Source organism: Sphaerodactylus townsendi, linkage group LG13, assembly GCF_021028975.2.
Source record: "Sphaerodactylus townsendi isolate TG3544 linkage group LG13, MPM_Stown_v2.3, whole genome shotgun sequence".
NCBI lineage: Eukaryota > Metazoa > Chordata > Lepidosauria > Squamata > Sphaerodactylidae > Sphaerodactylus > Sphaerodactylus townsendi.
In genome coordinates, this window is record NC_059437.1 from 39,874,455 (window position 1) to 39,996,364 (window position 121,910).

The 121,910-nt window shown below is 46.2% G+C and overlaps 2 protein-coding genes across 3 annotated transcripts; one reads left to right on the forward strand and one right to left on the reverse strand.

Annotated features, from left to right (window-relative positions):
• The first annotated feature begins 812 nt into the window (after positions 1 to 812).
• On the forward strand, positions 813 to 51,616 carry DTX1 (deltex E3 ubiquitin ligase 1). The gene is made up of 10 exons (XM_048514605.1): positions 813 to 968; positions 1,432 to 2,764; positions 30,037 to 30,718; positions 38,821 to 38,882; positions 39,718 to 39,879; positions 41,322 to 41,383; positions 44,392 to 44,550; positions 46,274 to 46,435; positions 47,330 to 47,419; positions 49,012 to 51,616. The coding sequence occupies exons 2-10, from the start codon at positions 2,506 to 2,508 to the stop codon at positions 49,234 to 49,236; spliced, it is 1,863 nt and encodes a 620-aa protein (XP_048370562.1). The 5' UTR covers positions 813 to 968; positions 1,432 to 2,505; the 3' UTR covers positions 49,237 to 51,616.
• Positions 51,617 to 64,328: 12,712 nt separating this feature from the next.
• RASAL1 (RAS protein activator like 1) lies at positions 64,329 to 113,614 on the reverse strand. 2 transcript variants are annotated; one of them, XM_048515063.1, is made up of 20 exons: positions 113,564 to 113,614; positions 108,881 to 108,994; positions 101,844 to 101,905; positions 98,143 to 98,272; positions 94,194 to 94,275; positions 92,570 to 92,707; positions 91,030 to 91,118; positions 90,577 to 90,694; positions 89,925 to 90,081; positions 89,251 to 89,315; positions 87,976 to 88,088; positions 80,941 to 81,133; positions 79,849 to 79,986; positions 77,804 to 77,948; positions 76,167 to 76,339; positions 75,892 to 76,029; positions 72,538 to 72,673; positions 69,688 to 69,808; positions 67,671 to 67,735; positions 64,329 to 65,973 (listed from the first exon to the last, which is right to left on the reverse strand). In XM_048515063.1, exons 2-20 carry the CDS (start codon positions 108,928 to 108,930, stop codon positions 65,840 to 65,842), a joined length of 2,247 nt encoding a protein of 748 aa, XP_048371020.1. In that variant the 5' UTR covers positions 108,931 to 108,994; positions 113,564 to 113,614; the 3' UTR covers positions 64,329 to 65,839. The 2 variants fall into 2 exon arrangements, with proteins under 2 accessions (XP_048371020.1, XP_048371019.1); XM_048515062.1 differs by having other exon boundaries at positions 76,167 to 76,342.
• Positions 113,615 to 121,910: the final 8,296 nt, after the last annotated feature.

Below are 121,910 nucleotides of genomic sequence, written 5' to 3' on the forward strand. Positions count from 1 at the left end.
CATTAATATGAACACAACTTCCAACTTAGAGTCCTGCCAACCAGGGATCCTGGCTGCCCTTCCGTTCTATCACATTAGCTCAAAAGTTGGGAAATCCAGAACTTCATCTGCCATTTACTTCCCCAAGAGATAAGAAGAGCCAGTTTGCCGATATGTTTTCAAAAGGAGTACAATTGGCTAGTCTTCCAATTCAGTCCATTCTGAGAAGCTTTTCTTATACTGGGGCATGAGCATTGTGCAGAGATGCACGGGGGGGGGGGGAGATGGCACCCGGGGCAACACCTGCTCCGGGTGCCCCCCAGCCCTCTTCAGATATATAGATATTGATATAAAGGTTATGGGCCCAGAACGCCCCACCCCTTCTGTGCCACCCCCCTAAAGGTTATGGGCCCAGAATGAAGGTCCCTCTGGCCCCTTCCTCCACAGCTTCTGAGAGCGTGTATGTGGTCTGTGAAGTTGACTGTTTCGGCAATAAACGCTATAGTAATGTAGATGTGTAACACGGAAGAAAGGATTTCTTATTTCATCTCCATGTAACCCTCCCTTATACCCATTTATAAAAAGCAACTGAGAACCTGTCTCTTCTGTTCTACTTGCTAACATACGTCTACCCAACAATCCCCCACCCCCTCCCCGCGCCCCTTGGCGTGCTCTTAGGGCTGCGTTCGGCCTGCGCCATCCCCGGCTCCGGGGCAGCGCGCGCCATCAGGTCGGTGGGGAAGGGCCGGGAGGGATCGAACCCCTCCCCACCCGGGAAAGGCAGGAGGGGCGCTTCGGTAGCGGCCCGGGCGATCCCTCGCCCCTTCGGGGAGCTTCCCCCTTCCCCGCCCCCGATCCCCGCCCCGCCATCTCTCGGCGAGCGCAGCGCCTTGACGCTCCGGCGGGGGAGGGCGCCCGCGCTCGGAAGCGCCCCCGCTTGCCCCTGCGTGCCCGCCCGCCCGGGCGCCCGGTTGCAGAAGGCGGCGAAGGTAGGTAGGCAGGCAGGCAGGCGGGCGGGCGGGCGGGCGGGCTGCTGGGGCCCCTCCTGGGTCGGGCAGGGGAGCGCAAGGAAGGCGAGCCGTGCCTAGCCTCCCTCCCTCCTGCCCTCCGTCCGTCCGTCCATCCATCCATCCATCTCTCCTCCCTTCACCGGCGATCCCGGCGGCTCCTCCCGACCGGCTCCTTCGCGCTCTGCTTTTGTGTCTGGCTCTTGCAGCAGCAGCTGGGGGCGGGCGGGAGGCAGATCCGGGGCCCCCCTTGGGGTGCGCCTCCTTCCCTTCCCCCCCCCCCTTCCATGAGCTGCCTATGCTGGCTGGGGAGGCCAGCCCCGAAATCAGCGGGGAGCCCTTTTGGGGAGGGGGGCTGCGAGGCCGGCAGCCGGGAGGCGCAGGGGATGGGGTAGCCGTCCCTCGCCCGGCTCAGCACCCTCCTCCTCCTCCTTCACCCCTGCAGGCTCGCCGGGCTGCCCCTGCGTCGCTGGAGGACCGGACCGGACCGGGGCCAGGCTGCGGAAAACGGGCATGACGGCGCCTCGGCGGAGAGAAGGGGCGACGTCTCCGGAGCCGGCCGGGTTTCGCGGCCCCCCACGCCCGGCACGGGAGCGAGGGCCTCTTCACCTGGTCCCGTTGGCGTAGCCTTGGAGAGAGACCCCCGCCTCCCGAAACGCCCGTCCTGCCTTGGCACAGTCTGCGGGGCCCATCGGAGTTGAGGAATCTGCTTGCCCCCCCCCCCACACGGCTTTTCAAGGCGGAGGAAGCCACCCAACCCCCCCCCCCCCGCAAGAGCTTGGCCAGCTGCTCCCCGCTCTGCAGTGGGACTACAGTTGAACCTACAGAGGCCAGGCCAGTGGGGCTGCAGAGGTTTCTTTGCAAAGAGACCGGTGCTGTGGAAAAGCTGGCTAGCATTGGTGGGCCCTGGGGGAGATTTTTTTGGAGGCCTGGAATGAAATGGATGCCGTCACCCCCCTCCCCTTTTGCCCCGTTTGACAGCCAGGCAGGGAGAATTTTTGCTGAGAACTTCTCCCGGTTCCTTTTCGGCTTCTGCCTGAAATTAGAAAGATCCCGGTACACCAGCAACAGGCCTTTCCTTCTGTTTCTCCCTGGGAAAGCCTTCCGGGGCTTCTCGTTGGCATTGTTTTTGCGGGAGGCTGACAGGTGTTTTGCTCCGCATCTCGAAGGCCCAACAAGGTTATGCCTGAAAAAACCTGTTTCTGCCGCTCTGTTCTTAAAAGACGGGTTGGCCCAGCGAATGTATGAACTCTTGCATTCTGTGTTTCTTGACCCATGAGGCCGGTGGGATTCCTTGCCTCCTGACCTGATTGAGAAACTCTCTTCTCTGGCTTCCTCCATCCACAAAGCTAGAATTCCCTTGTGGGGCTCAGGATGCGGGTAAGAAACTGCCTCCTTGTCGGAGCACCCTGAAAGGGGGAACATTGTCTGAGCCCCGCAGGTGCTCCTGAGCCTATGGAGAGGATACCTGCCTGGTGACCCTTGACTCTTCCGTGCCTGATCGCCAGGAACTGGCACCATGGCACGGCATGGCACGGGGATGCTGGTCTTGGCCAACGGACTGGGCTTCCCACCCAACAATGTGGCCCGTGTGGTGGTGTGGGAGTGGCTGAATGAACACGGGCGATGGCGGCCCTACACGGCGGCCGTCTGCCACCACATCGAGAATGTTCTGAAAGAGGATGCCCGCGGGAGTGTGGTTCTGGGGCAGGTGGATGCCCAGCTGTCTCCATACATCATTGACTTGCAATCCATGCATCAGTTCCGTCAGGACACAGGTAGGGAGGGGCAGAGTACTGGCACAGTAGAGATGAAGAGGCAACCATATCCCTGTTGGGCACTGATCTCGATTCATAAAACTATGCATATACCTGGTGCGTGTGTGGGAGTGTGTGTGTGTTTGCTTGAATTCTCCCTCAAATGGAAAAAAATATCTCACAGGACATAGGAAAGTAGGACATTGTATCTTGTGTTGGGTAAATTTCCATCGCCCTTCCAGTTTCTCCATCCGGAGATCAAAGCTACCTGTCATGTTGATGTGAGCTTGCCTGTTGGAATTACAGGATGCACCTTCCTCACAGTAGAAATACTAGATTTCTGCATGCAGGGAAAGTCCTCCATGGAAATTATTTAGTATGTTCTCTCCCCCATTGGCACTCTTAAGGGATGTAGGATACAGATCAGTGGAATTTGTTGTAAGTGTAAGCCAGCTCAGACATTAAAGTCTGAAAATTGGGAACTGAGCTAGTGTGTGGGGCTGGAAGATCTCCCTATATCTGAACTGGGTGTCTGAGTAGTCTTTGAGCTGATAGATATTTGTAGGAGTTAACTCTTGAATTTGGGTTTAGTGCTAAGGCTATCTCCCCTGAAGAACACTCAAATGAGTATTTTAATTTATTGTATAATCTTTGCATCAGATAGGGGCTCATGGCTGCAAAAGAAATAATTACAAATGTCACAATAAAAATGTAAAAACATGAAAAGACGAAGACTCAAATGTAAAACTAGGGATAAGAGTCTTATGAAAAGGCTTTTTGAAATTAAAAGAAAAGTCTTCAGTTGGTATTGGAAGGGCATCATTGAGGGAACCAAATGTCACTGTTCTTCTGGGTAAGCACAGAGAACTGATCTTTCCCCATGAGGGCTAGTCTCTTTGTGTCTGAAGTTGGAGGAAAATTAGCAAATTGCTTGCATGCAAGGAAACCCATCTTCCTCCACACCTTCTGTTTTGAGAAGGCAAAGTCTATTAGGGTTATACATGGGATGGGGATCTCAGTAGGGACTTTGACTTTGCAGTGCATTTACTAGCATCTTTTCCCATTCATAAACTAAAATCTAAAATAAAAGGAAAACCAGATTTCCTTTTTAAAAAAAACAGAAAAAAAGCACTTTAAAGACTAACAGATTTATTGTGGCATCAGTTTTTGTGGAGTGGAGCCCATTTTGCCAAACACATCTGTTGTTGTTTGTGTTGAAACAGACTAACAGTGTAATCCCAGTCAGCTACACCCTTCTCTACTCATTGATTTCGGTGGATTGAGAAGGGCGTAGCTTGATTTAGGATTACACTGTAGTATTCCTCCAGAACTAATTCTTTTAAAGAGTACAATTCTAGATCTTATGACCGGTGGAAAGAAAGGCTGAGTTCAGAATTACACGCAACTTGTGTTCGGGGCAGCTGAAATTTTAGCTGTCTCTCTGCCCGTTCTTTGCCGCTCTCCTCCCAACTTGAAAAATATACAACTGTGCAGAATTTAATGTGATGTGGCACATCACCAACATTTCGCTCCACTGTCTGTTTTCCGTTCCAGCATTAACAGTCAGAGTGGCTCTAAGTACATGCAGAGTGCCTTCTGCTCGCCACTGAATGCACACATCTAGTTGGTGCGAGATCACAGTCTGGAGCCTACAGCTTTTGAATAGCCTTGAGCTCCAGCACAGTGGTGGGATTCAAATAATTTAACAACCGGTTCCGAACTTCTGGTGGTGGGACTCAGTGGTGGGATTACAACTGGTTCTTCAAACTGCACAAAAAATTAGCTACTGGTTCTACCGAATAGGTGCGAATAGGCTGAATCCCACCACTGCTCCAGCACCTAGCACTACAGAGCGGTGCCCTCTGCCCTTTTTGGCTGGGCCAGCTCAACACTGTGGTTATGTGGTGACTTTAGTCTTTTGATACTTGAGTGTGGAGGGGGTTGACTGTTTTTCAGGACACTGAAAGGGATAGGATGAAGGCATGCCTTTTCTGGGCGTGCGCCAGATTGCCCCTAGTTGTGACCAAGCAGTGCAAAATCCCTTACACTGGTGGCTCGAGACCGCCTAGATCCTTGTTGTCTGCAATGTCACTTCCGCACATGCAGAATAATGCACTTTCAGTCCACTTCCAAAGCACTTTGCAGCTGGATTTTACTGTGCAGAATAGCAAAATCCACTTGCAAACAATTGGAAAAGTGGATGGAAAGTGCAGTATTCTGCATGTGCAGAAGGGGCCTTGAGAGCAGGTCAGCAGGTTTTGCAGACTCATTCATATCATCTGCTATCCAGTTCTTTGAACTCTGGATTGAGCCTGGGGCCTTCTTCACACAAAGCCAGGGCTCTGTCCAGTGGTGGAATCCAAAAATTTTAACAACAGGTTCCGATGGTGGTGGGATTCAAACAGTGGCGCCGCCGCACACACACACCTCCAGTCCCTATTGGGCCGGGAGGTTGCTTTAGTAACCCCTTCTCAGCACTCCGAAAAAATTACTCACCACTTCTAGAGAAGTGGTGAGAACTGGTTGGATCCCACCTCTGGCTCTGTCCCACTGAGTCATGCCCCCCACCTCACCGCCTGTCAAATACTTGCAAAATCTGGTGTCCGGAGCCCCTGGCCAGCAGCACTTGGTCACAAGCTGGATATGTACACACATAGATCTTTTGTCCCAGTTTTTCAGGGCTTTAAAAGCCTTGTTAACTTGCTTAGAGAAAGTTACAAACCCTGGTGCTGCCAGGTAAAATGTTACTTCTATCCTGAAGGGCCGAGGAGTAGTAAAGTAGTAGAGAAGTTTCTGTTTTTTGCTAAGCCTTACCTGCCCCACCTGCATTGGTAGGCAAGGCCATAAGGAAAGTATTTCTTTGTTTTGAAATATCTGCATCTCGTCCCTCCATCAAAGATGTTCAAGGCAGCTCATGTTGTGTTGGATCTTGCAAATCTGTTACATTAATGGGTTGGGGGAGGGAAATTTCTCCTAGGCTCATTCCGCACATGCAGAATAATGCACTTTCAAACTTCTTTCAGTGCTCTTTGAAGCTGTGTGGAATAGCAAAATCCACTTGCAAACAGTTGTGAAAGTGGTTTGAAAATGCATTATTTTGCGTGTGTGGAAGGGGCCTTAGAAACAGCTCTTGCAATAGTGTAAGGCTCCTTGCATATGGCAAAGTACCTTTATTAGCAGAATAGATCCACATTAATAACAGTAACATCCACATTTATGCTACTGTATAATCATCACACTAAAATACCAAATCACATGAAAGGATTCTATTTTGAAATATTCTGAATGTTAATTCCAGCAATCAAGAAGTCAAGTCCCTGTTTGTTAGATTGCAGCCCAGTAGCACCTTAGCGACAAATTAGATTTTGGGGGCATGATCTTTCAAGAATCAAAACTTTCTTCATCTGATGCAAGTAGGAATGAAGATCCCTGGGTCCTTATATCCCAGGTGTCCTCCGAAACTATCACAACATTTGATGGAAATTAACTGAAGAATTCCCTTAAAAAAAACTTCTGTACGTTTTCTGTAAGTCTGTAAAAACAGATGCAGGCAAAACGTTAGGAACAAGATCCACCAGACCATGGCCACACAGCCCAAAAAACCCAGTACAACCAGTTCTGTAAGTTTATCTATGCTTTGATCTGGATGGCCCAGGCTAGCTTGATCTTGATAGATCTTAGAAGCTAAGCAGGGTTGGCCTGGTTAGTTCTTGGGTGGGAGACCACCAAGGAATAGCATTGTGCAGAGGAAGGCAATGACAAACCACCTCTGTTAGGCTTTTGCCTTGAAAACCCGACTGGGCTGCCATGTCAGCCGCATGTTGTCAACACTCTACACACACGTGAGCGTGTTTATTTAAAATATTTATTTGCTTGTCTTTCTTCTGAGCATCTCAGAACGTTTTTGTGATGTCCGATGTCTAATTGGGCCATTTTTTTACATGTAGGTATTTACAAAATTTTCCAGTATTTTGCCCCAACTACCTAGTAGTTAATAATATCTGCTGCTGATATTAAGTTGCACATCCACATAGATGTAATGCTGCAAAATATTGCTACTATAACAGCAACAACTTTGAATGAACGACTAGCTGGAAGCTGCAGTGTAAATCAAAATGTTTATTTGACATTGGTTAAGCTCCACTTTTCTCTCCAGTAGGGATCCAAAGTGACTTACAGCATTCTCTCCTTCTCCCCATTTATCCTCAAAAACAACCTTGTGGTGGTAGGTTAGGCTTAATGTGTGTGAGTAGCCCAAGATCACTCATCAATCTTCCATTACAAAACTAGTCCGACTTTCTAACCACTACGCTATGCTGGCACTTATAAGGCTTCCATCCCATGGTGGGATTCAAATAATTTAACAACTGGTTGTTCACAAGCACCATTTTAACAACCAGTTCTGCCGAAGTGGTGTGAATCCCACCACTGCTCCCATCACACACAGTCATATCAGGTGAATCCTGGCTCTCAGGGGTAGCAACAGTTTTATTTTTAACTTAAACAAAGGTCAATTGAAACAGAAATGTTTCCCCTGATATTGGAAATACCATTTCCTTTATATCCTGCCTTTTGTCCACCCTCAGATTCAAGGTGGTGACCATAGGGTTGCTAGAACATCTTTCATCCAGGATCTGACCACACCCAGATCTGGTCAGCATCAGCAAATATACTTCATCCTGTGCCATTTTTGATCCTGTTCTGGAGATGGTCAAAGATAATCAAGGCAGTGCCAAGCAGATGTCCCACGAAGGCTCATACACAGCAGAGGCCCCCTTTCCCGGTTAGGATGTCTGGAAAATCCCTGCTCTGAAAGTGTTTTTGATTCGGTTGCGTCCATCCCCCCAGGCGATCTCAATTACATGCCCTCATTAAGCAGTCCCGAGATTGCTGAGTGGTTTCCCTTCATAAAGTTCTCTGCTAAAATGATCTCCCTGCCTAGAAGCCCTAGTGGTGTTGGAGTCTGTGATCCTCGTTTGGGGTGGCGGTGCTCATTCTACAGTTTTACAACCGAGCATAAGTGCACTGCGCAATAAGAAGCTAAATTGAATGTGCTGAAAATGTCTGGTAATAATTGCATTGATATTTGGAGCTGAAAGCTCTCCAAGGGGAAGAGCCAGTTTGAAAAGGGGGGGGGGAATGCACACAATCATTATTATTTTTTCCTTTGGTGGTTTTAATGACCTCTTTCACCTCAAAGTGGACCATTCCACTGAAAAACTGTCAAGACTTGAATTCATTATAATTAATTCCTGCAGTCTCATAGGAGATTGCGGCTGTGTTATCAGGCTGTTTCTAGATGTAATCTGAGAGTAGCAGGCCAGTTTTGGGGTGGAAGATCCAAGTTCAGATTTCTCTTCAACTGCAAAACCCTGAGCGAGTCATGACCTTCTTGCTTAGCTCATACTTGGCTCCAAGCTTGCCGAGTACTTAAGTGCTGTTCTTTTCAATAAGCCCTTCCTGCGCATACCCAGTGTTATAGATATTGCACAAGGATTTCATGGGTGCACTGTTTAACTGATAACTCACTGAATTCAATACTTTAACAGTGTTTTGGTGGACTGAAATGTGAGTTTCCCTCAACTGTTTTGAGTGGCACATTCTTGTAAAACTAAACTATTTTTTGACGTAAGCATTTGAAAAACCGTTTCTGGCTGGCACCTTCTTAGAGGCATCCTTCTTTTTTCTATCTGAATTTCCCCACCTTTCCAAGGAATTCAGGACAATGTAGGTGATTTAAGTTTCATTTTATCCTCACAACAGTGTTGTGAGCTGACTGGATGAAACACAGGGCGTTGTTGGAATCTGAATTCATACCTTAATCGCATCATCTGAAAACAAAGCAGTAATAGTTTTCCACATTCAAAACAGAACATCTGTACCTGGTTGAGGGAATTAACTGACTAGAATGTCTTTCATCAAGATGCAGATCAAGGCATAGTTAACCATGAAATGGCTGTCACAGGCAGAGGTGCACCGGGGGGGGGGGGGATGGCACAGGGGGTAACACCGTCCCCATGTCCTTCAGCCCCGCTCCGCCAGGCTGCTCTTTCAGCCAGTGGAGAAGGACAACGGCGATCCCGGGCAGCCTGGCGGGCCTGGTGGAGCTGGGCCAAGGGGTGCCTAGTGGACCTACGGCAGGCTCCTGGCCTGGGCGGGGGCACCTCTCCGAGAGAGGGGTGTGGGGTGATTTTGCGCCCCCACGTGATCTAATGGGTGGCAGCTGGGGTGATAAATTGGGTGGGATATAAATTGAATAAACCAAACCAATTATCTCCCATGTCCCTCTGGCAGATACGCTACTAGTCACAGGTTTCCTGTGGGGGGTGGGAGGTCTAAAACCAGTACAATGCCTAGTTCTATGTAGATAGGCTGAACTGGGATGCTACTCATATGAAGGTGAACCTAATTTCAGAGAAAGAAAGGGACTTGGAGCAAGGCTTCTTTTGTAGACCTGAAAGTTTTGGAAAAAGTTCATAATGGAGGAGACACAGGCACCTCCCATAAATATGCTGGATCCAACCCCAGGCACGACGTATATTGTAGTCAAACGCCAGGTAGCACCTGAAGATCTTCCAGAATTACAGGGTTTCCAGGTGACAGAGATCAGGTCCCCTAGAGAAAAAGTCTACCAGTGACAATACTCCACATTTTCTGGGAGGAAAGAATAAATGCGACACACTGTAACAGAGAGGCCGTATTCGATAGATGGCATTCATAAATTAAATTACCAAAAAGATGGACATTTTAAAAGCATCCGTTGGAGTTATTTTTAATATCCTTCATAAAGAAATCATAGCTGATCATGTTGATGCAAGCTAAACAGTTGTTTGCTTGCCTTTTGCTTTGGAAAATGGATTTGGGTAGTACAGAGAGCTTGTTTAGGCAAATTCTGCATGTATACTAAAACATGATCCAGGTTACTTGGGTACTTACACATGCCGCATTGTTGTCAACTCTTCTGAGGGGAGTTGATGTTTGAAAATTGAAGGGTCTGTGCAGATACTGAATGGCTGTTTGTCAAAAACCATCCTCTCTGGTACAGTTTCTCAGCTTAGAAACGAGCTGTTGTGAGTGGGAAAAATCAGGTGTAATACGGTTGTTTAAATACCTTGATAAATCACTGTCTCTTTTTGTGTCTGTTTTTCCCTATGGAGTATGCCTAATTAAAGTGTTGTTAGAGCGAGGTGTTAGAATTGTTTCTTCTCAAGGTTCAGTCATCGCCCTTCCTTGGGTCTTTAGTAGGGTAAAATGGGAGGTGGATATCTTGAGTCTCTTTCGCTCATACATAATATAAACACTTGTGTGAACATGACGCCCCATGAGATACACTGTCTGCCACTTTGCATGCTACAACAACTGACGCTTATTTTGCACTTTTGACAAAAGATTGTAAGACGGGGTTTGTTTTGCCAACCACCACCCACCCTAGGCTTTGAAAATACTGGAGAACAGCGTATGGCAAAGTCAATGAATACAGCAGGCAGTGCATTTATTGTTTTTAAAAAATTGTATTTCACACTGTCAGCCCTTCATGAGATGGCTCACGGTCATAAAGCATAAACATACAATATAGTAAAATGGCAAGCGTATATATAATATTAAAAGACAAGAGGGAAGGGATAAAACACCTCTCAGTTAAAAGCAAAGTGGGTTGCCAGAAGAATGTCTCTAAGGAGGTACATGTTTAGAGACCAACAAGATATTTTGGACATAAGCTTTCCCCCCAAACTTACACCCCACATGGAGAGAGACCTGTCTCGAGATCATAATTGTCAGGCTGAATAATATAGGAGAAGGTGTCCCTAACGCTAATGACCGAGACCTTAAATTGAGCCTGAAGCAACGAAAGAGCCACTCCCCCAATAGTTGATGTGTTCTCTGTTGCCAGTCACGGATAGCAATGTGGCTGCATCGTTTCATACCAAATGAAGCTTGAACTTTTAAAACTATGGTGGAGTGAAAACGTCTGCCTACAGTCATTGGGGTGAGGATAAGAGTGTGAGTGACAGGTGTCTCTCACTGTTCCTCCGTGGAAATCCTTGAGGTGATTTCCTTCCCATGTCATCCTTTCCCATGACCTCTCTTTTAAGACCAGCTTTCAGTACGACTGGCAATCTCACTTTACAGCAGTAAACATCAGTTGACTCTGCCGTCTGGAAGTTTTGTTCCATTTTGCATTTTGTGTTTCATTTTAAGAGGGTTTTTTTAATTGTTTGCATTTTAGTGCTTGTATCTTCTTAAACTGTTGCAAGGTATCTTTGGGAGCTAAATACAGGGATACGGGTTTTATAAATAAAGGCATTAATTGTTAGGTCTGAGTTAATTAAAAATAGCAAAAAATGATAAGATGCTTTAAACAAAAAATCCAGCATGAAAGAACTATGTTTTCATTGTTATCAAATATAAAATAACCTTTCCTGGGAACAGCAAAAATCCTCCCCCACCCTTAAGTGGACTGAACAGCAATTGTTTTTACATACACACCTTGAGACAATATCCACCATATTTTTGACCTTTATTTCTCAGCCTTTATAGAGGAAATGTGAAAAAAGGCAGAATAATTTCAGAAGTTTAGCAAGCGGGATTTTTAAAAACATATTTTTGCTGATATTTTTAAAAAACCTACTTTGTTGAAAACTGATCATTTAGTTTATTTATTAAAGATCAGGTTGTAATGTGCTCCTCAATCCAAATGTTGTCCTGTTGGGTTCTACAAAAAAACAAACAAACCACCCAGCTTTTTGGATGTGGAATTAGTCTTGAGTTTAGTGGCCATTGCTAAACAGGTAATGGCATCAAAATGGGAAAAGTGAGAATCTTCTTTGGAGGGTGAATAATTCTAATCTACTGTATGTGGAACACTGCCTTATTCATTAAGTTAACATACTATCAAAGAGCCTAGATAGATAAATTCAAATGTTCAGAGATATATTTATTGTGTGTTGGGTATTATTTATAATGTTCTGGAATAGCAAGGTAGGATAAAGTGTTTCCTTATATATTGCATGATTATGAGTGATTATAATGCATCTTCCTGTAGTTGGGAGGATGAAAAATGTTAATATAGATGTTGTGTTTGTATTTTGTGTTTTTTTTAAATACCTAAAGTTTTGCAAGTGATGAACATGATCCACCTAGAAATCAAGCATTTAGACACATGGATAATTTCAGTAGTAAGGCTGCTATTGGAGCACAGTGACAAAGCATTTCTAATGTACATGCAGTTCAACCCTAAGAACATTTTCCTGGGAGTAACCCCCCATTGAATTGACATGAGTATGATTTGTGATTCTAAGTAGAATTGCTTAGGGTGGCATCAGCCTCTAACAGAATTTGTGGTTAAGGCTTGAAACAAAAGCCGGATTTGCATTGGGCTGAAGCAACTCCTCCAAAGCTCCTCCCCAACCCCACAAAGTATAACAGGTTGTTCGGAGTTAAAAAGCAACTATGAATGGATAAGATGGAGATATGGGTGGGGGCTGTGGTGCTGAAAGGGGAGGTAACTTATATTCCATCAAAACATGCCCTTCCTTGGTTGCTTTTCCCAAGGCAAGAAAAAGACAAGCTAAGAAGGAATGCTTGTCTTTTTCCCCTCTGCAATAGCATAGCTAAAGAGCAGCTATGAGAGAGGGAGAAGAAGAGGAGTTTGGATTTATATCCCCCCTTTCTCCCCTGTAAGGAGTCTCAAAGGGGCTTACAATCTCCTCCCCCCCCCCCGACAAGAAACACCCTGTGAGGCGGGTGGGGCTGAGAGAACTCCGAAGAACTGTGACTACCCCAAGGACACTCAGTTGGCATGTGTTGGAGTGCACAAGCTAATCTGGTTCACCAGATAAGCCTCCACAGCTCAAGTGGCAGAGCGGGGAATCAAACCCAGTTCCCCAGATTAGAGTGCACCTGCTCTTAACCACTACACCACTCTGGCTCACAGTTTTGATCAGGGGAAATGGTGACCGTGGAAAGAGTCCCTTCCCCAGCACTGTTACCATGATAAATATTGGTGCTCTGTCATTCCCCTCCCCCCTTCTGGCTCATCTCGCTGGCTCCTTTGAAAATACTTAACTATATACCTGGGGAATCTGATTACTGATCTTCATTTTAATGTGATTTGGCTTCAGAAACTGGATCAGATGGATTGGTCTCATCCACCACGGCTACTTTTATGTTACGATGATTAATTGTATGAGTTGTAGCCAATTAATTTATTGATTAAAATTTTGTGCATGAGTCAGACCAATAGCTCTGAAGCAGGAAGCAGATTTCTTTGAGTTTCAAATGATGCATGTGCCCGTTTTTGTGAAATAGTTAACTTTTCTTCCTCCAATACCTTAAAAGGATCGCCCCACATTCAAGACAGAGGGGAAAGCCTTTTGTAAGGCACCATTTGAGATTTTAAAGTGTGTTTACATTTAATTATGGCATTTATAAATGTTCCATCCTTTCTCTGAGATAACTGGAACCCAAAGTAGATTTTCTTATTAATTCTTAAAAAGAAACATTTTAAAAATCTGCTGTCTGATGAAATGGCAGCACCCTGCCCACTCAGGGCCTTAAAGGTTGACATCGAAATCTTGAAAACAATGAGGAATTCAAGCGGTAACCAGTGCTGTCTGCAGAGGACAGGTTTTATATGATCCCTCAGTGAAATTTAGATTCTCAGGTTCATGGGAATCTGGTTTGGAGGGGAGGGGGCTTAAGCCTTCCAATTTGATTTCCTTACTAACCCATTGGAAGAAACATGTGTACAGTTGGGGTTCCTATATGCCAACAATGGGCTACACCCAGTGATGGGATCCAAAAATTTTAGTAACAGGTTTCCATGGTGGTGGGATTCAAACTGTGGCGTAGCTCCAATGGGGCTGGGCAGGGCACGACGGGGACGTGGCCAGGAATTCCGGGGCAGGGCATTCCTGGGCGGGGCTGTGGCAAGTGACGCCTTGTCGGCTGCTGACCCGGTCCTTAGATGGAAATGAATGCACGCAGGCGCAGGCTGCCATGCACGCCGGTGCACCTCCTGGTAGACTGCTTCAAGTTCTGCGCGCTAGTGCTGAGAGGAGGGGTGTAACTAAGGCAAAAATCACGTGGCAAAATCACCAATTAGTAACCCCCTCTCGGCACACACAAATAATTAGTAACCTACTCTCGGGAACCTGTGAGAACTTGCTGGATCCCACCTCTGGCTTCACCTAAGTTTCTTCAGCAGGGTGAGACAGGGTATGTTTGTTTATATGTGTGTTCATATTGCTATGAAGTCACTGCTGACATGGCAACCCTTAGTGGGTTTTTCAAGGCAGGTGATTTGCCATTGCCTGCCTTTGTGTCATCATGACCTTGGATATTCCTTGGAGGTGTCCCATCCAAATATAATTCAGGGTCAGAGCTGAGAGTGTATGACTGGGGCAAGGGCATCTAGCAAGCTTTCATGATACGAGTGGGGATTTGGACCTGAATTTCCCAGGTCCTAGTCCTGCTCCTTAACCACTATGCCAGGTTGGCTCACATTATATATCTTGACTGATTTACGCACAACATGTCTGCTGCACGATGGGGGCAAATGTTCACCATGGCAAGATTTTTTGTACTGACCTATTTCCTCAAGCCCCGCTTTCACTTTGTATCCTCCCCACGGCAAGTGAGAGCACTTCTAGCATGTATTAAATTTTGCTTCAGTGCCAGAGTGGGCAGATCTGCCAGTGAGCCCTCCGTCAACAACCAGCCTCTTAGCTCCACCCTTCCTGGTTCCTTCCACTGCCGTCCATGCCTTCCCCCTTGTCCCCATTCCATGCTGCTAGCTCCTTACTGCTTCTCTAAGTGCTTTCATCTGGATTTTAAGTAGATGACCTTTAATGGCATGAGTTACAGAGTTTAAAATAAAATACAGAGATTTAAAAGATAAAATATAGAGCAAAATTAAGGTCGTTTGTTTATGACCGTGCATAAAAACCTGGCCGTTTGCTCTAGAGCATCCCTGGATTCGCTGTCTAACAGATAAACAGTCTTCTGATAATCTGTCCAGCTCTTAAACCCATCAATAAAGTGAAGAGAAACTTCATTCTGGCCCCATTATACAGAACACGATGTACAGTTTCTGCAGTTTTCAACGTGCAGATGCAGAAATGGTCACTATGGGGTGTATTGGAACTTCTTCCATCCCTCAAAGCGGAAGGAAGCACATTGCATGTCGGTGCTCCGGATCGGAAAGAGCAAACAGATATCTGGCCATGCCTCGGTGACCGTAAGAAATGCCAAGGGAGAGGGGAGAGTACAACTTTTTTTGCATGAAGTGCTTTTATCGAGATTTTGATATAAGTCAGTCTCTTTGTGGTTTCAGCTCAGTTCCCCAGGTCTGCTTCCACCCTCCCTGATGATCAGGAGGGCTTTTAAAAACTTTATTTGAAATACGCCTCTTTTTAAAAAAAATTAAGCCTCTCTTGCATCAGCAGTGAGAGAGAGAGGGGGGGGGGGAAGGGATGGGATGGGATGAGATGGGAACAGTAATCAGCGGAATAAAGAGAACTAGTGATGGGCAGAATTAAGAAAAACAGCAAAAGGAAAGCTCGGCTGAGACTAGCAAGCAGCTGTGAGGCAGGCACTTGGCTGCCTCCTCATGTGTAAACAGAGAAATGCGAGGAGACTACATTTTAGCCTCACCGCACAGCTACCAGCCCCGAGATAAGCTTTTCATGAGTAATGGGTCCTTATATATTTTATTTACTCACACATAGGAGAGGCCATAGCTTTGCATGAATATGTCTGTACAAACATAGATAACCTATTCTGATAAAGTTTGATATTCTAGGAACAGTTTTATTACAGGATCCTCCATTTATTTAGAGAACCTCCGAGAAGCAAGATAGAGTCCCGTCACTTTCCACTGCCAAGAATTAGGCTGTATAGTGAAGTTGCAGCCTGAATTAGGTCAGTTTGTCTATTTTTTCAATGAAACTGAGTTGTATTGTTGAAGGCTTTCACGGCCGGAATCACTTGGGTGCTGTGTGGTTTCTGGGCTGTATGGCCGTGTTCTAGCAGCATTCTCTCCTGACGTTTCGCCTGCATCTGTGGCGAAATATCTGCATCTGTGGCGAATATCTTCGATCCTCTGAAGATGCCAGCCACAGATGCAGGCGAAACGTCAGGAGAGAATGCTGCTAGAACACGGCCATACAGCCCGGAAACCACGCAGCACCCAAACTGAGTTGTTTTTCTATTAATATTAACACGCAGAGTCCTGTATGTTTGTGATGTTTGAACAGTGAAAAGCAGTTTATAAACAACTCTTGTTTTAAAGAGAAAACTGTTTATAGTGTGCCAAAATATTTCCGTAACCTTGGGAAGAGCTCTTGAAAACTAGAACGTACTAAAGGGATTGTGCTTGAAAAGCTAATCCCTTAGGATACTTATAAATTATACAGATAATTGTTGCAGAATTTATTCAACTTCTACTAATCAAAAGGAGGGATATACGACTATGTGGGCCTCTGATGTTCTACCCTCTGACTGCTGGAAATCTAATTCAGCAGCTCCATGTTCAGATTTCACCAGATGTTGCTTACATATTTGTAATTCTGTCTTTTCACTGATATGGGCTAGAATGAGTGTTGTGCATGTCCAGGTGGCACAAGCTATTACAGCTTTTCTCCAGACAACCAAAGATCAGTTCCCCTTGGAGAAAATGGCTGGTAGATGGACTCTATGACATTATATACCCCACTGAGTTCCCTCCCCAAACCCCACTCTCCCCAGGCTAGAGACCTCCAAATTCTCCAGGTAGATCCCAATCCAGAGTTGGCAGCTCCATCTAGAAAAGGATTTCCCAAAGTGGTGCCAGGACACCCACTAGCACTTCGGATGCCTGGCCAGTATTTCAGGATGTGTGCTGTGTCATATTAAAGCTGTGCTTACTATCTTCTGGCTTCTTTCAAATGAAAGGGTTTTCCACTGGAGGATCTGGAGAACTAGTAAGCACTCGGGCTTTCTTTGGGCAATTCCGCACATGAGTAAAATAGGTTCGACCCAGTTCCCTGAGAAGGGTTCTGACCTAGGTCAAAGCCATTGTTGTTCCCCACTGCAACCAGCTTGATCCCAGCTTGGAGGGCGGAATCATCCAGTGCCTCTCCGCAGCTCTGTTCCTATTGGCTACTGTTCTACTGTTCTACAAAAAACCTACGTAGGAGCTACGTAGAGGCGACGCGACAAAGCACCATACAGAGGAGGGCGAGATTTGCATAGCTCCCGCCTCCTGTCAGAAATTTGGTGCGCTTTTCGCTGCGGCGGTTCTCTAGCTCTATGCATGCCCGAAACACTCAACTGTGATTGACTGAACGGGGGACTCCTGGTGCCAGAGATTCCACACTTTACTGGAATTGAGATGCGTTCGAGCGTGGTTCCCCGAAAAAGTAGTAGTTCCCAACTGGAGTCGGAAATTTGACTGTTACATGGGGCGAAGCTGGGACTAAACCACGTCGATTCCAGTGGTTGTGCAGAGCTCTTAGGTCAAACGCAGCTCGAACTTAGGTTGATAATGCAAGTGCAGACTCGACCATAGTGTGGTTTCATACCATTCCCCCTTCAGGCTTCCCATCTTCCTCAGAGGTCTGAAGAAGGAAATATTCTATCTATCTATCTATCTATCTATCTATCTATCTATCTATCTATCTATCTATCTATCTATCTATCTATCTATCTATCTATCTATCTATCTATCTATCTATCTATCTATCTATCTATCTATCTATCTATCTATCTATCTATCTATCTATCTATCTATCTATCTATCTATCTATCTATCTATCTATCTATCTATTTATTGTTTCGTTTTCTATACCTCCCTCTTCCCAGAGGACTCAGGGCGGTGTATAACATAAGACCTACTACAACCAAACAGGGAGCATGATTAATCAGTTACAAATATACAGGGTTCTGGCTCTTCTTCTTGTGGCAGCCATTTTGGCTCTTCTTCCTGTGGCAGCCATTTTGGGGTTTGGCTTCAGCTCCGGCTGGCAGCCCTTTTGGATAGCACTCGTTAGTCTCCTCAGAATTACAAAGGTGCCCACAGTCTTAAAAAACATTGGGGAACCCATGGCTAAAAGGCTGATTTAAAAAACTTATTAGCACGGTAAATTCTGCTGACTTATCAATGTCACAGCACCTTGGTTTTTAGCTAAGGTTCCTAACCCCCAAGTGGTGGCTGCAGATCTTCTGGGATTACAGTGGATTTCCAGGCAACATAAATCCATTTAAGATGTCTTCTTTGGAAGGTGAACTGCGTTGCCCTATACCCCATACCCTACCCCCCAAAGTCCAGATGTTTCCCAACTCTGGAGCTGACAACTCTGTCCTAAGTCTCTGGTGGGCTTAGGAATTGCCTGAAGAAACCTGCTGACAGAATATTTGGTGTCTGTCATGGCTGCTTAGGTCAGAAGAACTGCATCCGAGCAGAAACATCTCTCTTGGCACTGGTGCAAGAGCATTTGCCAAGGAGGAGGGGTTGGGTTAATGCGCGGCCTCCCGCTGCCTTCCGCCTCCCCAGGCCTCCTTTCTCCAGGGGAGCAGAATCGCTGTCTCAGCAAAAGCTCCCAGATTTAATTCAGTTCCTTCCCTTCTGCCAGGCCTCTCAGAAGGCAGTTGATTAATTACCATAATTATGGCAATTAATCGGGTTGGACAAACAGACACAGAGCGGTTTTTATGGGAATGGTTCCACCAGGCCATGGGAGGGCAAAGCTCTGTACAGTTTGGGAAGGGAATGGAGCTAGGTGGACGGGCTCAACTCTGTGAGAAGAATCCTTCCTTACAAAGCAATGCCAACGGATGAGGCGATGGTGCAGTAGCTGAACATTCGCTTGGCGTTCAGAAAGTCCCATGTTCAGTCCTTGGCATCTCCAGTTAACAGAACCAGTTCAATGGTGATGTGAAAGGTCTCTGCAGGAGAGATGGAAAAGCTTCTGCCCCCCCCCCCCCCCCCAGACCAGAAAAGACTAACCAAGATAGCCCAGTCTTGCTTATAAGGTAGCTTCATGTGAAGCCTCCGTTTCCCCACCTGTCAGCCCTTGTCCATATCATGCATACAGAGCTAAAATAAAGTTGTTTTAGGTCAGGACCATGATACAGGGTGAAAGGTCTAAGTGGCTTCTCCCGAACTTGGGAACCCTAAAAACCCTAGTCCTCATTTGAATTGGGTCTGACTCCCTGTGAACCTGAGAATTAGGCCCTGAGGGGGATAGCGGTGGGGAGAGGCTCAGAATCCCTACCATAAAATTCACTGTTGTGACCTTGAGCTGTTCTGAGCCTAATCTGCCTTACAGGGTTGTTGTTAGGGCAGCCAGCCTCCACGTGGAGCCTAGCTCTGCCAAAACGACAGCCAATTTCCAGACAACAGAAATTACTTCCCCAGAGAAAACTGGGGTGGTGTAATGGTTAAGAGCTGGGGCACTCTAATCTGGAGAACCGGGTTTAGTTCCCTGCTCTGCCACCTGAGCTGTGGAGGCTTATCTGGTGAACCAGATTAGCTTGGGCACTCCAACACATGCCAGCTGGGTGACCTTGGGCTCGTCACAGTTCTTTGGAGCTCTCTCAGCCCCACCCACCTCACAGGGTGTTTGTTGTGGGGTGGGGGTGGGGGAGGGAAAGGAGATTGTAAGCCCCTTTGAGTCTTTTTGCAGGAGAGAAAGGGGGGATATAGATCCGAACTCCTCCTCCTCCTCTTCTTGTTTTTTTTGTTACTTTTGTGAGTGGACTCAATGGCACTATGTACCAATAAGATTCTTCCTCCCCCAAACCACACACCCCAGGTTTCATTCCTTAAATCTCCAGGATTTTCACAATCTGGAGTTGGCAACCCCAAGCTTAAGTTTGACTGCTTTTTAAAAACAAAACACATCATCTTTGTGCACAAAAGTGAACTCTCACAGTCGAGCATTGTTAGGTATCTGCCTGGGCTATTGTTTCAGCCAGCCAATTGCAACCCATGGAGAAAACCCCTCATTTGCATAGCTGCCACTATATAAGCTTGGTGAGAGTGAAGTCACCTTCATTTGCAGTGGGGCAGCTGAAAGGAAGAGAGACACCATGGCAGATGTCCCAAAAGACCAGAAGTACCTCGTTCAGAAAAAGAGGGGGAGGCAAAGTAGACCTCAGAAGAACCTGACCATGGCTGCTGTCCCAAAAAACCATGTTCAGCAGAAAAGGAGACAGAAGAACCTGGCCAAACAAAGCAAGCTTGCTTATGCGTCAAGGAGAAACATTTGCCTCTTTAGGCTTCCAAAGGGCAGAACTCTCCAGAACTGCCTGCTCATGTCCTGGTGTTTCAATCAGCAGATGTTGGATAATGTCTTCTCTTTGCACATGGCCAAATACCTCCTGGGCTCCTTTGGGGCCATCGGCTATCGTCAGATGACTATGCAAACAAGTGTGCGGAGGCAGCACTGCACTTACGTTCACCTGGATTTCCTGAAAGCCACGATCAAGGCCTTGGATAAGAGACCCACCAAGCGAAAGGGGACCCCTGTGGCGAAAACAGCCAAGCTGAGAAGGGGCTACTCCAATGAGAATCTCTACAGGTTGGCCAAACCCTCCACATCGATTGACGAGTGTACCAGCCCTTCTGGCGCAGACGCTATGTCCCTGGACGCGGCTGAAAGCTTTCCTTCCATCTCACCGGCTCCGGCAGAAGCCCTGCAGCCAACGCTCAGCTAAAGGAAGACCCCTCTCTCTTCTCTCTGCAGCAAGTTGAAGGCCTGTGGGAAGACCAGGGAGAAGGGAGGAGAACAGAAGTCACTGGCCTACTTGAAAGATTCACCAGCCCAAAGGAGAGTATCGGCACCCAGAAATCAACCCTGAGCAGGAGCTATTTTGCCAAGCCAAGGAACTGAATTTTATTTAAAGAAAGCGTTAGATGTGTTGTGTGCTGAAAGAATAGAACAATCTCTGAACCCACCCACCATCATGAGGGAAAATGTTTATTTCCTGGTAATAAACGACAACAAGAAACTAAATGAGTAAACAGCAAGAAGAAACCAACACCCTAATTCGAACTGAAGATTGTTAACTCTTGGGTGTCTACTCTCCAAGGAAATTTGTCTCAAAATACTAATAAAGCTGGATCTTTTACGCCACATATATTGTGTTGTGGAATTCTTTCTGCCATTAAGACGCATATGGGGGGAGTTGTGCAGGAGAAACAAGGAGGGTGGGGTATAAATGTAAAATAATAAATAAATCTCTGCAAGTCAGGGTCTGCCGATTTCTTTTAAGAGGGGGAGAGATTTGTTTGAAATCTAATTGTTTTCCTTCTAAATTAATCCCACCTAAAACTAAGTTGTTGCAGTTTCATGTCTTTTGTTCCCTCTTTTCATTTGAGAACCCATGTTCTCTCTAAAGGGAGTTCCACAACTTGGGATAATGTTGCATCTGTGTGAGCGCCTCTCTCTTTAATTTTATTAAAAGCAGCTGCAGGGAGGAACTAGTTTGTCTCAGCTTTGTAGTGTTAGGACATTTTGGAGACAGAAATCAACTCCAGCTATTAACACTGAAGGGGAAAATACAGGTGCCTGTCTTATTTTCCCATCTTTTGGGGCTAAGGGCAACAAAAGGAGATCATAGAGTGGCATGAAGAAAATGGTTACATTCCTCCTGCTCTTATCCTGTTTAAATAAAATAAAAATGTCAGAAGATCCAATAATACCTCTCAGATGTCTTAGCTAGACATACACTCCAGAAGAGTACTGTGACGTTCAATAGCAGCCATTTGGGAACTGAGCACTGAAGAAGAACGGAAGACATTTGACTTTGATGCGCCCTCTTTTGTCATGTCACATATACTGTGAGTAGTTTTCAAGTCTCTTATTTGACAAGACTGCTTTTTATCAGTCACATGGCTATTGCATGGAGTTTTATGCATTAGGAGAGCCAACTAACTCCTTAAAGAGCTGTCTGTGCCGAGGGTAGTTTGGTTAGCGGTCACGTAAGTAGTCATGGTGGTCCAAAAAATACCGGCACCCTACAAGCCATGCCATTATTTTGTTTTGTTTTATTTTTGTTTTGGTGTGTGTGTGTGAGTGTGTGAGTGTGTGAGTGAGTGAGTGAGTGAGTGAAATAACATGAGATTGTGCAAACTATGTTCTCCAGCATTCTTAATCCAGCAGGCTTGAGTTCCAGAACTTCAGAGGTCAAGTCACATTTTGTGTTCCTGTTTCTTTTAATTTACAAATATTTATGTCCTACCCTTCCTTTCAAGAAACTCAGGGGTGAATATATCTGGATGAGGCAATCCCATTTTTTTCTCAAAACAAACCTGTAAGGTGGTAGTAGTAGTAGTAGTAGTACTAGAAGAAGAAGAGGAAGAGGAGGAGGAGGAGTTTGGATGAATACACTGATTTTCTCAAGGAGTCTCAAAGCTGCTTCCCTTTCTCTCCCTACAACAGACACTTTTTGGGGTAGGTGGGGCTGAGAGAGTTCTCAGAGAACTAGCCCAAGGTCACCCAGCAGGCTTCATGGGGAGGAGTAGGGAAACAACAGACAATATAACGTGACACACACTGGGCTCTGGCAAGGCAATTTTATAAACATATAAATTCAGAAGTCATTCTGTAAATACAGGGCGACAGCACTAATAAACCACTTATGCAATCATGAATAAAGGCAATGAAAAGCAACAAATAATATTATCACAGTTGAAACACCTGACATAAACTAAATGATACTCCATAACTGAATGTATATGTTTATAAAATTGCCTTGCCAGAGCCCAGTGTGTGTCATGTTATATTGTGCATTGGCTTTTTGACACACACTTATTGCTTTGTTGGTCTCGGAGTGGGGAAACCAGACTGGTTCACCAGATTAGAGTCCATTGCTCATGTGGAGGAGTGGAGAATCAAACCTGGTTCTCCAGATTACAGTCCACTGCTTTTAACTACTATACCACGCTGACTCCCCGAGTTAGCTTGAGTGAAAGTGACTGGACCAAAGCCACCCAGTGAACATCAAATCCTGTTCTTCCCATTCCAAACGCTACACTCTAACCCTGTGGTGGCAAACCTTTGGCACTCCAGATGTTCTGGACTACAATTCCCATTAGCCCCTGCCAGCATAGCCAATTGGCCATGCTGGCAGGGGCTGATGGGAATTGTAGTCCATAACATCTGGAACGCCAAAGGTTCGCCACCACTGCACCAGTATATCACAAAAGCACACGGCCTGCGTGACTTCTAGACTGGTCTGGGAGTGTCTGATTGATGGAGTTGCTGATGAGTTGGGCTAGGCTGTAATGGGCTGGGCTTGTTGATGGGCTAGGTTGACTGGTTGGCTCTTTAAGTATTAATGTCGAAATACCTAGGCTTGGCTGAGCTGTCCTGGAGAATGGTTGATGGGCTAGGCCACCATGGGCTGACCTGGCTGATGGGCTTACTGATTGTCTGTGTACGTAATTTTAAAATATATCAGCTGTGGTAGGTTGGGCTAGGCACTGATGGGCTGGGTTTGCTGATGGGCTGAACTGACAAGCTGGCTTACTTGCTCCAAATCCATGCATTCTTATAACCTAGAAAACACAGTTTTAAGCATACGTATTTCTGTTTTGCTTTGTTTCAACCTGGACCATCAATATAGGCAGACTGGTGGTGCCCAGAGGCGTAGCAAGGGGGAAAGGTGCCCGGTGCACTGGTGCGTCCTCCGCCCCTGCCCCGCCATGCCCTGCCCTGCCACACCCCCGGAGCGCCCTCACCACGCCCCCTTGGGTGTCTCTGGTGGTGTCCTTTGGATTTTATCCTATAACTTCCCAAATAGCTTGACTGGGTATGTGGAAAGGTGGTTGGTCAGACGATGCATAATAAAATTGGTGGCAGTTCACAGCAAGGACTTCTTGCAGGCAGAGCTGAGCACAAGAAACACTGCCCTTCCTCCGAAAAGCAAGAGGAACCGTTAACATTAAAGTCTGGAGCATTTCCACTCGCACATCATTTGAAAACAGTGTTCCTTGCGGGAGAAACTGCAAGCAAAATTGCTCGCTGGTTTTCATTAAAATTGGGTGGAGCGACCAGAGACCAGACAAAATAGCTTCGCCCTGGTGGCACTGCCAGGTAACTGTCCCTGTGCAGAGGTTCAAAAGCCAGCTTTGGGTTTGTGACACGGAAAGCTCAAAGTATAATGTTAAGCACACAACGGCATTTCACTGTCTCAGGGCAGCAGTTCTAGTTTAAGACTGCAAGAACATAGGACCCGAGGAGACAGAGGCAATGAAGGAGAGCTGCTTGCGCCTCTTGCTGTGGGAATAAACCGCTAGTCCTTGATGTGTCTTACCGGCAGTTTCTTGCACAGCGGCGGTGCAACACGGCAAGGAACCAGGATGGCTGCCAAGCCAGCCCTACTGAAAACAAACACCACAGAAACCGCTGGCATCCAGCCATTTAGCTTTATGAGTCTCCAGGGAGGGATGCATAGTTAACGTAACACTTCAAACATAATTATTGATTGCATACGCAGCCTGCTGTTCCGGCTGCACCATCAGCAGGCGGAGGCAGAGATCAGAGGCTGAGCATGGCCGACTCTGTTTATTTATCTCTCTGTCCCTGGCAGGACATGCCCTGCTCTGAGGAGTCCCACTGCAGGCATGCGGTGCAGCGAGTGACCTAGAGAGGAGAGACACAGAATGCGACGTGGGTGGGCTTCTGCTTTTTTGCATTGACTGATGGTCTCTCTTTGAACACCTTGCCCATCTTTGGTACGGGACAAGTTTGAGTTAAAGATGAAACTCACTTATTTACTCCCAACATTCTGGGTAGAGACCTTTGGAAATGTTGGTTTGGACTGTCCTTGAGGTGTTCTCGGATGATTTACTGCAAACTTTTTATTGATTTCTTGCACACTTTTTAATTTCACAGTTTTAATAAGGTTGACAATAGAAATCAATTTTCCTAAATTTAGCTGCTCAGGTCTAAACACAAATATTAAAAAGAAAATTGGAGGGCAGGAAGAATTACCGGCAAGGTATTCTCTATCTATATTGCCTGCAGGGAGCTGGGGTTGGGAGATATTTCCTTGCCTAAGCCTTTTGTGGGTTTCAAGCTGAGAAGACATTTAACTGGTGACATTTTGGTTCATATCTCATTATGCTCTTAGCCTTTATTCTCTACCTCCTTGGCTAAAGAAAGATGGTTACAAAGTGCTCATACAAGATTATGTGTTATCTATGTAACATTCTATTGTTTATCTACGTAAGTTGAGAAAATGATCCATCTTTGTATGAGATTATTTTACACACAGAAAAAGAAGAGTTGGATTTATATTCCCCCTTTTCTCTCCTGTAAGGAGACTCAAAGGGGCTTACAAATTCCTTACCATTCCCCCCTCACAACAAACACCCTGTGAGGTAAGTGGGACTGAGAGAGCTCAGAAGAACTGTGACTAGCCCAAGGTCACCCAGCTGACATGTGTGGGAGTGCACAGGCTAATCTGAATTCCCCAGATAAGCCTCCACAGCTCAAGCGGCAGAGTGGGGAATCAAACCCAGTTCCCCCAGATTAGAGTACACCTGCTCTTAACCACTACGACACGGCTGCTGCATTTACCACTTCTTTTGACCTTTGTTAGCATTTTGCCCCTGTTTCTAATCAGCCACGGATACAACATATGTTTGCTTTTGACTTTGGTATTAAAAATGGGGCAGTATTTAAAAAATCACATTTGCTGATATTTTGAGATTCACAACATTTGACAGCTGATGAGATTTCCTGCGATTTCCTCTAGAACAGGGGTAGGGAACCTGCGGCTCTCCAGATGTTCAGGAACTACAATTCCCATCAGCCCCTACCAGCATGGCCAATTGGCCATGCTGACAAGCTGATGGGAATTATGGTCCTAATATCTGGAAGGCTCTGGGATACCCTGCTCTAGAAGATACTAGAGACACTGATGACAGTCAAGTTTCATGTCCAAATGATGCATTAAAAATGTGAATGAAGATTTTTTCCTGTGAGTGATGAAATAGGATATGCATGTACATTTTGCATTTTTAGAATATCTGTTGCGTTCCAGTCTACATGTTTCTAGGAGGCTGCACAGCGTTCTTCAGGCCAGGGCAGAGGGGAACGGGTACAGTTTGTGACCGCTTTTTAGATCGTGATTCCTTTTTTAAAAAACCATTTCCGATATTTCACATCTCCTTGCTTCAAGAGCATCTATAGATTTATAGCTCTGTGCATTCGAGTGGGCCAAAAGGTCTCGCAAGACTGGCTTTTAGCACCTTCGCTCGGTTTAAGCCAGCACTCTGGGAATATCTGCTGATGAGTCCCCGTGCTTTTCTAGAGGTGAGTGCTGATTAACAAGCAAGCAAGCATACCAATTGCTATGTCAGGTTCCTTTCCCATACTCCGAACACCCTCCCTCAGCACAGACCACCAGGCCAATTTGGACCAGGCCGAGGTTAGTCCATCCTTGCTTGTCCAATCCAACCATTGTTCTGACTCTGCTTCCCTTTGGAATGCCAGGAAGCCCCGTGACCGCCGTTGGTGAGTCAACGTCTTCCTGTGCACGTTCCCACAGCCACGATAGAGGGAGCAGCTTTTGCCCTCCGTGTTCGGATGTTCCCAGTTGATAGCATCCTTCCCCTTTTCCAATTCGTGCCTCTCACCTCTGAGCATATTCCATCAGAGGTCACAGCTGGTTTGATTTTTGTTTTGGAGGGAAAGGTTCTTCCCCCACCTTTTCCTCCTGCTGACAGTGTTCCAGTCCAATTATGGAAAAGAGGGTTTTCCAGTTCAGACAAAGGACACATATGGCAGCATTAATTCATTCACAGAGGTGCTGAAGCACTTGGAACCCCTGATCTTCCAGGGCAGTGGTTTTTTTCCCCCATAAAATCCTTCCCAAATGGACTTATCAGTCCAGAACCCAGTGCATACCTGCCAGCGATTCCTTTCTCAGAGCAGAGGATTGTGGAAAGCATACAGGGCTGCAGACTAGATTCTCAGGGCGGACAGGCCAGACTCAATGAGCTCCAGCATCACTCTGAATTAGCAGAGTGTACTGCAGAACACTAGAAATTCACCTGCAGCCATTCACTGCAGCAGCCACTGCTAGACAGACTGTCTTTATGTACCGCTTGGTGATCATCTCACTTTGGAAGGCAGGGTTTCCTAACAGAATGATGATAGGATTGCAAATCAGAGTTGCCATCTTTAGGGATGAACAGGCAGGACAGCTGCCCAGAAACAGTTGACTGTAAATGCTAAACTTAGGTAACAGTGGATAGGCATTAGTCATAGGTGTCAAACTCGCGCCCCTCCAGATGTTATGGACTACAGTTCCCATCATCCCCTGCCAGCACATTGCTGGCAGGGGATGATGGGAACTGTAGTCCATAACATCTGGAGGGGCGCGAGTTTGACACCTGTGCATTAGATGATGGGTGTTAAGAGCTGGTTTTAGACCAAACAGCTTTTGATTTAGGAAGGTTGGTACCTAATGAGCAGTTCTGAGTGGAAACTGGGCCATTGCCATGATGCCAGTGAGCATATGTGTGCCTATTGTGATTGTCACCATGGCCCCAGTTCATGCTAAGTGGACCCAACGTCTCAGCGACAGCTTGACTCGTCTGGTATGAGGTCTGTTTGAACCTCCCAGTGCAGGCCTGCCGTCCACAGGTTCTCTTTTTTGTTTGGTTGTTTGCGTTCTGCCCTTTCAAGTGATTGTTGCTGGGGCCAAGCCTGTAATAACAGCTCCCCTCTAAGGACAGGGCAGAGAAACCAAGACATTTGAAATGACCCATATTGACAAGTCTTTTCATTCTGGCACTTCTTGCCATTTCAAAAAGGCCCCTGGGAGATGCTTGATAAGTGCTGAACTGGTAAGATCAATAACCTGCAAACAGAATAGCAGCATGGGAAATATCTGTGTGTGTGTGTGTGTGTGTGTGTGTGTGTGTGTGTGTGTGTGTGTGTGAGAGAGAGAGAGAGAGAGAGAGAGAGAGAGAGAGAGAGAGGTGCCATCAAGTCGGTCCCAACTCATGGCATCCTGTTGTTAACAGCCCACCTCAGCTCTTGCAAAATGAGAACTGTAGCTTCCTTTACGGAAATGATACATCTCATGTGGGGTTTTCCTCTTTCCTGCCGCCTCCAAACTTTCCTAGCATTATTGTCATTTCCAGTGACTCTGGTCTTCTCGTTATGTGACCAAAGAAGACCGCCTCGGTTTAGTTATTTTAGCTTCTGGAGACAGTTCAGCTTGATTTGATCCAGCTTCAGGAAAAAAGCAATACTGTATTATTAAGAACAGGATCTGAGGCTGCATCTTCACATCTCTGGATGTCCTGGTGCACTCTAGCAATCCTTTGCAACTGGATTTTCCTGCTGTTGCAAACTGTTGTCATAACTAGGGTTATACAGCAGTGGCAACACAATTCTGAGGGCAGAGAATGACAGGGGGGAGGCCACTGGCTGCCGGGATAATTGTGGCACTGCTGGATTATTTATTTTTTTAAAAAAACTGGATGGAAGCTGGGCAGCTGGGGGCTTGCTGAGATGGAGCAATTTATGAACCCAACTAACTCTGGCCATACTCCCAGACCTTCCCATTCCACTGGTGTAGGGAGTTGTGCCAGCGATGCTTTGGTAGAAGGGCATAGCATTACTGCCCTGGCACTTGGCAATGGTGCATTAGTATCAGGTCACTTTGCTGGTATATCTTGGGCTACGTCACCACAGTAGCTAGCTGCCTTCCTGAGCATTTTTGTTCAAGAGCCAGCATGGTGTAGTGGTTAAGAGCAGGTGGATTCTAATCTGGAGAACCGGGTTTGATTCCCCACTCCTCTACATGAGTGACAAAAACTTATCTGGTGAACCAGATGCGTTTCTGCATTCCTACACTCCTGCTGGGTGACCTTGGGCTAGTCACAGTTCTTTGGAACTCTCTTAGCCTCACCGACCTCACAAGGTGTCTGTTGTGGGGAGAGGAAGGGAAAGGAGATTGTAAGCCACCTTGAGTCTCCTTACAGGAGAGAAAGGTGAGATATAAATCCAAACTCTTCTCTGTCCTCTTACTCTCTTGCCCTCCAGTTAGATGATATGCATTCATTTAGCGTTTCCATATTTTATTGAATTATTAAATCATATATGCTGTTCAGGACAGTCTGCCTTATGCAGACTGCCCCCTTCTCTAGCTGTTCCCTGAGCATCTAGACATGAATCTTCAGTCGCCTACAACCCATGTGATAAACAGACATTTGCAACCCTAGATGGGGGAGGTTTGGAAGAGACTGTTAGAGTCCTTCTCTTTTGAAAACTACAGCTCCCATGGTTCCTTGGGGGGGAAAGATGATTGTTAAACCAGCAAAAGCCTTTAACGTCATTGCTATTTTTTTAAAAAAAATCCTGTCTTTCCACCATATACGGCTTTCAAAATCCATTAAAATGCAACTAACTAGATTTTTCACATATAGAAAAGCTAGTGGATAGATGTAGTTTTAGTTTCCTTGACCCACTCACTAAAGTCTTTTTGACAGTCTGGGTATTGTTCTGTCTTTGTGTCATGGTAACTTTATGGTATGAAAACCTCTGAAGCAGATTGCTGAGTTTGCTTTTGGCCAGATGCTGTCATTCTCTGAAGGGACAAGACCACTCCTGCTCCATTACCCATCTTCTATATAACTCAGCTGTTCTTTGCCAGGAGCAGTTGTAGGCAAAGAGGTGTTCGAAAGCTGATATTGTTTAAATGACCCGAAACAACAACTCTGGGTTTTTTCCTTCTTGTAAATTCTTGCGGGGGTGGCCTTTTTCTTCCTTTATAGCAGTGGTTCTCAACCTTCCTATTGCCGCTATTCCAGAAGTAAAGAAGGGTCAACTCTGGCAAGTATTTAAATGGGAGGCCTCCAAGGAATACCAGGGATATGATGTGGAGGCAGGGGTACTCAGTTCCTCATGTTGTGGTGACCCCCAACCCTAACATTTATCCATTTTACAGATGGAGAACACTGATTCAGAGAGTCTTAGGCAACCCCTGTGAAAGGGTCATTTGACCCCCAAAGGGGTCGCGACCCACAGGCTAAGAACCACTGCTTTATAGCAACATAAAACAGAAGTCCAGTGTCAACTTAAAAAGACAAATAACATTTATTCCAGCATCAGCTTTTGTGAGTCAGAACTCACTTCTTCAGATGCAATGAAGATAAAATCATTATCCTCATATTTAGCCTGAAAGTTGTAAAAAGGGAAATGGGGGTGATTGGGGGCAGAGAAAAACCTGGCCTCGTAGTTTTGCTACATTGACTAATCCTTTCTTTACCTTTATTCTTTCTCCAGGGACGATGCGTCCCGTGCGAAGGAACTTTTATGACCCTTCCTCCGCTCCTGGGAAGGGGATCGTATGGGAATGGGAAAACGATAACAACTCGTGGACGCCATACGACATGGACATCTGCATCACCATCCAGAATGCCTATGAGAAGCAGCACCCTTGGCTGGATCTGTCCTCTCTGGGATTTTGCTACTTGATTTACTTCAATAGCATGTCTCAGGTGAATCGTCAGACACAACGGAAGCGGCGGCTCCGGCGACGCATGGACTTGGCTTATCCACTGACCATGGGCTCCATCCCCAAGTCCCAGTCCTGGCCTGTGGGTACCAACTCCGGGCATCCTTGTTCATGCCAGCAGTGCCTGCTGGTCAACAGCACCCGAGCAGCCTCTAATGCCATCCTTGCCTCACAGCGGAGGAAGGTGTATTCGGGCAACAACAATGGGACACTGGCTGTCCATCAGAGCAATACGTTCAACGGCACTGCGCTGTGGTCTTTGGGCACTACTCCGGGAGGTGGGACAGCCAAGATCGAACAGGTCCGGTCAGCAAATGGTGTGCAAGTGACCACCTTCTCACGCAGTCAAAGTGCTCCGAGCCACACTCAGCTCCCTGGTCAGAACAACCTGAACCGGCCTGGTACACAACGCGTGGCCATCCTGAGTACCCGGGCATCCATCCCTCCAGGGTAGGCATTTTTAATTTCCTTTGAAACACCCTGCTCCATCACAAAATGTTAATCCACAGTTGTTCCGCACTAGATTTCTGGAAGTGGGTTTGTAGATCAGCATGGTTCAGAATGTTAGAGTTTTAGCATAGGATTAGGGAGGTCTAGGTTAAAATCTCATCAGCCATGAATCCCATTGGATGACACTGAGGTCACCAGCTCACCTTACATAATTGTTGTATAGATGAAATGGAGGAAGTGAGAATCATGTGTGCTGCCCTGATCTTCTATAAGGAAGGCAACATTAAAATGGAATAGATTTTGATCTTGAAGAGGAAGGCTTTTTAAAAGCCCGGAATGTTTACTGAATCTCCCCCAAGCCTGGTTCATAATTTTCTTCCTCATTTTTGCACTTCCCAGAGGCTAGTCTACTGAGCCTCATAGCGCAGAGTGGTAAGATGTACTACTGCAGTCAAACCGCTGCTCATAATCTGAATTTGATTCCAATGAAAGTGGGTTCCAGGCAGCCAGCTCAAGGTTGACTCAGCTTTCCGTCCTTTCGAGGTTGATATAATGTATACCCAACTTGCTGGAGTAAAGTGTAGATGGCTGGGGAAGGTAATGGCAAACCACACCGTAAACATAGTCTGCCTAGTGAATGTTGTGATGTGATACCACCCCATGGGTCAATAATGTGCAGGTGCTTGCAAAGGGGACTATCTTTACCTTTAGTGGATGGTTCAACATCATGCTTTTGTTTTTCCCTTACTCGGCTATTCCGAGTGGCCACATTGGTGTTGATAGTTGTCCACAAACATGAACAGGATCAAAAAATGTCCACAGCATGTTATCAAATGTGTATGCCACTATGCAAGTTCCCTTTGGTAGCCAACTTTTTTTTAAAAAAAAATTGATTAAATGATACAAAATATAGACATGAGTTGTTTATATCATATCTTGCTGCCAACTGCTCCTTTTTTCTTTTAATTTCACACATTTTTCCCCTCCATTTGGTTCCAGAAATGTTTTGTCTTCATTTTTCCTCTGTTGTTTTCCTAAGCACTTTTGCTGTAATGTTTTTTCAATCTGTTTTCAAGCCAGCTTCCTTTAAACATGTAATTATGTTGAAATGGTCTTTATTTCTCCACCCCACTAATGGCGCCTAGGTCAAATGACCCCCCCCCCCACAATGCTCTCTAGGTATGCCAGTGGAGGGCTGGTGCCAGGTCCAATAGGTCAGAGGGTGACTTGCTGCTGCTGCCCCATGAGGAATATTTTCCCAACAAAGGTCTAAGTGTGGCTGGGAATATTTTCTACGGCGGAAACACACTACTTGTGCCTAATTACTTTTGATGAGATAGAGATAGCAATATAATGTTTAGGCAGAGTTGGCTGGATCAGTTTTGTTAATTTCAGATAGAACTTGCACTGGAATGTTCAGGCAGAGATACAAACAAGCAGGATCACTTTGGGGGTGGGCTGGTCTATGATGTAATGTTAGGCACAAACACAAACCATGTCCATTGTATCAGCTGTGACAATTTTATCTCAAATTAGTGATGCAACTTTAAGTTGAAGATATGCTGGTTTGCAGTTAGAAGTGAGTGAAATTGACAAGGGAAGTTGCTTTTGCAGGGAGGATTTGACAAGAGATTGCCATAGTAACAATCATGTGTTGCTGCAGCTCTAATTTGGCTGAACAATGTGCTACTTTGTGTGTGTGGGGGGGGGGGTGCTATGCCTTTCTATTCCTTCAGGTAATGGTGCCTGCTCCAGTAGGGTTTTTTGTCTTACATTTTCTGGAAATACCTACCGGTAGGTTTTATTCATGCCTTGTTTGGTTGCCCTTCAGCAATTTTTTCCTTCACCTTCCTCCGTTTCAAGAGAATTAAAAAAAAATGTTATAGTGAACTAGCAATGTAACACTGAGGCAGAGATAAACTAGCATGGTTGATTGGATTAGTTTTGTCCATTTCATATGAAAGTACTGTTGAAACTTTGGGCAGAAAACATCATCAGGAACAATAAATTTTCAGCAGTAGCACGTTGAAGAATTTTTTACAAATATTATTTTATTGGGTTTTTATGTCGCCCTGCTCTTTCTGAACTCAAAGCAGCTTACAACCAATAAGTATACAAATAATTTAAAACCATCAATGAATACAGTTTAAATAGATTAAAAGACTTTATCCCAGTATTAGACTTCTTAAACATTCCTAAAACAGATGGCGATAACAAAACTAATGGGTGTTGATTGCAAGAGGGGAAGATGATGGAGAAAAAGAGAGATCAGATTATTTTGGAAGTCCACTTCAGATCTTAGTTTGGCCTCAACCATAAACCTGGTGCAACAGTTCTGTCTTGCAGACCATGCAGAATTGCATTAGGTTCCCCAGGGCCCTGGTATCCTCAGACAGAGCATCCCAACAGGCTAGGGCCACAGCCCAAAATGCCCTGGCCCTGTTTGTGGCTAAATATACCTCTATTTGGGCCAAGGATCACCAGTCAATTGCTATTTGCAGTTCAAAGCGCTCTGGGGGGGGGGGCATAATGGGAGAGAGGGTCTCTTAAGATGGGCATGGGTCCAACAGACATTTTGTAGGCTTCACAGCTTTCTGGATCCTGTCGACATTGTCTAGGGCATAGGTGTCAAACTCGCGGCCCTCCAGATGTTATGGACTACAATTCCCATCATCCCTTGCCAGCATGGTGCTGGCAGGGGATGATGGGAAGTGTAGTCCATAACATCTGGAGGGCCACAAGTTTGACACCTGTGGTCTAGGGAGACCAGCTGAATTGGTCCAACACAGACCCTGAAGATGGCCAAGGGGTCTCTAGTTCACTTACTGCATTTAAATTGGTGGGAAGGTCCTTGCGGAGTGATAAGATTTTATCCACAGAAAGGCTCATAAAAGCCTCTCATCTAATGGCCGAATTTCTACTAATTTGGGGGCTCTTTGATAGAGCCATTAATGATCGAATTATTCTTGTGGATGCAATGTTGGCTGCGAAGTAGTCTTTCTTTACAGTCTTCACCACCATCTCATAGGCTTCCAAAAGTGTCCTATAAGATGCTTTTACCACTTTGTCACGAGTTCTCCACCAAACTCACTCCAGGCATCTCAGTTCCCACTTTTTTTCTCCTTAACTTCTCAGTGTACCAGAGAGCTAGTTTGGTGGGGGAACAAAGAGGGTATTGGAGAGTGAGGCCATCGATGGTTTCGGAAAACCATCTCTGCCATTAGACTCCAGGCTAACTTTCCTTTGCAAGATGGCCTGTGTTATGTTTGAGGGCTCTCACAGATTGTGTGGGGAGGGAATCCATTACGGAAACAGTGTGTGGGCTGCCTAAAATATGGCTTGATGATAGCGGAGTTGCTGGGTTGTATCAGCCCTTTTGCCCAGGAAGGAGCCTTAAGCTAGCTATGAATTTGGCTGCTGCCCCAGAGAGCAGGCCTTGTGTTTCCATAGCAACCAGGTGCCAGTACTATAAAACACTGAGGAATAATTAGAGTTTTCAGCAGCAGCTCTCTCCTACCATTCGGTCCCTCCCGCTTTGCTTCCCCTACTCTGATTTCCAGCATTCCTTCTTTTTAAAGGTGTCTGTCTGCTGGGAAGGTGGTTTCTTATATTGTGTTTGGTATTTGGGTTCAGATTTCTGGGGGAAATGATCTGCCAGTTCATGAAGATTGTGTGTGGTTTATAAACTTCTGTTTTCCCCTTTAAAGTACCTGGAAGATTGCAAACTTTTAATAATTGCCGTGTCTATTTTGAACACCTCCAGCAGTTTACATAGAAATATATTCATTATAACAAGCATGATATACATATATTTTTAATCTGAGCATCTGTTAAATTAGGGAATGCATCTAGCCAATATTTTACTGGTTCAACCCGAATTTATTCTCTTTGCTGCCACTCTTGTTGCTTGCTAACGTTATAGGATACAAAGCCAGAGAGAAATTTTCGCAGTCACAGGTCATGTATATTCCTTCAAAACAATATAATGTGGGGAAACTGTGCCTTGTAATGTCAGGCAGTGAAATTAGTCGGCAAGCTTTTCAGGGGATGTGAGTCAATGGTGGAGCATGTGCTTTGCACACAGGAAGCTCCAGGTTCAATCTGTGACATCTCCAGTTAAAGTAGCAGTTTTAGGAAATGTTCTGTCCAGGATCTAAGGCTCATTCCGCACATGCAAAATAATGCACTTTCAAACTGCTTTCAGTGCTCTTTGAAGCTGTGCGGAATAGCAAAATTCACCTGCAAACAGTTGGGAAAGTGGTTTGAAAACGCATTATTTTGTGTGTGCGGAAGGGGCCTTAGAGAGCTGCAGCCGGTCAGATTACTGGGCAATAGTGAGCCAAGTGTACCTATTGCCTGATTTGTTGTAAAGCAGCATTCCATGGGCAACACTGGACCCGCAGTAGTTGCTCACAATGTGTCCTGATAAATATATTTTGCTACTCTCGGGTATGTACTGACCTGAATGGCCCAGCTAGCCCAGTCTCATCAGATCTTGGAAGTTAACCAGGGTCAGCCCTACGGTAGTTAACACTTGAATGGGAGTCCACCAAGGAAGTTCTGGGGCACTACACAGAGGAAGAAGAAGAGTTGTCTTTATATCCCCCCTTTCCTATAGGAGACTCAACGGGGCTCGCAAACTCCTTTCCCTTCCCCTCTCCCTCACAACAAACACCCCATGAGGTAGGTGGGGCTGAGAGAGCTCAGAAGAACTGTGACTAGCCCAAGGTCACCCAGCTGGCATGTGTTGGTGTGCACAGGCTAATCTGAATCCCCCAGATAAGCCTCCACAGCTCAAGCGGCAGAGTGGGGAATCAAATCCGGTACATCCAGATTAGAGTACACCTGCTCTTAACCACTACGCCACTATGCCGTGGCCAACCACCTCTGCTTATCTCTTGTCTTGGAATCCTACATGATAGCCATAAATCAGTTGAGTCTTGATGGCGTGTATATTTCCTGCATGCACCTGCCTATTGTGGGTTACAGATGGCCTGCCACTCAGAATGAAAGAGGAAGGCATCTGGCTGGCAGTACTGACCCTAATCACGCCCAGGAACCAGCACTGAGCCATGACCACCATTTGCTAGAGTTTCCTTCCTCCATATCACTTTGTGTGTTAACTTTCTGGTTACTACCAGGGTTCGCTATAGCTGTCTGTCAAACAAGGTCTGCCTTTACATGCAGAGACTGTGGCACTCATGAACAGGTAAGACCACTGGTCCAGAGACCAGGTAGGTTGATATTATATTAGAGATCTCCGTCTAGAAATCAGGTTAATTTCCGAAGAGAGATGCCCAGGGTCCAACTGTGTCAGAACTGCTGCCTTGGAAGTCTGCTTTCTAATCCCAGATATCTGCACTGGACTTCCTCAGTGTTGGTGGGAGATACATTCTCCATATGCTCTGAGCTATATAGTATGGCAAAGCAACTGACAACTGTTGGATAATCTGGCTTCCAGAGGGGCACTGGTTGTCAATGCAGAGATGAAATCAGGTTGTTGAAATAGCACCAACTGCTGAAATGGGCGTTGCTGGAAGATAGCGTTTCAGAATTGCGTGGAATCTGGGGCCAGTGCTCTCTATACATTTCTCAGAATTGGTTCACTGTTGAAAGGAGTGGCTGGGTAGAGCTCTGCTTGGACGACTAGTTGCAGATGCTGCCAAGGGCCACACTGAGAAGAAGAGGAGATTCTGTAGGATGCAGCTTGTCATTCAGGAGTGCAAACAGTTGCATTTGCTGCAGTTCCTTTTTTCTATATTACAGATGTCGGTATTAAGTGCCCACAGCAGCTAGATGCCACTGGAACAAGTAACTAGCTATGGTTCCTGTGCCCCTCACCTGCAGGTTTTCAGTTTGTAATGCGACACATGAGGAAAATAAAACTGGGAGGAAATTACAGATGGGGCATACAGTGGAATTCTAAGCATGCGTTTTTTGCCATCGTCACTGATGTATGGCGACCAATAGGCTTTCCAAGGCAAGAGACATTCAGAGTTTGCTGTTGCCTTCCTCTGTGTCATGATCCTGGTATTCCCATCCACCTCACAAGATCAGGCTATCCAGGTCTGTCCAGGTCAGGGCAATCAACAGCAAATCCCACTGAATTTGATGGTATTTATTCCCTAATGAGTGTGCAGAGGTTAAAGAACAGGGTTGCCACTAACCTGGCGGAAAAAAATATCCTGTCACTTCAGGAAAGATTTGTGTTGCACTCTTTGCTCTTCTGGATCTAAGCCTAAACAAATTTTAAATCAAGGTGTTTGCTCTTTTGGATAAAGATGCAGTATAAAAAGGAATTATACTACAGTATGGCAATACTTATTCCAACTTAACCACATCTATTTGTGAAATGGCAAACTGTGCATTACAACATAATACCATAGCATTCATTCATGAATTTGCACATTGGAGGTAAGAATTGTCCCCATTCTTCTCTATCATCGGATGTTATTACTATAGTACAACTATAGTATTACTATTGCTATTATTATTCTCATTTATAGTCTAGTGTTCTTACTCGAAGTCAAAGTGGATTACGAGAATGTTAAAAAAACTTCTTAGTCATCAGTAAGCAAATTATAAAAATATGACATCAGTCAATCGATAAGCCAATTACAAGGCTTAGTAAAACAAAATAAGGCAGGTGAGCTGGGATTGTAGAATTGGTATGGGACAATATTTATCTCTAATACAAATCACCTTCTGAGCAGACCCATTTCACTGCAACTTTGTTCCATCTTATTGCTGGGATCCTAAAAGAAGGTGGTTGCTCCCAGGAGCAGTATTTTGAAATGTTGCCCCAAAGGGAAAATAGGGGACCTTAAGTAGGGTGGGAAGGCTATTTTAATATTTCAATAAATAAAATCGGGGCTGTGATTTATCAGGAGCCTGTTCGAGAAAATTTGCAGTGCCTAATCAATGGACTTAGACTACTAGAGAATAACATTATACAGTTGGGTGGCCCCAAGTTAATGGGACCTTTAGTATTTGGCTCACTTTCATATTTATAGACAGGTGAGATAAATAGCCCTTATTAAGGGAATGCACCAGAAGGCAAAATATTGTGGACTGAGCCAAACCTGGCACTGAACAAAACTGATTTCGCTCCCTCAGGCTGCATGTCCTAGGAGGAACACACGTAGTGGGGAATAGAGAGCCGCATGAATTCCCAGATCTGAATTCCTTATTCACAAATGTTGTGTGAGTGACACCTCAAATGTTGAGCTAATGGCTGGAGACATCTTACTACAACATATTGAAGCCAGGGCTCTCAGAGCCAGTCACAAACAGAGTTACAGAAACTGCAGCCTACCTTTAACCTTAGTAGTGGGGGGAGGGGGGGTTTCCCGCTTTTGACTGACTGTGTTGGTTGGGCTGGGACAGATGAAAAGGTGTGATCTGTCTTTTCTGCAAAACTTTTGCAGTTTAGGCTAATATCTCATTTGCCTATCTCCAGCCATGGTATATTCTAAAATACTGTATGCAGTTGGCTGTGTCTTTGTTGACAGAAAACAGAGATTTTGCTTCCCGCAAAGCTGTTTTGCTTCTGTTCTGCCCCTTCCCACAAGTCCTAATCTCCTTGCTTGCACAGTGGGCAGGTCACTCGCTGCCCTTTCTCTGACATGTCCTTCCAGCTGTGCGAATGCCAATGCTGCTCTGTCACTTTCAGAAGGCGATAATGCTTCTCCATCAAGCCAGTTAATCTGCTAATCTATACCTAAAGCAGTACCCTAGCCCTTAGCCCTCTTATCTGACACTCAGGGTTTTTTTTTTCCAGGAGGGTAGGAGACAGGACAAGCCAGCAACATATATTATGAGCTTCAATCAAAAGTGCATTGGCCAAGTCAGAGCATGTCTTTCTCATCACAGAAAAGATGGTATATTTAAACCTCTGAGAAAAATATAGCATAGTATCACAGTCATAAAGATGCCAGTAAAATGTAAGGAGCCAGGAAAATCTGCACACACTGCAAACCATGGTTTGATTAGAGTATGTCATGACATCTGAATGCATCCACAGTGTGAAATGAGGGAGTTTGCACAAGATTTTTTAAAATGTCTGATCTTAATTCAGGACCCTTCTCTGTTTTTCCTTGCAGGGTTCCTGCCCTCCCAGTCAAGAACTTGAATGGAACTGGTCCAGTCCACCCTGCCTTGGCAGGTACGGGTGATATAGCTGTTGCCATAAAGATGGCATCTGGGTATTTGAAAGTAGAGGAGTGTCTGTTCAGTAATGGGAGTGAAAGATGGGATAGGCTTGGCTTGGTGAAATCCAGTGTGATTTGGGTTTTGTAGCAAGGTAAGGACCTCAGACTCCTCCATGCTTCGGTGACATTTTGGTCAGATCACCAAACTGGTGCCAGATGTATCTGAGGTCAAAGAGGGCACTGCTGTACCTGGAGAGCCACCATTCATGGTGAGCAGGTTGCAAGGACACTTTCTTGGATACTAGACACTTATCTAGCCTTGTTTCTGAAGCACGCTAGTCTTGGAGCTTCCAAACAATTTTGTAAAAATGAACAAATATCGTAATCCTTGACTAGTCATTCAACATAATGAGGCTGTGCCAAGAGGTGGTCTAGATTTAAGTCCAAATTCTGGCGATTCAAATTCTACTCAGTAAAATAAACTGGATTCTATGACGAATGTATATGGTACACATCATTTACATATTTCCTATTTGCATAATTCATTCTGTTTTGCCAAGAATGCTGAAATATCTCCCCCTGGGGCCACTAAAAACTTTAACCTCCCATTTGGATTCTAGTATTTTAAGCGGTTGTTGTCTCCATAATTTCAAACATTTTTTTTACATGCATGTGGATGACAAACTTCCCTTTAAAAAATGATGTGGAGGCTAACACTTTCAGAGAGCTGAATTCTACAGCCAGTGGGAAAAAAAATCAGCATCGTTTCTGAGTTTCATGCATGGTCTTGTGAATTTCATGTTGACCTTCACTCTTGTTTCAATGGCTGTTTCCTTTTCCTGGCCCTAGGAATGACAGGAATCTTGATGTGCGCTGCAGGTCTGCCTGTTTGCCTCACCCGAGCTCCAAAGCCCATCCTGCACCCGCCACCTGTCAATAAAAGTGACATGAAGCCGGTGCCCGGTATCAATGGCATCTGTCGGAAGACCAAAAAGAAACATCTGAAAAAGAGTAAGAGAGGCCTTTATCTGTGCTGTTCATTCCTGTGGGTTATGTCTGCCAGCAAAAGCAAAGTCTGCATTTATTTTTAGGAGTCCATAAAGTGTACCTGGGATGGTTAGCAATGCATTCTTTTCTTGATCGCGTTGTTTTGATCACAGTCAGAATAAATAGTGTGGATCGTGACAGAGCAACAGTCTGACTCAGCCGAATGCCACTTGATATGTATTCAGTATCTATAGCCTTTGATTTCTGACCCAAAAGGAGCGATGTTGCCCTAGAATGTGGGGCAAGACATAAAAGAACAGCATCTCAGTTTTATTAGGGTTTTGCCAGGTTAAAAGTAGTCCCCCTGCGCAAGTGCTGGGTCTCATTACTGACCCATGGGGTGACGTCACATCACCACATTTACTAGGCAGACAACGTTTATGGGGCAGTTTGGCATTACCTTCTGCAATCATCTATACCAGGGGTAGGGAACCTGCGGCTCTCCAGATGTTCAGGAACTACAATTCCCATCAGCCTCTGTCAGCATGGCCAATTGGCCATGCTGGTAGGGGCTGATGGGAATTGTGGTTCCTGAACATCTGGAGAGCCGCAGGTTCCCTACCCCTGATCTATACCAAGGGTCTGCAACCTGCGGCTCTCCAGATGTTCATGGACTACAATTCCCATCAGCCCCTGCCAGCATGGCCAATTTCCATGCTGGCAGGGGCTGATGGGATTTGTAGTCCATGAACATCTGGAGAGCCGCAGGTTGCAGACCTCTGATCTATACTGCAGTTAACCCCAACCATCTGGATACTCAGGTTACTTTGCCAAATTACATTTTCCTTAAACAGATACCTCATGCTCCAGTGAGGCCTTGTGCACTGTAATCTAAATTGTGGAGGGATGACTGTCACTTATTCTCAGGGGATCACTGTATTCTACAACAGAGGCATAGCGCCAAGGGGACAGGGGGTGCACAATGCACCGGGTGGGCGCCCCTGTGGAGGCATTCCAGGGACGTTCCACAGGCACAGTGGGGGTGGGACGGAATAGGGCGTTCTGGAGGCTTGAAGGGGCGTGCAGCGTGTGCGCGCACCGGGCACACTTCCCCCTTGCTCCGTCCCTGTTCTACTAACAGTGGTTTGGGGACTGGAAGTACATTTTCGGTTCCGATGTTTGGTTGTCTTTAGACATAGTCTCTGAGGGAGAAAGATGTATAGCAGAGGCTGAGGAATAAAAATTGTTTGGGCTTTTGACTAAATCTGAGGGAAGGCAGGCACCACCCCTGCCTTTTCTTCTCCATGCTGTTTGAAGTGATAGAATGTTCAAAGTGTCTTAGTTCATCTGTAGGGTGGAACCAAAATGCGACATAGAATTTACATTCTATGGGGCTTCATATCAAAAATGGAAGGGGTATGGGGGCATGACCATCTCTTGTTACAAGCTTGTTTTGCCCCATCTAGGCAAGAACCCTGAGGATGTAGTGAGGCGATATATCCAGAAAGTAAAGAACCCCCCTGATGAGGTGAGTCTTTCTTCACACACATACCCACAATCCTGCCCAGTACACGGGGAAATTATGGGAAGTATGGGCAAGGGGGTAGAAACAGCTGACTTAGATTGTGCAACAAATCTAATTTTATGTTTCAGTGTCTATAGGCAACAGCATATTGTCATTACCATCTTTATCCTCAAAAAACCTGAAACTTTTAATAGATTCTGTGTTGATAGAAACAAAATCTATTTCTAAGTATGGGGAGAAAAGACATATCTGTTTAGAAACTGTATATGATTAAAACATCTCATGTGTAAGTCACATGTCATGGTTGCCATGGGGATGTTATCCAAAATGGCCTCCCTGTTGCTTATCATGGGACAGCTATTTTTAGTGACATTCATGTGGCTGCTTCTTGGATATTTTAATCTCTGTTGGCTACTGGCGAATCTGCAGAGGCTTTCAATGAGATGACACAGATAATGAAATATTTCCCTAAGTTTCAATTGGGGCAATTCTTGGTTACTAGGAAAAGGCCACTTTTGTTAGCATACTTGTTGCTGCTATAATGTGTATTCCAATCCTTAGAAACATTGCTAAGAATCACAGTGTGTCACATGGAAAAACTGTTCCACTCCATACTACAGGTGGGGGACTTACACATTTTTTTTAAAAAAAAACTGTTCCAGAAAGAAGATGAGACAAGACCTGATCCCCTAAAGCAGGGGTGGGCAATTATTTTTTTCCATGGGGCCGCATAAGAAACAGAAAATATTGTGGAGGGCCGGGCCAAAAGGCTGAACTCAATTCTGCATAATATTTATTGTATTTCTTTATATAAAAAAGCAGTAAATAGCATTGTTTTGACAAGCGGGCAAGACTAGTATATGTTAAAGTTATGCAATGAAAAAGTAAGGTTGCCTTCCAAAAAATGTAATTTATTCACACAAATTTCTCAAAACAATGGTAGACAAAATGTTAACATTTTTTACTATTTGTGACTCATACTGGCCAGTCAGGGTCATCGGGCGGGCCGGATGTGGCCCGCGGGCCATATAATGCCCAGGTCTGCCCTAAAGGGAAAACTATCCAAGACTTTAACACTATTCACATGTTACACAGAGCATGTGTACATCCTGCCTATAAGTGATTGAAAGAAAGAGACAACGTATCGTCACTCTATGAATGGAACTGGGGACCAGTAAATGTGGAGTTAATATCACATGTTGACTGTAAAATGAGAATTACCCAATATGCATACAAAGAGCAATCAAGTGTACACTTTAAATGAGTTGTATTTGTTCATTGTTACTTGTGAACATGGATTTTGGTGATATCTGTTCAGATCTCAGGGTGGCTTTCAATAATAATTTTTTAAAATTCCAATTAAAACCAAAACAGAACAACAAACAAAAAATAGAAATTATCCCCTTGGACTGTGTATGAACAAAAGAAAGTCACACTGTGGATACAAATATTTTTTGTTCCTTCAGGAGCTTCAGGCTGACTAAGCGAATCATTTTCAGTCAGAACAACCACCACCGTCTCCAATGCCTATCTCCTCCTGGCCAAGCTTTCTAAAGCAAAAAGTTACTTTAGAAATTTCAGTCGAAGAACTCCAATGTACAGTGAAACCTCGGTTTTCGTCAGTAACCCGTCCGAAAACAATTGGCAAAATCCGAAACCAACAAAAACTGAGGCAATGATTTTCATAGGAAATTTCCATAGGAAATTAGCAACGAGTTCACGTGGCACGGCTACGAAAAGCAGCGAAATCCGACAAAATCCTAGGCAACCAACGAAAACCGAGGTTTCACTGTAATGTGTAATTATAGGCTTCTGCCCACAAGACATTTTTATTTAATATGGGGAGGGGGGTGGCATTTAATCAGACAGTTCCTTACGTTCAATCTGATCATTTTTCGCACATGATATATCCAAAACACATAGAAGGAACAGAGAATAATTTATCCAAACCATGCTGTGTTGTTGTTTCTGGAGTGGGCTGTAGATTAATGACTTGTCACTAAAATTGATTGTTTCCTAAAACTGTTCTTTGTACAATTTTTGGACAGAGAGGGAGTGTTTTCAATAAAAGGTGATATTATAAAACGAACAGTTTAAGGCTTCCCCATTAAGTTGATTACAGTGCCATTCTAAGCAGAGTTGGGTGTGTGCCATCAAGTCACAGGGTTTTCAACGCAAGAGACATCCAGAAGCGATTTGCCATTGTCTCCTTTCACATCATGACTCTGGTGTTCTTGGAGATTGCCCATCCAAATACTAATTCTCCTTTAGGATTACACCTAGTTTCCTTAATGTAAAGTCTTTTGATTGGCTAAAAAATTCTTCCCAGTTGTGCGATTTGTATTTTTAAAAATATTATTTTCAATATAAAACTAAAAAAAACCCCCCATGAGTGGTAGATTCTTAGATGGGAAAGCCTCTTTTAAGATGTGTCTTTGTGACATGTTTGTGGTGTTGGAAAGTGGTAAATCAATTACCACTGATTTATGGTAATCCTGAAGGGCTTTCAAGGCAAGACCATGTTCAGAGATGGTCTTCTATTGCCTGTGGGCTATAACCCTGGACTTTCTTGGTGGTCTTCCATTCAAGGGCTAACCAAGGCTGATCCAGTTTTGCTTCCAAGTTCTGATAAGATCAGGCTATCCTAGACCATCCAGATCAGAGCTAACATGTGTGTGCTTCATCTAAGAAAAGACACATTTCATTTCAAAACTACCCAAATACAAAATCATGATGCTTTAATTGATCATTGACTTCATGAATGGTTGAAAGCTCAAGAGGAATTAGCTAAGAAGTTCTGAATCATCTGAACAGATCTTTAAAAAGTCCCACTGAATTTGAACAAATAAATAAGGACATGAGAACATGTTTTCACACTTTTCTCTGAAGTTCTGACTAGAAACCTGTCAAATTGTCTTTAAAGGAAGGTGATATTCTCAGGAAGCCAGAAAGATACACTTTTCATCTGCTGTATTCACTTGCTCCCATTCTATATTATCTCCTTACAACAGGACTGCACAATCTGTATGGAGAGGCTGGTGTCCTCATCAGGCTATGAGGGCATTCTCAGGCACAAAGGCGTAAAACCGGAGTTGGTGGGGAAGCTGGGAAAATGTGGGCACATGTACCACCTTCTCTGCCTGGTTGCGATGTACAATAATGGCAATAAGGTAAGGAGATCAGGGAACAGGGTGGGGGAGAAGGAATGGTTAGTCTTCTATGTGTCAGCCAACATTCTTCTATTTTAAGAAAAGAGAGAGAAAAGAGAAAATATTTGAGGGGGTGACCACAAGGATGAGAAGCTGTCTTATCCCAAAGTCAGAGTAACATTCTGAGTCATCGACTGGCAAGTAGTAACTTGGCCAAACAGTGAGGCATAAATACCATCCACATTCTACAAAATGCAAAAGGCCAATTTGTGAAGCCTCAGTTTGTCCAGGGACTATACAAGATAGGGAAAGGGAGGTCAACCCTTCAACTTCCACTCTGCTTCACAATTTAAAATCAGCTCATCCACACTAGCAATTAACGGAAAAGATTTAAGGACATAATCAGATGTTTGTAAAATACCAATAGTAACTCAAAGGAACTGGTATCAGATTTCACAATTTAATTAAGATGGGATAAATCCCAGATTAAATTCAGATTAGCCTGTGCACTCCAACTCAACTCCAACACATGCCAGCTGGGTGACTTTGTGCTAGTCACAGTTCTTCTGAACTCTCTCAGCCCCACCCACCTCACAGGGTGTTTGCTGTGAGGGGGGGAAGGGAAAGGAGTTTGTAAGCCCCTTTGAGTCTGCTTACAAGAGAGAAAGAGGGGATATAAACAGTGGTGGGATCCAAAAATTTTAGTAACAGGTTCCCATGGTGGTGGGATTCAAACTGTGGCGTAGCACCAATGGGGCTGGGTGGGGCACAATGGGGGCATGGCCGGGCGGGGCTGTGGCAAGGATGCAGCCGCTGTGCCGGTCCTTGGGCAGGAAACGAATGCACGCAGGCGCAGGCTGCCACGCACGCCAGTGCACCTCCTGCTAGACTGCTTCATGTTCTGCGCACTACTGCTGAGAGGAGGGGCGTAAATAAGGCAAAAATCACATGGCAAAATCACCAATTAGTAACCCCCTGTCGGCACACACAAATAATTAGTAACCTACTCTCGGGAACCTGTGAGAACCTGCTGGATCCCACCTCTGGATATAAATCCAACTCCTCCTCCTACTCCTCCTCTTCTTCTCTGCAGAGGCTGCACAAGTCTGCAGTATGCATTTCGTGGATGGATGGATGATCTGAGACAGAACAAGGTCTTTCTTGGGTCAGCCTCTTGAAAGCTATGCCAGTGCTGAGGATAGAACATAGGCTTTCTACATGGACAGCATGTCCTCAGTCACCAACTCAGCAGTTTTCAAACTATATTTCTAAAAAGCCTGGAGATCCCTTTGAAGTTCATTGAGGGCTTTCATCAGTAAGATCAATAGATTTCCCGAAAGACAGCATGACCAATGCCTATCATTGGTTTGAAATGTACAGCCAAAGAGAAGTGCTGGATGTGTTCCAGAGTCCATATGGATCAGTGGTGACACTTCCCCATAGATCTGGCCTGGTGCTCCTTAGAACATCGTCCAGAATCTTCTGAAGTTTGCAGAGATTCCTTGGCAAAAGTTATTGCAGAAAGGGTTCTCACCAAAGCTACCTCATTGCATTGGTTTATGGTGGACATGAGTAGCCAAAGGTAGGAAGATGTAGTCTATGATCAGTTCTTCCATCAGTTCCTAATTCCTCTTTTATCTTCCTGCATAAAGTAGGTCTGTTGCTAACCTCTTAAAGAAGCCCCTTGAGGTCCACAGGGAATTTGTTCGCCTCCTTCAATTTATTTCTCCCTTTCTGTCAACAGGATGGCAGTCTGCAGTGCCCCACCTGCAAAGCCATCTATGGGGAGAAGACTGGGACTCAACCACCAGGGAAAATGGAATTCCATATTATCCCACATTCGCTCCCTGGCTACCTGGACTGCAAAACCATCCGCATTGTGTATGATGTTCCTGCAGGGATCCAGGTGAGAGAGGAAAAGAGCTAAGGAACAAAGGGAAGATCAGAAATGTCTGATGTGTGGGGGGGAATAGGGAAATGGCCTATGAAGTTGCATTTTAGATCTTTTCTGTTTTGGGAGTGCAGTCTCTGAAAGACAATGAAAGACACTGGAAGACAGCTGCAGTTTGGCTGTTGGAGCTGCACACTGGCTTGCACTTGGAACATGCAAAGCTGCCATTGCATATCTGATGCAAAGTCCTGGTGTCATCTAGCAACGTATGCAAAGACTTGAGTAATGTGTAGCAGTGCAGCATGAACCAGGACAACCCCTTCTCCTTATACAGGAATAGTCAAAACATAAAGCCCCTGTGTTGATCACTTGGCCTAGATCACCTGCATAATACAATAGTTTGCTTTGCTGCATCTTTTCTCCACTCAACTTCCTTTCCTGCCCTGTTTCGTAGTTCTTACTGCATAGGCTGACTTCTCCTCCTGCTGTGTCATACCCCATCAGAGATGGGCATAAGGTTGGATTGTTTTGAAGCCTCATTGGGAGGAATACCTTTTGACCTTCCAACCCATCTCATGAGCTCTTCTGGGATCTCTGACTCCTTCTTTCACCAGATTTCAGACTTTGAAAATGCTGCACAAGGTCTGCTTTCACAGTCCCAAGAAGGAAGTTCCTGGGCTTGGTGGTCAGAAGGAAAAAGAATTATGACAGTGTGTCAGTTCTGCATAGCTTGTAGAGTGTGGATGGAAGGAGAGGGTAGCTGCTGTAGCCTTATTAGCTGTTTCATTATGGATTTGAAAGGTATAACATTAACCTCTGGATGGGGACTCAGCCAGGCACCCTATAGTGGGGGGTTCTTATGATCCCTGTTGAGGAAACAACTAATTCTCTGAGCTCTCTCTTAACCAGGGTCCAGAACATCCCAATCCTGGAAAGAAGTTCACAGCACGAGGCTTCCCGCGGCACTGCTACCTTCCGGACAATGAGAAAGGCAGAAAGGTACGTGGTCACCTCCGCCTGTCCTTTCATCCCCTTCAATTTTCATTTGCCTTGCAGTACAACTTTTCCTGCTTAGCCTCACAATGGATTTTGGAGAGCTTGCCATATGTTTTGAAGCATATGTCCAAAGCCCCAAAGAACTACAATCTTGCGAGCTTTTTTTTTTTAAATACACCCTGTCCTTTAAAAACCATTGACTTCAGCGGAATTAGAAGGGAGTAACTCTGTTTAGGGTTGCACTGCAAGATATTCTGATATGGGATCTTGTATCTGCTTGGTGAGATTTGGAAAGACACATAGTGTTCCATCAGAATATAAATGAGGTAGCAAGAGGGAGGACAATTTTTCTCTCTGGTTAAGCATACCACAGTTCATTTGCCTGTCCAAGGAAGAAGTATGGCAATGCAACTTGGCTGGGCCGAAGACATTTTGGTACCCAAGACCCAAAATTTCAGTGGCTCCCAACTTCCAGTACAATTCCCCTCTAAGCCAGAGATCTCTTTATAGATAGCTGGGAGCATGGTTTGGTGATAGCATATCTACTTTGAGTGTGGAAGGTCCCATCCTCAATCCACAGCATCTCCAGTTAAAAAGATACAGGTCCTCGATGATGTGAAAGACCTATGTGAGCCCAGAGAGCCCTGCCAGCCAAAGTAGGAAACACTGGGCTTGATAGACCAATGGCCTGCCTCAATATAAGGCAGTTTCCTATGTATATATCATTTATTAACTGTTTTTATTTGAATAAGTTTACAAAAGAAAAAAAACAGCTAACATCAGTTTGAAAGAAAAAGTCTAAGATCAAAGTCTAAGATCAAAGAGTTCAAGATATAGTATTGTCAAAGGCTTTCACAGCCAGAATCACTGGGGTGTTGTGTGGTTTCCGGGCTGTATGGCCGTGTTCTAGTAGCATTTTTTCCAGACGTTTCGCCTGCATCTGTGGCTGGCACCTTCAGAGGATCATGGCCATACAGCCCGGAAACCACACAACTCCTCATGACATAGTATTTGTACATTCTGTCCATTAGAGCTTACCTTCATGGTGTGGGGTTGCAGATATCCAGATACCAAAGAATCAGATCTGCTGGAAGGATCAAAATCGTTCTTTTTTTAACACAAATTGACATCCATTTGATCTCTTAACATAAATGCTTCAGTTCAATGACCTGTATCTGGACCATAAAGAAAAGCCTTGGTAAGAGATAAATGAATGCCGAATTTATTCATTAAGAATTTCTTCTCCTAAAGAAGGCTTGCAAAAATGGACTTACAAAAATATTCTTAAAGCATGTCAATGCTAAAAATCATAATTGCAAATTATGATTTTTACAATCATAATTGCAAATTATGTTGCATAGCGGGAATCAAACTTAACCGAACCTTGGGGTAGCATTCAGATTTCCAGAAATTGTTTATTTGCTAAATTTTGAGATCTGTTTCATCACTTAAAATCCAGGTATTATTCAAGATCTAGTCTCACTACCTCTGCCTCATGACATGTCTGGTGAAGCTCTTCCGTCAGTGGTAGCGTAGAGTAAGAGGCCTCCTGGTTTGCCCATCAGAGCTCAGTTTGTTTACTTTCTCTTGCCCAGGTTCTGAAACTCTTGATAGTTGCATGGGAACGCCGACTCATTTTTACCATTGGGACGTCCAACACGACAGGCGAATCCGACACAGTGGTGTGGAATGAGATCCATCACAAGACCGAGTTTGGGTCCAACCTCACTGGCCATGGGTACCCTGACTCCAATTACCTGGACAACGTCCTTGCTGAACTGATGTCCCAAGGTGTCTCAGAAGCTGGCCTGAAGGACTGAGGAAGCATCTTGGCTCGCTCCGTTCCTCCCTCACACTCTTCCATCTGCTGCGTGGAAGTGTGAATACTGCCTGTGTCTGTCTGCCTGTGTGTGTCTGTCTGTCTCTCTGCCTCTCCACCTGCATTTGGAATAGATCCCCTTCACTTCTCACGTTGCTTCCGCTGCCTTGACTTCAGATTACCTTTGCACAGCAACGCCCGGCTTAGTAGCCACAGAAGACTATGGGGATGCCCCTCTCCTCCTGGACCAGAGTTGCCATTCTTATCTCTAGGTTTTCCCACTCAAGGAACAATAAAGGGATACCACAGGAAACTGCGCAAGTGAGCAACCGACGCAAATGCTCCGCTGTTCCATTTTTTTATATTCTTGGCAATCTGCAATATTCCTTCTGCCCTACCTGTAATATAGCACAATAATGTGCACAGAGATGTTCTATATTACATATATTCAGTTCTTGTACAGGATATCCTATGTAATAGAAGAAATGTATGAAACCACATGGCTGTTGGTGTCCCAGCCTTCACTGTTCCACCCTATGCTCCTCCCGTGCTCGTTCCTTGTGGCTCCTCCTTTCTTTGTGTGATGCCGTTGTCTCTTTGCAGGGAAGCAATAGGAAGGCCTTCTAGTTTGGGAGCCAAGAAAGAGACCCGACGGGTAAAACCAGACGCAGCGTTTTTAACAGCAGGTTCTTTGCCCGTGGTTTTAACCCAGCTTTCAGTTTGCCTTACACACATACATACCAGCAAGTTGAACACTGGCTCAGCTATCAGTGTTGCCCCTTCCTTCATGCTTCAGGCGGACTGTCTAACTTTTGTAAAATTAGATTTTAGAGGGGCATATGTGTCCTTGGGGTCCTTCCCGTGCTTTAGACTTTCTCCCCAGGGAGCTGGAGAAAACGGGTTCCTACATCCCTCAGTTCCTTTTCTTTCTCCCCTTTCTCTCTCTCCTGGAGAACTCACAATTTATTTTCCTCAGTGGTCTTTCTCTCTCTCTCTTTCTTAGTCTTCTGTGTGCTGGGCCTTTTCTCCCCCTTCCAGCCAGGTCTTGCAAAATGTCTCAGCCTTGCCCGACATATCAGAGCTTGTCTTAGACACCCAGATCTGTCTTGTCATTTGGGGGGCCTTTGACCATTCCCATGACTGAGCAGGAGCCCAGCGCAACATTCCCAAGATGTTGCCCTCTGCCAGTCTGAGCCACATCAGTTCTGTCCTCCATTTTACTGTGAGGTGTGGCATGTTGCTATGGTGACCAAATGCCTTCTCACCTTTCCCTTCCATTGCTGCAGCTAGACTCCTCTCTGTCTCATGGCCAAACTAGATATGACAACATTCTCATGGCCACCTTGAGGAGGCCACCGCCATTTAAAAACCATTTAAAAAGGCAGTACTCTTATTCCTCCACCCACCTGCCCTTTTTCAAGTGCTGAAACACGCATGGCGGGGTGGGGTGGGGGTTTAGGCTATTTTGGCACTTGATAAGATGTGGAAGGAGGAAGACAAGAGCGCCTCAGCCCCCTGTGCTGCAGCCCCAATCGGGATAAGGGGCTTGTGGGATTTTTAAACATCTTAAAATGGGTGGCTGCATCTTTATGGCCGTTTTGAGGATGCCATCACATTTAGTTTGGCACTCAGTTACTATTTCTGTTGACCGGGTGAAGTTCATCTCAGCCCACACATATTTACAGTTACCTTTTGCTCTATGAAGTAGTCATAACCAGTAGAAAAAGCAATCTTTCAACTAGGGTCAGAACAAGATCAGTCCTTTTGAATGCTGGGTGCTCTGCCTGCCCTTTGTTTCTGTAATATTAAGCCTGTCTTTGCCCAGGGTTCTCTTGCACCTGATTTCCAGGTTTCTACTTTAGGATCTGCCTCCTCATGGTGTTGATTTCATTTGTGGTAGTTTTGACTGGCTGTAAGCATGTGTTTTAGAGAGCTCTAGAATGCCTCGATATTTGTGTCTTAAGTAGCACAGCAAAAGAAGAATATAATCAGCAATGGTTTCCCCTGAAGCTGCCCCCAAATTCTCCCATTATTGTTAAAAGGACAAAATTGTTTGCTGGGTAATGTGGCATCCCTTCGACAACCTCTAAGGCCACGTGACAATTGCCCCGAAGGGAGCATTTTGGAGCATGCAGCTTTTCCCTCCTTGTATCAGCACCAGCATTGAAAACCTTATTCCAGTCTACACTGCTATGACCCCCACTTTAAGGCTTCCAGTCAATCAAGCAAAGAGAGAAGGAAGGGAAAGTGCGGAAATGTGCCCATTGGGGATTGCTTAGCCAGTATGTTAAAACTGTGGTTGGCAAACATTTTGGAGTCATTGTGATTTGTTTGTGTGGCCTCCTTAGTTCTAAATATAATAAAGAACATCGACAATTCTAGATAGTGTAAAGGAAAATGCTTTCAGACACTCAAATTTAACTCAGGAACAACCACTTAATACAACTCCATCCCATTCCTACAGCTCATAACATTGTTGGCTGCCCTCAACTGACCAGTGGAAAGGGAACTGTGGCAGAGCTTTACAATGAGATGTCTCTTCCGTAGACGTAGAAGGCCTCATGGACAAAGCTGGAATAAGGTAGAGAGGCTAATAGGTGTATGTCAACAGTGGTGGGATCCAAAAATTTTAATAACAGGTTCCAATGGTGGTGGGATTCAAACAGTGGCGCAGCCACACACACGCACCTCCAGTCCCTATTGGGCAGGGAGGTTGCTTTAGTAACCCCTTCTCCGCACTCAGAAAAAATTAGTAACCACTTCTAGAGAAGTGGTGAGAACTGGTTGGATCCCACCTCTGTGTGTCAATGAGGTCAACCATGGGAATGTGAGCTCTGGCAAGTAAGTGCTGGCAAGACTAACTATTGCCGTTCAACATAGGAACTTAGGCTTTCCTGCTTTGTTATGTAAGTTGTTTGCAGAGTCAGCTGTCGGAGCAGGATTGAAACAAGAAGGACCTTTAGCAGCGAGAGAAAGCGGTCTGCAAATGGTGTACGCAGCTCCCAAACCCACAGGGACAGGCCTGGAGTCAGCATATCCAGCAGCAGGGCAGTTTCCAAGGGCTTTTAGCGAGGCCTACTGCTGCTGACCCCTCATTTATGCCCTCCCTCTTTCTCCAGCCCTTCCCCACCCATTTTCCCCATCACCTGTGCTCCAGACTCCATGTACCATCCAGCATCATTTGGGAAGAGCATGTCGGTGGCGTATAACCATAGTGCATCTGACAGTCATGGCACCAGCCTTCATAGCCATGCACATTACCAAGTTCTGTCATGCAAGGGTTGTGCAGGAAGTGCTAGCAGCTGGGAGTTTCGGTGGATGGAGGGCTCATGAGTAGGGGAAGGATGCACAGGTGGGGCATGGGGGGGGGGCAGAAAGGGAGGCATGTCCTGGGGGCAGGCTGATGTAAGGCCCCTGGGCACTCTCTCCCTGGGGCCTCTAAAATCTGTAACCAGCCCTGCCCGGGTACATACACTAAAAAAGGGGTCAAACATTGTCTTTATTGGTCAAACTGCCATAGGATTCTGTGAAAAGCCCTTCTTTTTCCCACTGAGGGGATGTTCACAGCCTCCTAAGATTTTGGGGATCTAGGTTCATTTTAAACTGTAAACCTTACTCTCAGTTTCCAAGCTTTCTACAGGTAGTGAGTATATAGGCTTTTGGTTCACTGTTGTGAGGTAAGTTTTGTGGTACACTAGGGCGGATTCCGCATGGGCCAAAAACAGCAGTGTGAAAATGGTGTGAAAGTGGTGTAAACCCTTTTACACTGTTTTAAACCATTTTACACTGTTTTCACACCGCTGTTTTTGGCCCAGGCGGAATCTGCCTAGGATATTTTTTTAGATCACTGAGGCTGGATTAATATATTAACAGGTAGGAAGATTTACTTATTTACAGATATTTAAATGAACAGCACAGGTCTCCAGGTAAACCAGCAACACAGGTGGAAACCTGAGGCACAAAACTTCAACTAATTATGATTTCACAGGGTAGTTAAGACTTTTTTTTCAATGCTTTCAGGCACAAACAGACTTTTATTGACTAGGCGCTAGGTTGGATCCTCTCTCACGCACAGGATTCCACCCACACCAGCCTGCCCTGTCCCCAGAGACAGACAAAATTATGCACGGTCTGCTCATCATCAGAGACAGGCCTAACAATGGAGCACTCTCTTCTCTCCCAGAGACAGAGCTAAACTGCTGTGCCAGACCACCAGGCAGGCCACCCTTTACTGAGTCTGCTCTCTTTTCTGAGGGAGACTTGAGTGGTCACTGGAGGCAGATCTCCAACGTCTCATTTCCCTTCTTGAAGATGACTGAATGCTGAAGCAGCACTCCTGCAGGATCATCCGACTGGCTGATTTTCCCTTTGGGTCAGGGCATCTTCTTGTCCATCTCAGATCCCTGACCGGGTAACCTGCTTGCTGAGGAGCACCTTTGACATGATGCGGAGGGTGTATCGATTGCCTAAACCAGCAGCTGCACATTCGCCCCTCTTTTGTCATCTGTTTTTTTAATGTGTGCTGCGGCACCACAGTCCTCCATGTTTTTTACCCACCAAGGACAGCCAATTGCATGGGCTGAAGAAGCATGAAATCCCATGATATCTTAGTAGTAGGTAAGTAGTGCTAAACAGTGCATCGGAAAGGGGAAATAAATGTGTGGTTGCTGTTTTGGGCCGCAGGTGTGGGTTTGGGGTTCAAAATCAAAGCAAATAATAGCTTGTGTATGGAGGTTAGACATAGGCTAGCATAACTCTGCAAAAGTTGGTTTATATAGATCACCATTGTGTGGGGTTTCTCTGTCCAAAGGGTTCTCCCCCCACAAGTTCAGTCCCACTATCAGGCTGGAGCAGGGCTCCTTGGCTTTCCTGATTGCAACCCATATCATTAAATTAATAATGGGCACAGAAACCAATCCAGGGCAGCTTTTTCCACCTGTTCCCACCTTTATCCTCTTGTATGCTCCTCTCTGCCTGCTGTGTGACCCATCTAAAGAGAGTATTTCACACCATGTCAAACTTGGCCCATTTGCACTACATTTCCCCTCTCCTCCTGCAGGAGCAAATGTCAAGTGTATGGGAGTCAGCATGGCTTTGAAACAAGGCTTAGCATTATGGTATCTTTTTAATGGTTAATCTCTGGAACCCAGGAAGTGATGATAAGGAGAATACCTCAGAGCATGTGCAAAGTGCCTTTCTCTCACCACTGTGCAACAGCCATGCATACCCCCATACTGTACACAAACACATCCTGGAAAGGTTTCCAGGGCACAAACTTCCTACCTGTAGCGTCTCTTTGAGCAATGTACCCCAAAAAAACTGGCCTCAGCTTTATGCTTTTTATGTTGTATGAAGGTGGTCGAAAATTCCTCTCCCTCCTTGCTAATTTTTTCCCCTGTAGCATCTGGAAGTAGCTATTTTCAGAATATGCCAGTTCTGTTCAGAAATGCTCCTGGCTTGCGCCCAGTAAATCTGCCAGGGGTTTAGCAGGGAGCTATAAGGAAATTTGACAACATTCCTTGTGGATTCCATGTCCTATGTAAGTAACTTGAGGGCCAACATGATGAGGAGGGAAGATACTTGTGGTGCTTTTGAAGGGTGAAAATGTCCGTAATTTATGGCTATTTTTGCATCATCTGAGTCCGGAAACAGATGCTGTGTGTATGCCTTTTTATTTTTTAAAACGGATTTTGGGTGTGTTGCAGTGAAAGAAAACCATGACTTAGGAATGGTACTTTGTCACAGTGATATGTAGATTTACGCACAATACCAGTTTCGGGGAAGAATGGGCTTCCGGGGATCCTTCTGTACATGTTCCAAAGTGTCTTGAATGGGCCATGACTGCCTTTATTGTACTGAGAATCTCTGTGCAAGCATCAGTGCTTCTAGGAAGGAGCATTGCGGGCAGACACCGTTCCCCTCCCTCCCCCCAAGAAGGCCAATACACAGGGGGAGAGGTTTGCCTCTTGTACAGCCGCTGCCTGGTTCCCCCTGCTACACGAAAGTGATTATTTAGCAACAGTGATGATATAAGAAGTGAACGACCCAAGACAAATGTCCTTGTGCCAAATCTGCAGCAAGCTCACGCTCAGAAGGGTTAGCCGAGAGCTGTACTTGAATCCAGACCTAAAAGGTCGCTTTTCCTCCAACCAAGAATCCATCCTGCAAAAAGGGGGCCTGAATGTATAACAGGCACTGCTCTGTTACCCCAGCCAGAATCATGGTCCTAGCTCCTGGTATGGATACCAGGCTTGACCAATCAAGAGGCTTCATGCTAATGTCACATGCTTCATTTCCATTCCCTGCCGGAAGAAGGCTATGAGGCCTTAGCATTCACACTCCTCACAGGAATCAGTCACAGTCATGATTCAGGAAGTTCTCCACACAAGCGTGTGCAGGATACAGGTTCAGGAGATACATGAAGACCTAGAAGGCAGCTACGTCAACAGTTCAACATGTCCCATATTGGAGGCTAGTATTGGTGGAATCTGGCTGGGTTCAATCACTCTGTGAACAACAGTCAGAAAGGCAAAAAACCTGGGGTACTATTCTCTTTCCACTGAATTTGTTGGCTTAAAACAACAAAAGTTTTCCAAGTCGTGCAGAACTCTTCTTCAGCCCACCTTAAGCGCCCAGTTTGCATTAGAGCAAGAATAATCTTTCTGCATCACTTCTTTTGTAAAATCAGGTTTGCCGTTCCCATGCCTGTTCTCAAGAGGACAACCATCTTCTGCAACTTGTTTTGCTTTGTGGGCTGCAATTCTCCTTTGGAGGAACAATATCTGGTTTAACGACTTTTTGCAAAATAATAATGTGACTCTTATACCCACTCAGTTTCTAACCAATGAGGCACAGAAGGCCCCAGGTGAACACCATTTGTCACTTCTTCAGGAAGTCCAGGTTTTTGCGGATAGCAAGCGGTAGGGAACTTGGGTTGTTGGAAGTTGCAAAAGATGGAGATGTGCCATGTGGCCTCCCTGCCAATCCTGAAAGTCTGGCAGTTGGTATGAACACCAGTGTGAGCTTTACAAGGGAAGTGAGAAGATCACCAAGAGCTGTAAACTTTGGAAGTTTTATTCAAAAGACTTGAAAAACTACCTGATGTAGGGTTGCCCAATTAGGTTGGGAAATTCATGAAGATTTGGGGCTTAGTGCCAGAGGAGGGCAGGGTTTGGGGAGGGAGCTCAGCACAGACATGATGTCACTCTAGCACTTCCATTTCTCCTGGACTCTATGGTATACCATAATGTTTGCCCTCTACAGATGGCTGTAGTCTGGTGATCGGTTGTAATTCCATGAAAGCACCAAGTCCCACCTTTTGCTTAGTAACCTTAGCACAATGCAGCGGGTGCTGTATTGTCTGTGTGCAGTGGGAATTATTTCCTCTGGTTTGTGAGGGGTCTAGCCCAAGATGTTTAGATAATTTAGCTCTTCAGCCCCACTATATGAGAGCCACAAAAATCCATTCTTATGGGGAGGCGAGGGGAGAAATCTATTGTCTAAATCCATATCTTTCCCAGAATTAGTTGTGGGAGTGAGGGTTGAGTTAGAGCAGCCCATGATGGAACTGGTTCTGGTGTCTCATAGAATATCCACCCCTGGCCTGCGCTTCTGAGGGAAGGGAAATTGCTAGATCAATAGCATGGTTGATTGAAGTTCCCCACAGGAGATCTCTAAGGGCTTTGTAATTTTCTCTCTCTCTCTCTCTCTCTCTCTCTCTCTCTCTCTCTCTCTCTCTCTCTCTCTGTCTGTTCATGGCCAGCATGTGCTGATGTCTTTACAGATTTATTCAGTAAATGTGGAATCCAAAGGCTACCCGTGTGCTGCATTTTTTAAACATTCCAAACTTCAGGAAAAAAAGCTCTGCTGACACAAAACCAGTTGGCCAAATCTAGAGACAGGGCTTCTCCCCGCCCCTTTCTTAGCCCAGTTGTTTTGTCCCCCAACACCATTATTTGTGCAAATTAAAGACATTATTACGTTTGTGCTCATTTCTGTTGCCTTGCACTGACTTTTCCCTGTAAAATGTATGCATCTTTCAACATGATTTGTGCCAATAAAAATGTATATATCACAAATGCTGTACAGATAAAACTGTATATATCACAAAGGCTGTACATGTAAATTGCACCCACGGTGTAAACAAATCTTCAAAAACAAGACTGGAAAACGGAGAATGAAAATTGTTGGCAGAAAAACTGGATGAATGTTCAAAGCATGCAAAGTAGAAAACATCTTGCTCATCCTTGACATATATTCTGCATTCTCTTCCCAACCACAGCTAGGGAAAGGTCTCCAGAAGGTCCATGAACGGGGTGTGGAGGTGACAACTGAGCATACTGTCTTATAACGTGGAGGTTCTACTTATATTATGGCTTCTCTGCTTTGACATGCTGCTTCACAAATGGGAACTACCTGGCCATATCACAAAGGTGGCAAGTTTTGGTGTCTTCCAGTACTTCTCCAGTGCCTGGAACACCTAAGAAGATTTTGAATCGCTGAGAGTTACATCTAGGACCGGTCAACAAGAGGCAGGCACTGCCTTGGCCAATTTAGATGAGTTAGAACCAAGGTACGCTTTTGCTGTGCACCTGCCTTACCTATTAGGTTGAAGTGCTGATTGTCACCATTAGTTCATGAAGAACAAGGGGCTGTTAAGCAAAGAGCTTTGGAATGACAATGGTGCAAAATCTGTCTTTGTGACTACATACCAAATGAAGACATTTCACAACATGTGGGTACAACAAATACGGTAATGCAAAACATGGAAGGGTGCCCAATGGGAGGGTCCTAGATCTTACCAGGATAAGGAACTGATGATTGCAGATTTTCCCCATATTCCATACTTCCCAGCAGCCCTCCCAGTGTTCAGAAAGTTTATTCCCAATATTTCCAAACCTGAGCCTGGAATGAAATAATCTTGAGTACTTCTTCCAGCAGCAGAGTTCCACGGGTGGAAGAAACAACACGGAACCATTTTGCCTCCTCCCTACTACAACATCCTGACCTGCATGACTCAGTCCATCTGGGTCTTGCAACCTCTGGAATACACTTTCTTGGAGTTGGAAGGGACTGCTGAGAAGGGGGGGGGGGGTCTACAGTCCTTGCATTTGCAGATTCCAGCTCAACAGACTGACTTCTTGCCTTACAGATTGGATTCGTGGGGATCAAAAGCATCTCCTTTACAGACCTGTAACTTGCTGGATTGATCCAGTATTCTGGGTCAGGATATGGTCTGAGGTCTTGTGACATGACAACCTCACTGAAGTTAAGCCAGTCTGGTTCTGGTCAGTGGATGGGAGATTTCTTGGTACTATATATACCCTTCCCTGCAGTCCAAAGCCCCCCAAAATAATAATGAAGCATATATGAAATTAATAATAAGGCTGAGGATTTTTTAGCCCATGGTGGTAATAATGTACTTGAGATAGACTGGAATGGTGGAACATTAATTCTAGTTAATGAAGGAACACAGAAAAACAAGTCAGATTTAGGTGTTTAGAAATGGCTTGCGGGCAGCTCAAGAGAACTCAGTTTGCATACCTTATACTTTTTTAACATAAAAAAGTTCATAGAGTATCTTGACCCAACAAACACTCAATCTTGAAACCCAGCCTAAAGGACCATACTTGTATTTTTGCCTATTCCATTTCAATTAACACCACATTAAAAGTATCATAAAGAAATTTACATAGTTAAAAATCTGCAATCTGGAGAGAAAAAAATCACACAAAGGTTTTTATTATTATTTAGATTTTGAACTTTCCCCAAAAGCTCAGAGCAGGTAACACTTGGAACCAAGTAATAAATACTGAGATATAGCTAAATCTTTATTTTTAAAAAAATTAGCCACTAAAATCACACATTAAAAAAAATATTAAGACTGACAATGCCAGATGACAAGAACCACAAAGCTTTACAAATACTGACGGCTGTGATTTTGTCAGGCCAGGCCTGATGTTCCACTTAACTATAGTGTGGAAAGAAAGAGAAGTTATTTATGTATGTCTCTGTCACATTTGCACTTCATCCTTTCTCCAAGTGGCTCAAGGTAGTGTGTGTATGGAATTCCCTGCCTTCCCCAGTGTTATCCTTACCCCATATAAGGCAGATCAGACAGAGAATGACTAGCCCAAAGTTGAGTACTGGGGGGAATTTGAATTCAGGTCTCTCTTTGTCCCAGACCAACAGGAGACAGCCAATTGGCGAGTGAGCATCCTACTATAGCTGATTGGGGGCCTACTGGGCTTTCCCTGCCAGAAATGAAAAAGAGGCTGAATTGGATGCAAACAACCTACAGTTTAGTGCACAGGTGTCAAACTCACGGCCCTCCAGATGTTTCGGACTACAGTTCCCATCACCCCCTGCCAGCACCATGCTGGCAGGGGATGATGGGAACTGTAGTCCAAAACATCTGGAGGGCCGTGAGTTTGACACCTATGGTTTAGTGGAAGAGCATTTGCTCTGGATTCTGAAGGGTTTGCATTCAACCGTCAGCATTGGCACTTGGGTACCAAGGCTGCAAGAAGGTTTCCTTCTCTCTCCCCAAGACCTCAGAGCCCCCCCCCAACTACCTCATTTCCGCACAGGTTAGGAAGCATCCCCCCACACTCGGTCATAGCATCACAGAGCATCACATCCTCCAGGAGTTCCTGTGCATTTTCCTGATCTTTCGGGAAACATCACAGTAATGCAGAGATGAATGTGCTGTCGGTTGGAAAGTTTGGATTTACCCTGCAATTGTCTCCACGGTCGTCATTTTCTCCTCCCATACTGGGGAGAAAGAAGGGAGGCCTTGGGGTTTTTCTTCAATCATCAATTTCATGTTGTTATTTCAAAGTACCAGTGTAGCAATAAGTATCATGGGTTCTGTGAGTTCCTAGGGTTTTTTCCAAAGTAAATGTACACCCTTTCTGTTGTGAGGGTGTGTACACATATACACCCCCACAGCAGAAACACACACACACACAAACACACATATATACTGGAAAGATATATATACCGGTATACAGTGGTGGGATCCAAAAATTTTAGTAACAGGTTCCCATGGTGGTGGGATTCAAACTGTGGCATAGTGCCAATGGGGCTGGGCGGAGCATGACGGGGGCGTGGCCGGGCATTTTTGGGGCGGGGCATTCCTGGGCAGGGCTGTGGCAAGTACGCAGCTGCTGCGCCAGTCCTTGGGCGGGAAACGAATGCATGCAGGCGCAGGCTGCCACGCATGCCGGTGCACCTCCTGCTAGACTGCTTCAAGTTCTGCGCGCTACTGCTGAGAGGAGGGGGCGTAACTAAGGCAAAAATCACATGGCAAAATCACCAATTAGTAACCCCCTCTCGGCACACACAAATAATTAGTAACCTACTCTCGGGAACCTGTGAGAACCTGCTGGATCCCACCTCTGCCGGTATATGCTGGAAAAGACCCAGTGGCCCATGGGAGCAGGGTCAGGTACTGCTGAGGGGCCAGGGCAGGGGAACCTGCCATGTGGAAATCCCATTGCTGCTTGCACCACCAACAAGCAAGAGGTAAATGAAAGCAATTTGCCATTGCCCACCTCTGCTTCGTAACCTAGGACTTCCTTGGTGGTCTCTGTGCTACTATGAATCACGGCCAAACGTGCTTGGCTTCCAAGATCTGATGAGATCAGACTAGCTTGGGCCTAATTCAGGTGTGTGTGGGGGTATGTATGCAGATTTTCTGCCTTATGCAGCAACCTCTCCTGACTAAGGACTTCATCTGCACAATCCTTATTCTCCCTAACTAACTTGACCTGGGACAGCTTGCTGATGGTTTCCAACCCACCACCTGACTGGAAATATTTCAGTATTTTTTCCAGGCAGTTTCCACATTATTGAGAGGGAAAAGAGAACTCCTCCCAGCGGGTTCCAGGATCCCCAGAGAGACACTGTTGCACACGGGGTTCTCAGGTGCGAGCTGTGATTTATGGACTATTTAGCACAGCCACTCAGGAAATATGCTTCGTGAGGCAAAGTTGACATCCTGTCAGGTCCCAACTGTCACCCACCAGGTTGCAAGACTGGCCTGGCAGTGTTTTCCATGGTGATCTCTCCAGCAGAGGGGCAGCTGTGGGTTGTGTGAGCGAACGAGAACGAGATGAGAGTGATCTTGCTAGAGTTTCATCAAGATGGGCTGGCCGCCAACACACCGGCCAGTACAAGCCACATGGTGCCCCGCTCCAAACACCTGCTTCCGTTTGCTTGTCCTGACCTGCCTTTGGCCCTCTAGGGAAAACCTATTCTGGTCTACCTATGAGTCATAGCTGCCTGCACAACAGTAAAAGACAGACATAATATTTTAAATGCAGTAGAGGTGGTTTGACAGAACCATTATCAAGAACATACACCTTTTTTCTGTCCTGAGGGCAGCTCTGGAAGTGGGGAATATCAGGCAAATTTTCGACAGAGAAAAGGTAGCTCTGATAGGTGGCTATTGGCTAGTGTCCTTGGCCTCACCATCCTAATTCTATTTTAAAACTGAGGTCAGGTAGTGGTGTTAGCCTGCTACAATGAAAACAAAAAGGATTTACTGGCACCTTAAACACATGCTTAGACCACTTTCCTGGGAGTAAGCGAAGCCCCACTGAATATACTGGAGTAGGATCTTGAGGTGATCTGCCTGGAATGACAATGCAACATTACAGCAGATGATTTCGCAGGCCGTTTTCTCAGTTGCAAAATGAAGAAGAGGAATTTGGATTTATACCTCACCTTTCTCTCCTGTAAGCAGACTCAAGGTAACTTTCAAACTCCTTTCCCTTCCTCTACCTACAACAGGCACCTTGTGAGACAGGTGGGACTGACAGAATTCTGAAGAACTGTGACTAGCCCAAGGTCATCCAGCAGGCTCCATGTGCAGGAGCAGGGAAACAAATGCAGTTCACCAAATAAGAGTCTGCTGCTCATGTGAGGGAGTGGGGAATCAAACCTGCGTCTCCAGATTAGAATCCACCCGCTCTTAACCCCTACACCACACTGGCTCCTTAGCTGACACTATCAGGAATTCATTCACCTGCTCATACTGCAAGGTGGTTTACTGTATGCCAAGGACAGATCAGGTCAGTTTGGAAATGCCACAGCCAATGGGCCCAACCGGGACATCGAAAACAGCAATATTGCAAAAACGCAAATCACGTCTGTCTCCCGGGACACACGGTCACTGACCTCAAAGCTCCCACAATTTGACAAAAGAAATTCAAAGGGAGATCTGTCCCTTGGAAACTTCTGAACGACAATTTCTCAAACAGCTGGAGACCGTGCAATTAGGACTCAATCACAATGATGGTTTTCTTTCACTCTGGAGGCGTCTAATTAGTTGAGCAAGTTTTCTATTACCAACGATGCACACTGGTCTCATCTTATGTTCCCAGGAAGCCAAGGACACAGACTCTTCCGTTCTGTGGCCTTGCATCTCCACTGTTTACATTTTTCCTCATTATGTCAAATGAGGACAAACTTCTTACACCGACTGAAGTGGGCTTCTGTCTATGAAAGACACCGCAAAAGATCCGCTTGTCTTCAAAGGGACCGTGTGACTTCTTTCAGGAGATTTTCAAAATACACTGATGAAACCCAAAATGTCTGTTTCAAATAAAGTATATAAATGACTAAAAATTGGACAACTGCCTGAAGCAGAAGGGAAGGGACAAACCTAAAAGCTGACACATCTCCTTTGCTTAGCAAGCTTCAGCGGGCCGCTCTGCGTATGTTTCTAAAACAAGCCACAAAGCTGGGCTCACAACATGAGCAAAGAAGGCAGTGAGATGACTCTTAGGCCATTCCAGCTGCCTTCACTTTATTAATTCTGTTTATTTATACCCTGTCTTCCAGCTAAATGGGCTCCCAAAGCAGTTAAGAATTCACAGTATTTATTCACATATTTAGAAGAAGAGAAGAGTTTGGATTTATATCCCCCCTTTCTCTCCTGTAGGAGACTCAAAGGGGCTTTGAGTCTTTCCCTTCTCCCTCACAACAAACAACCTGCGAGGTGGGTGGGGCTGAGAGAGCTCTGAAAAGCCCAAGGTCACTCAGCTGGCATGTGTGGGAGTGCACAGGTTAATCTGAATTCCCCAGATAGGCCTCCACAGCTCAAGCGGCAAAGTAGAGAATCAAACCTGGTTCCTCCATATTAGAATGCACCTGCTCTTAACCACTACGCCACTGCCACTCCCACTTCATTCATTGTTCATCCTGCTCCTCACTTTGTTCATTGTTGGCCTTTCTCATTGAGACTCAAGATAGTTTACTGCATCTGTTACCATTGTTAATTGCATTGAGTTTCACACAAGAAAAGACCTTTCACCAGTATCTGTTGGGTCCTGGCAGAACACTGAAAGCTGGAACAGGTGAATGAACAAGGTTTTTTTTTTTTTTCAAATGTTAGCCTTCTACCCTCTCCTGATAGACAAAAATTCAACCTACCAGTCTATCATGGAATTCCTTCAGTCACCTGGCGCCAGTTGCTCTTCCTCTCTTGCAATCTAACCTACCGCGTAGGGTTGTTGTGAGGATGAAATGATAGCCAACAATAGTGGAGATTAAAAAAAGAACTAAGTAGGGTAAAAAAAGTTTAAAACTCATCTTAAAAGGTGGAGGAGCCCAACAGAGCAACTGCTCAGAATGGCAGCCGGAATCAGAACCCCAATTTGCGAACAGTTCACAATAGCAGAATTTCAGTGAGAGGAATGGACAAAATCATGGCATCGTGATGCTCTACGAATTCCTCTAACCTCTATGGTAAAGTTTACAGAGATTAGGGAATTCCTAGACTGTCATGGATTCCCCCCATTTTGCTCCTGCTGCTCCATTGATCAAGGAGCGTGGGTTGCTGTGGCAAGCAACCTGGTAAAGGTAGGCACCTTGCCTGTGGAATGTCCTCTGCCCTCGAGGTTCACCTGGCACCTGCCAAGATTTTGATAGCATTGATCTTTTCAAACTCATTTCACAGTGTGCTCTGCATGGGAAGAGTTTTGCAAGGCTCATGCTAAGTGTTAAATGTTTGGGCCTGCTTTTATGCCCTTTCTGGATTTTGAAGGCTGGATTTTTAATGGTGTCCCAATTGATATTTTTACAGAGTTACATCTTCACTGTATTTTAATTTTTTTAGCCAACTCGAACAGGCTCTACTGAGGCAACACTGAAGTCATCCAAATAAATAAACAAATAATATAACGAACATTAATGACTCTGCGTTGTACAGGTGGGGAGGGGAAGAAGTACATACCTAAGTTAAAATTTCTTACAACGCTTCAGCAGATGGAGATGGTTGTTGCTTCTTTGGTTCATGAGCCTTTGGCAGAGAGAAGCTGGGAGATCCGGCCATGGAGCAGTCAGACACCGCTCCACAGCATGGTCTACAGCTTGGTTCATGGTTGAGACAAAGACAGCCAAAGACATCCTGCCATGGCTTCCTCCTCTGCTGTATTCAGGCGTAGCCCCACTGCTCAAGCCCAGACTATGAACCATTACGCATGTTTGGTCTTCTTCTTGCTCCGCATGCATTCCCTTCAGGTTGAATTCTTAGTTACACATATGTTTCCTTTTTAGACTCTCCCGAAGGTTTCCAAGACTGGTTAAGGTGCAGCTTTTCAGGGGAAACCAAAGGGAAAGTGAGGGGAATCAGTATGAGTTTCGCTTCCTTTGGGTATCCTCGCTCCTTCTTGCTTTTCCCGGATGCACAAAAGCAATTTCTCCCAGTCAGACAGAACAAGAAAGTAGGGGGCAGGTCAAATGGTGGATCGGTTTGGCTGTGGACACTTCACAGTATGAGAATCTCGTTCAAACAAAAAAACATTGGGAAAACCCACTGCAAAGTACACAGCCTTAAGGAACACCTTGCATGCATAAAAACCCTATGTGGACAGCCCTTGATTGGCTAGATTGACTGGCAAACAGGAAGGTGGCACTGTGTAATGTGGACAAAAGGCTTAAGTAGGGCTGCAGGCTTTTAAAGTTAAAACATACCTTCTAGCAAATCTAGTTCCCTCCTCCCCAATAATAGGATCTCTATATGCACAGTGGTTCTTATTCCACACACTTTGCACTGCAATGTTTGCTACTTGTAGGCAGGAAGAAGGAAAGCTATGAGAGGACCTCAACGTGTCACCTTTTGACCTGTCAAACTCACCGACTCCTTGAGATGCAGCCAAGCATCGCCTACACAACTTTGCAAGAGTGGGACTCAAAAACTTGTGCTCTTTTTGTGTGCCAGTGCCATGTTCCGGACCCGCAGAGAATCATGGAGCGCACACGACTTTGTATGCATTTACCTGCCTTGTATGCATTTACCTGCATTTACCTAAGCAAGCAAGGAGACCTGCAGGGAAAGAAGAGCCCCCTCAGGAACCTTCTTCATGTGGGATCCATCCGAGCTTTGGTCAGATCACCGCAGCAGGACACAAACTGGTGCAGTCACCAGGGTAAGAGATTTTTGCAGCTTCTCCCAGGTACCTCCTCTCTCCCTCCAAAGCAAAAATTAGGTGAGCCCACAAACACAGAGGATGTCTCCCAGCCCCGCCCCGACAAACATTCACATGTCATCACATTACGGAGTAAAGACAAGTTGGGTCCCAAACAGAGGCGGCTACTCAGAGCTGAGGGGCTGGGCTAGCTGAGGCTCTCTCGTCCTCTTCTCGGTGCTCAAAGGCCTTGTGGGCCTGCTCCAAATCCTGGATGACTTCTAGCAAGCGGGCCGCTGCTGCCATCTGCCGGCTGTTGGGGTCTGGATGCGGAGAAAAGGAGGGTTAATCAGTGTGGTGGAAGAGGCTAGGCATAAAGGCAGCAACCCCATCAGGATGGGATGCTGGGACAGAGAGATCTAGTATGTCTTCTGGCAAGCGCGAATTCAATGTATGCATTCAATGTATTGTCAAAGGCTTTCATAGCCGGAATCAATTGGCTGTTGTGAGTTTTCCAGGCTTGGTGGCTGTGGTCTGGTAGTTTTTGTTTCTAAGTTTTTGTTTTAGATTTATACACCCTCTTTCTCTCCTGCAAGGAGACTCAACGGGGCTTACAATCTCCTTTCCCTCCCACCCCCCACAACAAACACCCTGTGAGGTGGGTGGGGCTGAGAGAGCTCCAAAGAACTGTGACTAGCCCAAGATCACCCAATCGGCATATGCTGGAGTGCACAAGCTAATCTGGGTCACTAGATAAGCCTCCACAGCTCAAGTGGCAGAATAGGGAATCAAGCTCAAGCTATAGTAGGATGCTCACACAGTCTGGTACTTGGGGAAAGAGGGGTCACCACTGATCTATGCTGAACCTGGCTTTTGCAGGGTAGTAGAAATCTGAAGACTATTGAAGCTAAAAGTCAGGAGAGGAAAGGGTAGATCAGTAAAGGCCTTGCCAAATTGGGAGGGCAGTGGTATGCCTCTCCAAACCCCAAACCCACTATTTTGCAACCAGCTGGGGCCAAAAAGCAGGCAACACTGGTTTCCTGCTAAGGTCCTCCAACAACTGTCAGGACTTGCTGAGCACCAGCGAAGGTCTGTGCCCATCCAGCTGTCCAACTCTTCATCAGAGGGCTCATCTTCTTCCCTCCTTACAAGTTCAAAGTGTTTCCACTTTCCAGCTTTATGAACACTGATCACTCATCTAAGAAAATAATATCATTCACACTTGGTTAAGGATATGCAGAGCTATTATTGTCATGTGATAGCAATTCACATTTCCGTGGATCTGGCAGGTAGGGCAGGGAGACAAATGTCATCTTCCCTTATTTAATCTTTTTTTTTTAAAGTCAGGAGCTGGTTGTCTGATGGCTCTATTTGAGGACTAAAATTGGATTTTGAACTGTCTTCTGTAAGCCGCCCTGAACCCACCATGAGGAAGGGTGGCGTATAAATCAAATAAGAAGGAAAAAAAAGAAAACCAGAGAATGGTTCTGGTGGGTTTTCTGGGCTGCGTGGCCGTGGTCTGGTGGATCTTGTTCCTAACGTTTCACCTGCATCTGTGGCTGGCATCTGCAGAGGTGTATCACAGAGGGAAGTTACACAGTGTGTAACAGACTTCCCTCTGTGATACACCTCTGAAGATGCCAGCCACAGATGCAGGTGAAACATTAGGAACAAGATCTACCAGACCATGGCCACACAGCCCAGAAAACCCACCAGAACCAGTTGAATCCAGCCATGAAAGCCTTCGACAAAACCAGAGAATGTTTCCAGAATTTCTCACCTAGGGTAAGAAGGTACATCACTTATGAGTTCTTTCGTCAACAACCACCACTATTGGCTGGCTGCTGGAATGCCATAAGTGCCAGGAAAGAAGATTCGGCAACAGAGTAAACAACCACTGACTTCTAGGTCCCAATAGCACTTATGTGTGTGCTGGTTGTCAAATTGTGGGATTCCCCACCCGCAATTTTGTTTTGCCTTTGATCATCTTGAGTTCAGGCAATGGAAGAGCCAATCCTACCTTTCTGAGTTCCTCTGTCTTGTTCCAGCGTAGTCTCCTTGCTTGTAAATTCCAGACATTTCTCCCTAGGAATAATGACAAGGATAATATGTTCTTGGACTGCGAGCTTTAAATGAATCAATACAGTTAAACCAGCTAACATTTCAATCGTTGTAACAGTTTTACCTCCTTTTCTACTCCCAGAGATAACTTTATTAAGGTAAAGGAACTTGGAATTCATATACACAGACTAATAGAAACCGTTTATCTATCCCAAACCCTAAAATGTATGTATGTTTTCATTATAATTTTACACTGGGGAAAAAAAGCACTTTGGGTCAAAGAGTCAAATGAAGCTAAATAGCAATCTGCTAGCATTCATTTCTTGAACAAATAAATGACATCAGTGGATTCAGACAAATCATTTTAAAGCATTCCTGCCAGAACACATCAGTTGTCTGCTTATCCATTGTTGTTTTTGCCTGATTGACCAGGTAAGTTGTTAAGAACCAAGTGGATAGTCATTTTTTTTTTAAAAAGCTGTTCTTCAAACAGGATTCATCCATAAATCTAGGAAGATGTATGATTGCCTTTGAAAAGAACACTCCTGTGTCTGTCCCTCCCTTCAGCTAGGCATCTCTTGTAATATATAGTTCTCCCCACTGACCCATCCCTCTTCAAAGTATCCTCAGCTTTATGAAAGACCAAGATCAACCCAGACAGGCCAAATAAAATAGAAAAGGGTATAAAATAGAAAAGAGTATGCAGTGTGCAGAAGATCCAAAGTACTTCCTTGGCATCCCCTGTCAAAAATCACCCCAGGGGTGGTGAAAGATTGCCCTGTTCAGTTAGCTGCATATGTTCCAAGGTTGTTTGAACTTCTAAGTGTTCAGAAATATGCAAATCACAAGATCACACTTATGTAGTCTGTGTATATATACACAAACACACCTCTGTCTGTCTGTCTGTCTGCCTGCCTGCCTGTCTGTCTGTCTGTCTGTCTGGGCACATCAAACTGCCTTTCTTCCCTTAGCAAATTTGAAATACAGCTTAGGCTGAGCTGGTGAACAGAATATTTCTTAAGGCAGGAGGCCCTCTGCTGGAAAGACAGTACAAACATGCAGTTGTGGGACCCAATACATGGCCACTAAAAGATTAGTCGAAGCCAGAATGTAATGCACACTGCAGTCCTGTAGGGGCACAGAAAACTGCAATATGTGATTTAGGCCAGAAATTCAACTTCCTAAGAATTCCTCTATGAGGGGAGGGGTGGCATAGAAGTCGAAATCATCATCATCATCATCATCATCATCATCATCTGAAAATAGAGATTCAGAAACTATGGCATGAACCAGCTGAGGTCCCAGTGGTAATCGGCACCCTGGTGCTATTCCAAAAACACTGCAGCTGCACTTGAAACATCTTCAAATTGACAAAAACCAACATCTGTCAGATTCAAAAGGCTGGGACCCGTACAACTACGACGTTGATACATTACAACATCCTAGGCCTCTGGTTGCGGCTCGAATTGTAATGAAAAGCCAACAACCAGCTAAAGATCTGGCACCTGTGATATCAAAACAAAATTAAAGTAACAATAAAAACACTGTTTAAAGAACAGATTTTTAGCCCTTTGTATAGACTTCAAAAAGAAACTGGACAATTATGGGTGAATTAGAAGGAATTATTGCATGTCTTCCAGAGGTCAGAGTGTAGCGTTCTGTGCCCTTCCTTAGCGGAAACAGAATTATAGGAAACAAGAGTAATTCTTCTCACATGACCAAATTTACTCTCCTGCTGCAGAATTTGCATCTGATGCAGAATTCTGGGGTTGTTGTTTTAATATAGTGTTGCCTACATATCAGCACTTACTGTAGCAAGCCCCTTCAACACAAAAAAAGCCGTGCTCGTTTTGCTAGAAAGTCACACAGCACCACAACATAGCTCTCTCCCATTCACCCCAGCAACAGAGTCTTTTCCTCCATCATGACAGCCCCCACAAATACAATACCTGCTATCAACCAGCACATCCACTTACCTGAGCTTGTCTCTGCCCAGCAGAAGTTGCCTGTACACCATCTGGGCCTCGGTGTCTGGGTCCAGAGGGTCGCTCCAGTCGCCGAGGGTCACGGCAGAATGGGTGCGGCTGCAGCCACGTACTGTAACCAAACCACAACCACGGGTGGTCCTGTAAGGTGAGGAATGGATGGCCACATAGAATAGGGCAGTGATGGCGAACCTATGGCACGGGTGCCAGAGGTGGCACACAGAGCCCTCTCTGTGGGCACGTGCACACAGAGTTCATCATGTGGGAGGGGGGTGGAAAATCACCCCCCCCCACACACACATCTAGGTTGGCCTGGGCCACTGAGCACAATGTGCGCGCACCGCAGTGAGCAGGGAGGACTCGGATGGCGGGCCTGGTGCCTGTGCTCTGGGTGGCTGCTGCCTGAGGGCGGGGGACACAGAAGAGGCAGAAATGCTAGAGAGGCACAGAGCGGTGCAGGTGGGACTTGCTGGAAGCTAGAGCAGACTGGCCCCTGCTCGAGCGGGTGAGGCAGAGGAAGAGGGAGCCAGCCGTTTTTTTTTCTAAACTCAAACCTCAGCATTCAGGTTAAATTGCCGGGTTGGCACTTTGCGATAAATAAGTGGGGTTTGGGTTGCAATTTGGGCACTCGGTCTCAAAAAGGTTCGCCATCACTGGCATAGGGTCTGATCTGGACTTGGGCTGACATCACAAGACAAGCCTCAGGAGAAGGGACTTTGATACCTCTATGTGCACTGTGCAGCGGCACACAAGTGTTAACATTTGCACACTTTTTAAAATACCAGAATTTTCTATTCAATGCAGGCCACCCTCACCCTGGAGCGTAGGTGGGCAGATTATGTAATTTATGGCAACTGAGGTCGTGATGTAGTCAGAGAAACAGGAAAAATATTACACCCATCTACCATCCAGGTAAAATCATTCATTTTTTTCTCCAGGCCTGTTGAAAACCCTATTTGCAAACAATAACTTGCAGCGCCATTCTAAACAGAGTTATGCCCTTCTAAGCCCATTGACTTCAACAGACTTAGAAGGTTATCACTTTGTGTGGGATGGCGCTTAATCATAAGCGCAGCCAAATAACCAGTCCCCTACCCTCAAGGGCTATAGATAAATACAAAATATAAAAGCTGAAAGTATAAATAAAAATAAATAAATTTTTGAATGATCAATTCACTGGGATACCTCTGTACCTCAGTTCCTCTTAATGATATCATCCACACATGCTGGGATTTAGGGGCCCCCAAGCATTTTCATATCATAGATCTTGCCTCTCCTTTCCCCGCCAAGAAATTCTCCTGGGTGGGGCCAAGTCCATTCACAGTTTGTTTGACCACATACCAAATATCCAGTGACTTCAAACAGACATAGTCCCAGGGTAAGAGACTGCACAAAGATGGGGTGCCGGGTGATGACCACAAGAAGAACTACTGGGTAAGACCAACCAGTTCTCACCACTTCTCTAGAAGTGGTTAGTAATTTGTTCTGAGTGCCGAGAAGGGGTTACTAAAGCAACCTCCCAGCCCAATAGGGACTGGAGGTTCGTGTGTGCGGCGGCACCACTGTGAATCCCACCACCATCGGAACCTGTTATTAAAATTTTTGGATCCCACCACTGGGTAAGACCCTTCATTCTTTTTCTCTTTGGATGGATTCAGACATGACACCACATCATAATTGGTGCTAACTATGGTTTAGAACTCAAATCAAGGGTTTAACTTCCAAACAGAAAAAAAAACTAGAAAACATGGCTCAGAGCTGTATTTGTTCTGCTTCATTCATTGAGAAGTAATCCCAAGACTCAAGTGTGGTTTAGATATAACACCAGATCATGGCTTGGTGCCATGTGAGCAAGCTCCTCCTATCATACATACAATTTCAATTAATGATTTCTGCTTTCATGAAGTCATAATTTGCTTTACATCTGAACTGACTGAAGAAGACTTTTGGACTTATACTACAACCTAGGCCAGTGGTGGAGAACCTATGGCACGGGTGCCAGAGGTGGCTCTCAGAGCCCTTTCTGTGGGCACACGTGCACAGAGTTCATCATGTGGGGGGGGGCAGAAAATCACCCACCCCCACCCACCCCCACACACACATTTAGGCTAGCCTGGGCACAATCCTTTACCTGGGAGTAAGCTCGGTTGCTGGCAATGGGGCTTGCTTCTGAGTAAACCCTCCCAGGGTCGTGATTCACCTATTCGAAGCGTTGTACGGTTGCTTCACCAAGCTTATGACCGAGTAACATGCGCCTCGGAGCCAACCGTTTTTTCTAAACGAAAACCTCAGTATTCAGGTTAAATTGCAGTGTTGGCACTTTGCGATAAATAAGTGGGTTTTGGGTTTTAATTTGAGCACTCGGTCTCGAAAAGGTTCGCCATCATTGACCTAAGCCTTTCAAATCATGTTTGCTTCAGTACAGGGCTTGTTCATGTCACACCAAATATTGGGAGCCATTTCTAAACCATGCCAGTGTGAGGGCCATACCCACACCATACCAATTTGGACACTATGCCAAAGTATAACTAGCTCTAACCACAACTTGCAAACCCACTTCAAACCCTGGGCTTCTCCTTTAAGTTAGCAGGTGGACTGAAAACCATGGTTCTGCAAGCTGGGCAACATGTCAAACCTTGCTTAAGGTTCCTTAACTATTCTTTGGGGAAACGTCTGAAATGAGCCTCAAATGTATGACCCACACAACTTCAATAATTTTTTTAATTGCGCAAAGAGACCCCCAAAGGACTTCTCCCACATCTAGGGACATCCCTGGCTGCTGGCATTACACGAATGGAGCCCACGCCCCCACAGAATCACTCTGAACCTCAGCTGGGTTACCCGTGCGGTCAGTTTGTAAACAACAAGTCCAGCGATTGCCACGGAAGGCTCCCGGGTGGCAGAAGGGCAGCATGCATTCGTTAGAGATGGTTGCTTTCCGGACGGCGGAGAGCCACTGGTTCAGCTCGTTGACGTTCTGCCAAAGGAAAGGACAGGCGATAGGACCCTGATTGGTTCGGCTGCCATATTCTCTGATCTATTAGCCAGATTTCCGAGTCAGATACGTACAACCAATTCATTTGGATGTGCGATCCGCCAAACTGCAGCACAACAACAGGGTTCTGATAGCTGGCATTAATCTTTCATGGTACTCAGGCTACACAGATGTCTCCCCCCCCCCTTTTAAAATACTCAGTTTTCTCACATCTGTACCATCCCAATGCTTGTGTTGGAGTCAACTGTCTGCACAATGCATCACTGTAGGAGAATTGTTAACATTCTTAACACTCTCACAGCCGCTGTGGCGAACAGGCACAGTAGGATCAACCGCGCAAACAAAAAGGGGCTTGCTTTGATGCAGCCATTCCCAGACACATGTGATTATTTTTTCCATCTTAAAAAATAGACTCGGTGCTGTGATTTAAAGGGAGGAACTGATGTACGTACAAAGGAGAGGAGTTATTTAACCTTTCTTCTCTGTACCATGTCTCTGATCTCAAGTGGTCTCCCTGTGGCCAGTATTTGCCGAACTTGGGAAACTTAAGAGACAATGGTAGGATGCCTGGATGTTTCTCCCAGCAGGGCAAAATCAGTGCTGGGGGTGGTGTTTGAGGAGCAGGAAGAGGGAAAGTGAAGCTCCCCTCTTGCCTGTGTACAACCTGATCCATTTTTGGGAGGGGGGGATTAAACTGTTTGGCAATTAAACTGTTCATGGATCTCCCACCCTCTAGTCCACAGGTATCAAACTCGCGGCCCTCCAGATGTTATGGACTACAGTTCCCATCATCCTCTGCCAGCATAGTTTGACACCTATGCTCTAGTCCTGTTCGCCACCACTGCTCTAGTCCAACTGGGAACTAAGTGTTACCATTTTTGGTAGTTCTGCAAATGGCAGGCAGGCTGAAATGGCAGACAGGCTTCTCTTAAGCCAGCGGTTCTCAACCTGTGGGTCGCGACCCCTTTGAGGGGTCAAACGACCCTTTCAGAGGGGTCGCCTAAGACCATCGGAAAACATATATTTATATTACAGTTATGAAGTAGCAACGAAAATAATTTGATGGTTGGGGGTCACCACAACATGAGGAATGGTATTAAAGGGTCGCGGCATTAGGAAGAGAAGAAGAAGAAGAGTTTGGATTTATATCCCCCCCCCTTTCTGTCCTGTAGGAGACTCAAAGGGGCTTACAATCTCCTTGCCCTTCCCCCCTCACAACAAACACCCTGTGAGGTGGGTGGGGCTGAGAGAGCTCCGAGAAGCTGTGACTAGCCCAAGGTCACCCAGCTGGCGTGTGTGGGAGTGCGCAGGCTAATCTGAATTCCCCAGATAAGCCTCCACAGCTCAGGCGGCAGAGCTGGGAATCAAACCCGGTTCCTCCAGATTAGATACACGAGCTCTTAACCTCCTACGCCACTGCTGCTCCTTTGAGAACCACTGGTTGAGAACCACTGCTTAAGCCATGGGTCAGAACCCCCAGGGGATTCACAAAACCCTACTCTGCTGGGTCAGGAGCTCTTATAGAACTTCCACTCCTTTGTTTGCTTTTGGAAGAGCCACTGCTGGAGCACATGCATAGAGAACAAGGATGCCGTGTGTTTCTACCCCTCTGTGCATGCGCGTTGAGAAGAGAAACAGTTTGGCATTGTTAAGACAAGCCACTCACTGGTAGGTGAAGGCGTTAGAATTAGCAGAAATGGCGTTTTTGCTTAAAGAAAGGAATTTGACTAAATTTTTGACAATTGGAAATCTATGATAGAATATGCAGATTAAAAAGAAAAATGAACTGGCGACTAGTGGTCTTGAAGGCTAACGGCCTTTTAAACGAAGAACTAATAGAGGAAAGTGTGATGTTCGTCCACTTATAAGGAATGTTTATAAAGATACAACTCTGTGATTGTTACTAAAGACCAAGAGGTATACTTATATACAACTAATGCTTGATGTAGATGAAGTTGGAAGTGCCTATGATAAATGCACTTATGTTTGTAATCTTTGTAACTTTTTTGTTGTGGTCAAAATGCTTCTAAATACGAAACAGCAAGGCAAGACATTTACTGGTGGAAAGGATTCCTCCAGGGTTCCAACTGTTGTCTTTTACTGTGCTACTCCTATGGTAGTGCTATCTGAGTAGATACGGGGAATGAATTGGAACGTTGCATCTCTATTAGAAAACAAGCTTATCACCCAAACCTCGTGAGAACTTACTCCTCTGGAATTTGTCCCATCCACAATAATGAGAAGATAACCTTTCCTGATACTTAAAAGATGTTGCAAGAAATAAACTAATTTACTTATTGCCGTTTTATCCCACCCTTACTCCAAGTAGCTTGGGCTTTTCCCTGCCTCCATCTTATCCTGACATCAACCCTGTAAGGTAGGTGAGGCAGGTCAAACAAGCAAGCATGACTAACCCAAGGTCATCCAGTGAGTTGAATAGCAAAGTGGAGATTTGAACCTGGATCTCTCCAGAATGAGACTCTCGCTCATACAACCGCACAACAGCAGCATGAATCAATTAACGTTTGGAATCGGTAGAAACAGTTTATATAAGCTGCAAGGGTAAAGCTTTCCTGGGCTGTATGACTTCAGGTTGCAAGGTTGTATTTCCACCCCCTGTTAAAAAAAAAAAAAACCCTCCTCACACAATGAAAACTGGTACTAACTCTTCTCACCAAGCTGTACAAAGTTGCAGTCTGATGTGGTACAGTGCAGGAAAACCTGTAGCATTTGATTCAGTCACTGGCCCTTTCCCCACTTACCTTAAGCCCCGTGCTACTCTCCTCAAGTAGCGCGGGGTCCCACAGCACTCCCCACTACAGGGGCGGCGACAATGCAGCTGCCCCGACGCTGCCGCTCTCACGCCCCCTTAGCGCGCGGCATCCCTGGCGCTTCTCGAAACGGCGCCTTTTGATGGGGACGTGGGTATGCCCGGGCGTGCGCCAGAGATACCGCACACTGAGAGTAGCGCGCAGCAAAGGGCAGCAAAGGTAAGTGGGGAAACGCCCACTGATACAAACTAGTCCAAGTGCAAAACAGGGAGGCAATAGCTTGTTTGGCAGTTTAGGTCAGCTAAAAAGATTTCACTTTGATGATTCCGAATTCCAGACATCACCTCATTCACCAGCCACCGGCACCGACTCCTTCAACACAACACAGGACTTACATAATCTAAGGTCAATGCAAGACCAGGGATTTACCTTACACAGGATGTACATGGTAGATAATTGCCCGCCATTGTCACGAGTTGTAACCTGCATCATGTGTGACTGCTGGAAAGCATTTTCATCCACCCGCTCCACTGCACAGATCCTTCGGACAGGGATAGAGGTGTGCACCTGAAGTGGTGACAGAATCCCCCTCCCTGGTTAATCAGAATAGACAGTTCATAACTGTAGCATTCTTTAATGTGCCTGATACAAAAGAACTTCATTAACGGCTTGACACAGCCCCAGAGCCAAGAGAAGATGCTTACCTGCCACTCAGGTGATCTGGAGTAGGACAGAGTCTTGTTGCTGAGCCAGAAATAGCGTTTCTTGAAGGTGAACCGTGAGATCAAGTGGAGGCCTTCAGCCTTACGTTTTTGTAGGTAGCCTTCCTTGATAGTGGCAGAAGGGTGGAAGGGTGTCCATGACTGGTTCTCGCTTGCTTCTAGAGAGAAAGGGGCACTTTTACTTCTGGGGTCTAGCACCAGAGGTGGGATCCAGCAGGTTCTCACCAGTTCCCGAGAGTGGGTTACTAATTATTTGTGTGTGCCGAGAGGGGGTTACTAATTGGGTCCGCTTTTCCATCTCCACACCCTCGCCTCCCCGAGAGGCATACTGCCTTTGAACGTGAAGGTTCCATATAGCAATTGTGACTAATAATGTAACTCCCTGAACTGGGTTAATCCCTTTCAGATACTGCAATTCATTGATTCTCAGCCTTTTGTGCCTTTTATCTCACCAGTCTCTATCAAAGAACCTGTGTGTTTCACCATTGCTGTGTTCAGATTTGTGAGTTGGGGCATTTTCTATAATGTGATGATGATTTAGAAATGACCTGGTGCAAAAAAAAAATGTGGTGGGGTGGTTGCCCGGGGGTGGGGGGCATACAACTCAGGTTTTGCCCAGGGCTCAGGTTTGCCTAGGTACACCTCTGCCCCCTTTGCTGAGGGGGGGCTGGCGAGGGAACCTGTTACTAAAATTTTTGGATCCCACCACTGTCTAGCACCCCTCTCTTTTCGTACTCAAAGAGGTCCAGCACAGGGATACCTTGACATAGATTTAATCATTTATTCCAGAATGCAGAATCTAGACTGTCTGCATACAGAAGGGGGAGAGGGTTACAATCTGAATCCCATGCCTGTTGGTCGCATGATCCTCTTCTGTCACATTAGCACAGCTTAAGAGAAACACTACTCTTAACCGCATGCCACCATGTCACAAGACCAGGCCTGCGGGGACCACGCCTGTCTTACAAATCGTGGGTTCTTTTTTCCAGATACTCAAAAACCGCTGAGTTCTCAAAGATTTTATTGGGGAAAAAAAACCAGAAAACAATAAAACTTTCTGATACAGATATTTCTCAGCTAACAGCACGATCCCTGGTAGGCCTTTGTTTCAGACCTGGGCTCAGGAGATGCTCCCTCCTGCCCATCTTGGATTAGAAATGCCCTTCCTTTTCTCTCCTGGGCTCTCAGGTAAACTTCGTTTTCTGGCCATGCTGTCAGCCAGTTCTTTGTTCTGGCTACTAGTTTCCTTTGGGGTAATTTTCAAAGCCTTTTGGTTTCTTGTCGGGAGATCAAAGGCCCTTGTCAGGCTAGTGTGAATTTTGCCTGATGTTGTAACCAGAGCAACCTCTTCACACACACAGAAACCTGCACAGTGACAGAATGCCATCTATCTGCCCAAGGATTTCTGGCACCTGACCTAGATGAATGTTCTCACCGGTCCCCTGTGCCTGTGGTGGCAAACTTTTGGCACTCCAGATGTTCATGGACTACAATTCCCATCAACCCCTGCCAGCATGGCCAATTGGCCATGCTGGCAGGGGCTGTTGGGAATTGTAGTCCATGAACATATGGAGTGCCATAGGTTCACCACCACTGCCCTATGCTGTGGAGAAGCTTACCGTTTTCAGTGTCCACATCAATGAGCCTGTCCAGGAAGTCCTTGACTTGTCCAATGCTGGAAAGGATGAAGGGGTGCAGAGGCTCCATCCATTGCTCCTTGCCACGGCCCAGTTGCAGACCCAAGTTGCCGATGCTTTGCACTGCCTGACAGGGAAGAGAGGCAGGAAAAGAAGGGATTGTAAAGCAAGGACAGGCCTGGGGGCCAGCTGACAAAATACCAGCGGAAAGTTTGGTTTCAGGCCCTCTTCTGTTGAGTTCTAGGATCAAGATGCAATACCTGCAATTAGAGAAATCAGGACTCCTGCTTTGGTGGGAGACCTCCTGCCCTCCATTGGGTATTCCCATTGCTGCTCAGCTGGGTGGTGGCAGAAAAATGGGAGGGGAAACAATAGGCAATCACCAGGGCCAGAAACATGATGACATCACTTTCAGTCAAAGTGGAAGCGATGTCACTGCATCCAGCAATGACAATACATCACCAGTAAGTCTCCTGGTTGCCAGCTTCAAATGTGGTAGGTCTGTGTTATTTCTATAGGAAATAGAGTTGCACTGTACTAAACCATTAGTGTGGCCTAGGATCTTACTATGAAGAAGAAGAAGAAGAAGAAGAAGAAGAAGAAGAAGAAGAAGAAGAAGAAGAAGAAGAAGAAGAAGAAGAAGAAGAAGAAGAAGAAGAAGAAGAAGAAGAAGAGTTGGATTTATATCCCCCCCTTTCTCTCCTGTAAGGAGACAATCTCCTCCCCACCCCCCCAACAAACACCCTGTGAGATGGGTGCGGCTGAGAGAGCTCAGAAGAACTGTGACTAGCCCACGGTCACACAGCTGGCGTGTGTTGGAGTGCACAGGCTAATCTGAATTCCCCAGATATGCCTCCACAGTTCAAGCAGCAGAGCAGGGAATCAAACCCGTTCCTCCAGATTAGAGTACACCTGCTCTTACCACTACGCCACTACTATAGAATTTTGCATCATCTAATGTGACATGCAGGGGTGTACCACCAAGGGAGACATATGGGGTCAAATATCTTCAAGCTGTGGCCACCATTTAGTCACGCAGGGGGCGGAAAATCGCCCCCCACACCTCTCCTCCTTCCCCCTGGGTCCATACACTGACTTCAAGACCTGGTGCAAAAAATCACTGTTCAGTCGTGGTGTGGGAGGGTGGCCACCCATACCAGGGGAGGGGGGAGGCTCAGATTTTGCACCGGGCTACATTTTCCCTAGATACAGATCTGGTGTCATCTTAATAGTAATAAAGGAAGACATTTCAATGTTGGATATTCTCCGCAAGGGGCTGCTTTATGCTATCATGGATCACAGATTTAACGGTGAGAGTTCCCTTTAAAAAAAGGACTGTCGCACAGATTTGCCTCAGTCTCGTAGTGTAGTATGGAGCAGAGGAGTAGCAAGTGGGGAAAGTGCCCGGTGCACTAGTGTGTCCTCCACCCCCATCCTGTCCCGTCCCGTCCCGTCCCGTCCCGTCCTACCACGCCACACCCCCACAGGGGCACATGCCCAGTGTGTTGCCTCCCACCCCTTTGGAGCTATGCCTTTGGTATGGAGCCACATTTCTTTGGTATGGAGCCACATTCAAGGTGACCAAATTTCCAGACCTAAAATTTGAAGAACCCAAGTTTGAAGAAGATCAGAAGTAATGTGAGGGACATGCCTACCCAATGTCAGGTTGGATGGGTTTCATAGGTCTGCAGTTGTAACTTAAATAAACAGTTCATTGTTCAAAAAAAGGAGCAGCAGTGGCGTAGGAGGTTAAGAGCTCGTGTATCTAATCTGGAGGAACCGGGTTTGATTCCCCGCTCTGCCGCCTGAGCTGTGGAGGCTTATCTGGGGAATTCAGATTAGCCTGTACACTCCCACACACACCAGCTGGGTGACCTTGGGCTAGTCACAGCTTCTCGGAGGGGGGAAGGGCAAGGAGATTGTAAGCCCCTTTGAGTCTCCTGCAGGAGAGAAAGGGGGGATATAAATCCAAACTCTTCTTCTTCTTCTTCTTCTTCCCCAACCACGTGCCCATGTCTCGGTGATACCTTTGCCAAAAGCAACAGGGTGCGACTGGTCTGGGTGTCTGCATGCTGGTCTTGGAGGTTGAACAGCTTTGGGGTCAGAATGGAGGGAGCGAAGAATCGGAGGAAGAGGAACCCACTGATGGCGATGTATTTGGCATCCTTGAGTAGAAAAGAAACGAGTAGACCAAAAACTCAAACATTGTTCCAAAGGAACTTAGGGTAGAAAATCTATCATAATTATAAAAAGTGTCCACGATTACACAGCACCCACTGCAAAAATCCTAAGTACGACAATTCAGAAACATCACCAAAATATATATTGATGGAAGTAATGTTTTGTTGAGGTGACACGACCAGATGTGCTTTGACATGATAGCTTCCCTTGCTCAATTCTGTTTGCTACAGAAAATCTTTTTTTAAAACCAAAGATCGTTAGGTTTAAAACATAGAAACATATAGTTGGATGAAACCTCAAAGATCACCTAGTTTGACCCCCTGCACAATGCAGGAAATTCGCAACTGCCATTCCACAATGACCTCTGCTCTATGCCCTGTGGAAGACATAAACCCTCCAGTATCCCTGGCTCATCTGGCCTGGAAGGAAATTCCTTCGTGACCAGTGGTGATTGGCATTACCCTGGGCAAGTAAGGAAGGGCCCCCAGAGGCAAGCACTGGCTCATCTCTTCCAGCTCTTCCACTCAAGATCTGCCTAAATTCACAGAATCAGCATTGCTGTCAGAGGGCCATCTATTCTCTGTTTAAAAACCTCCAAAGATGGACGGAACCAGTCCGTCAGGAAGCTCTTCCTAATATTGAGTTGAAACCTTTTTTTTTTATTTAATTTCAGCAAATTGATCATGGTCTGGGGCAACACAAAACAACTCCCTTCCATCCTCTACATGACAGCCCTTCAAATACGTGAAGAGTGGTTATCATACCTCAGTCATTTCAAATCAGAAGCTATGTGCTCCAACCTAAAAGATGGTGGAAGCTGCATGAATTTCCATTTTCCCCCACTCTAGATATTATGTGTTCCTTGGATTTTGCAGTGGGTGAGAACATGGAGTAAGTCCCATTATTCAGCTGGTGAAACCAGTTAAAATCTGTCCCACCTGATTCTCCATGTCTGGGAAGCGTTCCTCAACACGCCCATGTAGCTTCTTGAAAGCCACCCTCATGGTGTGGGGACACTTCTCTGTTGAGCCCACAATGGACTCAATGATGTCCCGCAGGTATCCCTTTAGCACCTCCAAACTACTGTCTCGTATCTGAGCCTCGGACAGGGAGCCTTTGAAGGAGATTCGCCTGAGAGAAACACGAGAGGGGAAGAGAGAGAAGCTCGTGCATTACAGCCAACTCTACTTATGGATCCCAGTTTTATCAACCAACCCTCATATCTCTGTGCAGTGGTTGTAAGTGCTTTCGTAGCAAGGGAATGAGGGCACACAGAACACACCCCGGCTATGGCTCATTCATGCACATGGCCGTGCATCCTTCCCCATCAATCTTTTCATTAGAAGAAGGGAAGAGTCTGGATTTATACCCCACCTATAAGGAGACTCAAGGTGGCTTACAAGCTCCTTTCCCTTCCTCTCCCCACAACAGACACCTTGTGAAGTAGGTGGGGCTGGGAGAGTTCAGAGAGAACTGTGACTAGCCCAAGGTCATAATTCGTTCCATTTTTATTCCATTAGACCTCCAAGAGCTTAGTTTCAAGCCCTTCGGGGGTGAGGTGGCCTATAAAATCCAATAAACAAACAAACAAACTTGAAATAAGCACATGGCGAGGGTGTGGAGAAACAAGGGGAACAGCTAAGTAAGCATTTTGTACTCAGCATAGGAAATCTTCTTTCATGACCCTGCCAAAGGATTCTTGGATGCTACAAATCTTCTCCGAGGGATTTGTACACTGAATGTGTCCTGTGTGAATCAGGAATGAGGAGGAACATTTTCCAGTGGTCAAACCCTTTTAACTCAACATTGAAAGCCCCAGCACAATGTTGCGTTCAATGTAGTACCACGCTCTCCTTGACTGCATCCTGGAGATGCTGTTGCTTAGCAACCTACACAAAGAGCATCTCTCTCAGGAACGTTGCTATCTTTGGAGCAGCTTAAATCTTTGAAGCGGGCTGAATGCATGTCCTCAGTGCTGATGTTCTATTAGATCTCCTGGCAAGACTCCTGTTGGTAGATAAGATTGAGGCCAATAGTCCTCGCATAAATCAAAGCTTATGCACACACACGCACACTCCTGTCCACGCTTGTAATGGAGCTGTGTTCTTCCTAAGTTTCAAAACTTGTGTCTCTTGTGAAGTCAACTCTTCCCCACCTCATTTCTCTATTGATCAATTTCCTTATCTCAAACTGTGGCATTCTGTCCCAAATATCAGTAGGGCCTATGTGTACTAGGAACATGTACTCAATCAAATGCTCATGATTTCCCCTGAAGAATCTTGAACATTGTAGTGTGAGAAGGAAGTGCAATAAAGAAGGCTACTTGCTGCATCTCTGTATGAATTACTTGTTTCTATCACATCAGCTTTCACTTGGCAGCAGATAATTCTTTTGAGTGAACATTCAATGAATCCAAACGTAGCAGAATGAATCCAAAGGAAGCATTCAATGAATCCAAACGTAGCAGAATTCTTAGAGAGGAATGCCCCTGTGTGAAAGTCATTGCTGAGGGCTTGCCTCTTTGCACTGACTCATGGAGAGGCACAGTTTTGAACTCCAATGGAACACTATGAGTGGCCACCTCTTTGTGTCAGATAACAACATCTGGGTGGCGAACCTTTGGCCATGCTGGCAGGGGCTGATGGGAGTTGTAGTCCATAACATCTGGAGTGCCAAAGGTTCGCCACCACGGAAGATGTGGCAAGATTGTATTTTTCATTGTTTTGCCCTGGGGCATACAAATAACTCTTTCTCCTTCCTTTTCATTTTCATGTGCGATCCCTGCAAGGCTTTTCATTTTGCTTGCCTTATTGCTGGTGTTTCCAGTTAATTTCATTCGTTTATTAAGAACATAAGAACAAACCTGCTGGATCAGACCAGAGTCCATCTAGTCCAGCACTGGCAGTGGCCCACCAGGTGCCTTTGGGAGCTCACATGCAGGAGGTGAAAGCAATGGCCTTCTGCTGCTCCTGCTCCCGAGCACCTGGTCTGCTAAGGCATTTGCAATCTCAGATCAAGGAGGATCAAGATTGGTAGCCATAGATCGACTTCTCCTCCATAAATCTGTCCAAGTCCCTTTTAAAGCTATCCAGGTTAGTAGCCATCACCACCTCCTGTGGCAGCATATTCCAAACACCAATCACACTTTGCGTGAAGAAATGTTCCCTTTTATTAGTCCTAATTCTTCCCCCCAGCATTTTCAATGTACACCCCCTGGTTTTAGTGTTGTGAGAAGGAGAGAAAAATTTCTCTCTGTCAACATTTTCTACCCCATGCATAATTTTATAGACTTCAATCATATTGCATTTATACACACAATCTTTACATGACTGATGAAAAATGGGCAGTCATTTTAACAGTAATATCTTACCAAAGTTTACTGTTATGGTTAGGTGTTAAAAGATGGTTGCCATTCCAGCCTAAGCAGGGATAGATTTTTTTTAAAATTGAAACAAATGCGACTGCAAAACTCAGTATCAGTTAAAATTCTCTGGAAAAAGTCCTTAGTCTCCTTCATAGAACTACAATTCCAAGAATTCCCTAAGAAGACAGAATGACTATTTAACCTGTCAAAAATACTGGATGCATATTTTTATCTCTGATTGTACAGCCATGTACAAGGAAATCACCTTTGTATGTCTAACAAGATTTGGGGCTTATGATTTGATTGATTTATACCTCTATGAACCCACCGGCACCCTCGATGGCCTAGTAGCGGACTGGAATGCCCGCCTTTTAGATGCCATCGAGGTCATTGCTCCCCGACGCCCTCTTCGACCCCGTTCTCGGCTGGCTCCGTGGTATACAGAGGAGCTACGCTGTTTGAAACGGGAGCTTAGACGGCTAGAGCGAGTGTGGAGGAAGTCTCGTGACGAGGCTGCGCGAACATCTTATAGGACGTTTATGAAGGCCTATGAGATGGCGGCGAAGGAAGCGAAGAGTGTTCTTCTCCTCCTCTCTGCGTCTGCTAGTTTCCTCGCCCAGCACAATTGTTCCGCATTATTCGATCCCTTACCTCTTTGTCAGAGGGTTCAAAAAAATGATCAATTGGCTATTAGCTGTGAGGCATTTATGAGCTATTTTGCAGATAAAATCGCGTCGCTCCGCCAGGACCTCCCTGCCACCTTGGAGACAATTAGTGAACTGGAGGCTCCCTTGCCGTCTTTTGGCCCTTGTTTGGCCCAGTTTTCCCTGCTCTCTGAAGACGATGTTGACAGAGCCCTAGCTGCTGTTAGACCTACTACTTGTCCTCTGGATCTGTGCCCCTCCTGGCTTATTAAAGCATGTCGGGAGGAGTTACGACCCCACCTGTTGACTATTATCAATTGCTCCCTTGAGCAAGGAGTTTGTCCGGGTGGGTTGAAGGAGGCAGTGGTCCGCCCACTCTTAAAAAGACCGTAGTTAGATCCTAGTGATCCGGCCAATTACCGCCCCGTTTCGAATCTTTCGTTTCTGGGGAAGGTAATTGAGAGAGTGGTGTTGGAGCAGCTTCAGGGTTTTCTGGAGGACGCATTGGCCTTTGATCCCTTCCAGTCCGGCTTCCGTGCTGGGCATGGGACGGAGACTGTTCTCGTCGTCGTCACAGATACGGCTCCGATATGCAGCTTGACCGAGAGCGGATGCGGCTGCTGGTGTTGTTGGATCTCACCGCGGCGTTTGATGTAGTGGTTGACCCGCGATCTTTTGACCCACCGCCTGGCGATCTCTCCGAGTGCGGGGCACTGTCCTTCAATGGATTGCCTTGTTCCCTCACGGGACGAGTCAGCAGAGGTGTGATGTGGGGACCAAGCTTCCGGAGGTGCCCGCTTCATTGCGGTGTGCCTCAGGGAGCGCTATTGTCCCCGCTGTTATTTAACATCTATATGCTGCACCCCTTGCTCAGCTGGTATGCGGAGCTTTGGCTGGAGTGCCATCAGTATGCTGATGATACCCAGCTCATTCTGTCGATGGAGGGGGGAGCGGAAACCGCCCCTGCAGCTCTACAGCATTGTTTGGAGGCGGTTGCTGGTTGGTTGATGCAGAGCAGGTTAAAACTGAATCCAGCAAAGACGGAAATCGCTTTGGTTAGGTCGCCGGGCTGGCGGAGGGTTTCCAACGCCCGGTGTGGGAAGAAGTCTCATTGGCACCGGCCCCTCGGGTCCGCAGCCTGGGGGGTCCACCTGGATTCGTCTCTTTCTATGGAGACCCAGGTGGCCCATGTAACCGGGTTGCGTTTTCCATCTTCGCCAGGCCCGGCGCTGGCCCCTTCCTCTCCCAGGCGGATCTGGCCACAGTGATTCATGCAACGGTCACCTCCAGATTAGACTATTGCAGCTTCGGCTCTGCTGGCCTACCCTTGAGGCTGATCCGAAACTGAAACTGGTCCAGCATGCGGGGGGCCGTTTGCTCCACGGTGCGTGCCTCTCTAGAGATCATATCACACCGGTGTTGCACTGTTTTGCACTGGCTCCCAGTTGAATTCGAATCGTCTTCAAGGTATTGGTGTTAACCTTTAAAGGCCTTACGGTCTGGGACCCTCATTACCTCAGGGACCGCCTGGCCCCATATATATTACCGCGTCGGTCTCTGCTTTCGGCAGAGGCCAATTTACTGGAGATCCCGGCTCCCTCTATGATGCGGCTGGTTTCCACTAGGGCCAGGGCTTTCGACCCTGGCCTGCCTGGTGGAATGCTCTCCCACCAGCTGTCGGGCCCTCACCCGGAGTTCCTAAGCGAGTTCCATAGGGCCTGCAAGACGGAGTTATTCCGCCGGGCTTTTGGGGAGGCCGGCTGCTGATAGGTGCCCATTAACAACTGAGATCCGCTGTTCCCCTCTCAGAGGAGTTGAGGAGTTAATGGTCGAACGCCATCTGTTTTTAATTGATTATGAATTTAGAACGCTGCATTTTAACTGATGAATTTTAATATTTTATTTTGTTTATCCGTTTGTTTATACTATGTTGTAAACCGCCCTGAGCCCCTTGGGGGAGGGCGATATAAAAGTGGAACGAATAAATAAATAAATAAATAAATAAATACCCCACCCTTCCCCTTTTGAGCTAAGGGCGGCTTCCAGCTTCAGAACACATACAATAAATATTTCTATAATTATTCTAAAGTAGCAGTTCTTCCAATGGGGATGAGTCAATATGTGGATGAGAGAGGTCAACTTTCAATGCACTTTGCAGCTGGATTTTACTGTGCGGAACAGCAAAATCCACTTCCAAACAATTGTGAAAGTGGATTGAATGTGCATTATTCTGCATGTGCAGAAGGGGCCTCAGATACTTATTTGGAGAGGGCGGAAACATAGCAACTCCCTGTCCCTGTTTTAGATCACGTGTGATTATTCCTTCAGCAGCACCTTTGCTTTGGGCTTGGGCACATTGATTTTATGTACCGTGTGGCTATTCTAATAAATAATAACACAGGCCAATGTACTAGCTGCCCTAACCTGGGTAGCCCAAACTTGCCTGATCTGGTCAGATCTTGGAAGCTAAGTGGAGTTGCCTGTAGTCAGTATTTGAATGGGAAGTTCACGGTCACAAGGCAGAGGCAGGAAATGGCAAACCACCTCTGAACATCTCCATCTTTGAAAACCCCCACAAGGTCGCCATAAGCCAGCTATGACTTGATGGCAAAAAAGTACTCGCTGAGCATAGCCCTGATCCTGCACAAGTGCTACTGCCCACCCCTGGTACCCCCGTCTTGTATGTTATGTGAAGAAGGAGGAGGAGGAGGAGGAGGAGTTTGGATTTATACCCCCCCTTTCTCACTGGTAAGGAGTTCAATTGCCAAGACTTGATCTCTCCCATTTGAACAGCCAGAATTGTGTACAGGGTGGTGGTGGGAATTGCTCAGCATAACCTCCCTCCCCAAATCTTCTTTCTCTGCTGGACTTCTACCCCGTTCCTACAGCTCCTGATGTTCTTGGTTACAAATTAAACCCTGTAGAGTTGTTTCTCTTGACCAGCACTACTCTAATTATTTTTAGAGCCAACAAATCATCCACCTGGGCCCAGTTCCACCATTGCTGCTTTAATTAGCACCAAGGGGTGAGAAAAGCTACCTGTGAACAACAACCTTTTCTATGTGCCGCAGTTTTAATGATTTCTCGTTGTATTTTCCACCTTACCCCCCACTCGTCAACCAAAGCAGTCTCCTCGGCTTTCTTCTTCAAACTCACAGCACAAGGCACACGTGCCCCGCCCAACTTACTGGCTTACATTTTGGATGCTGCTATGCAATTCCCTTGAGACCATGGTGGTCTTTGCTCTCTTCCCATCAGTGGCGCAGCTCCAAGGGGACGGGGGGGGGGGTGCACAACACACCAGGCGCGTGCCCCTGTGGGGGTGTGGCGGCGGCGTTCTGGGGGCAGGGGCAGGCGGGGGGGCAGAGGACACACCAGTGCACCGGGCACTTTCTCTCCTTGCTACGTCTCTGCTTCCCACCCACTTTGAGGTGATGGAGTAGGAGGCAATACCTTGCAGACACAGGAATATACAGCATTGTTGCTCACCTAATAGGCAACAGTTCTAGCTGACCCCAGGTCTCTTGTGCCATGTGCTCCAATGGAGGGAGGCTCAGCATGCCCCTATCATGCTCCAGTGAGAGATGATGAAGAATCTTCCGCTACAGGGGCTGTCTTAGCAATTGTGGGGTCTTGGGCCAAAGCCTAGCATGGGGTCTCAGAATCACTTCTTCCCCTTGCCTCACACTTCCACTGCCAGGACCAAGCGCAGAGCGGTCCTTGCCCCATCCAAGGCGGGCGGGAGCCACCGTTGCTGCAGATGCCCGTAACCTGAACCCAAGATGTGACTGGTGGAAGTGGAGACAGAGTCCCACACTTCTTCTTTTCCACCCTCTTTTTGAGGGGGCAGAACTGAATTCATTCTCCTGACATTCTGGAAGGTTTTTAGTACAGACCCCCAGCCTAATCCGAGCGCACCAGATGGCAGCCTCCATTTCAGGAAGCACCGCAGCACCTGCACTCACCTGGTCCGGTTTGGGTCGATCTTGCAGGGATCTAGTTCAACATATTTCTTCTCCTCGAAGATTCGGTTAACGATGAGCTTTAGCACCTCATGAAGATAGGGCATCCCCACCACCTAGATGGGTGCATAGAGAACAGGTGGATACGGAAAAAAGGGGGAAAAGGTTATGCTGTAAAATGGAATGAAACAGAAAGGAAAGGGATTACCAAAAAGGGCACATCTACTCTGCACATTTATATTATTCTTTACGTTGTTGCTTCTGCTGAAAACTCACAGGAAGAGCATTTGGGTGATGATACTTAAATTCTGATAGCAACCTCAAGGAACTAGAGTTCTCAGAGTCATCTGGGGAGAAGGAATTGTTAAGTTAATTCTGTCACCTTAAATATTTTAGTGGCTTTGGCTTGCCCAGCTCTTACTCCAGTTCAGTCCACCAGATGGCAGCTGGAACAAAGAGACTATGAAGAAGTTTTTACAAAGAATCACCCAGTCTGCTTGAAGCCAGCAAGGGCATTACACATTTGCAAAAGATCCCATCTAAACCTTACAGGCACATACAAATGTGTGAAAATATCTCCCTCCTTTTAAGAGACAACTGCCGCTTCAAATGAGATGATCTTGAATCCTTCACTCGCTCCTGTAGAGCACTCTGACAATGGAGGGGTGTGTGTGTGTAATGGTTAAGAGCAGGTGGATTCTAACCTGGAGAATCAGCTTTGACTCCTCACTCCTCCACCTGAGTGGCAGAGGCTTATCTGGTGAACCAGATGTGCTTCTGCACTCCTACATTCCTGCTGGGTTTTTAGTACAGACTTGAGCTAGTCACAGTTCTCTCGGAACTCTCTCAGCCCCACCTGCCTCACAAGGTGTCTGTTGTGGGGAGAGGAAGGGAAAGGAGCTTGTAAGCCACCTTGAGTCTCCTTACATGAAAGAAAGGTGGGATATAAAAAGAAGAGTCTTGGATTTATAAATTCAAACTCTTCTTCTTTTAAAATTTACTTGCTACAATGTACAGTGCAAAACCTTCCCTCTTTTGAGGAAAGTATGTGGCACTGCAGGTGCAAAGTCATATTGCATAAAGGGAGATTTCTCTTTTGGTGGGAACATTGTCCCCACCCTCCCTAACAGGATAGAAACTTTTGCAGCGAAAGTTGGTACCCCACAAATGTCCGGCAGAGAACTACATGAAACACACTTCCTGTCATATTTCAAATAGGCACATGTATTTTCTGCTGCACTCCAAGAATAGCAACTTGTTCCCTTTGTTCTCTCTCACCTTCATGAATTGCTCCATGGATTTGGAGGCCAGTGAGTTCGAGCGAAAGAGTGTGTTTGGATCCGCTGGAAGGACAGAAAGAGATTGAGGTTGGTGTGTGTTACAAACCAGACCTTTATTCATGTTAATGTGACAAAGATAGATGGGAGCAGGCATAGCTAAGTGTGAGCAGGAGAGCCCCCAGTTCAAATCCTGCTTCTACAAGCCCCTTTTTGCTCAACTTCTTTCGACCACATTAGTGCATTGACTAAAATTGGATTCTGTGCCAATAAAAAACTAAAGTTTGGACCTTGACCAAGGAAAGTTGAATAAGTTTGCGTATCTTAGTTGGCTTTTGCTCATGGAGATGTGAAAGAATGATACAGGACACTGAATCCCTGGCCTGAAATCACTGGAAATCTTATTTAGTTCCTTCTCCCTTGAAAGTTCCATACATAGTACCCACTCCCTTTCAAGTACATCCATATGGACTAAAAACCTATTTATTTCAAAATGAAAACAGAGAATCTCAGAAAGTCTTAGTGTGTGTGCAGCCCCACTTCCTGCAGCTTTCTACTTTCCTACTGAACTGCAACACGCACACATATAGCCCTGGTCATAATATCCTTTTGGCTGTGGTATTTAACCTGAAACTAGTTACAAACACAACAGTTGCCTGAATGCAAGGTGCTTACTGGTTCTGGAAACTTCGTGGAGATTCAGGTAGTCCAAAAAGGGTACTACCAGACCTTGCCCAAGGAAGATCTTGACTAGTTTGGTGGCCACATCTTGACGACTCTCCACGGAACATACCTCTTCCAGCACAGCCAGGGGTGTGACATCGTCTTTCTCCTGCAGTGCAGCATAGAATCCACAAGTAAGATGTCAATATGTATTTAAAGACTGTCTTCCTTCAGTGGCATAAACAGATTAAAGTACTGGAATGATGTGCATAAATAATTTGATATGTTTTGTGCATAGGAAGGGGGGGGTTGTGCAAGAGGAAGGCTCCAGTTGTCTTTAGATCCTCTTTGGAACAGCAGGTCTCTGCTGAGGTTTGCTGGAGCAACTTCAACTATCCTAAGGAACTCTCCAAGGTCCTGCAATATCTCAATCTGGCTGCCTGGGCCTGTCTGCCAAAGGTTGCCTAATTTCTAACCAGTTTTCAATCTGACTAGAAAAAGGAAACCTGTTTTTTCTGCATTACAACCCCCTTCCCATTTTGTATACATTCCCACTTGATCCACCTCCTTCCATTTTTTTTCTGTTTTAACCCCACATCCCACAGCCAAAACAGAAAGAAATCCATCACAATTTTGTCCAGCCAGTGTCTAGCCAAATACCCACCTCTGGCAAGCACAAGATGGATTCCACCAGCAGGTCTATGAGTGGTTGGTAGTACCGGGAGGGCAGGATCCTATCCTCAGCAAGACGGACTCGCAGCCTCAGGGCCCCCAGCTTTCCCCTGAAATCAGAACATAGTCAGAGTTCACACAGTCCCAAAGCACAGATTGCAAAGGATAACTTGAGGATTTCTGTTGTGTGTGAAAACTTGGAAAAGTTGCATGCAGCACAGTGAAACAAGAGGTTCTCCAAAGAGCAGGTCTGGAATGAAAGATCATTAAATGTGACCTTGCTCTCTATACTTCCCATCCCTACTGCCCTATAAAAATTGCTTCATGCAATTCTGAAACCAGACAGGGCAATTCTGCCTTTTTACATGTTGAGTCGCAGCAGACAGATTTCTTAGTCCCTTTTCACCCCATGAAGTGAGAACAGCAGAAGATGCTCCACATTTACCCGGCATCCTCCTCTGTGCTGGGAAAGGGCAGCAGGCGGTACCAGCCTCTGAGAGGGGCTTTCAGCAAGGCATCCAAAGAGAACTCGACCTGCACGGATCAGAGACAGAGGAGTATCAGAGGAGAGACTCGAAGGAGCGAGTGGCAAACAGTGGAATCAGAAACTATAACTCCATCACTTCTATAAACATCCAAGGACCTTCACTGGCATAAGTTTGTTGCACAGAGGAAGGAAGCGTGTCTTCTGGAACTTAGACAATGACACTGTAGTGTGAAATTCCAAGCCAAGGTTCTGCCTTTGTAAATTTCTGCACATTTTCAGTAAGGGGATGAGAACTCTGCGAGCACTCCACTGCTTATTTTTCGTAGTGTGCTGAGAGCCTATCCTTTGTTATGTCTTGAATTTGTGCCTTGTAGAAATAAAATCTGCTTTAACTTGAGAGGGCCAGCATGACTCCTTACAAACCTGTCTGGCTCCTTGGCATATTACTGAAGGATACTCAAGAGGTTGGCTTTAGGCAGGAAAGCGGGAAGCTGGATTTTACTCAAACTGGTGACAAAAGACCAGAAAGGAGGGTGGGGAAAACAGTGGCTAGTCTTACCCACAACATGACAGAGACCACAATAGAAACAAATTGCATAACATAATTGTTCAGGAGGGCATTCTTGTTCAGGGCGTAGAACTGTGATGTAACAACGGATTCGTTCATGAGGTAACTTGTTAGGGGTAATTTTTTTTGTCCAGTTCTTCAAGCCTAGACCAAGAGTGTCAAACTCTGGCCCTCCAGATGTTCAAGGACTACAATTCCCATCAGTCCTTCCAGCCTGTCCAGTTGGCCTGCCCTAGACCCACTGCATTATGTTATTTTACTAGGAATCTTTTCAGTTAAGTTCAAATGTTACCATGCAAACATCATCATGCTGTGTAATCTGCTTACTGATTGACAGTTCTATCATACTTGTAATCTACCTCAGCCTGAATGGGCCAGGCAAGCTTGACCTTATCAGATCTTGGAAGCTAAACAGGGTGGACCCTAGTTAGTGCACCAAGGAAGTTTAGGTTTGCTGTGCAGAGGCAGACTTTTGCCACTCTCTTTCCTTGAAAACCCTACAAGGTCACCATAAACTGGCTGTGACCTGAAGCGCTTTCTACCATCACTTATAATCTGCCTTGAGTCTGTGAGAAAGGGTGTAAATCAGGGGTGTCCAACTCTGGCGCTTCAGCTGTTCATGGACTACAGTTCCCATCAGCCCCTGCTGGCATGGCCAATTGGCCGTGCCAGTAGGGGCTGATGGGAACTGTAGTCCATGAACAGCTGAAGCACCAGAGTTGGACACCCCTGGTGTAAATAAATGAAGTGAACACTCCACAGGCTGATATAAGTATTTAAGCAATCAGTCAAGCTAACCCACCATATTTTGTGGGAATGTGCACTGGAGCCTAGCTTTGGCTACCTAGGAACCCACACTGGCTATCTGCAACTCACTGATTCTGCCCTCCCCTACCTTCCAGGTCTGTTCACATCTTCCTCGGCACTCACCCGTCCCAGGAAGTCATTCTTGCCCACCATATCCCAGTCCCAGACTTCCACAGCAAGGGGAGCTGCTCCAACAGTATCCTCTTCCAGTACGAACTCCAGTACCTCATCCCAGTGTGGAAAACGGGTTTTCTTGATAATCTGTGGAGACAAAAAAAGGACATAGAACACTCGTGCTCTCTCCTGTTGAAGATGGAGGAGGAGGAGGAGGAGGAGGAGGAGGAGGAGGAGAATAAAAGAGTTGGATTTGTATCCCCCCTTTCTCTCCTGTAAGGAGACTCAAAGGGGTTTCCAAACTCCTTTCCCTTCCCCCCTAACAACAAACACCCTGTGAGGTAAGTGGGGCTGAGACTGTGACTACCCCAAGGTCACCTAGCTGGCATGTGTTGGGAGTGCACAAGCTAATCTAGTTCACCAGATAAACCTCCACAGCTCAAGTGGCAGAGCAGGGAATAAGGAGCATTTCCTTTCAATTTCTTCTTTCATGGAGGGGCACATGTGCCAGGAGGGGGAACAAGGATTAGAGGGAGAAGTTCATGATTCAAATGCTATTCAGGGAACATGATTCAAATGCTATTCAATGGGGCAGATAAAAATCTTACCCCCTCTCTATGACATCTTTGCAGACAATTGTCCATATCATAAGGACCAGAACCTGGGGAAGAGAGAGAAGGCTTCCTGGGCATCTAGCAGAAGTAACCAGCTGCCTGCTACCCTGCCCACGTTTGAGCCAGTCACAGTTTCAGTCTGAATGGCCTCAGGGGGCTATTGCTGTAAGGAAGAAATGAAGTAGGAAGAACAGTGATATGCTGCTTTGGATCCCCACTGAGGAGAAAAGGAGGGGTATAAATATCAGGAGCAGCGGTGGCGTAGTGGTTAAGAGCAGATGTACTCTAATCTGGAGGAACCGGGTTTGATTCCCCGCTTGAGCTGTGGAGGCTTATCGGGGAATTCAGATTAGCCTGTGCACTCCAACACACGTCAGCTGGGTGACCTTGGGCTAGTCACAGCTCTACGGAGCTCTCTCAGCCCCACCCACCTCACAGGGTGCTTGTTGTGAGGGGGGAAGGGCAAGGAGATTGCAAGCCCCTTTGAGTCTCCTGCAGGAGAGAAAGAAGGGATATGAATCCAACTACTACTACTCCTCTCCTTCTTCTTAATAAACGCAATACATTTCCAGATTCAGGTACACCATGCCCCTTGTCTGTTAGGATCCCAAACTGGAATCTGTTCACATGGCACATCTGAGCACAAGGGTGACAAACACATGGGGTCAACTATATTATTTTGGTTTGGCCTGTGTTTACCTGAAACAACATCCCTGCCCTTTGCAAATTTAGCTTTTACTAAGGAGGAGAATTGTGTGGGGAGAGAGGGAAACTTGAACCCTTTAATCTCCTGCCTTTTTCTCCTTAAAAAGCTCTCCTGAATCTCTTTCATCCCCACAGAGGAAAGATAGAGTTACCAACTTAAGGGGGTGAGTGGTGAGAGAGATCTCCTGGAATTGCAACTGATCCTCCAGACTACAGAGATCAGATTTCCTGGCTGTTTTGAAAGGGGGTGGGATCAGCTGCACCCCAGATCCTTGGGGAAGGGGAAGGAAAGACTGTTTGGGGATGATACTCACAGTTGTTTCCAGGACCTGCCCATTCCATAGCACACGAGCAAAGGGGTCTGAGGTGCCTGAAATATCCCGTGGTGCAAGATCTCTACAGGGAAAAAGAAGCCAGATGGAAGCCGGAGGTACTTTCCAACCAATCACCAGGGCAGGGATGCAATCCATAGGGAAGAGAATTATTTCACTCTCCAAACTCACTTGAACATACTGAATCTTAAAAGGATGTGTGTTCCATCTGTTTTTATTTGCCAGCAAAATTCCCAACTTTCTGAACAGCTCACAGTGGGAAAATGGAAAGAAAGGCTTGGATGCAGAAAGAAACCAAAGCGGGGGGTGGGGGTAGGGGGAGGAGAAAAATCTCGTCTTGTGTTCTTTAAATCAGATACACGTGCACCTCATCCACAAGTTACAGCAAATGCACATACCATGTGTGTTCAGTGTACCCTTGATTTTTTCTTCCAATGTGAATTCAGCAATTCTCAATTGACATTCAATGCACATACTGCTGAATATGTAATTTAAGTTCTGCAGCCATCCTGGTTTCATATATAAAGTGAATTTGCCCTTGACCTTTCGTACAAACAGATGGAGACTTGTGTGCATGCAGGTTGTATAGGTGCTCAGTGTAATATGTGAACAGGGCTACTGCGGTTCCAGGGAATGGCTTCTGGAGGGGGCAACATGCGGACATGTTGCTGAAGCAAAGCAGGAATGGGTCCAGCCTGAATGAGAAATCTTCTTCCTGGAATAAATGGTCTTGAGTTACGTGACAGAAGAAAGGTAGGATATATAGGTTTAGAACAGACACATTGTACACAGACACACACACACACCTGAGCTTTACTGCCAATAAAAGACACCAGTTTTTAACACCATCTAGCGTGCGACTCAAGAGCCAGAATAGTGCAGTGGTTATCTATCAAACTGGGTTTGATTCCCCACTCCTTCACTTGAAACCTGCTAGGTGACCTTGGGCCAGTCACAGTTCTCTCAGAAGTCTTTCAGCCCATGCAGAGGCAGGCAATAGCAAATCACCTCTGAACATCTCCTACCTTGAAAACCCCCAGGGGTTGCCAGAAGTCAGCTGTGATCTGATGACACACACACACAATATGTGCCTTCTGCTCTTCTGTTATATCTGGTCAATTTTGACAAATGTAATGTAGAAGAAGAGTTTGGATTTATACCCCACTTTTCTCTCCTGTAAGGAGACTCAAGGTGGCTTACAAGCTCCTTTCCCTTCCTCTCCCCACAACAGACACCTGGTCAGGTAGGTGGGGCTGAGAGAGTTCTGAACGAACTGTGTAACTAGCCCAAGGTTACTCAGCAGAAGTGTAGGAGTAGGGAATCAAACCTGGTTCTCCAGATAAGAGCTCACTGCTCATGTGGAGGAGAAGGGAATCAAACCGGGCTCTCCAGATTAGAGTCCACTTGCTCTTAACCACTGCACCATGTTGTAATCTCATTATTTGAGTTCCCATTCTGGGATTGGTGGATGGACAGACATTCACATTCTCTTCATGTAGCTGTCACAGACAATTAGTTTGTTATCACCAACTGGTGTTGGAAGTAGCAATGTCTATATGCAAAAGAAATGAGAAGAAAACCCAGCAGGGGGCAGCTAGATAGGGCCATAAGGTTGAGACCCTCCCGTTCTTTGGTGTCATCTCTTATTTGTCCTTAGACTGATACACTTAGGTCTAATTTCCTCCTTCTTGGAAGTCTGCGGTCTCCTTTCTTCCCTAGCTAGCAAGGCAGCTGCAGGCTACCTCTATCTGCCAACTTTCCTACCCGAAATGTAATTCCCTTAATGAACATTGACCTTCATCTGTTAATCAGTGTGACTGCCGCTTCTCTGTGCACATAGCACCCTGCTAACAACTGGCACCTCCTGAGGACTAAATTCAACGGAAAAGTTAACACACCCAAACATCACGAAACATCAAACAGTCAACGTATTGTCGAAGGCTTTCACGGCCGGATTCAACTGGTTGTTGTGGGTTTTCCGGGCTGTGTGACCGTAGTCTGGTAGATCTTGTTCCTAACGTTTCGCCTGCATCCATGGCTGGCATCTTCAGAGGTGTATCACAGAGAGAAGTCTGTTACACACGGACTTCTCTCTGTGATACACCTCTGAAGATGCCAGCCACAGATGCAGGCAAAACGTTAGGAACAAGATCCACCAGACCACGCCCGGAAAACCCACAACAACCAATAAAACAGTCATTTCCTCAATAGGTGGAGAGACTCTTAGTTCAAACTACTTTGACCCATCTTGAGAACAGAATCCCGAAGCAAAAATACACGGGGCATGGGATTGGTAAAGTTTCTGGAGGAGATGTCAGTAGCCCAAGCTCGACTTTATGCTGGTTTGTAAAACCGTGTCTGTCTGTGCTACTCACTTATTACAGCCAATCCCCCCTCTCGCAAGTGCTCTGTTATCTCCCCTTCCTCCATTGGCCATCTTGTTGCCTAGGTGCCTGCTTCTGTTTCCAGGGAAGCAGGATGCTCTCTCAGCTTTCTCTAGTGAGACCCAGCAGAAGACCAGGACAGAACTGTTTTCCATATCCCCCCCACCCCAACTATTCAAACCCTCCTGCAGCATCGTACAGATGCCAGCGTGGTGTAGTGGTAAAGAGCAAGTGGATTCTAATCTGAAGAACTGGGCTTGATTCCTCACTCCTCCACCTGAGTGGCAGAGGCTTATCTGGTGAACCAGATGTGTTTCCGCATTCCTACATTCCTGCTGGGTGACCTTGGGCTAGTCACAGCTTTCTTGGAACTCTTTCAGCCCCACCTGCCTCACAAGGTGTCTGTTGTGGGGAGAGGAAGGGAAAGGAGCTTGTAAGCCACCTTGAGTCTCCTTACAGGAGAGAAAGATGAAGTATAAATCCAAACTGTCCTCCTTCTTCATAGGGTATCCTTTTTCATCAGTCCACACCCCGACTCATGCCTAACATGCTTCATTCATTCACATCCTAATCCCAGGGCGCTGCTCAGTCGATGCCTTCTCAAGTTGATTGTATCACCCTATGCTGTGTTTAATGTCTGTCTGGACTGTTTATCTGCTTGCACAGAGTAATCTGCTTCGAGTCTCAATGAGAAAGGCGGACAATGCATACAACAAACAAAGAATAAAACTGCTGGGTGGAATAAATATATTTTGTCCTGGCAAATGAAACCTCAGGCAAAGAGAAAATTCAGCTCGGAATCAGGACATCCAGGAAGAGTCCCCACCCCACCCCCAATCTTTCCACCAAGTTTTTTCACAACTTGGTGTTCTGTTATTTTTCATGAGCTGTTAATTATCTCACTTCATAAGGGATTTGGGAGAGGAGGAGGCAGGCCGGAGAATTCACACTCCCCTTTCACCACCCACAAACACCTTTTTACTCCAGTACCCTTTCTGTTCACGAGCGGGGAAGTGTGAACTTTCAAACGCTCTGTCTATTTAAAAAGAAGCAGCAATTATCAGGCAAGCTGCCCCACACAAAAGCCCAAACATTTGGTGACTTTTTTTTTGCTTTCTTCAGCGTGCAAAAGGATGAGGCGTGACTCCATGGATTTCAGTGGGCTTAGACTGCAGCAACTGCTTTGAATCCAAGACTGAGTAATCCCCGTTTGCCAGCTTCGGGGGCACAACCAGTTTTAAGAACGCAAGAGTCCTGCTGGATCAGTCTATCTGACCCACCTTCCTGTGTCCCACACATGTGGCCATCATGGCTAGTAGCATTTTCTGGATCGATCCTCCCGGGATGTATTCTGTTTTAAAACCATTTAAGTGCGTAACCACCATTACATCATGGAGCAGTGAGTTCCGTAAGTCACACAGCTGAAGATAGGCTTCCATTTGTCACCGGGAACACACCATTGGGCCCTTTTCCTGCTCTGAGAATGCCATGACTCCTTCTAGAAGAGGAAAGGGAGGAGGAAAAACAGCCTGACTGCCCTTTCCTACCTGGCTTCAATGATGTGGCAGCAAAGCACCCGTCTGTGGGCCTCCTTCAACACCTGAAGCTCCAAAGAGATCTCGCCCTGCACCTCCTCGTTGGGGTCCACGTGGCTCAAGTTGATCCAGCTGTCGATACCTGCAGCAGGGAGAAAACACACCAGAGTTGGGCTCTAGCTCGTATACAGCTGGCCACTGTTCCGCGCGCTGTCACCACAATGAAGCCTCCATGTTTAGAGGCACTATACCAGGGGTCTGCAATCGGTGGCACTCCAGATGTTCATGGACTACAATTCCCACCAGCCCCTGCCAGCATGGCCAATTGGCCAAGATGGCAGGGGCTGATGGGAATTGTAGTCCATGAACATCTGGAGAGCCGCCGATTGCAGACCCCTGCACTATACCCATGACTGCCAGCTGCTGAGCAAGGCTTTGTCTTCTGAGCCCTGCTTGCGGGCCTCCTGGGGCATCTGAGAGGTGGCAGTAGAGAAATCTGGACAGTGGGCCGGCAGTCTGATCCAGCAGACTTTAAGATGCCGAGAATCTCTGCAGAATGCATCTCAACCTTACCACCTCCCCACCCTTTCTATTAAACTGAAGGATGTAATACAACGTGGAACAACATAGTTCTCAAATGCTATTTGTGGGCTTCAGCTAATCTATGAGAGCCATTGTGGTGTAGTAGTTGGAGTGTCAGGTTAGGATCGGAAAAAATCTGGGTTCGAGTCCCCTGAAGCTTGCTGGGTGACTTTGAGACAGCCACTGTCCCTCAGCCTGATTTCCTCATAGGCAGTAGTCCCTCTAATCGCTCCCCACCACCGCACAGAATTTCCCAAACACTGAGCAGAACTGAGCCGCCTGGGAGAGTTCCCCCTGCCAGGTGGCCCCTTACCTGCGAAACACCAACACAGTGATGCTGCGGCCCCGCAACTGACAAGGCACATTGCTCATAGGGGTGTTGTGAACATAAAATACGGGAGCAAAGAAACATGAGAGCCACGCTGACATACTTGAGGGGAGAAATGTAAACAGCCAACCCAACAAGGACTACCTCTAAAACACATCACTCTTCAAGGTATACAGAGTGGCTTGGTTAAAATGGAAATGCAAGCAGAAGTATAAAAAATCCTCTAAAATGCCTCCTTTGTAAGAGCAGTTGTTCTCAAACAATCCCTAAAAGTGGGTCATGATTTTCTCACAGGTGGTTCGGTAGGCCAGGAAGGAAGAGGAGTTTGAAAATGAGGCTCCAGGGGGCTCAATGACAAATTTGGGCTGGCACCTGCATAATGTGCAAAATGACCATAACATATAGTTTGTTGCTTTGTGTGTATGCATGTGTGCTACACATGAAAAAATTCCCACAAACGTATTCCAGGTTAATTGTCGCGAGACTCCTTTTAATGCAACTGTAAATGTTACAATATGGTCCCTGTTTCTCTTAATTTTCTGTTCTGTTTATGCTTACAAAAATAAAATAAAAATAAATTGGGGGAAAAAAATTTTGTGAGACTCCTGTGATATTTCTGAAATTTTCCCTGAGAAAGAAAGTAACGTGAAGTTAATTTGCAAGTACATCCCAAATACAAGTGTAGTAATGGAAGTCTAGATTATTTTTTAAAAAAATATAACAAGTTTAGAAATGTGTCCCGATTAAAAAAATCTGAGAACCACTGTTCAAGAGCATATAAAATAAAATAAAATAAAAACATAGTGGGCAGGACAGAAGAAAACACTATCTCCAGCCAAAAGCATTTTTTGCTTACTACACTAGGGGGCACTACAGTTCAGCACCACTACTCTATTCAAGCATGACCACTGCACATTTTTTTTAAAAAATAGTATTTTATTGTATATTACCCGTTTTTGACCACTTTTAGTACTAACCTGTCACAGTGTGTATGCAGTAGAAGGCAGCAATGTCTTCTCCAGTGAAGGAGTCTAAGATATTGTTCCTCCATCTTACGCATGACAGATTTATTTATATACCCTACCTTTCTTTCCATTGAAGACTCACATTCTCCTCTCCTCCATTTTATTCTCACAACAGGCTTCTAAGGTAGGTTAGGCTGAATGTGTATGGCTGATGGGCCCAGGGTCTCCCAGCAAGCTTCCATGGCAGAATGGGGGTTCTAACCTGGGTCTCCCAGATCCTAGGGCAGTGGTGGCGAACCTATGGCACGGGTGCCGGAGGTGGCACTCAGAGCCAGGGGTGTAACGAGGCAGCCCTGGGCAAACTGTAGCCCTGGGCAAAACCTGAGTTGGATGCCCCCCCATGGGCTCCACCATGCCCTCCACCATGCCCTCCACCATGACCAAAAATATTTTTGCACCAGGACATTGGTGCCTGCAGGGGGTGCATTTTTAGACATATCAGCACCAATATTTCAGCATATCATCAGGAGACTGTCCTTATGCTACTCCCCAAGTTTGGTGAGGTTCGGTTTAAGGAGTCCAAAGTTATGGATTCCCAAAGGGGGTGCCCCATCCCCCATTGTTTCCAATGGGAGCCAACAGGAGATGGGGGCTACAGTTTTGAGGGTCCATAACTTTGGCCCTCCTGAACCAAACTTGGGGGGGTGCCATCATCTCCAGATGATACCCTGAAATTTTGGTGCCAATACATCCAAAAATGCACCCTCTGCAGGAACATCCTAGAAATTTGCCCAAGAATCTTTGTTCTGCATTGAGTTTTCTGCATTGCTGTCAATGGGGGTTGCAGGCTGTGGGGGGCACATTTCTGAAGGCAAAGTCTCAAAACTTTCAGAGTCTCATCAGGAGACTGCCCTAATGATACCCCCCAAGTGTGGTGCAGTTTGGTTCCGGGGGGGGGCAAAGTTATGGACCCTCAAAACTGTAGCCCCCATCTCCTATTAGAGCCCATTGGAAACAATGGGGGATAGGGGCACCCCCTTTGGGAGTCCATAAATTTGGACTCCCTGAACCAAACCTCACCAAACTTGGGTGGGGGGGGGGTAGCATCAGGACAGTCTCCTGATGATACGCTGAAATTTTGGTGCCGCTAGCTTTAAAACTGCGCCCCCTGCAGGCCAAAAATGGAAAACCACTAAAATACCCAAAAACAAACCCAGCATTTTGATGCCCCCCACAAGGTGATGCCCTGGCCAGCTGCCCACATTGCCCAATGGACATTATGCCAGTGCTCAGAGCCCTCTCTGTGGGCACGCACACACAGAGTGCCCCCCCCCCCAATCTAGGCTGGCCTGGGCCACTGGGCTCGATTATTAGCATTAAACCGAAGACCTAGTTTTGGGGGAGCAGTGCAAGTAACCCTGTTAAGTGCTGTTAAACCCCACTGATTTTCATACAAAGAACTAAAGCGCAATCCTTTACCTGGGAGTAACCTTGGTTGCTGACAATGGGGCTTGCTTCTGAGTAAACCCTCCTAGGGTCGTGATTCGCCCATTGGAAGTGTTGCTTGGTTGCTTCAAAGGCAAGCCACTGACTACCACCAAGCTTACTTCCGAGTAACACATGCCTCGGAACCAATATTCAAATTAAATTGCTGTGTTGGCATTTTACAATAAATAAGGGGGTTTGGGGTTGCGATTTGGGCACTCGGTCTCGAAAAGGTTCGCCATCACTGTCCTAGGGGCTGACATTCTAACTACTCCATCACACTGGACCTCCGCTGGAGCAGATGGCTTGCTGCCTCCTACTGGTCGAAAGGTCCTCTGGCCACCAATACCTACCCCGTGGGTGGGATGAGATGTACTCTTTGCTGAGGGAGACTTTGCCAATGACATCATCGTGCCTGCAAAAAACCAAGAGAGACGGCGTACAGTGGAGTCTGAAAAAGGAACGGTCTGAGCTCACGAACAGAGCATGTGCTTTGTATGCAGAATGTCCCGGGTTCAGGGCCCTGAATCTCTCATTAAAAGGACCAGGTAGTAGGAGATGTGAAAGACAGCTGCCTCAGGCCCTGGAAAGGTACTGCCAGTCTGGGTAGACAAAACTGATCTTGGTAGGTCACCATTCTTATTTAGTATCAGGCAGCTTCGTATCTGGGGTGCTGTGTGGTTTCCAGGCTGTATGGCTGTGTTCTTGCAGCATTCTCTCCTGATGTTTCGCCTGCATCTGTGGCTGGCAGCTTCAAAAGATCTGGATCCAGATCCTCTGAAGATGCCAGCCACAGATGCAGGCAAAACGTCAGGAGAGAATGCTACTAGAACGCGGCCATACAGCCCAGAAACCACCCAGCACCCCAGTGATTCCAGCCATGAAAACCTTCGACAGCTTCGTATCTGTTTGCATGTGTGATCTGGTTGTAGGAAATCCAAGGGCACACCGGGGTTGTCTACTGTGTGCCCGAAAACAACCCCTTGGCTTAACTATATGTACATTACCATTGCTTAATAAAAATGCTGAATGGAAATGTACCAAGGCATTCAATATGTTCCATTTTTAAAACGATGACTAAACTAATAAACGCACACAGACACAATGTCAGTTTTCTGAGATGGCTCTTTGACCCAACTCTGCCTCTGAGGCAACGTGCATTACTTTCCAGACAGAGCACTTCACAGACTAGCTATTCCTTTTCCTCACATATCCCTCTCTCCTTGTGTACCTCAGTCCCGTAGACCAGATATCAGTTGGCAGTTCTCTGTTGAAACGTAATTCTAAGGCACGTGAAAGGAGAAGCTTATGGATTGGGGAATGGAGGGGGTGGGGCTTTAGCTAGTACTATTCCCTGCCCCCAAAGACTCCAGGGAGCTGTTATTCGCCCCACTTGCATGCAGGGGCGTAATGCCCATTGGGCAAGGTGGGCAGCTGCTCAGGGCACCACCTTGTGGGTGGCATCAAAATGTGGGGTTCGTTTTTGGGTATTTTTAGTGGTTTTCCATTTTTGGCCTGCAGTTTTTAGGCTAGCGGCACCAAAATTTCAGCGTATTATCAAGAGACTGTCCTTATGCTACCCCCCAATTTTGGTGAGGTTTGGTTCAGGGGGTCCAAAGTTACGGACTCCCGAAGGGGGTGCCCCATTCCCCATTGTTTCCAATGGGAGTTAATAGGAGATGGGGGCTACAGTTTTGAAAGTCCATAACTTTGGCCCCCCTGAACCAAACTGCACCAACTTGGGGGGTCCCATCAGGATAGTTTCCACATGATACCCTGAAATTTTGGTGCCAATACATCCAAAAATGCACCCACTGAAAAAACATCCCAGAAATTTGCCCAAGAATCTTTGTTCTATATTGAGTTTTCTGTATTGCTGTCAATGGGGGGTTGCAGGCTGTGGGGGGGGGGGGCACATTTCTAAAGTCACAGTCTCAAAGCTTTCCGGGTCTCATCAGGAGACTGCCCTGATGATACCCTCCATGTTTGGTGCAGTTTGGTTCAGGGGGCCGAAAATTATGGACCCTCAAAACTGTAGCCCCCATCTCCCCCATTGGAAACAATGGGAATGGGGCACCTCCTTTGGGAGTCCATAACTTTGGACTCCTTGAACCAAATCTCACCAAACTTGGGGGTAGCATAAGGACAGTCTCCTGATGATACGCTGAAATTTTTGGTGCTGATATGTCTAAAAATGCACCCCCTGCAGGCACCAATGTCCTGGTGCAAAAAAAATTTGGTCGTGGTGGAGTGGCCGCCCATGGGGGGGGGGGGGCATCCAACTCAGGTTTTGCCCAGGGCTACAGTTTGCGTCATTATGCCCCTGCTTGCACGCAGCCCATCGGCATAGTAAACTTCTCCAACGGAGCCAGGAATGGCTCGCCCAGGCTCACTGAGGTGAGGAAAACAGCACAGCTGGAAAAATTAAGTCACCTTTCCCCACATAGTGTGACCTTTGCACTAAGTGGGCCCCACAGGTTGGGGAATTCTGAACACGGAACTCCTGGCGCAAGACTGAGGGGTGGGGAGGAAGCACAAGGAGAGCATCATGCCTCATTAGGCCTCCGAAAAAGTTCTGCAAGGCAGATGGAAGCAACAGCTGGTTTCTACGTGAAGAGAAACCCTTGGCACCTCACTGCGTCTGATTCAGAGATGCCCTCCATAGGAGAATCTTTAAAGGAGATGCCAGATTTGCAAGCTCCCAGTGTCCATCTCTCATCCAGATGGAGGAGGAAGCCAGGGCTGCCTCCTTTGCTGGCTGTGGCATCTGGCGTTCTCTTGATTGTGGAAGATGAAGAAGGACGCCCCAAAGGATGTAAAGTGGAGCATCAATGGCTAACTTTTTTCTCAGCCTTCCAAACCCAAGGCTTGGAGAAGTACCAATATATTGGGAATGGGTTTAGTCACAAATATCTCCTGTGGGAACTGTCACAAATAGTTCCTGTGGGAACTGTCCAGGTGCGGAAAGGCTCAGCCAAGGACCCAGGCAGGGGAAGCCACAAATCGCTCCCAGCATTCTTCCACCCACACTTTTAGATCAAGACTTAGCTTTGGAGAGGCCTCGGTTTCCAGGTGGGACCTGGGGATCCTCCAGAACAGGGGTAGGGAACCTGCGGCTCTCCAGACGTTCAGGAACTACAATTCCCTTCAGCCCCTACCAGCATGGCCAATTGGCCATGCTGACAGAGGCTGATGGGAATTGTAGTTCCTGAACATCTGGAGAGCCGCAGGTTCCCTACCCCTGCTCCAGAACTACAGCTCATCTCTAGACGACAGAGATCTGTTTCCCTGGAGAAAATGGGTACTTTGGAGGGCGGACTGTATGGCAATGGTACCCCACTCAAGTTCCTGTTGTCCCCCAGATCCATCTCCAAGGGTTCCTGTGATGAAGTTGTTCTGTTACTGTATCAGAAGCCACACCTGACTGTGAAAAGGATCTTAGATCTTTCATCTTTCATCTCCGGATGGAGAACAGGAAAGCCTACGCAAATGTACCAGAGTAAAACTTCAAAGGCCTAAATTACCTCGTGGCCGGAATGGAGTTTTTCTGGGAAAGTGGAAACAAAGGATTTAAGGTTCCACCTCAGGATTTGGCCAGAGAAGCAGTGGTGGGATCCAGAAGTTTTAGTAACAGGTTCCCATGGTGGTGGGATTCAAACTGTGGCGTAGCGCCAATGGGGCTGGGCGGGGCACGACGGGGGCGTGGCTGGGCATTCCAGGGGCGAGGTATTCCTGGGCGGGGTTGTGGCAAGGACGCAGCCGGTGCGCTGGTCCTTGGGCGGGAAACGAATGCACGCAGGCGCAGGCTGACACGCACGCCAATGCACCTCCTGCTAGACTGCTTCAAGTTCTGCATGCTACTGCTGAGAGGAGGGGCGTAACTAAGGCAAAAATCACGTGGCAAAATCACCAATTAGTAACCCCCACTCGGCACACACAAATAATTAGTAACCTACTCTTGGGAACCTGTGAGAACCTGCTGGATCCCACCTCTGCAGAGAAGCATCTCTGGGCCACGGGTTCCCTGAATGAGGACAAAGGAATCCAAAAGGAATGGGTTTAGCTGAGAAATCTCTGTAACTAAAGTTTGTTTCTTTCTGTGATTTGAATTTTCACAATAAAAATCCTTGAGCACTCAGCTCGTGTGGAGTTTTGGAGCAAAGAACTCAGAACAAACTTGGATCTGGAAACCCTAGCCCCAATGCCCAGCGACCCTATTCAGTGTTGAAATGCTGCTTTACATGCAGAAGGTCCCAGAAGCTCTGACATCATTCCTTCTACATGTCTCAGGGAGCAGGTGTTGCAAAGGTTGTACTCTGCCTGAGTTACCACAAGAAAGGAGCCAATACTGAGGCAGACAAGCCACCACTCTGGCTCAGCGGGAGTAAAGTATGCAGGAGCCATCTGTACAGCGACAGTTGGAGATCAAAAGCCAGATTTGACGCCCCCTTTGCCCGATTCTGCAGTATATGTGATTCTCACGCAAAAGTTCCCAGCTTCAGCCTCTAGATAAAGAAGGTCCTGGAGCCACAGGCAGCTTGTTACCTTCTGGAAGGGCTAGCCACTTTATTTCCAGAAAATGTCAACTCCCACTCTTCCCGGACTTTTTGTGTGCAGAAGGACTTGGGAAAGGCCACTAGCTTAGTGGAAGAGCACACCCTGTGCCCGAAGAAGGCTCCCAAGTCCCACCTCTGACATATCCAGCTCAAAGGACCTCAAATAGCAGGTGTGGATAAAATACTTTTGCTGGAGAGCAGCTATGAGTCAGAGCCGAAAAGGCTTGCTGGTGACTTCAGCATAAGGCTGAAGGTAAACAACAGTGTATGTGGGGGTGGGGGGGAAGGTGGTATGTCCACAGCTGCAATCCTGCGCATCCTCACCCCACTGAACCCAACAGGAGTTACTTCCAAACTGAACTTGCCTGGGGCTGTACTGAAATCATGGTTTCTTCCAGTGTTTTCTGCAGGTTTGTACTGCAAATAAGCAACGGTGACTTCCTTCTCACACAATAGGATTACCTTCCTGACAGCCCCTCCATCACACCCGGAAACCTCCTCCATCGTACCTGCCTGCAACAACTGAAACAATTGCACTTGCCAAAAAAAAAATTAGACACAGAGATTAATTTAACAGCCAGGCTGAAGGCAACACCGGGGAAGAATCTGCTCAGGCTAGACTGCCAAATGGGTACTCTGCCAAATGTGTACTTTCCCATCCCCCTAAAGTTTTTCACAGCATTGTGAATGCTTCTGAACAAATTAATCTCAGGAAAATTCACACAGAAAAGATATTTTATGGAAATGTAACTGTTTGCTCCCCACTGTCGTTTGCTAACAACTCTCCTTTACCCTCTGTTGACTCTTCAGATGAACCAAAAAACACAACAACAGAGGCCCTTTCCCCACTTACCTTAAGCCCCGAGCTACTCTCCTCAAGTAGTGCAGGGTCCAGCTGCACTCCCCACTTCAGGGGTGGCGAGAATGCAGCCGCCCCGACGCTGCCTCTCTCGCGCCCCCTCAGCGCGCGTAATTCCTGGCGCCTTTTGAAATGGCGCCTTTTGATGACCCCGCGCTCTGCGGGGAAGCCGGGGCGCGCGTCAGGAATTGCGCGCACTGGGAATTGTGCGCAGCAACCCTCGGACGAAGGTAAGTGGGGAAAGGGCCAGAATCACATGACTTCCCTGATTTACTGAGTGGCAAGGAGTTCCAGGGGCCCAGCCACACATTACAAAATCCACATGCACTGACAGGGTATATGCAGATTCCCCCAAAGTAGCATATGACATAAACATATTCTCCCTGCTTGCTGAAGTCCAGATCCAAATTGGCCCCCATGCTCCCAGGAAAGGGCTTGTTCCTGGGGACTTAAAAGTTATGTCTGACTGAAGTCCCTTATGGTAACCAGCACACAATGTGAGCATTTGGTAATGTATCTGTAGGCATGCTACTTGGGTTAGTTCCAGGGGTGGGATCCAAACTATTTAGTAACAGGTTCCCATAGTGGTGGGATTCAAACTGTGGCGTAGCGCCAATGGGGCTGGGCGGGGCATGACGGGGGCGTGGCCGGGCATTCCAGGGCGGGGCATTCCTGGGCGGGGCTGTGGCAAGGATGCAGCCGGTGCGCCGGTCCTTGGGTGGGAAACGAATACACACAGGCGCAGGCTGCCACGCACGCCGGTGCAACTCCTGCTAGACTGCTTCAAGTTCTGCAAGCTACTGCTGAGAGGAGGGGCGTAACTAAGGCAAAAATCATGTGGCAAAATCACCAATTAGTAACCCCCTCTCGGCACACACAAATAATTAGTAACCTACTCTCGGGAACCTGTGAGAACCTGCTGGATCCCACCTCTGGTTAGTTCCTTTTGGAGGAGAGGGTGCTGGAACCTCAAAGCATTTTCACAATGTCTTCTTTGTTTACAAACACACAAACAGAGCACAGGTGGAGGCAAACAGGCATTTGGACAAGGCAGCAAATCACCTCCAAAGTGTTTCAACCAGCTCAGAACTGCCTTTGTTTCTCCATCTCATCCAAACTCAGACCTACAATTTTCTCACATGACACACCCACAGGGAGGGGGTCACCTCTTCAAACGTAATGGATGCTTTACCGAACTATCCATAGACCGGCTCCCACAAATTACAGTCACAGAGGAACATTCACATTCTTTTGTCCTATGTCACTTTGAAACCAAGTTAATGGCAATAGGCCAATTATTCATAGCAATCAGGCCACAAATGCAAAATGTGTGTGTGTGTGTGTGCGTGTGTAAAGTGCCGTCAAGTCGCAGCCAATTTTGGCATCCCAGTAGGGTTTTCAAGACAAGAAACTGATAGAGGTAGCTTGCCCCCTTTTATTCCTTGGTGGTCTCCCATCCAAAATACCAACCAGGGCTAACCCTTCTTAACTTCTGAGATGTGACAAGACCAGGCTAGCTTGAGCCATCCAGGCCAGGGACCAACCACACAATACTATTGCTAGGAGCACATTGCTGATAATATTACTGCAGATGACATTGAAATCAACATGTATAGAGGAGGAGTGTACAAGAGCAGAGTGACCCATTCTTGCTCATGCAGGATCAATTGCTTGTGGGCACAAAGTTTATGCATGAAAGAAGTGTACCTGCATAAGCTTTGTCCTAGAAAAACCAGTGTTCCCAATTGCAGAGATGGCTCCTAGGTATGTGCGCTTCCTGTGTGCATAGATTCTGTGTTCGTGAGCCAATTGCCTTGAGTAGGCATGGAGCCACGGCCAGTGCGCTCAAGCACATTCAACCTCTATGTTGCTTTAACGTCATGCTGTCTGCGGAGGGGTAATATGATGATTATATGGGACCTTCCCAAAATTCAGTCTGATGGATAGCTAGCTCCCATCTCTCTTCCTCACTTACCCAATAGTATCTTCATCAAGCATATAAAAAGAGAGGTTGTGGAACCCCATGGGCAGGTGCAGGGTATATTCTTCTCCCCAAAAAGGGTTCAGATTTTTCCACACGGTTGCAGTCCTGCAAAGAAGATGCATATGGAAATGTCAGTGCCCAGAAGTGGTCTTTTTGTGGTGGCCAGAGAGCTCTTATCATTCATAACAAGTGTGTTTGTGTGGTCATTGTACTTTATTGAATATCTGTTATTAGGTTTTGCCTGTGGAAGTCCAACAAGCCATTGCACTCTATGGAATATTTCATTGAGAATAAACTTCATGTATAATATGCTTGACCAATCCAGGGGCTTCATATTGTCCACCAATCACAGGGGCCCATGATCCACAACCCTATTCCCTTCTGTGCTATGAGGCTTGTGCACACACAAGTAGCTTTTAAGGCCTCAGGGCCTTATATACCGGATACTAGCTGGTAACTACTGGTTCACATGTGCACAAGAATGAGGGGATCATATGTTTGGGGGTAGTTAGAATGGGCTTGCAACACTTCAAGTTGCCGGAGGTGGATACTGGATCTCAAAGCTCCTTCATACAAAAAAAAAAGTATCCCTGCAAACAGACAGCAAGCAATCAGGGACGAAATGTTCTACTGACTCTCTGCCTGCTGAGTTTTAACAGAGGGGACTGTTCCAAAATGGCATAGACTGCCCGAGTTCTGAAGCAGTGTTATCCATTCTGACGCTTCATTCTCCTGCACATGTCAACCAAACTTTTGCCAAAGGGATCTTAGATACTAGGTTTTTGGGGTCTAAGAAAAGAGCATTCCAACTCCTCTAGTTTCCCCAAACAGGGGAAATTACCCTAACCTTGCCCGGGGGCTATACATCGGCTTATCTGTACCTCTCTCCCAAACCAGCATAATTGCTTACTAATTCCAAGAAAAAAATGTTTACAACTCAATTTTCTGCTTGCTTCGTCCCTGAAAATGTAATTAACTTCGAGCAAATATTTGAGGTGTGAAGGGAGCGTCAAGACAGTCCATGGGGCAAGAAGATTTTATCAGCTTAAGATTGCAGCAGGAGAATTGGGACTTCTTATGCCTTGGGTGCTATACAGCCCCAAACTGCTGCCAAGCTGCCAGTGAAGTAAAGAAGAGTTTGGATTTATATCCTACCTTTCTCTCCTGTAAGGAGACTCAAGGTGGCCTACAAGCTCCTTTCCCTTCCTCTCCCCAAAACAGACTCTTTGTGAGGTAGGTGGGGCTGAGAGTGTTCCGACTGTGACTAGCCCAAGGTCACCCAGCAGGAATGTAGAAGTGCGGAAACACATCTGGTTCCCCAGATAAGCCTCTGCCACTCAGGTGGAGGAGTGAGGAATCAAACCCAGTTCTTCAGATTAGAATCCACTTGCTCTTAACCACTACACCACGCTGGCATCTATACAATGCTGCAGGAGGGTTTGAATGGTTGGGGTGGGGGTGGGGATATGAAAAACAGTTCTGTCCTGGTCTTCTGCTGGGTTTCACTAGAGAAAGCTGTGAGAGACACATCTGGTTCATCAGATAAGCCTCAGCCACGCAGGCAGAGGAGTGGGAATCAAACCCGCTTCTCCAGATTAGAATCCACCTGCTCTTAACCACTACACCACGCTGGCTCTCAGTGAGTTCAGGAAGAAACCATAAATAAAGGCAGAAACCATAAATACAGTAAAGTATTGAAACCATAAATGCAGGAAATGTAGAAGCCATAAATACAGTGAAGGTAGGAACCATAAGTACAGCACAAAAAACTGAAGTCGCAGGAAATGCAAAGGCTATTCAGTCCTATTTAGTAAAAAGCCCTCAGGTTCTAATAGGTGCACCAGCTGATAAAACGTGAAAATACAATGCAACAATGGCACTGGCAAAAAGTAGGACTGTAATGGCATGCTAGGTCCTGGAAGCGAGATGTGACAATAGCACAATTTAAGAATCCTAGCACCCAAACAAACATAAAAATACAAAGAGTACGAGAAAAACCGGTCTATCAAAGATATTCCTGTTTCAATGGGTGCTACGCCCCCCCTTTAGCTTTCTGGTCAATTTCACCGCTGCCCTCACAACCTTCGGAGATGAATGTGCATAAAAACAAAGATAAAACAGGTACGTATTTTTCAACGGCGAAGGTAAGTATTTCATCTGTCGTGCAAAACCGCAAGTCATAAATATTAATGCGTGCACATAAATACATATCGAGCTGAAAGAGTTCTGAGAGAACTGTGACTGCCCCAAGGTCATCCAATAAGCATCGACTGGTAGAGAGGGGAATCGAATTTGGTTCTCCAGATTAGAGTCTGCTGCTCTTAACCGCTACACCATGCTGGCTCCTTTGGCAGGTATTAGTACCCTCTTTGTACCTGTCCATCTTCATCTCTGCGTTAGCTGTCGCAAAGGGGCAACGCACATCCCAATCATCACCAATGTCATGGGGCTGCCTAAATCTATGGCCCTTTCCGCACATGCAGAATAATACACTTTCAATCCATTTTCACAATTGTTTGCAAGTGGATTTTGCTATTCCGCACAGTAAAATCCAGCTGCAAAGTGCATTGAAAGTGGATTGAAAGTCCATTATTCTGCATGTGCGGAAGGGACCTATATGTGCAAGAACTGATTATTCACTCTGGGGAAGTGAGTCTATTTTTCGTTCAGGAGGCTCACTGGCACACGTGCTGTGACAAACGCTGGACTTGGAGCCACTGCTGGAAGAACCATTCACTAGGCAACATGAATGGTGTAGACAAAGACCTGACTCCCTCACAGCGCAAACCTGGGCATATCTACTCAAAAGTAAGGGCCACAGGGCTCTCTCCCAGATCAAGGTGCATAGCACTGCAGCTTCAAATGTGTGGTGTGTATACACGTATACACACACACACACACAGTGACAGTCTATGCATTTAAAAATATAATAAGGACGAAGATTGACCCTGGCTGAATCAGATCAAAGGCCTATCTCATCCAACAGTGCATAGGCCCTGGGTCTGAGCATTTCTTTATCAGAGGAGGAAGACATCATGGTGGTAGATCCCATGAAGGATAAAACCATGGTAGACCTTCAAGTGCCATTAGGGGGCCAGCTGTGCTGAGGCACACGGGAAAAGCGCCCGGTGCACTGGTGCGTCCTCCGCCTCCTGCCATGCCCCCGCCACACCCTCGCCACACCCTCACAGGGGCCTGCACCCGGTGTGTCGCGCCCCGTCCCCTTGGAGCTACGCCTCTGCAGCTGTGGCTAGCTGAGCGGGAAATGGATATGACAAGCAGGGTCTGTCTATAATAGTCAAAGGGCAGGCCTCAGCCCTTCAGCCGTCACTTAGGGCCTTTCCCCACTTACCTTCTGCTGCGTGCTACTCGGGGCATCCCGGGGCACTCCCCACTACAGGGGCGGCGACAACACAGCCGCCCCGACGCTGCCGCACCCCCTCAGCACGCGTCATTCCTGGCGCTGGAGAAACGGCGCCATTTGATGACCCCGCGCAGAGTGTGGGGTCATGGGGAAGCCAGGGCGTGCGCCAGAAATGACGCGCGCAGCGAGTAACGCGCAGCGAGTAGCACGCAGCAATGGTGGTAGAGGGAAAAGTGGGGAAAGGCCCATGGTTTCTCTCATTGGACTTAAAATCCCTGCTTCACTGTTAACATTGTAAAGGGCGGCCGGTGGGGGGGGACTTATGTATTTAAAAGGACATGCCTTTTTTCTTTTAAACTACTAGTAGAAAAGAGCTGGATTTATCTAAATGAGTGCAGGTTGAAGGGTTAAATTTCCTCTCAGCAAACACAGTTTGCATGAGCCTACAATTTGATGCATGTTATTTGTTTGAGCCTGGAGGGTCCAACCAGACCTCCACAATCAGATCTCCTGGTGCCTCAACATTTCTTTTAAAATAGCTGCACTGGGCAGGGGTCTGGATTTGGGATGCAGGGGAATGGCCCCTTCCGCCCATACAGAAGAATGCACTTTCAATCCACTTTCACAATGGTTTGCAAGTGGATTTTGCTATTCTGCACAGTACACTCCAGCTTCAAAGTGGACTGAAAGTGGATTGAAAGTGCTTTATTCGGCTTGTGCGGAAGGGGCCAATGTGTGATCACCCTTTTCAGGAACTGGCTACCTTAAATTATTGCTAGCTCCCATAGATGGGGGGAAATAGGCAACCCAAACTGGGGCTGATTCCGCATGGGCCAAAAACAGCGGTGTGAAAACGGTGCGAAAACAGTATAAATCCTTTTACACCATTTAAAACCCTTTTACACTGTTTTCACACTGCTGTTTTTGGCCCATGCGGAATCAGCCTAGGCCTCAGAGGGGTTATTAAAAATAATAATAAAAGGCTTTGGAAATGAATTCGTTTTGAGAAGCGAACTGAAGGGAGAGGGTTGAGGAATTAGTTTTAGATGCAAAAAGAAATGAAGCAGAAAAACTGTTTACAGGAGATGGAAGAAGAAAGAGAAACCAAGAGCTTGTGCAAAATGACAGGAGCAAAATGAAAGGAGGAGCAGGCATGGATTTATTTGTCCGTTTCTAATATTTATATCCCATTTTCTGACAACCGTGATCCTATGATTGCTATGATCACATATAAATCCTAACAGTCGTCAAGGACAGATAGATGCACAGACGGAAAATTCCAGACCCAGAAGTTATAACGTTTTTCATACCTGGCCACCACCTCGTTGTCCACTTTGATGATACAGTAAGGGTCACTGGTGCCCGACCTGGGGAAGCCAAACGAACAAGAGTGAGATTTCATTGTTGTCTTAGGCATTAAAAAAATGAAATAAAAGCACTTTCTCTACCTCAGATCAGAGAAGAAAAAAACAAACTCATGATTCTCCAAAGATGAGAAGTACAATCATTTCAATGCCATGTTACATCTGAAAAAATGTTTCTACCGAGATTAACAAAACCTGGATAAAACTTCCAATAGTTTAATAAATAAAACCTCATTTTGTGCATTTCCTGAATGGTTCATTTTTAATTGAAAATATTTATCAGCTTGTCTTTCCCCCCCATAAGTCACTTCTGTAAACAGAACTGCTGCCCTGATGCTGCTTTTAGCACTGATGCGGATAAAGTCAGGCATGATAGGGGCACCAGGGTTTATTTTCTCTTACCAAGACTGAACTCAGGTTTGGGTTGAATTAATTTATTTAAATTATCTGTGCGCTGTCCCTGCAGAATCTCCTTGAGATTAAATTATACACAGCAAGATTCCCAATGTCCTGTATGTAGTGTGTGGTTCCCAAGCTAATAGTCTCTACAAGCCAAACTACATGTTAAACACAGCTGCATGATTCTTTTTCTTGGTGGCTTAATGTCTCAGAGGCCGCAAGTGGAAGAACGGTTGGAGGAAAGGAGTCTTTAATCTACTTCCTGCCATTTGTCCACTCAAAATGAGTCTTCCAAAGCTGCTTTCTCACCTGTGAGGGGAGGAGGAGGAGACGGAGACGGAGAAGAAGGAGGATAAGAAGAAGAAGAAGAAGAAGAAGAAGAAGAAGAAGAAGAAGAAGAAGAAGAAGAAGAAGAAGAAGAAGAAGAATTTGGATTTATACCCCACCTTTCTCTCCAGTAAAGAGACTCAAGGTGACTTACAAGCTCCTTTCCCTTCTTCTCCCCACAACAGACACCTCGTGAAGTAGGTGGGGCTGAGAGAGTTCTGAAGAATGGTGGCTAGTCCAAGGTCACCCAGCAGGAATGCAGGAGTGCAGAAACACATCTGGTTCACCAGATAAGCCTCTGCCGCTCAGGTGGAGGAGTGGGGAGTCAAACCTGGTTCTCCAGATTAGAATCCAACTGCTCTTAACCACTACACTATGCTGGCTGTCTTCCCCTGATCTTCCATTCCCAATTGCAGCCTTCAAGACCCCTTTTCATTTTTTTAATTTCTTGAGGAAATGAAGACAGAACTCCCCCTCGTGTCCAGTTTGACTCTGAGTTTCAATTCACTCTAAGTGTAACCAAAGGGCCAAAGCCTAAAAGGGAAAGCACAGCCCCATTTTCCTTCTGCTCCTTGCCTCATGCGTGGCTGAGTTCTCACCAGCTGGCATCCCTCTGAAACATGTTATTATGTCCAACCCACCTCCATTATTTATAGATTAATATCAGCCTGGATAGTAACTCAATAACTAATAACAGTAACTTGAGTCCGTGACTCAGCCTCTTGAACTCTTATCGGGGCAGGCTTGGAGTGTCCTCCCTCATGGGGATACCACATCACCCTTTAAAACCAAAACTAGGAAAAAATTGGGGCTTCATGAAGAATTTTCTGGGGGCGGGATTGAGATAAACAACGAAGAAATCTGCATGTCTAGCTCCGAATCTGAGAAGCAAAACACAGAATTTGGGGGTGTTTACCTCACCCACCTTGTATAGTTAACAACAGGTGTGTGGAACAGGCATTAGAAAATGTGTACCTCAGCCCACTCAGCCTCCAATCCTAAACTTGAACACACACACCCAATTTCACAATAGGAGCTCCACAGGTAAAAGGATCCTGGGAAAGGCATGATTAATTGAAACTGGAGGAAGTGCTTTTGCTTGGATCCCAATTAATACTTCAGACAGGCCGATTTGAGCTTCAGACTGGCCAGCCCCCTAAAATGCTGTTTACATCCAGGACTGGCCTCGTATGGGATGCATGTTGTGAATAATGGATCCCTAGATCCTAACATCCTCCTCTAGGATACCAGAAGTGGCTTGAGCCCTCTCTGTTTGCCTCCTCTTCCTCTTTACCAGTTGTTTAACTGCCATTCTGGTCTAGTGATCCACCTAGCGTAGTGGTTAAGATCAGGTGGGCCCTTTCCCCACTTACCGTTTGCTGCGCGCTACTGCCCCAAATAGCGTGTGGTCCAGCGGTGCTCCCCAAGAGTCCGGGCGGTGACAACGCAGCCGCCCCGACTCTGCGCTCCAACGTCCCTTCAGCGCACGTCATTTCTGACGCTGGAAGAAACAGCACCTTCTGACTGCCCCGCGCGTGGGGAACACAACCCCCCGCCAGAAATCACTTGAGCTGGGAGTGGCGCGCAGGAAATCGTAAGTGGGGAAAGGCCCGTGGACTCTAATCTGGAGAACCAGGTTTGATTCCCTACTTCTCCACTCCTCCACATGAACAAGGGATGCTTATCTTGTGAACTGGATTTGTTTTCCTGCTCCTACACATGAAGCAATTTGCTGGGCATCCTTCGGCTAGTCACAGTTCTCTCAGAACTCTCTCAGCCCCACCTACCTCACAAGATGCCTGTTGTGGGGAGAAGAAGGGAAAGGAAATTGTAGGCCACCTCGAGACTCCTTAGAGGAGAGAAAAGCAGGGTATAAATCCAAACTCCTCTTCCTCATTCTGTGGTTTGGTTGGAACAATGAGCATGTTTAACATCTGCCAGATTGGAAGGGGGGGGGGGGTTTGTCTGTGGAGATATTTGTGATAATTTTTTCCTGTATACCCAGGGAGTTCCCCGAGAATGCAAAACCCCTTATTTTTAAGCAGCCCTTTTCCTTGTTCTATTAACTGGCTTGGGACCAGTAAGAGTAATAACAACACGTAGCCAAATGCATTTGACAGAAATCTGTAGGGCCACTGCCTTCCGTTAATGTTGGTGTCACAATTTAATGGCCGGTCTCCCATACCACAAGCCCTCCCCCTCCTGCTCCCCCCTAGCCTCCTGCAATCTTGTTAGCCAGTCTCTGAAGCTAGCAGCGTGAAGAACTACATCCATGGAAACAGTAAAATGCCACAAGCCAGCCTCAGCTCCGAGAACAGAAATATCCATCCTTCGGTTTTCCACTGAAGCTGACCCAGGAAAAAGCCTGATTGCTAAAGATAGCACGTCCATTTTGCTCTTGAACCTATCAAAAATCTGGGTTCGAATTCCGCCCTTGCACACAAAAATAAGCTGCGCTTAATATTGACAACACCCACCAGACAAATACCTTTGGAAAACTCAAGTAAAGGACAAAGGCACTGGCTATTTCACTTTAAAATTTGTCCTCAGCATTGTTTGTGGCCAAACAACATGCCGTTAGAACTCAAAACACATTATCTGGCTGCATTAAAACACACACACACACACAGTTGGAACAGAGAGAAAGGTTGTGGATCAGGGTTGTGGGACCATTTCTGTGATTGGAAATGCCCTCTGCTCAGTTCCAGTAAGGAAAAGAGACGGACACAGCAAAAAGGACTTATGGATATGATGATATCCAATTGGAAAAATGGAATGGGGAAACAATCCACTTCTTAGTCAGTACCATGACACCAATTAAGATCTGCTTCCCCAACCTTTTGGGGCCAAACAGCACATCTGGAATTCTAATTACAGAACTGCAACATCCCATAGAGTTTGGCATGCAGCCTCATTCATTCCAGTATTGCTGATCTGCTACGCCACTGTGATGGACTTTGAAATCATTTCAACAGGTGTGGCTTAACAGGCCTCACCTTCGCAATGGATGAAACTTCCGTTTATCTCTATCTTCAGCATCTGTTGCTTAAACGTATTGTTATTTTACCCTTACATTTTACCCTCACATAGTCACCGTAAGTACTTTAACATTTTTATGCACCTCCTTTTGCATATGTAGGTCCTTGCTTTAGACTCACATGCTTTAAACAGTTATTACTTATGCTAAACTTACTTACTTACTACTATATTGTATGCATTTCAAACTTAACATTACCTATAGTTTAAACATCAGTGCATAAACAGTAAATCAGCATACATTCATTACATTTCAGCACACTCAAAATACCTTTAACCTCAGTTCTCATTTACAGGTTTTTTACCTTTCAGTTTGTCTTAGAAAGTGCATTAGTTATTACGTTGGTTAAACATCTGGCACAGTTACTTAACTTCCTACAGTCCACAGCCACAATACAGGGTTATTGTAAGAACTGTCAATTTACTTTATTCACATTGATGGCTACCAGTCTTGATCCTTTTTGATCTGAGATTGCAAATGCCTTAGCAGACCAGGTGCTCGGGAGCAGCAGCAGCAGAAGGCCATTGCTTTCACATCCTGCATGTGAGCACCCAAAGGCATCTGGTGGGCCACTGCGAGTAGCAGAGTGCTGGACTGGATGGACTCTGGTCTGATCCAGCAGGCTCTTTCTTATGTTCTTAGCTATCTCAGCTGACAGGTAAGGGCTCTTGAAGCAAATTCAAAAAAATCCACTCCATCCCAAATATATTTCTTGTGAAATGCTCTGAGACCTCATTTTAAAAAGCCCACAGAATATATATTATTTGCATATAAAGTATTATTATATTAACCTCTGATCTGTAGAACATCTTAGGCTCATGTAAGGGGCTTGAGTTGGCCTAGTCGAGTTGAAAAAATGTGGTCTTTGAACTGCAAGCAATGACACGCTGACACCCGTGCCATGTTACAAGAGGTTTTGCGCCTACCCTTTCTAAAACAGACTGCCATGTGGTGTGGGGGAGCTGTTGTTGGGGGGAAAGTAGTTGCAAAACCTTGGGCTCACAGCTCAGCTTCGCTGTTCTTTGACCACAATTATGTAAGAAACAAGAGCTTTAGGACACTTTTAAAGACTTCAAGTTGGCCTCAGGGGACCTTTTGGCCGGGACTTTTCTTTGCATCCAATGAAGCCAGCTCTGACTCTTGAACACTTCTGCTGGAATAAAAATCGTTCCATCTTTAAGGTGCCACTGAAATTTGGTAAGACCAACACAGCTACCCCATCTCACATAAAAATGTTTATGTGATAATAAAACACTGCCTTTGGGTGGGAGGTATGTTTGAATCTTCTGTTTCCCACCCCACCTTTACTCTCTTGCATTGTACCAATACATGCAGTTCAATCCTAGGCATGTCTACACAGAAGTAAGGCCCACTGAGTTCTGTGGGATTTATTCCCAAGAAAGCGTCCACACAGCTGCAATTTTCGTGGCTCTCTAATTGCAGATGTCTGATTAAAAGCAGCTGCAAAAAGCACAGGGCAGTATGGAGTAGACAGGCCCACAGACAAGTCTGCCAGTGGCTACTAGTAGCCATGGTGACTGAAGGGAATCTTCATATGCAAAGGCAGTCCACTTTTGAGCACCTGTGCCAGGAGGTAACATCAGGGGCAGGCTTCTAAGCCCTGTGGATGGCTTCCTTTCCAGGGTGATTGGCTGGTTAGTGATATAAGATGCCAGACTAGATGGACTACTCATCCAGTCAAAAGAACATCTCTCATGTTCTCACTAGCACAACCCCCCACTACTGGAAATCCCTCCTCCTAATCCCCTGCTGAAGTAGAAGAAGAAAAAGAAGAGTTTGGATTTATATCCCCCCTTTCTCTCCTGTAAGGAGTCTCAAAGGGGCTTACAATCTCCTTACTCCATAACAAAACCCCTGTGACGTGGGTGGAGCTGAGAGAACTCTGAAAAACTGTGACTAGCCCAAGGTCACCCAGCTGGCATGTGTTGGAGGGCATAAACGAATCTGGTTCACCAGATAAGCCTCCACAGCTCAAGTGGCAGAGCGGGGAATCAAACCTGGTTCTCCAGATTAGAGCAGTGATGGGATCCAAAAATTTTAGTAACAGGTTCCCATGGTGGTGGGATTCAAACTGTGGCGTAGCACCAATGGGGCTGGGCGGGGCACGACGGGGGTGTGGGCGGGCATTCTGGGGGTGGGGCATTCCTGGGCGGGGCTGTGATGCGGCTGCTGCGCCAGTCCTTGGGCAGGAAACGAATGCACGCAGGCACAGGCTGCCACGCACGCCGGTGCACCTCCTGCTAGACTGCTTCAAGTTCTGCGTGCTACTGCTGAGAGGAGGGGCGTAACTAAGGCAAAAATTACGTGACAAAATCACCAATTAGTAACCCCCTCTCGGCACACACAAATAATTAGTAACCTACTCTTGGGAACCTGTGAGAACCTGCTGGATCCCACCTCTGCCCCCCCCCCCCCCAATAACAAAACCCCTGTGAGGCAGGTGGGGCTGAGAGAACTGTGACTAGCCCAAGGTCACCCAGCCAGCATGTGTTGGAGTGCATAAACGAATCTGGTTCACCAGATAAGCCTCCACAGCTCAAGTGGCAGAGCAGGGAATCAAACCCGGTTCTCCAGATTAGAGTGTACCTGCTCTTAACCACTACACCACGCCGGCTGTAATTCTGGGAGGGGTAAAAAACAGGTATGCCTACATCCTTTGTTCCAGGTATGTGTGTGGCTGGGAGTGCAATTCTGATATGGAAACTGACAAATGAGAGAAGAAAGAGTTAACATCCCCTTGGAGCCACAGCCCTGATCCACACTGGAGGTCTCCCACAGCTGTTTTTACACCTCTGTGAATACACATCTGAAAATACACACACACCGCATCATGTGTCATTCATGGCCATTCAGGCAGGACTCATCGTTCAGTTTGTGTGCAGTGCATGATTTATTTTAATAGCTGTACATTTTATTAATAGCAACAATGGTCCCTGGGAAGCTGTCAAACTCTCTGGGATTAGGCAAAATGCTCTTCTTGTTATATATTCATTGTGGTTGTAGTCTGCCCTTCCTCCAAGGAACATTGGTGGGCAGACACAAAGTCTGTACTGTTCTGATCTTCACAACAACTCTGTGAGTTAGGCCAGCCACGTGGGGGCGGGGGGGGGGAGAGAAAAAATCAGTACAAGTGACCTGGTGAAGCATCAAGGCTTATAACATGCTTCTGATTCCCCAGCCCAGAGAATAACATCTCTTAGGCCCCTTCCGCACATGCAGAATAATGCACTTTCAATCCACTTGCACAATTGTTTGCAAGTGGGTTTTGCTATTCTGCACAGTAAATCCAGCTGCAAAGTACATTGAAAGTGGACTGAAAGTGCATTATTCTGCATGTGCAGAAGGGGCCTTAGTCATGAAGATGCTGCCCTTCCAGTGTAAGAGTGTAAGAAGAACCTGACAGAATCAGGCCAGTGGTCCTTCCAGACCAGCAAGCACCCGGTTTCGAACAATCTCCAGCCCAAATCTATCTACTACATTTTTATCACATGCTTTATCCTAGCAGCTGCAGATGCCATGCATGGTTTCCCTCTCCTCCATTTTAACTTTTCACAACAACCCTGAAAGGTAAATGAGGCTGAAAAAGGGTAACTGGCGAGAAGTCACTCAGGGGTCCTTGCAGTCAGGTAGGTATAGACTGTACCCCAGGCCTCCCCAGTTCCAGTTCGGTACCTTTACTCAGATTGTAGATGATAAGAACATAAGAACATAAGAACAAGCCAGCTGGATCAGACCAAAGTCCATCTAGTCCAGCTCTCTGCTACTCGCAGTGGCCCACCAGGTGCCTTTGGGAGCTCACATGTAGGATGTGAACGCAATGGCCTTCTGTGGCTGTTGCTCCCGATCACCTGGTCTGTTAAGGCATTTGCAATCTCAGATCAAAGAGGATCAAGATTGGTAGCCATAAATCGACTTCTCCTCCATAAATCTGTCCAAACCCCTTTTAAAGCTATCCAGGTTAGTGGCCATCACCACCTCCTGTGGCAGCATATTCCAAACACCAATCACACGTTGTGTGAAGAAGTGTTTCCTTTTATCAGTCCTAATTCTTCCCCCCAGCACTCGCCAGTTTTTACCGATGAGGACTATGTGGCTTAGTCCCCTGTCCCTGCCATCAAGGCCTGGTTTTGATACCCCCTGCCCCCCCCCCCCCCCCCCCCCCCGCCAAAGAAGCTTAGAAAGATGGAAGATGCAGTGACAGATCTCCAGGGCTTTGTTTGTCCACTAAATCATGATGATCCTTAATGGGGGCGGCATTCAGTCCAACGTTTCCAACAGTGGGAAACTCGCAAGGGAGACACAAATGGAAACCTTCCCGTTTAACCGTGTTATTTGATAATGCAGATGTACTGCTTCTAAGCATGGAGGACCCATTCAGTTTTTGCTGGGCCTATTACCCACCCCCATTCTTGCTAGATGGAGGAGAAAGGGTGAGAGAACAGATAGTTGCATCCCAAGCATGTTTTAGGGACAGTGGTTTCCAAACAGTGTGGTAGGAGAAGTAAATTG

What these genes read in the sequence shown, in the direction of transcription:
- DTX1 (XM_048514605.1), top strand. Translation starts at nt 2,506, where the DNA reads ATGGCACGGCATGGCACGGGGATGCTGGTCTTGGCCAACGGACTGGGC. An exon ending in TAAAGAACCCCCCTGATGAG is followed by an intron (nt 41,384 to 44,391) that starts GTGAGTCTTTCT and finishes TCCTTACAACAG; the next exon opens with GACTGCACAATCTGTATGGA. An exon ending in TGTACAATAATGGCAATAAG is followed by an intron (nt 44,551 to 46,273) that starts GTAAGGAGATCA and finishes TTCTGTCAACAG; the next exon opens with GATGGCAGTCTGCAGTGCCC.
- RASAL1 (XM_048515062.1), bottom strand. Translation starts at nt 108,930, where the DNA reads ATGGGGTTCCACAACCTCTCTTTTTATATGCTTGATGAAGATACTATT. An exon ending in AGAATGACTTCCTGGGACGG is followed by an intron (nt 91,119 to 92,569) that starts GTGAGTGCCGAG and finishes TGATCCGTGCAG; the next exon opens with GTCGAGTTCTCTTTGGATGC. An exon ending in AGACAGAGGAACTCAGAAAG is followed by an intron (nt 65,974 to 67,670) that starts GTAGGATTGGCT and finishes CTCCGCATCCAG; the next exon opens with ACCCCAACAGCCGGCAGATG.